This window comes from Anolis sagrei, chromosome 2, assembly GCF_037176765.1.
Source record: "Anolis sagrei isolate rAnoSag1 chromosome 2, rAnoSag1.mat, whole genome shotgun sequence".
NCBI lineage: Eukaryota > Metazoa > Chordata > Lepidosauria > Squamata > Dactyloidae > Anolis > Anolis sagrei.
Genome location: NC_090022.1, coordinates 280,739,071 through 280,883,249, shown reverse-complemented (window position 1 = coordinate 280,883,249; position 144,179 = coordinate 280,739,071). Strand labels below are relative to the sequence as shown.

General features: G+C 41.2%; 1 protein-coding gene across 2 annotated transcripts; it reads right to left on the bottom strand.

The window, feature by feature from the left end:
- Window positions 1-68,989: 68,989 nt before the first annotated feature.
- NPR3 (natriuretic peptide receptor 3) lies at window positions 68,990-129,770 on the bottom strand. 2 transcript variants are annotated; one of them, XM_060761362.2, is made up of 8 exons: window positions 128,836-129,770; window positions 115,409-115,531; window positions 112,652-112,818; window positions 83,149-83,284; window positions 77,820-77,914; window positions 74,520-74,652; window positions 72,472-72,556; window positions 68,990-70,969 (listed from the first exon to the last, which is right to left on the bottom strand). In XM_060761362.2, exons 1-8 carry the CDS (start codon window positions 129,548-129,550, stop codon window positions 70,858-70,860), a joined length of 1,566 nt encoding a protein of 521 aa, XP_060617345.2. In that variant the 5' UTR covers window positions 129,551-129,770; the 3' UTR covers window positions 68,990-70,857. The 2 variants fall into 2 exon arrangements, with proteins under 2 accessions (XP_060617345.2, XP_060617343.2); XM_060761360.2 differs by having other exon boundaries at window positions 72,472-72,559; window positions 128,836-129,765.
- Window positions 129,771-144,179: the final 14,409 nt, after the last annotated feature.

Sequence of the window (144,179 nt, the reverse complement as noted above, 5' to 3'; positions counted from 1 at the left end):
TCCCAGCAACTACAACTCCCAAATGACAAAATCAATCCTCTCCACAACCCCACCAGTATTCAAATTTGGTTGTATTATTGGATATTTGTGCTCGGTTTGGTCCAGTGAATGCATATCGGATGTTTACATTACGATTCATAATAGCAACACAATTACAGTTGTGAAGTAGCAATGAAAATAATGTTATGGTTGAGGGGCACCACAACATAAGGAACAGTATTAAGGGGTCATGGCATTAGGAAGGTTGAGAACCACTGCATTAGTTGAATGAGCAATTTCTTCATATACTGGTCTGTTCATGACTTTTTGATTGAATTTATGCCACAACTTAACTAGGATCTGTTTTTGTGACAGAAATGAAGATGACGGCAAGTCAATATCTCACTAGCACCCAATGGTGTTAATACGGCAGAATTAGAAGGACTATGGGATAGCCTGGTGGCATAGCAGATTAGACTGCTGAGCTGCTAAACTGGCTGATCGAAAGTTTGAGTAAGATACATGCTTTTTCGGGAGTATTTTTTTCTAAATAAAACTGGAATGATGCCTTTCTGGCAATAAAAAAGACAGTTTAGTTTGATTGTGTCTATCAAACAGACTCACTAGTTATTTTAATACTCATTTTGTCTCCTGGAGGCGTGGAAACATACATTCGCTTGATAAAGCAACCAGCAAAACCACTATGTGAAAAATATTGCTAAAATCACATATTTTAATGCAAATGCATCAATCATGAATGACCACAAGAGGAGAATTTTTGGAAAACAGAATTCCCAGTGCTCATTTGAGTTAAGACGAGGAGAAAAAACCTTCTTCTTTTTATATTGGTAGCTTCCGTGCTAGCTGCTTTGATCACAAGGGTTTCATCCGCACCTGGCACGCTCACACACCATTGCACAGTTTATCAGGACTGACAGACTTCATGCTATTTAACATACCATCTGAAGTCACAATGTGAACCTGTCAGTAGTTCTCACCTTGATGCTGCTGGACCTACCAGTTAGCCACACCTATTCAATGGCAGTGCTGGAGTCACCATATTCTGCCTCTATAATTCGTTTGTTCATGATCGTTCACATAACCTTGCCATTCCTCTAGGGTAGTTCCTGTTTCTTGCAAGAACGAAGGAGCTTTTATGACTGGTTTCCTGTTGACAACCAGAAAACCTGTTTACTACCTTGCTTATTTATGTTACTGCTTGTTTATTTATATTACTGCAATTTATTTATTTATTTATCATGTCAGAAGTGAATTGAGAGTACAGTTATAATGTACTAGTGGTCCCTTGCCACGCATTGCTGTGGCCCAGTCTGGCAATCTGGAAAATAAAGTAATGAGAAAGTGTTGGTTTCTAATATATGTGATTTCTTTGTGCTTGTGGGAAAACAGTATTTCTTGTTGTTTGTTTGTCAGTGTTGATGTGGAGAGTGTCTGGTTTGCCTACTCTGGAACATGCAACATATAATCGTCCTTCTTAAGGGGTTCCTTTCAAATCTATGATACTGTATCTGTCATATACATGTGTGTGTGTGTGTGTGAATCATATATCTCTGTCCATATCTATGACTGTATGGCTCTTTTTCAGGAGGGCTTTGATTATGTTTTCTTGCCCTGGCAAAGGGAGTGGGACTGGATGGCCTTAAGGCAGCATTTTGCAACCATTGCGGGTCGGGACCCCTGGGGACCTGTTTGAGCACTGTGGACTCAAACAATGGTAGATCTGGACCAAACTTGGCACATATATTCCATATGCCCAAATATGAACACAGATGGAGTTTGGGGGAAATAGACCTTGACATTTCAGATTTGTAGTTACTGGGATTTAAAGTTCGCCTACAATCAAAGATCATTTTGAACCCCACCAACAAAAGAATTGGTCCAAATTTCCCACACAAATCCTCCATGACCAACAGTGTTTTCTGATCGTCTTTGGTGACCCCTCTAACACTCCTCGTGACGCCCTCCCCCCCCAGGGGTCCCGACTTCCAGGTTGAGAAACACTGCTCTGGAGGATCACAACTATGTCATAATGGCCAGCATTTGGCAACCTAGTTTAATTTTGGCCCATGGGATGGATTCTTGTTTTTGGAAGATCAAAACGCCCAGAACAGTATCATCTTATGACTTTGAATGCATATTTAAGGGAGGAGGAGTAATTTTTGGGAAGGGGTGAGCTGAGAGGAAATCAGTGAGGTTCCATTGAACCTCCCAGGGGCTTTATGGTACTTGAGGCTACACAGTTCCCAAACCTGTGCAGATGGTGTGTCCTGAAGGATGTTGGAATGCTTTTGGATGGGGGGGGGGGGACTATATATCCCTATGCACAACCCAAATGCCAAGGTCTATGTTCCCCAAGTCCAAAACACCTGGAGGGAAAGGCTAAAGTTGACCCATGTCTGTGCTACGAGTATGCTGTCCATGTCCTGAAGGATGTTGGCCCAAGTTTGCCCATGCCTGGGCTACACCACACCATGGTTTGGTATTATGTCTGAACCTGGCAAAATGGCACTACCTAAAATAATCCCACACCTTATGTGATTGTGGAGCAGAACAGACAACTCCGCATCTGTATGCTTGCCCACTACGCCCTGCCTCGTGTACAGAGGAAGAATTGTTTGAGGCTACAGACAGTGCCGTTGCTGTTGTCCGTTTTTGGTCAAAAGATATTTAGCCACCTGCGCTCCTTCTATTTTTATCAGTTTCAATTTATGCAATGCTTTTGATATGAAATAAATAAATGTCTGAACCAGCCAGAGGAGATGAGAACCGTAGCATCACAAAAGCGAACGCAGACTATGCACAACTGCTTTAGCAGATAAACTTGTTACCCTGGATCATTCTCTGACCTACAAGAAGCCCTGTCTGACTATCAAGCACAAAATGGGCGCTAAAAACAATCTTATACAAAAGCTGACTGGCACAACCTGGGGATCACAACCAGACACAGCGAAGACATCTGCCCTTGCGCTATGTCCTGCTTCTTGGCAGGTAGTTGGACTGGATGGCCCATGAGGTCTCTTCCAACTCTTTGATTCTACTGTAGAAAAATAATACTGTATTAACATATAGCACAAATGAAGATCCAGATTATACTAAAATATAACTTGAAGCAGAAATGCAGTTAAATTAGGCAGACAAGCTACCCACCATTTACCTTCTTTTCAGCCTGTGAGTACATGTGTCATTATACTCATCATCCCTTGTACAACCAGTTGCTTGAAATTATTTTTAATACCTCTCTCCTAGCTTTCTCCAAATTGCTTCCAGTACCCATCATAAGAATTTTCCTTAAAGAAACTGCCAAGATGAGTGTAATATTCCAGGTGTGGTGTGAACAAAACTTTGTAGAGAGGGATTATCACCTCTTTACTCCATGACCTTATGTCTCCAGAGCCACTGACATTTCTTACTACCATAGTATCACTTCAAAATCACGTCAGTTTTGCTAGGCAGAGTCAGCTCATATGTTTTTAAAAATTGTTTTGAATCAACAGTATTTTTTTCTCCCACCATATAAAAATGAGGAGGCAAATAATTTTTCACATCACCTTATGCGGTTATTCATATCTAAATTTCAAAATATAAAACTCTGCCAATTTTATAGCATAATCGGTATTTATGAATTAATGCTACATATTTATAAACATTCTGTGAGTTTGAAAAGATGAGACATGTAATTCCATATTTTTTTATTACTAAATAGATCTAAGAAAATAATTTCTATGTTTGTTGTTTATTCATTCGGTCGCTTCCAACTCTTCGTGACCTCATGGACCAGCTCATGCTGGAGCCCCCTGTCAGCGGTCACCACTCCCAGCTCCTTCAAGGTCAAGCCAATCACTTCAAGGATACCATCCATCCATCTTGCCCTTGGTTGGCCCCTCTTCCCTTTTCCTTCCATTTTCCCCAGCATCATTATCTTCTCCAAGCTTTCCTGTCTTCTCATTATGTGGCTGGAGCCCCCAGTGGCGCAGTGGGTTAAACCCCTGAGCCGGCAGGACTGAAGACCGACAGGTCACAGGTTCGAATCCGGGGAGAGGCGGATTAGCTCCCTCTATCAGCTCCAACTCCTCATGCGAGGACATGAGAGAAGCCTCCCACAAGGATGATAAAAACATCAAATCATCCAGGCATCCCCTGGGCAACGTCCTTACAGACGGCCAATTCTCCCACACTAGAAGCGACTTGCAGTTTCTCAAGTTGCTCCTGACACGACAAAAAAAAAAATGCGGCCATAGTACTTCATCTTTGCCTCTAATATCCTTCCTTCCAATGAACAGTCGGCCATTATTTCTTGACATATGGACTGGTTGGATCTTCTTGCGATCCAAGGCACTCTCAGAATTTTCCTAATGTGCACTTGGGACTTATTGATGAGCTTTGCCCATTGATAGCCCCTGATGAATTCACTGTGAGGAGTTGGCAGACTGCCAAGGTGAAGGTCCTTCTATTGTGCCAGTTTTCATCTCCGTGTGATGAAGTCCTTAGCCTGCCATTTTCATACATATTTCACACATACTTCAAAAACAGGGAAGGGGAAGCCTACTTAAAAATGGGAAAACCATTAAGAACTATACTTGTGTCAATTAGTGGGGTCTCCAGATCTTCCCTGTTCTCAGTTTAAACTTGGATTCAAGGTATACATGGAATCATACAGTCTCTAAATCAATCCGTTTTTATCAAATACCAAGTAAGATCTTCTGGATCAAATCTTACATTGTATACCTGCAAACCATACTCTTTAAAACACAAAGGAGTTTCTGAAACCAGTTGTTGGGCCATATTAGATCTCAAATCACAGTTTAACACTAGATTACATCAGCATATGTTAACAAGCACAATCCTGCTGGTTCAAACTAACAACACACTCTTGCTTACCCCACAAGCCCACTATAGACACTTTTCACTTCAGACTCCAGTTGACCATTCATGAATTTCCCCAGTCTCGTATATTTGGGTTTCACTCTGCGGTTCCTTCAACTAGAATGTTGCAATTATCAAGTACCAGGGTAGTGTTAAGTGCTGCATTCCAAGAGGATTATCACCTCTCTGACCTCGTTTGCTCTGGCAAAGTAATGGAGAAGTTGCTGCTAACCTCTGGGGGGAAAGAGAAGAGTAAAGCTCAGGCTATAATAAATGTGTTAGTCTTTAAAGTGCCACAGGAGTCTTTGTTGTTTATGGAGTATCTGGCTCTTAAGCTTCGGTTATTTGATCGGTACATATAAGATCAGAAGAGGCAGGCTTATTCTTTTCTGGGCAGGGTGAGTTCTTAAAGCAGTCTTTCCATGTAAAAGGACTATTTCCTAGAGGGGTTCAGTATGTCATTAGAAAGTAATATAGCTCCGTGATAGAACTTATATTCTGCAAGTAGAAAGTCTTATCAAGCTTTGTTGTTTTGTTTGATATTGTGATATGACCTAAGGGCTAATCAATAAATTTACTACTATTTATGGCATTTATATCCCGCCTTTCTCAGCCTGAAGGTGACTCAAACCATCTGAGACCTACTTGATTTTTGGAAAGCCTGTAAAACTTTTCTTTTCCGGCAAGCTTTTGACAGGTGAACAACCCGGACTATGCCTGTTCTCGCCACCTATTGTTTTGTTATTGTTATTGTAAAGCTAATTGTATTGTTTTAATCTGCTTCTGTAAACCGCTCCAAGCCAAATTGGGAGTAGCGGTATACAAGTTAAATAAAATAAAATAAAATAAAATAAAGGTGGCTTACAGTTGGCAGCAATTCGATGCCCCAGCAAACATAAAATATAGTTTTAAAACATTTAGCATATTGCATAAAACTATACAAAAACCCAATAAAAACATACATCATTAGCGTCTCCTTACTAAACTCATTTTCCAGTTGCATCGTCAAACTGTTCCATAGTTCCATATTACCTATTACTCTGCATTTGTGAAAGCTTGCTCGAAGAGCCAGGTATTGACTTTTTTATGAAATGTCAGGAGGGAAAGGGCCGATCTAATATCCTTAAGGATGGCGTTCCACAGCCAAGGGGCCACCACTGAGAAGTCCCTGTCTCTTGGTCCCATCAGATGCAACTGTGAAGGAGGCAGGACCAAGAGCAGGGCCTCCCCAGACAATCTTAAAGTCCTAGATGGTTCATAAGGAGAGATACGTTTGGACAGGTAAGCTGAGCCAGAACCACCACCACCACCACTACTACAAGTAGAAGGTTCTGCATTCTGTCCTTTGTTGTAATTATTATAGTGGTATTTCATATAATCCTTTCTGTCATCAACAAGATGCATGGCTGAAATAACTTCAGCAAATTCCAGCTATGTTGTTGCTATTACAAATAGTTGGATTGACTTAATTCCGACTATATTAAATTGAGTAAGCTGATACATTTTCCTCCAGTCAATGTGTGTTCTCCTGAACCCTGAGATATTTGCTGAGTGCTAGAACATATTATCTGAAAACACAGCTCTCTCACTGAAGGTGCAGTTAGGGTTCTTGGTGGTAATAACAAACCATCGGCTTCATGCCACCAACTACATATAATGTTGATGCTTCTTACCTTATTCTCTTTAGTGCTTGAAAGAGGACTGCCAGTTCTGACAACACATTTCTTCTCTTGGCTTGCTAAATGAATTATCTTCCAATTGTAGGCTTCAAATGAGTTGTTTCTACTCCCAGTATTTGCCATCTATTTCCATATCTTCTGCAAGTGTAATGAATGCAATCTGCAACAATAAACCAAAGAGGTTGGATCCTTTTGTATGGATCCATTTTGACTTGTATGGATCCATTACAATCTGGTAATGGAACATAGGAATGGAACAATGGACGACGAACCTGGACTACGCTTGGATGATGAGAAGATTGGGTACGGTTGTTTTTTGTAATAATTGTGCATTGTAATTGCTTATTGGTAATTTATGGATAATGTGTTAAGTCAATTGTTATATGTTGTATGGAACCACTGCTCTTTCTACTGTTTTTACTGTTTGTGAACCGCCGTGAGTCGCCTTCGGGCTTGAGATACAGCGGTATATAAGCAAAGTAAATAAATGTATCATGACTTGATCAATAGAAATATCCATGGAGTCTAATAGTATTTTTAGATAAGTAAAAGAAAATCACATCCTTCTCCCTAAAGGCTCTATTGTTAGCCAAGAAAAGCACAGTCAAAGATTAAAATACCATAACAGCCAAAACCAAACTAATCAAACAAAATGTTAGAGCAGCAATGTCCACCTCAGCTTCTAGTCTTCACCATGGAATTTGAGTTCTGAGTCAACCACAACTCTGATGACAGCAGAACCTCAAGGTAAACAGAAAAAAGGAGCATTCATCTCAAGCCCAAAGCATAGAGGTCTTAAAAGTAAAGATCAACATTTCCCATCATTTCGTGAATGTATTCAGGAGCCAAATAACAAGGTCCTGATCAAATCAGAGTTCAAGGGAAGCTGATTGTAGTACAGGTGCTGCTTACCAATAAGGCATCAGTACCCTGGACAGAGAACTTTGGAAAATGCTAACTAGAACTGTTGTTTCTTCCATCTACATATACAGAAGTCAACGTACATATTTATGCATGTATACATGTATGTATGTATATATGTATGTATCTTTGTATCACAAAGGCTCCTACATAGCTGGACCAAATTTAGCACACATACCCCTCATTGACCAACGTAAAATGCAAGTCGCTCCTGACACGACAGTTTCTCAAGTCACTCCTGACACGACAAAAAAAAAAAAAAAACCCAAACAAACAAAACCCAACTTAAAATTATTAAGGGGTTTCAGCCAAAAAAACCACCCCATTTTTGAAAACCAAAAAGTTTTCAAAAAATAGTATACAGATAGAAAGCATTAGCTACCGCCTCTAGAGATGTATGTATACAGCACTCAGAGGCCAGTATATAGGTAGAAAGGATTAGCTACTGATTCACAAAATGACATTTCCACCATGAGGCCTAAAATGAGGCAAAATTACATCCTTGAGGACCACAGTCAGGACATCTGTGCCAGAAAAGCAAGCAATGTAATGAAGATTTATATTTTAGAAGTGTATATTTTGATTTTTAATTTAATTGTTTTACTGTTGTTGTTATTGCTTGTATTGATGTATTGTGGGCTCGGCCTCATGTAAGCCGCACCAAGTCCCTTGGGGAGATAATAGCTGGGTATAAATACAGTTTTATTATTTATTATTATATGTGTGCCTGCATCTTAGAGGTTGAAAAAAAATGTAGCTTCCAACAAAAGGCCAGGTGAAGGGGGGAAAAGGAAAAAGGAATTACCATGGGAAAGAAATGAATGGAGGGGGAAGGACAAAAAAGGGAGAAAAGAAAGAAAAAGAAGGGAAGATGAAGGAAGAGAACGGAAAGAAAGAAGATTCAAAAGGGAGATGCGGAGAAGGGAAGGAGGACTAAAAAAAAAAAGACTGGAGGATATGCCCTTAAATATGTCTCTGGTGAAGACAAAATAAAAGAGCTGTTGTGAGTGATCCTTTGGTGAAAGAGATGGCTTTTCCACCCATGTTTCTCTTCTCTGGGGCCAGGCCCTATTATCTACCCATTGTTTCAGTTTGACTAAAACACAGTAACATGGCTAGGTATGACATCTGGACCTACCAATGGTTTATCTGATCAGTCCGTCCTTATCACTGGGGTGATATCAGAAATTCAAACAGCCTCACCCCATACCTTCTAAAGTTGACGATTTGTCATGTGCCTCTCAAAAAGGTGAACCCCTTTTACCAATGCAGGTTGCTATGATGTTCCTCTTTTCTTAGTATTCTGGAAGATAATTTTGAATCTATTTGGCAACTATATTGACCTACCTGCACCCTCCAATGGGCTACTGCCTTTCAATTCAGAATGGAAGGGCAGGTTTTCTGCCACAAGTATGCTTGAAGTTTTAGTCATCTCTGCATGGGCGAAGATCAGCTAGTGTGTGGCTTCATAGCTGATTATTCAAAGGGTCATACATACAAGTAAGTAATCTGTTCTTCTGTTTACTGTGCTTCATGATTGGGGTCAATGTTATGACTAATTTGTTTCTTGGTTGCATCTACATGTGTGTGTGTGTATATATATTACATGCGAGGAAAAGAGGAATTGGAACTCATTTTCAGGAATGTTTAGGTTGGTCCCCTTTCTGTCATCCCTCACTGTTAGGGAAGAGCTTTTTATTTAGGCAAATATCTAGCAAGTTTCTAGCTCTTGAGAAAAGCTTTTAAATTGATTGTTCTTATCCTTTCAGAATGTGTTTCAAAGTACTAGCTGTGGTCTAGCATTGGAATTTTCTCTCTGTTTGAAGCTGTAACTGTAATATTTGAGCTTCCTTGAATTTCAACCCTGGGAAAAGATACAAGTCAGGAATGAATGAATCTACCCTGTATGTTGGCTCTGTCCTCCCATTGGTTGTCTGTCAGGGTGTGTGGAAGATATGAGGCAATCACATGTGGGGACCCATATTGGCCTTTGCTTTGGCCAGTATACTTGTGTGGTGACTTAAAAGTGTTTGACATCTTCTCCTGCATTTTTTCCATGTGTATGCCCCATATTTGTTTTGCACTTTGTGGTGGGTCATGCTGGTGCCATTCTCCACCCACTGCCAGTGACAACTCCTCCAGTGTTCAACTCTGCCATCCTTTCTTATCCTGCACACTAACTCCTCCCGGTGTTAGTCACAGGGACTGGAAAGGACTGCCATAATTTCTGTTCAGTTACACCCTTTATTGGCAGACCAACTACAAATAACCCACACACATTTTCTCCTGTATCGCACCATGCCCCCCCCCCCCCCGCTTTGAACTTGGCAGTCTAACTGGAATTCTCAGAACTCTATATTTTCACCCAAGATGCTTGGCCATAGGCGTTTCCTGACAACTAGGACAATGCTAGAGTCCAGTGTTTTGGTGATCTTCAAAAAGAATTTAGGAACACAAAACCCTCATCTTTGCCAAGTAATACATCATTAAAGCATTGCTCTGTCATGCACCAACAATATAACTCTGTATAAAGGGGTGCCTACTCTTTTCCTACAGCAGCAGATAACTACCTATAGCAGTGTTGTTTGTTTTCATCTTTTTTTAAAAAGAAAAATTACCTAAAATAATCTAGAAGATAAGTGACCCCTTCTGGAGCTGGGTATCTGTAAATTGGAAATTTGTGAGATGGCTGCTTTTAGCTGGTTGAAGATTTATGCAAATACCAAACAGTGTTCGATTTGGCTGTGGTGAACGTAGGTTGATGGAGAGTCAGAGGCGGCCCTAGGTAATTTTCAACAGTAAGCAAACAGTATTTTGGCGCTGATATATATTTTTGGTTCATTGAGGAAGTTCTGTGTGCCATATTTGGTTCAATTCCATCATTGGTGGAGTTCAGAATGCTCTTTGATTGTAGGTGAACTATACATCCCAGTAACTACAACTCGCATATGTCAAGGTCTATTTTCTCCCAAGAGCGCCCCTGGGCAAAATCAACTATACTGCAAATGCTTACTTTGCGTAATGGGTTGAGCCGCCCCTGTGGAGAGTGTATGGATTCTTCCCAGGTGCAGCAAGGATTCATTGCCTTGTATACTGCTTGAATTAGTTACATCATGTAACCATTTCCTTTGTCCAGAAATACAATATAATAGTCCAAAACCAAAAATCTGTTGCTGCTAACCCTCCCTTTCTATCATTGGGAAAAGGGGGCTAGTCACCCAGACAAAACTTGCTGGGTTTTTCCTCAATGATCCCAGACAAGGGAAAGAGAAAATGGGGAAGGGAGGAAAACTTTGCTTGCACAAGGCTACTGTGAAAAACAGGTGTCTCATATGCATCTGTGCTTGCCTTCTGCTTAGCCAGTGGTGGCACATGGCAGGACTAGTGCTCTAAAAATGGCCGTGAAAGAGAGCATGGACTAACTCCATTGGGCATCAGTTGTATCCAACCTAGAGAAAATGACTCATAGAGGGAGGGATGATGTGGGGAGAATTTCCCCTCTTTCTGAGGGGCAAACATCTGGGAGGTCTGTTTTCTACAGAGGTCTTGGGTAAGGATAGTCTTCCCACCCTTACCCCATTCTCTTCAAGACTTCTTGAAGAATACCCAGCAGGGGTCGAACACATGGCCCCCTTTTCTCCATCCCTGATTCACTAATATACAAGTATTCCAAAATCTGAAAAAAATCTCAAATCCAAAAAACAAAACAAACCAACACAATTTCTGATAAAGGATACTCAACCTTTATGTTGGTTTGAGGTAAAACATTGGATGTTTAGTTGCATCTCATCAGTCTTTCAGCCTCTTTGTGTATATATAGATTAGATCAGTGGTTCTCAACCTGGGGTCCCCAGATGTTTTTGGCCTTCAACTCCCAGAAATACTAACAGCTGGTAAACTGGTTGGGATTTCTGGGAATTGTAGGCCAAAAACATCTGGGGACCCCAGGTTGAGAACCACTGGATTAGATGGTGATACTTAGGATAACAGAATCATAGTGTTGGAGGAAACCACAAGAGCCATCCAGTCCAGTCCCCTGCCATGCAGGAACACACAATCAAAGCACCCCTGATAGATGGCTATCCTCCAGAGAAGGAACCTTCACCACACTTTGAGACAGCATATTTCACTGCTGAATAACTCTTACTAAAGATCATTGTGACTATAGGTACAGAGGGAGACCTCAAGGACAGTTGCTTGTCTAGACATTACATTTTAGGATCATGTTATATGATCTCAGTAGTATATTGCATATATCATCTATTGTTCCCCATCAGCTATCATGAAGAACATATAATCTGCATAATTAATATAATCCACACTGTTCTTTATTTAGGTCTGATTCTTTTTTGCAGTTATTATTTCAGATTCTCTGTACTTCTTTGCACAAACAAACCTTTTAAAATACTTCTTTGACAAGATCATAACATATCTACTCTAGGTTATCCACAACTTCCATTCCCTTTTCTACTGTTCTGTAGTATTTTCAGTTATTTTCTGACAATGATTTAATACTTAAGTTCATAAGATCAAGTCAGTCACTTGTAATGTAGGAAAGGGACCAGCAGAGGGAGAAACACGGGGGACATCGTGTGAACCTAAGTGTGAACACACCCTTGGCTCTCTTGAGAAATACATTTATGTTCAAACAGTGTTGTCTGGAATGAAGCAGAATTAGTTTTGGGAACCTTATGACCTAGTCCCCATGCCTGAGAAGTATAAGTCTTGTCTCAAGTCTAAAATTAAGAAATGGTACTATGGCATTGCAATACATGTTCAGTATGTATGCTGTAGACACATTAGGTAAGTGTGAGCCTTCTGTTTTATTTTCATGATCATGTCTTCCTTGCTACTATTAGTTTGTAATTTGCCACTGCAAATGTGCTGTGCAATTTTTAACAAGCAATGTGTAGCTTACTTTGATTTCATAATGCCCTTCTTTCAAAATATTTGCTTTGATCATTTTGACTTCTCAATCCTTTTGTTTTGCTGGCCTATTTGTTTCCATCTATGCCCTGGAGTGTGGTGGAGGCGCCTTCTTTGGAGGCTTTTAAACAGAGGCTGGACGGCCATCTGTCAGGGGTGCTTTGAATGCAATTTTCCTGCTTCTTGGCAGGGAGTTGGACTGGATGGTCCATGAGGTCTCTTCCAGCTTTATGATTCTATGATTTCTATCCTAGTGTTTACAGTCTACAGTCCAGGTGTCAGAGGGAATGATTTTGCCTACTAGATGATCTTAGAAGGATGCACTCCACCATTTGTTGGACTAAAATCAGCCATAACTTTATTGGTAACAGGCTTTAGATGTTTTGGCCTTCAGTTCCCAGAAATCCTAACAGCTGGTAAACTGGCTAGGATTTCTGGGAGTTGTAGGCCAAAACAACTGGGGACCCACAGGTTGAGAACCACTGCTTTAGAGCCTTGCTGTGGGAGGATGGATGGATCTGGGCATGCCTGTAGCCAGAAAAAAATTGGGGGTAGGTGGCGGTGAAACAATTATTATTTTTTTAACAAATCATGAAGGCTAGATTCATAACACAAAATAATTTAAATTCTATGACTCATTCTTTGGTGCTGGTCATCAACCATTATATATATATGACTCATTCTATATTTTTATATAGACTTAATTAAATAAATTTTCTATTTTAGCAACACGGTTACATGTCTTTAAAAATCCTGAAAATGACTCTTAATTGGTAATTTAATGGTTACAAAAATACTGCAATGTTTGTTGGAAAAATCTGAAAACTGTGTCAGGCTCTGTTGATAAACTTCTGTGGACACTCAAGAGTGCAAGTCCAATCAGTCTTTGTTTCCCCATTGTGCTTCTGTATGTTTTCAAACATTTGAGTGTTGAAAATGACCTTTCATTTGTAGCTGTTGAAACTGGCAATGTTGCAGAAATCTGAAGAAGGTTCGTCACATTCAGAAAAAGCTCTATCACAGACAAGATATGCTTCTAGTGCATTTGATGGTTTTTCTGCAGGAGCAATCTTTTTCATTTTCTACACTGCCTTGAACAGGAATCCTAATTTCTCCACCCATAGTCTCCACCACTGCTTTGCGAAAGATCTCCTGAAAACTTTTCACAGATTCTGTACACATCTCCCTGTCTTTTTCTAGGAGACTGTCAACATGTTACAGACTAGGGGTGTGAGAAACAGCAGGAATCTGTTCTGTCATCATTTCAAGTTCAATTTTGTTTTTGGGGAAATTATTCCTGAAACAGAACTCTGGATACTGAACTATGAATCTGAATGGCCCCCCTCCTAACCTCTCAGAATCTTCCCAAAAACAGAACCGAGGAGGGGGGGGGGGGGCACCCAAAACAGAATAAAAACAGGCTTTATATGAACACCAAATTGGGAGGGATAGCCAATAGTCCAGAGGACAGGAGCAGAATTCAAAACGATCTTGACAGATTAGAGTGATGTGCCAAAACCAACAAAATGAAGTTCAACAGTGATTAATGCAAGATACTCCACTTTGGCAGGAAAAACGAAATCCAAAGATACAGAATGGGGGACACCTGACTTGAGAGCAGTACGTGTGAAAAAGATCTTGGAGTCCTTGTGGACAACAAGTTAAACATGAGCCAACAATGTGATGTGGTGGCAAAAAAAAGCCAATGGGATTTTGGCCTGCATCAATAGGAGCATAGTGTCTAGATCCAGGGAAGTAATGCTACCCCTCTATTCCGCCTTGGTTAAACCACACCTGGAATATTGTGTCCAATTCTGGGCACCACAATTCAAGAGAGATATTGACAAGCTGGAATGTGTCCAGAGGTGGGTGACTAAAATGATCAAGGGTCTGGAGAACAAGCCCTATGAGGAACAGCTTAAGGAGCTGGGCATGTTTAGCCTGAAGAAGAGAAGGCTGAGAGGAGATATGATAGCCATGTATAAATATGTGAGAGGAAGCCACAGGGAGGAGGGAGCAAGCTTGTTTTCTGCTTCCCTAGAGACTAGGATGCGAAACAATGGCTTCAAACTACAAGAGAGGAGATTCCATCTGAACACGAGGAAGAACTTCCTGACTGTGAGAGCCGTTCAGCAGTGGAACTCTCTGCCCCGGAGTGTGGTAGAGGCTCCTTCTTTGGAAGCTTTTAAACAGAGTCTGGATGGCCATCTGTCAAGGGTGATTTGAATGCCACGTTCCTGCTTCTTGGCAGGGGGATGGAGTGGATGGCCCATGAGGTCTCTTCCAACTCTTTGACTCTATGACTCTAAGTCCAAAGTCTAACAATGGCACAGCTTCTTGCCTTTGCTCTTGTTCTATGGTCTCTTCGGCAGGGCTTGGATTAGATGAACCAGTGGTAAACACCTTGGTTTCCAGTTTCCGCAGTTTGCACCTGCAATTCATGTGTTCATGTTCTGGGGTTTTCATGAGTACCAGCTGCTGCAATTATTCTTAACCTGCTGCCTTTTTAGTCTTCAATATTTGGCGCTTTATTTTTTGCCATGAACTCAAAAACATGTAGGCATCTTCTGGAGTCAGGTGGATGAAAGGAAACACTGACAGCAACCAACAGGGCTTTAAGTCTCAGAACAGCAACCCACAGTTGCTTTTATGCCTTCCTTTTGTGCCCCAGTGAGAGGAACAAGAGAGCTCTGAAAAGGAGGAAAGTAATGATGTGAGTAACGAGAGTAATGATGTGACTACTTTCAAGTGTATTTTTAAAATATATTTAAAAAACTATTAAAGATAATTACATGGGGTAAAAACAAATGGAACTACATAATAAAATATTTAATTGTGTTCAAATTTCACAAAAAAATGTGGATTAGAATCAGAGATACAGCATTTTGAAAGATCTCTTATACATATATTTTCACTTTAAATTGGAATATCTAAAAATCAAGATCTACACATATAAGAATTTTATAAACCATATAAAATTTCTTTAATCTGATATCTAGAATATTTGATAATTTAGGAGAAATTAAAGTATAAACTTTTAAAGCAAGCACAAATTATCTTAGTTGTTATATACCTGGAAAAATTGTAAATTGTATTCAAACTAATGTTTTTTCTTAAGGAGTTTTACCTGGGGAGTCCAATTCTAATATCTAGTTTTGATGGATTACATCCTCTTCATGTCGAAAATGTTGATCAAACATCCGCAATGTCAAAACTTTGTTGTTTCAACTATGTCAGCTATTGCTGCTATTGCAATGTAAATTGGTGGAAAATAGACTATGATCATGAGAATAAATTATCAAAATCCACTTGAGATCATGCCTGCAGTTCAGAAGGAGTCCAAAAGTGGCAGGATCAAACCCAGAACCTCAACCAATGGCTGATACCAAATGAGAGACTCCCTCCTGGGCACACAGAGGACTGGGCAACTTGGAAGGCACTGAACAGACTGCGCTCTGGCACCACGAGATGCAGAGCCAACCTTCAGAAATGGGGCTACAAAGTGGAATCCACGGCATGCGAGCGTGGAGAAGAGCAAACCACTGACCACCTGCTGCAATGCAACCTGAGCCCTGCCACATGCACAATGGAGGACCTTCTTGCGGCAACACCAGAGGCATTCCAAGTGGCCAGATACTGGTCAAAGGACATTTAATCAACTACCAAACTCACACATTTTGTATTTTCTCTGTTTGTTTGCTTTGTTCTGTTAGAAATGTAATATAATTACATATAGTGATGTATTGATATTAATGTTTATTGATTTGTGATGCTATTGCTTTTAAATGCTTAATGATTTTGTATTGTGTATACCTAAACTGTTGTAAACCGCTCTGAGTCACCTAAGGGCTGAGAAGAGCGGTATACAAATAAAGTAAATAAAGTAAATAAAGTAAATAAATAAATAAATGACTGGCTGCCCTGACACAAGAAATAAAGAAGGAACTCTAATTTTTGGTCTTCATAGACTTAGTATGGAGGTTTGATTAACCAGTAAAGTTCATGAGTAAACTAAGGATATTTTTAACCTGAAATTTTTTGGAGGGGAGGGGTTGAACCTGTAAACTCCCCACCACTTGGCTATGGGCTTGGATCTGGGTATCACATGATCAAACTGCTTTCTAATGGGACCTTTGCTTGCAAGGGGAATCTGTGGAATAACAGGTTATATCAGCACAGACTATTGTTTGATACCCTTGCTACTTGGAAGTGAAGAAGGCCTGAGAGTCCTTGAGACCAGACTTGCTTCCAACCAGTTTCATCCCAAAATCTGGGAAAAAAATGTCCAAATTGGGTTAGAAATAGAAGCAATATTCATGTTTATGTGTTTCCCAACAGGACATTGGGTTTCCAAATGTGTTGAGACAAGAAGAACCAAAACCATTTTTTCCCATACAGTTCATTTGCACAGAAACAATCCACTTTTTTGGTGTGAAAAATGAGTTTCCTATGCAGAAAACATATTTTTTGTGCAGAAAACATAATTGTGTGCAAAATAAATCCTGTAAATGTTCACAAAACAATACTTCTCAGAGATGGTGCATATATGTACCTTCAAGTTGCCTATTAACCACTAGTGACCTCATGAAATTCATAGGGTTTTCCTAGGCAAGGAATGCTCAGAAGTAATTTGCTGATCCCGTCCTCTGAAATATAGGCTACAGCAGCTGGTATTTCTTAGCAGCCTCTATCCAAGTAGTAGCCAGGCCTGAACATGCTTCTCTTCCAGGTTAAGATAGGTCAAAGTAGGCCTTATATTTCAAGAAAAGCACAAATATGTTCAATTGCTCTAACAGTGAGGGGAAAACTAAAAACTTTGTCCTTGTATATGAGAAAGGCGATGAAGATTTACATCTCTAACCGGGAATAGACACATCTAGGTCTTGATTCTACCACAAAATGAAGCCCAAATTATCACCTGAAATTGCTTCCAATTCTGTCTAGTTTAGGGATGGGAAGCATGTGGGTCTAATTTGGTCTATCAGCCTTCAATATCAGGCTTGCAAATCTCTCAGGTGATGTCACTCTCTTTCCTTAAAGAAAAAAAAAAGAATGCATGAGAGGAACTCCAGATAGATCTTAGACAAAAGTGCTCAGGAAAGACAGAAGAGGAAAACACTGGCTGAGCTGGCATTGAAGAGTATTTCAAAGTTAGGGAATGACTCTCTTAGGGCGGTTCCACACAGCCCTTTAACCTGGGAGCAATTACGTTTTAAAAACACGATTGTTCCTGGGTTCTAGTCTACTCCTCCCCCACTGAAAGTGCATGCTTTTCTGAGGAGGGGTATCCACATGCCTTGTGTTCCAGGAGGGCACAAACGAAATCCCCTTTAAAAGGCCCTTAAAAAAGGAAAATAACTCACCCGGCCACCATTCCTCCTTTTCTGGAGCTCTCCTGGCACGTACCAGTGATGAGAAGGGGTTATTTGTACGTGCCAGGAGATCTCCAGAGAAGGGGGAATTGCAGGCAGGTGAGTTATTTTTCTTTTTTAAAAGGTGTTTAAAGTGGTTTTGGGAGGGGTGGGGGCTGTCTTTGGTTTCTTGGGTCTCAGAAGCCCAAGAAACCTAATACAGATGTGTAGATGGGCACTGGAAGTTGTGTGGCATGATTCCTGGTCCCATCCTGGTCCCACACCTGGAAAGACACGGGTCCTCTGAAAGACCTGGGTCTTTCTGGTAGACAAATTACCTCAGCACAAAGCAGAGTTTTCCTGCTTTGTGCCAAAAGCATTCATTTCCCCCTGAAGTGTCGTTTGGACGCTTCAGGGGAAAACGGAAGATGGTGCGCACTATAGGTGCTGTCTGGATGCGCCCTTAATTCTATTTTCCCTGAAGAGAGTCAGTTTCAGATGACCTGATGGTAAAGGGAGCATATTTTAAGTATCACAATGGATCCTTGAATAAGTACAATTAAATCTTTAGCCAGAGAACCACAATGGAGGACAATAATGCCCCCTCCTCAACTGATCTGATTGTGTGTATGCAATTATATGTGCTTATGTACATGAACATTTGCATGCTGACATGCTGGTCCTTGACCCATTTTGCCCTTAACTGGAAATGCTTTCCCAGTCTTCCTCTAATTCTTTGACCCTTTTAAAGTCTGAAAGTAATATAGACTTCTATGTAATGTGTAGTTTGGTCCTAAATAGAGTGCTTTATCTTAGACTAACTGTAGAGACCTGAGGTCTGCAGTCTGTGGGAAGAGATGAGCTGGATGTTTTCTTCCATTGATCTGATGAGTTATTTTCCAGAAAGAACTCTGAGCTCTTAAACATATGGACTTCTTGTTAGGATCACTTGACACCTCCTGGTCTTTCCTCCTTGGGGCGTAAACAGTTCTCAATGGCCTGTCATTTTGTGAAATCTCATGCACCACAGCAAATGCAAACACTTTACATTTATGGAAGGTTTCAAGCTACAATAATATTTACCTTTTACATTTTGTTCTATCTATAAATCCTTTTTATGGCAGGTTTAAAAAAATAAGTAAACGTTCTATGACATTTTTATTACCTATTTATTTAATATCTCAAATTAAATGCTGTACTGCTGCAATTTGGAGGTTATGAAAATGTTGAGAGAATGACACCCTGCTAAGTCTGCAGTCTTCAGTTAACACATTTGGAAACAGTCAGATTTAGAAAAGCAGTTCATGTCATTCAAGATCAAGTGGCTTGAGGATCGTTGTCTAACAATCAAGGCTTTAAGTTAAGGTATATATTGCCAGTGCAACAGTAGAGCACAATGGATACTACACTTATGTAATTATTGTATCCCAGAATTCCAATAAATTATCTTTTTAGTCTAGGACTGCCAGAATTCCTCAGTCTCCACGGTCAGTTGCCATCTGCCTGGAAGAATTCTGGAAGTCACACTCTCAAAAAGGAACATTTCCAAGCTGCGTCTTATCCAACATAAGACAAGTGAAAACTGAACATTGTACTCCAGGCCAATTTTAGGATGAGCAATGTAGTCATTTTTATGGACAGGAGCACTTTTTTCATGCAACATATATATCTATGTGTTATTGCAAAGAAAATAAATTGAAATATCTGAATGTAATTCTCATTTTTTGCTTAAGAACCCAAGGTGTTCATAAATACACTTTGAAGGCTATGTTATGTTGCTACTATGCTTGGTTGATAACAGTTTTACAAATATGTTCGGAGGAGTTTTTAAACATATATTTTTTTTAGTAGCAAGTTACCTATACATACCCAACAATTTAAACCCTGTTTGCTATATGAAGAGCTGTCCACCTGTCAAGACCCAGAAGCCTCAAGAATGCCAAACACAGTATAAAAGGTCCAAACAAAGGTTTATTAAACACAAAAAAGGCTTAGAGACACTTAACTCAGTGCCTCTAGCACAAACTAAGAGTCTATAGCAACCACTAAGCAAAAATCCCAACTTAAATATAATCTGGATTAAACCGGAGTATAATCTGGGATAACAAAAAGTTACAGCAATCTGCTTGAAATTGAAAAGGTCCAAAAAGCACAAGAAAACAAGGTGGGAGCATGCAAAATCAAAGTCCAAAAACAGTCCAAAGTCCAGGCACGTCCAAAATGAGTTGAAGCAGTCCAAAAAGCGAAGTCGTCGTCAAAACACAGTCCAGAGTCAAAGGGGAGGTTGAAGTCAGCACTTACGGAGTTCCAGCCAGAAGTCACGGAAACACAGAGATCTGTAGTCCAAGGACCCAAACTTGAGAGTAATGGCAGTAACAAAGATCCAAACCAGAGAAGACACTTTGCCTTCTGCCAGGAGGACCTCTGGATTCAATTTCAATTTGTTTGAGCTCATCCATTCCATTACAACTGTCCTAATGGGCAAAAATGCCCTTAGCTGTTCTCTAGGTCCATCCCTGTTGTGTTTTTATGATACTGCAATAATAATAATAATAATAATAATAATAATAATAATAATAATGACTTCTGGGCCCACTGAATATTTGCAGCCAGAAGAAAATACAGGAATTATTCAAGATGATGAGCATGAAGAGCCTGTGCACATTGTTTATACACTTGACACATTGACCACAAGATAACAAGAACTAAAGGAAAAAAATTGACCCATGCTGCATTGAAGGAAGAAAGGCAAAGACTGTCAACATTGAAGACAGTCCCAAGTAAACATCTGGAACCCCTAATGAATGATGTGAATGCTATACTTGCAACTGTTCACATAAAAACAATGGAAGAAACTAACCAGCTTGCGTAAAGTACAGCAGTGATTGTAACACAAGAACTGGTGACACAACAACTGAAACTCACAAGAAAAATGATTGGAAAACCAAAATGGAAAATTAGGGTGGACTTAAAAATCAAGAGCCTATGATCAGATGCAAGCAATCTGAATAACATGAAGGAACAAAAATTGAAGAATGTAAAAAAAGAGAATAACCTGAATAACCTAATTAAAAATATTGTCTGAAAAGAAAAATTGAATAAGGACTTGAAATTATGAAACAATAAATAATGCCAACAGCCAGAAAAATGAGCGATATGAAGCTAGAGTCATCCAGTACAAACAAAATCAACTCATCTAATCTGATCAAAGGTAGTTCTACCAGAGTCCAAATTGGCAGGTGGCTGTGAAAAATGAAAAACTAGAAAAACAGCTACAAATACATTTTGGAAAGACCTGTAAGAAACAGAAAGGGATACAACAAAAAAGCTGAGTGGATAAAAGACTTTGAAAATACATTTTCAGAGAACAAAATGAGAGCCTTGGAAATAACAACAGAAATGATCACTAAAAGAACAAAGCTTAAATATCTGATTAGCCTGCACTCAAGAATGGCCAAACAATTTAATGAAATACTGCAATCTGGAAACATCCTCAAATGGATAACAACTGGGAAGGCATATTTGATACAGAAAGATCCAGCAAAAGGGATAACACAAGGAAACTATAGGCTAATAACATGTCTGCATACAATGTTGAAACTGCTGACAGGCATAATAGTTGATCAAATCCAGGATCACTTGGAGGCAAATAACGACTTGCTAGTAGAACAAAAAGGTAATTAAAGAAGAAGTAGGGGCACAAAAGATCAGCTTCTGATTGACAAAATGATACTAGAGAATTGCAAAAGCTACAAAACAAACCTCTATACAACTTGGATTGATTACAAAAAAGCATTTGACTCACTGCCACATAGTTGGATCATCAAATGTCTGGATGTCATCAGGGTTTGTGAAAATATTAGCAAGTTAACTGAAAATGAAATGAAACAATGGAAAACTGAGTTGTTTGTAGGAACAAAAGATACGGAACTGTTAATATCAAGAGAGTGAATGGACACAGAGTTTTTAATTTCATTCTAAATCATGTTTCATTGTTCATTCACCAGTTCTCCATATAATGTGTTGACATTCCGTTCACACTAAATGTAGGAAAGGTTTTTAAAAATGCATTGGCTTTAATAAACATGGAACAACAACACACAGTTATTTTGTTTGATGAAATAGCATGCTTTTGTTTTGCAAAAGAATTTTAATTGGATAGGCAATACCTTATGATCTGAAACAAGATATTGTTTCTTTAAGTCATCTTTTTTACCCCAGAGCCCAATGTTTATTGCCTAGTCAAACTGTGAAGGAATGTGAAATGTCAGAAAGTCAGTGTATTCAGTATAGTTTAATGCTTTATTAATTTTTGTGAAGATACAAAATTATTTTGTTTTAACTAGGACAGAATAATATTATGTATATGTCACTCTGGTACCACACATGGTTTTGAAATTTCTAAAGAGTCATTTTATATTCTTAATACTGTTTCTGATTTTTTAAAAAAGACTGAAGAAATTATTCAACTACTGTACTATAATTAGCCGTCCGTTAGTCAATCTTTTTCTTTTTTTCTCTTTGTAATGATAATTTTTAACATTCAAAGCATAACAATTCTTAGTATGAATGTTTTCTATGTTGTAGAAGATGATAAGATAATAACATCTGCAGCTACTTTAAAGAGTGAGAGCTGGGGCCACATTTTTGTCCTCAGTGACTTCAAATAGCTCAATTGACGTCATTACTCTATAACCGAGATTGGAATTTAGCCTACAGAACTTAAGGGCAGTAATCCTGGTGATTTCAAATAAATTGTGGTGAGAAAAATGCTGTTTAGAGCTATGGAATTACAAAGTGTGAGGCCTGGTTTTAGGTATACAATATAAAACATATATTTGGAGTAAAGACATAGAACCAACTTTATTTATTCAAGAGAAAAATATACCTACTTTCCACAGAAGTGATACGTAAAAGGGAGGAAGGCTCACAACAGAGTGTAACATTCATGAAATAGTTTAATCATAATCACAATTGAACTTTTTTAGAACCATGATAACTGCTGTTAATTTTTGAAACTGCCGAAAACAGGATTTATATTATTAGGTGGCCCCTCCTGTGTCTTCCTATCAATTTTCCATATGGTTCCAGTTTCTTGCAGAATAATCTAGCTATAATTATTTTAAGGTACTATTTTTAAAAGGATTGCTTATTTACTAGTTGTTTTACTTTTACCCTTATGATATGTCACTGGGGGTTTACTGACCTGACCTGAATCTCCAATCAGCACTTCTTTGTGGTTTTGGTGAAATGTAGCTGGATTTTGTAACCTGCACAACCCCTTAATGCAAAATATTAGAAGTGAGCTGTTTCAGTACACATGTCTCAGTATGCCTGAACTTGCTCTCCACAGTTCCGTTTCCTCTGCCACATGAACAGCAAAAATTGGAATATTCTCAGTCCATTTTACTATGGCTTAGTTACCTCTTTGACCTTTACTTTTCAATGTTACTTTTGATTCTGATTCAGTTACAGAATAGAATCATCGAGTTGGAAGAGACCTCATGGGCCATCCAGTCCAACCCCCTGCCAAAAAGCAGGAATATTGCATTCAAAGCACCCCTGACAGATGGTCATCCAGCCTCTGTTTAAAAGCTTCCAAAGAAGGAGCCTCCACCACACTCCGGGGCAGAGAGTTCCACTGCTGAACCACTCTCACAGTCAGGAAGTTCTTCCTAATGTTCAGATGGAATCTCCTCTCTTGTAGTTTGAAGCCATTGTTCCGTGTCCTATTTATTTATTTATTTATTTCTTGCATTTATTGACCGCCCCTCTCAGCCCGAGGGCGACTCGGGGCGGTGAACAACAACAAGGAAGACAGTGTACAGTAAGCCAAGACGATACAAACCGGACAAATACAACATAACATATACTTAAACTAAAAATCCGCTTCGCCAAGTCCTGGGGTCATAGCCAAACTCGTAGTCCTAAATCATTCCATTGTCATTCAACACTCAGCTGAAGGCCTGCTCGAAGAGCCATGTTTTCAGGCTCCTACGAAAGGCCATCAGTGAGGGCGCCTGTCTAACTTCAGCAGGGAGGGTGTTCCACAGCCGGGGGGCCACCACCGAGAAGGCCCGCTCTCTCGTCCCCGCCAGACGAGCCTGTGAGGCAGGCGGGACCGAGAGAAGGGCCTCCCCGGATGATCTCAAGGCCCTCGTGGGCTCGTAGGCCGAGATGCGGTCTGCAAGGTATTTTGGGCCGGAACCGTTTAGGGCTTTGTAGGATAACACCAGCACCTTAAATTGGGCCCGGTAGCAGATCGGCAGCCAGTGGAGCTGGGACAGCAGGGGCGTTGTATGCTCTCTGCGTCCAGCTCCCGTTAACAACATGGCTGCCGCGCGCTGGACTAGCTGGAGCTTCCGGACCGTTTTCAAGGGCAGCCCCACGTAGAGAGCGTTGCAGTAGTCGAGGCGGGATGTGACCAAAGCGTGTACCACCGTGGCCAAGTCAGACTTCCCAAGATACGGGCGCAGCTGGCGCACGAGCCTAAGCTGTGCAAATGCTCCCCTGGTCACCGCTGAAACCTGGGGCTCCAGGCTCAGCGATGAGTCCAGGGTCACACCCAAGCTGCGAACCTGCGCCGTCAAGGGGAGTGCGACCCCGTCCAGCACAGGCTGTAACCCTATACCCTGTTCGGCCCTGCGACTGACCAGGAGTACCTCTGTCTTGTCTGGATTTAATTTCAGTTTGTTCGCCCTCATCCAGACCATTACAGCGGCCAGGCACCGGTTCAGGACTTCGACGGCCTCCTTAGTAGCAGGTGGAAAGGAGTGACAGAGTTGGACGTCATCTGCGTACAGGTGACACCGCACCCCGAAACTCCGGATGATCTCACCCAGCGGCTTCATGTAGATGTTAAACAACAAGGGGGATAAGATGGAACCCTGAGGAACGCCGCAGGTCAACGGCCGTGGCGTTGAACAGGAATCCCCCAGTAACACCTTCTGAGTACGACCCTCCAGAAATGACCGGAGCCACTGCAATGCAGTGCCCCCAAGGCCCATCTCTGCAAGGCGCCTCAGAAGAATACCGTGGTCGACGGTATCGAAGACCGCTGAGAGGTCCAGGAGCACCAACAGGGACACACTCCCCCTGTCTAGCTCCCGGCGCAGATCATCCACTAAGGCGACCAAGACCGTCTCGGTACCATGTCCCGGTCTGAAACCAGACTGTGCCGGATCCAGATAATCCGTGTCTCTCAAGAATACCTGGAGTTGTGAGGCCACCACGCTTTCCATGACTTTGCCCAAGAAGGGAAGATTGGAAACAGGCCGAAAGTTGTCCAATTTAGTGGGGTCAAGTGATGGTTTCTTCAACAGCGGCTTTATAACAGCCTGTTTTAGGCTCGCTGGAATCTTGCCTTCCCGAAGGGAGGCATTAACCACCACCGTTACCCACTCGGCCAATCCCCCTCTGGCCTCCTTAAGAAGCCAGGATGGGCAGGGGTCTAGGATGGACGTGGTGGGTCTCATTCCTCCAAGTACCTTGTCCACATCCTCGGGTTTCACAAACTGAAAAGAATCCAACAAAATCTGACAAGCAGGTGCTTGTGTCACATCCACGGAGACTGCATCTAATGTGGTGTCCAGCCCAGAACGGATCAAAGCGACTTTGTCTGCAAAGAACCGAGCAAATGCTTCACAGCGCGTTGCCGAGTTGTCAGGGCTCCCCCCGGTGGGGGGAGTTAAAAGACCTCTGACAACCCGAAACAACTCCGCCGGACGGTTCTTTGCAGACGCAATAGTGGCCGCAAAGAAAGTTTTCTTTGCGGCTTTTATTGCCGCGGCATATGCCCTCAAGAAGGACACAAACCGTGCTCGGTTTGACTCGCTTGGGTCCGATCGCCACACGCTCTCTAGAACCCTCTTCTTTCGCTTCATCGCTGCCAGCTCCTCGGTGAACCAAGGGGCTGGTTTAGCTCGGTTACTTGAGAGGGGACGTTCCGGAGCGATCATGTCAATAGCCCTGGTCATCTCCCCATTCCAGAGAGCAACCAAGGCCTCGACATTGTCGCCTACCGCGGTGGCGGGAAACTCCCCAAGAGCCGTCAGGAATCCATTCGGATCCATTAGCCTCCTGGGGCGGACCTTCTTAATGGGTCCTCCACCCTTGCGGGAAGCAGAAAACAAGCTTGCTCCCTCCTCCCTGTGACTTCCTCTCACATATTTATACATGGCTATCATATCTCCCCTCAGCCTTCTCTTCTTCAGGCTAAACATGCCCAGCTCTTTAAGCTGCTCTTCATAGCTGCTTGTTCTCTAGATCCTTGATCATTTTGGTTGCCCTCCTCTGGACACATTCCAGCTTGTCAATATCTTTCTTGAATTGTGGTGCCCAGAATTGGACACAATATTCCAGGTGTGGTCTAACTAAGGCAGAATAGAGGGGTAGCATTACTTCCCTAGATCTAGACACTATACTCCTATTGATGCAGGCCAAAATCCCATTGGCTTTTTTTGCCGCCACATGACATTGTTGGCTCATGTTTAACTTGTTGTCCACGAGGACTCCAAGATCTTTTTCACATGTACTGCTCTTCAGCCAGGCATCCCCCATTCTGTATCTTTGCATTTTGTTTTTTCTGCGTAAGTGGAGTATCTTGCATTTGTCCCCGTTGAACTTAATTTTGTTAATTTTGGCCCATCTCTCTAATCTGTCCAGATCGTTTTGAATCCTGCTCCTGTCCTCTGGAGTATTGGCTATCCCTCCCAATTTGGTGTCATCTGCAAACTTGATGATCCTGCCTTCTAACCCTTCATCCAAATCATTAATAAAGATGTTGAACAGGACCAGGCCCAGGACGGAACCCTGCGGCACTCCGCTCGTCACTTCTTTCCAGGATGAAGAAGAAGCATTGGTGAGTACCCTCTGGGTTCGTCCATTTAACCAATTACAGATCCACCTTATGTTTATTCTCTTCCAATTCTTCAAGGAATTTGATGGCTTCTGGGATTTTTAAAAACTCCCATGGGCTTTATAGCCCTCTTCAAACACTGTAGTGGGCCACAGTAGCATAGTGGTTAAACTGTTAGCTGCATTAAATCTGCTGATTGGAGGGTGAGCTTCCAGCTGTCAGCCCTAGCTTCTGCCCACCTAGCAGTTCAAAAGCATATAACGTGAGTAGATCAATAGGTACCGCCTCGGCAGGGAGGTAAAAGGGTGCCCCAAGCAGACATGCTGGCAATGATCGGAGAAAGTCTATGGACAACAGACTCCTCGGCATGGAAAAATGGAACAAGAGCATCTCCTTATGGCTGGAGTTGAGCATTGCTTTCAGACACCGGAGATGGAGGGGGGAAGTCCTTTACCTTTGTATGTCATTGTTGACTGTGTAAAAAAGGCTTTGAATGTTTACCTTATATATGTAAACTGTAATCTGGAGGTTTAGCACAGCTGGTAAATCATCAGCAACAATAAGATCTAAACACTCCTCCTCTAATTTTCACTGTTGTTGGTGCTGCAGCTCTGGGCTTCAGACTATTGGCAACATACTTCTTGTCTCCTGTGACACTAGGAAGGATATTTGGTAATGCTTCTAAAAAGTAACATTGCTCCAGAGACCAATGTGATAAGAAGAAGAAAGAAATCTGGGAACCTGAAAACCAGTGCAAAAAAAAGCATCTGTGGTATAATTAGTATTTGCTCCACCTTCATCAAATGCTTTGAAATGTGTAATGAAGTATGTAATGAAATTTAAATTAAGGCACGCTTATTGAAGGCACATAGTACTTCCACCTAAACTTTTGAAGAAACAACATAGTACAGAAATAAAAATCTCAAAGTGCACTTTTGCAGCTGAGAGTATCAAGCAGCAGATGCGAAACTGCAGTATTATTTTTCTGAGTAGGTTGTTGATGTCTTTGATTTCTTTCCTAACAAGACTCTCAGAAATTGTTTTATCCATCTCCTGATTCCCACAAAACAGTACAATATCTGTACATAATAGACAGAAGTCCTAATCAGAATGTAAATTACTTTGATGTAAATTCATTTGAGTGTGGATGATAAACGCCTTCCTATCCCTTTCTAAGGGTTAGTCTAGAGATGCTACAAGTCAGTTCAAAGCTGGCTCAATACGTGCTGCAGTGAGGATTAAATCAGATACAACGCATTAAAACTCACCAGAAAATCCAATACAAACAAGATAAGCGCTGTAGCCAGTTAGAGTATATCCTATGCAGAGCTTGAAATGAGGGTGATCCTGATCTGACACGAATATGCACATCATTGTACTGCTTGTATGTTTGTTACTTTGCTGTGTCCCTTCAAGTTGTTTGCATTTCATGGCGACCCCAATAATGGAGTTTTCTTGGCAAGATTGGTCCAGATTGGACCAACCTTTGCCTTCTTCTGAGGCTGAGAAAGTGTAACTTTCCTAATGTCAGTCCAGAGTCCTTATCCATCACCAAAATCACTACACCATGCTAGTAGTTTTACTATTTGTATAGCAACTGTAGAATTAATGCAGCTTGACTTCACTTTAACTGCTACAGCTCAACCCTATAGAATTATGGGATCTGTAGTTTGGTGGTGCACCAGCAGTCTTTTGCAGAGAAGGCTATATATTTTGTAAAACCCTATATCCCATGATTCTATAGCACTGAAGCACAGGAGTCAAAGTGATGTCAAATTGCATTAATTCTACAGTGTTGATGCACCCTATAAATGTGGGATGCATTTTGATATGTCAAAAGACAACAGTCTAGTGTTTTTTTTTAAAAAAAGAATAATGGAAGAAGAGGAAGACCACAACACAGGTGGGGGGATTCAACACAGGTAGAGAGACCCCATTCTGTGCTTGCTTCCTAGTAGCCAAGTTATTTTTTTGGTTGTGTCAGGAGCGACTTGAGAAACTGTAAGTCGCTTCTGGTGTGAGAGAATTGGCCGTCTGCAAAGACATTAACCCAGGCGACGCCGGGATGTTTTGATGTTTTACTACCCTTGTGGGAGGCTTCTCTCCCACATGGAGAGCTGGAGCTGATAGAGGGAGCTCACCCGCAGTCTCCCCGGATTCGAACCTGCAACCTGTCAGTCTTCAGTTCTGACAGCACAGGGTTTTTATCCCTGTAGCCAAGTACTGAACTGCAATATTCTAACAATTAAAGGGGGAAAAATAATAATGAAAGTTCCCTGATATATATTTTCCTGGACTTCGTTGCCATAAAGCATCTTTTAATTTTGATATTTGTACTTTACATCTGTATGAGGTGCATGAAGAACCACAAAGGATGGAATGAAATTAGTGTCCTTGGAATTTAAATTGGTGCGCTATTGGCAGACAAAAAATCATCAACTCCCTTGTGTGATCAATGGGTGACTGGAAATATGTCTGGAATGTTTTAATCTTGCATCTTACTTCCAGATGTGTATGTAAGTGGAAGAAAGTGACACTGTACCAGCTGTAACTATAGGCAGCCATTAGAAAAGTTTACACAGTGGCTTTTGGAGTTATTTCTAAACCACAGAAACTGGAAAGCAGTTGACTGAAGTACGTATGTTATACCCAGCTAATTAACCCTGTGTTCTGAATCGTCAGATGCCTTCTTTAATTTTGATCAAAGCTCTTGAAAGGTAGCATTTTCATGTGCTATATCTATGGGTTGTTGTAAGCTTTCCAGGCTGTCTGGCCAGGTTCCAGAAGCATTCTCTCCTGACATTTCGCCCACATCTATGGCAGGCATCCTCAGAGGTTGTGAGGTCTGTTGGAAACTAGGCAAGGGAGGTTTATATATCTCTGGAATATCCAGGGTGGGAGAAAGAACTCTTGGACATTTCATATATAAATCCCATTTTCTTAGTTTCCAACAGAGCTCACAACCTCTGAGGATGCCTGCCATAGATGCAGGTGAAACGTCAGGGGAGAATGCTTCTGGAATATGGCCATACAACCCAAAAAACTTACAGATACCCAGTGATTCTGGCCATGAAAGCTTTCAACAATATATCTATGGTTTATATAAAATTTATAAATGCATTTAGTTATCTTTCTATTATGCCTTTGAGTCGGTAAGTTTTAAAGAACAGTGGTGATGATGGTGTAATATACCCAACTTCTCTAGATTGATTTTGCTTCACCTGAGCCCCGGTTGTTTATCTGGACAGAAGTGGCGTGTTACCCAGTACTATTGGAGAAAATACTCAATGGGCTAGTAATAGAGACTGAAGGGTTTACATGTTGTTCTTGTTAATGTTATTGTTGTGATCTTTGGGTTGCTGTTTGGCCATGTTCCAGAAGCATTCTCTCCTGACATTTCGCCTACATCTATAACAAGCATCCTCAGAGGTTGAGAGGTCTGTTGTAAACTAGGCAAGTGGGGTTTGTATATCTGTGGAATAATATCCAGGGTGGGAGAAAGAACTCTTGTCTGCTTGAGGCAAATGTGAATGTTGCAATCGACTCATTTGCCTAGTTTCCAACAGACCCCTCAACCTCTGAAGATGCTTGCCATAGATGTGGGTGAAACGTCAGGAGAGAATGCTTCTGGAACATGGCCATACAGCCTGGAAAACTCACAGCAACCCAGTGATTCTGGCCATGAAAGCCTTAGACAACACGTTACAATCTTTCTTCATATCCCATATTTTCCCCAGTATGGAATTCAGGGAGGATTTATTGCTGTGTTTTGCAGCCATAAGGTTTTAATATACTTGCATTTTTTCCAATGTTTGTGCCCTAACCCCATTAAAGAGGAGGACTAGCTGTAGTTGAAAGGGACCTCCATCTAACCTGCATTCCAAGAAAATTCAGTGAAAGGCGTACTTGCAGTCTGAAAAGAAAAATAGGAGAAGGGATAAGACACGATATCTTGCTTGACAGAGATACAATCGATATTGTCAGCTTGAAGGGGTTCTTTTCAGGTGGTACATTTGGCAGCAGTGGTTAAGTATCTCTGGAAACATGACTGATTTGTAAAGCATCAGCAAATTAATGTGCAAGCCCCCCTTGAACTTTGGAACTCTCCCTATTCGTTTTACATAACAGTCAACTGGTACTACTAATTGGGAAGCGGGGGGGGGGGGCAAAGTCTCTGTTTTGCATTTTTTTCAGGTTCTGTTTTGGCATATTCATCAATGCCCTGAGGTTCAAATGAGGAGACATTCTTCTCCAATGAAAAGTGTTTATAACTTTAATCACTGTTTCCCAGCTTTATAAATATTTACTAAACAATCTGTTAAATGCAGACTAAGGTAATTTGACAGCTAGGTATGAATTGGATAAGTCATGAAATTCAGATGCCTGGTTACATTGTTAGAAAGTTGTTAGAAAGTTAAGAACAACTGCAATAGGTTAATGTGTCTAAGACAAAAGACTGCTCGTCAGCTTTAGAATTTGTTCATTTTCCTGACCTTTTCCTTCAAGTATGAATGCCTTGTTTCTCTTTGTATTTTCCTCGTAGTTGGCACATTTTTCACAAGATTTGATTCTTCTCAGACACATGTATCAAACTCAAGGCCTGCCACATCATTTCATGTGGCCTGTGAAGTACGGGTGCCACCTCCTCTGTCAAGTGTCGATCCTAAACTATCCAGTAGCAACGGGACACCCTTTTAAATCTTGAAACATGGTTCTCATGTTCCCTCTCTACTTTATCTTCTCCTAGCTAAACATTCCCCCAGGAGGAAAGGGGGAAGGGAAAGGAAGGAAGGAAGGGAGGAAGAGAAGGACAGAAGGAAGGAAGGGTGGAAGGGAATGGAGGGAGGGAGGAAGGGAAGGAAGAAAAGGCAAAAGGGGAGGGAGGGAAGGAGGAAGGAAGGAGAAAGAAAGAGGGAGAGGGGAGGAGGGAGGAAAGGGGGAAGGGTGGATGAAAGGGTGGAAGAGAAGGGATGGAGAAAGGGAGGTAAGGAAAGAAGGGAAGGAAGAAGGAAAGAGAGAAGGAAGGAAGGATAGGATGGTGAGAGAGGGGGGATCTGAGAAAAGAACCCATGGGGCCGCTTCTGGTTTCCACATGCCTGCCCTAGATGGGCACAGAGCTTCTGGCCATCAAGGGTGCCTCTGCTGACAACAGAATGGGGTGCCTGCATGACTAGGAATCACCCCCATTTTCATGCTAGTCATGCAGCCACTATGTTCTGATGTTAGCAGGAGTGCCTGTGATGACCAGGAGTTTGTACAGAGCTCTGTTGTCAGCTAGGAGTGGTGACCATGATGACACAACCATGATAGATGTGCTTTCCTTGCACTCATCGCTATAGGGAAAGGGTGATGACACCAGTGTTTAACCTGGACAGTGGATCAGGCTAAATCAGACTCTGTCTTAATTTTACAGTGAACTGCAGAGTATCTCCAGTCTTTGATTGAAATAGGGCAAAGCTGGTTTAAATAATAATTTTTTAAAAACGGAATACTCATTGGGTGTAGCTGTGCATTATGAAGATAACCAGCCTCCCATTCAAGGTGATCCCATTCTACCCCCGCCCTGCCCCCCACCCCCCAGTATAGACAGGCCCAAAATCTGTAAAAACAAGAGATGGGCTCTGCTGGGGGTGGATAATTTATATTTTTATACACTGTAAAAACACGTTTTTTAGCATAAAATATGCTTCCCTTTTAATTCAGAAAACCGTGCCAGCCCCAACCACAAAAGTTTGGGAAACACTGTACAAGAGAATAGTGCCTTAGAGGCTGGAATAATAGGGTGTATTATGCAGCCTCATAGCGTGCATGGTCTCCACATTCTCATTTAAAAATTTGGATCACATTTCGTGAATTCATGGGCTGCAATTTGTTTATGCTTCCCCAAGACAAACATGGTAAAATAAAGCAAATGTTTCGCTTCTGGAGTATAGGTTGTGTTGCATTAAGAAAGCATAAGCAACAAATTCCATCCGGAGCTTTTCCCACAATACTGGTATTTGTGGTGAGCATAGAAAAAAAACACAGTTGTTGAAAACAATGGAGAAAGAATGCAAATAATGAGTTGTGTATAAAAGAAAGGTACAAGTGAGAGAGACTGCACGTATCTTTGGAGAAAGGACAAGGACATCTTTGTTGTTGATTTACTCCTACACACTCTGCGGGGGTTACACAGATGTAAGTACAACCGTAATGTGACCTTCTAGACCTGATATCCCATTGCCTTAAGCCCCTGCAGAGACATGGAACATGCCACCAAAGGAGAAATACACACTGCTGCATTCACTGTGCGCATATAAAATGACAGTACAAAAGCCTAGTCTGCGGGGAATGAGATCCATGGCAGAAAGCCATAGAAAAGTCAATGAGGGCCTGTTCGTGCAATTTGTATGGATTTCAGTCCTATTAGCTCTATATGATTTTCACAATTTTTGATAAATGAAGAGTTGGCAAATTATAACACCGCACATATCTGTTCTAATTTTAATTGCCAGCCTGTCTATCTGTTTAACATGCTACACAAGTGCACATGCTTCATCACAAAATGATGACACGTGGTCTGATGTAGCCACCAAGATGAAAACCATAATAATTTCATATCTAATCTGTTTCAGGCATATTACTTGTTATTTGATAGTGTGACAAGCAACCACTGCTGAAATGTCCTCTTCCACTCCATCATTAAAGGCTCAGGAGCCACCCCCATTTTTAAGCTGGCAACCATAGTAACATTTCCATTCTTAACTTATCCAAGTGATATTCAATTAGTTGGCACTTCTATAGGTCAATATTTCCCTGACATACAGAAAATATAGCTTATCTTCATGACCGTATCTCCCTCTATGAACTGACGCAAATGCTAAGATCTGCCAGGGAGGCTCTTCTCTTGCTCCCACCACCATCACAAGCATGGCTGGTGGGGATGAGAGAGAGAGGGCTTTCTCGGTGGTGGCCCCCCAACTCTGAAACTTTCTCCCCTGGGAGATTAGATTAGCCCCATACTGTCCACTTTTTGGAAAGACCTGAAGACTTGGATGCTCCAATGTGCCTTTGAATAATTGTTTAGCTACTGATCAAGTCTGGCTAACCCCCATCTTTTGGTAGGATCTCCAACACTTTATTCCCAGCCCCAGCCCTACAGTTTTCATTTGCACTAGCCCTTGTCCTGCCCTATTAGTCTCAAATTTGCATGTGCCCACTTCTCTCGGCTATTGGTTATTTGTTGCTTGGTTTATGTTTTATGATGTCCTACATTATATTGGTTTTATTGTTTTAATATAATTGACTGTTATATGTTTTTAATTGTGTTACTTTGTAACCTTGTTTATATTGGGCTTGGTTGCCGTGTAAATCACCCCGAGTCCCTTCAGCGAAATGGAGGTGGGATATAAGAATAAAGCTATTATTATTATTATTATTATTATTATTATTATTATTATTAGAAACACAACAAGATGAGTCCACAGCAGACACTCTGCTGGCTGTTGTATTGGATCACACGCTGGACACTTCCCAAGTGTCTAGGATTGTGTGATGTATCAGTGAATAATGCGTGCAGATCCCAGTAAGGTGGCAGATGGTAATTTTGTCAGCGCCAATTGTGTTTAAGTGCAGGTCAAGGTCTTTAGGAACTGCACCCAGTGTGCCGATCACCACTGGGTCCACCTTTACTGGCTTGTGCCAGAGTCTTTGCAGTTCGATCTTTAAATCCTCATATCGTGTCAGCTTTTCCACTTGTTTCTCTTCAGTGTTCTATTATTGTTATTATTTTCACTGATATAAAATGAACCATAAGTGAACAGATGGGTGAGGAAAGCTAGCATGAACAACCACACATGATTGGCAGCCAGCTACCAATGCTAGGCCTAATTGTATAAGCAAAGTCCAGATTCTCTGACCCTTATTTCTTGTACATTTTCACTGTAACATCCTTGCACTGATAATTTAAGGAGCGCATAGCTGCTGAGTCAGCAGTAATGTTCATATGGCTCTCATTAAATGTTATGTGCACAATGGGCTTACGGTCCATTCCACAGCCTGCTGCATGCAGAATGTAAATGCCTTGGCCATATGGAAACTTGTTCTGTCTTCAAAAGTGTTAAGCCCCCTTTTTCTGTAACATTGTCAAAAGGATTTTTCATTTCAAGGTAATAGTTGGAAAGACATAGGGGTTAATTAGCCAATAAACATCACTGTAGCTGAGCACTAAACACAGTTTTTAATGGCAAAGAAAGAAAAAAAATCCAAGTTCATAAAACACAGACTACTAAATGTCTTAACAAAACTGCAGGTACTTATGCTTATTCTTCTGCTGTCAGACATACAAACAGGCATCAGGAGAATAATTTCTGTAGGTTTCATTGTTAGCAGCAGTGGCAGGAGCATATTTAGGGCAGTAGACCCAGCTCAGTCAATGGGTCATCTTGGTGATCTACACACCAATGTTTTAGTGTAATACTGTAATGTAGATAACAGAGTGTTATTGAACCTTAGCAGAGGTGTGTTAACAACAACCTGTGCTCCCTGCTTTCAAAAAACCAATTTTTTTTTGTCGTGTCAGGAGTGACCTGAGAAACTGCAAGTCGCTTCTGGTGTGAGAGAATTGGCCGTCTGCAAGGACGTTACCCAGGGGATGCCCGGATGATTTTTGATGTTTTTATCATCCTTGTGGGAGGCTTCTCTCATGTCCCCGCATGAGGAGCTGGAGTGGATAGAGGGAGCTCATCTGCCTCTCCCCGGATTTAAACCCGTGACCTGTCAGTCTTCAGTCCTGCCGGCACAGTGCTTTAACCCACTGCGGTGGCGCAGATGAAGACATGCTTTTGCTCACTGGCTTACGAGGAGGAAGAATAATAGTTGGTAATACTACCATTATACCTCTGATTAATAGCTGCCATCCGTATCCATGCCCTGCTCACTCCACCAGCTTAATAGATACCTTGAGCAATGATTAATCAGTTTGCCCCAAGGAAATGGGAAATTATTGTTTCCATTCGATGTTTGATGTTTTGTCTTACGTCTGTTATAACTGTCAAGAAGTTCTTTCTAATCTCTTTTCCAGCAACTTGAACCCATTGCTCTGTGCCCTAGTATCTAGAGCAACAGAAAACAAGTTTGCTCCCTTCTCAACATGACAAAAGATAAAAAAAGATTTAGCGGTATGCAGGTGTTATGAACTTCAGTTCTTTTGATCCAAAGTAAGATAAGGGGAGAATTCCATGTGATATGAGCAAATAGAAGCAGGGAGACCAAATTTGGTTTTAAACACTATTCCTGTAACATTTATTTAAAACAAGACATTATCAAGAGCTCTCAGTCACACACACAAGCATTCACCATACTCACAACAGGCCTCAGTCTTTTGAAGAGGGTTGGATGTTCTGTGGTTCAGGAGACAATGAACAAGGGGCTGCAAAAGGAGAAGGGAAGTACTCTCTCACAGTTTTGTTGTTTATTCGTTAGTCGTTTCCGACTCTTCGTGACCTCATGGACCAGCCCATGCCAGAGCTCCCTGTCAGCCGTGGCCACCCCCAGCTCCTTCAAGGTCAAGCCAGTAACTTCAAGAATACCATCCATCCATCTTGCCCTTGATCAGCCTCTCTTCCTTTTTCCTTCCATTTTCCCCAGCACCATTGTCTTCACCAAGCTTTCCTGTCTTTTCATTATGTATCCTTCTCTCCAGTGAGCTGTTTTTGCTTTATTTCCTGGAGTATGGACTGGTCTGATCTTCTCGCGGTCCAAGGCACTCTCAGAATTTTCCTCCAACACCACAGTTCAAAAGTGTCTATCTTCCTTCGCTCAACCTTCCTTATGGTCCAGCTTTCACATCCGTAGGTTACTACAGGGAATACCATTGCTTTAACTCTGCGGATCTTGGTTGCCAGCATGATGTCTCTACTCTTCACTATTTTATCGAGATTGGTCATTGTTCTCCTCCCAAGAAGTAAACATCTCCTGATTACGTCTTCTGATTTACTCTCTCACAGTGCTACTGCCAGAACCTGGCTGTTGTCTTAAATCCAACTTTCCTTTGATTGTAACAGACCTTGTTGCGTTCAGATGCATATGTGTAAGTGCATCACTTACACAATTTGGCAGTGAAAAAGCATAGGATGGTTAGCATTAAGAATAAAGAATATGGTTTCTGATGGCCTTTCCTGCCCATATATATCCAGTCACTTCAGCACTAAACTAATGTAACTGATTGGATGAGAATGATCAGAATAAAGCTCAATCCATACAGAGGAGCTCCTCCTCAGCCAAAAAGTAAATCAGAAGATTCAGTCTGTACTGGATTATGACGAAAAAAATTAAAAGGAAGATGATAGAGCTCCTTTTGTAATATTGAAAGCCTTCCTGATATTTATGTTGTATTACAGAAACACATTATTTAATAGTAAATATGTATAAAATATGCTGAATGAATGTTCATGTAACACTTGGCAAAGGATAACTTATATCGACAGAAAGAGAAAATCCTGATGTTCTTAAAGGATCCTGGGAACATGGGATTGGGTATTTTATAATGGAATTGGATCTGTGACATTCCTTTTAATGTGTTGTTGAAGGCTTTCATGGCTGGAATCACTGGGTTGCTCTGTGTTTTCTGGGCTGTATGGACATGTTCCAGAAGTATTCTCTCTTTGAAGCTGCAAGGATTTGCAATGCTAATCAAGGTGATGAATTGCAACTTTCACATTTGCCTCCAACAGACAAGAGTTCTTTCTCCCACCCTGGACCTTCCACAGATGTATAAATCTCCCTTGCTTAGTTTCCAGTATATCTCACAATCTCTGAGGATGCCTGCCATAGATGTGGGTGAAACATCAGGAGAGAATGCTTCTGGAACATGGCCATGCAGTTTAGAAAATTCACAGCAACCCATTCCTTTTAATGTTTCCAGCTACTGAAAAATACAGTACGGATAGTCCCCGAGTTACAAACATCTGACTTACAAACCGCTCATAGTTAAGAACAAGGGTGAGACAACAGAAAGTGAAAAAATTCTACCTCTAGGAAGGGAAATTCACTCCTGAAAGTGTTATCATGAGGAAAAGGTGTCTCAACTGAAGCTTTTTCATCAATCTTTGTTTCCACAACAAGCCAAATTTTCAAAATCCAATTATCAGAGGGAAAGTGTGGTGAAATCTGAACAAACACCAGAGGGAAGTTATTCCTTCCCTATGCTATCCAAAACTAGCTATCTATATCTATATCTCTATAGCTATCTGTCGTTACACTTAAAAATGTACCTGTTCAAACCTACATACAAATACAACAAAGTCATTTCACTGTACAGATGATTACACAGGAAATCCTAGAACTAGTTTAAGCCTCAGATGATGATTACACAAACCATAGAGCTTTTGGGGGTGTTTGCTGTCAGACTATCACAGTTTAAAAGTAGCTTTGAATTGCATTACATGGAATTGCATCTACACCTTCTCCACATAAAACCTTCCCATTTCTTTGTTCTTCAAAATGAAGTTCACAACATACGAGTGTGGAGAAGTGCAAACCACCGACCAAAATGCTTAAGCATTTTGTGAGTGTGCATGCTGCTGATTTTTGAGGTACATGTCCATGGCAGATGTGTCATGGATGGTTTGCCAATCAGATAAAATTCAAGAGCATCATTTTAACTCGGCTGTAAAATTGCGGTGTAATCCCACTGAAAGTAATGAATGTGTAGATGAGAATTGTGTTGTCAATATGGTTTGTATCATGCGCCCATTCTAAGTTATAGAAAATGGCTAATGTTCTTCAGAGATCATCAGAAACAGTTTGTTTCCATTTGCTGGTGGAAGCGACAAGCATTCCCCAAGCTCCCAGATTTGGAAAGATTTGCTAATTTTCTGGAACAATTGTATATAGAGTATGTCATGTATAATTTTTAACTGGATCTTGTGGAAGTAAATCAATCCAAAAATGTCAGAGTTGGACCTGTTTCTACATTTTTGTACTGAAGATACAATACTTCCAAAATAGAGAAGACTTGAAGGGAGGATTTGGCTTGTTTGTAATCATTATTTTAATAATAAAACAGACATTAGTGTCTTGTGACTCTTGAATATGAGTTCTGTCATAAAGAGAAAACTGAGTTTTGACATTTGTTATATTTATCTCCTAATAATATATTAAACAAAAAAAAAAAGCTAAATAAGTGCTAATGCGAGGCTCCTTCGTGGGCACACAGAAGACTGGGCAACTTGGAAGGCGCTGAACAGGCTTCTCTCTGGCACCATGAGATGCAGAGCCAACCTTAAGAAATGGGGCTACAAAATGAAGTTCACAACATACGAGTGTTGAGAAGTGCAAACCACCGACCATTTTCTGCAATGCAGTCTGAGCACATGCACAATGGAAGATCTTCTTACAGCGACACCAGAGGCACTCCAAGTGGCCAGCTACCATTCAAAAGACATTTAGTATAATGCCAAGTTTTTTAAAACTTTGTTTGTGTTTTAAATACATTACGACTGTACCCTCAGTTCACTTCTAACATGATAAATAAATAAACAAGTCTTACGCAAAATGTTATGCTAAAAGATTTTTTGGAAAATTTGTCAGAACCTTGGTTAAACACCGCATTGTACTCTCAGATCATAAATCTGTGATAATTTACAAATTGTATGCTAGCTGAATAGAAATGCAGTCTGCCTTTCTGAACATTCCTGTTATCAGTGCTATGGAATGCACAGTTGTTGCCAGGGTCACCTGGATTGGAGATAAACAGCATCATTAGAGGTTTTTAAAATGAGCAATGAAGCAAAAGCTGGAACACACTGAAGAACAGGCAGAAGGAAGAACTTTAAATAGGATTGATTTTTGACAAAAAGTTCTAGGTTTATATATGAGTGAGTATATAGGATATATCTTATTTTTGGCTATTTGTTGTAGGAAAGCAATGTCAGTCTACTTTGGGGCCTATAGTATGATTGTGTTTCTTCCCTTTAATTTTAACACAAACAATTTCACTCATATGCTTTAAGGCACTGTTCTCCACACAGATGTGTACTTCCTTCACATATAATGCTGCTGCTCCTCAATTCCCAATTAATCTATGTATTTCTTTGGAACAAGTTAAACCTCTCTATTGCTGCATTCCAATTCATTCCACCAGGTTTGAACTCTGACTATTACATCATAGTTATTTTACTGTGATAAGTTTATCATGTTTACTTCCCATGTTCTATCTGTTAATGCTGAGACCTTGAACAACATATGTCATTCTCTCCAGTAGCTTCCTTCCTTTTTTCTGTCCATAAGTGGGTGATTGAGGCCATTGTTCCCAGCTCTTAGTGTCCACACCATCTCCAGCCATCTAAATACCATCTTCTTTCCCCATGTCTTATTTTAATTAATTTTTGTGAAGAACAATTGGACAGAAGTCATTCCTAATGACAACACAGACCATGGTACAATAAGGTAAACCTTTCCTGAAGATGCAATTGTGGAGCCAATTGTTACCTCTCTTCCTTGGCCACATTGTTCAACAGGAAGGAGCAATAAAATGACAATCTGTGTCCCGAGCTCCTTCGGCTTCCTATTGACAGCCTCATTGTTATTGTTTATTCATTCAATCATTTCTGACTTTTCATGACCTCATGGACCAGCCCACATTAGAGCTTCCTGTCAGCCGTTGCCACCCCCAGCTCTTTCAAGGTCAAGTCAGTTACTTCAAGGATAACACCCATCCATCTTGCCCTTGGTCGGCCCCTTTTCCTTTTTCCTTCCATTTTCTCTAGTATCATTATCTTCTCCAAAGCTTTCCTGTCTTCTCATTTTGTGACCAAAGTACTTATTCTTTGCATCTAATATCCTTCCCTCTAGTGAGCAGTTGGGCATTATTTCCTGGAGTATGAACTGGTTTGATTTTCTTGTGGTCCAAGGCACTCTCAGAATTTTCCTCCAACACCATAGTTCAAAAGTATCTGTCTTTCTATGCTCAACCTTCTTTATGGTCCAGCTCTCGCATCCATAAATTACTACAGGGAATACCATTGCTTTAACTATGTGGACATTTGTTGCCAGTGTGATGTCTCTACTCTTTGCTATTTTATCGAGATTGGTCATTGTTCTCCTCCCAAGAACTAAGCATCTTCTGATTTCCTGGCTGCAGTCTGCATCTGCAGTGATAGCCTCAAAGTCCCTTTCAAGACCTTGAAGCCTGTTTTTTGTAGTACAATTTCCTTCAATGTGGATCATAAGGAAGAAGCAACAGGCAACGGGCTTGATAATTGTTACTGATCTCTCTGTTATTATGGAACTTCACCAAACACTACTACAGGGAATTGACCAGACTGTCTCTTGCAAGGCTCTCTGGGGACAGAGGCTGTTCCTGTAACCCATCAACACTACCTAGGGGAGAGTCTATAACTGATTGTGTGGCTCCAAACTCACAGTGTTGTTCCTATTACATTCTGTTCCTATTACATTCTTCAAAATGTTGCCGCCTATGTTTGAATTTTGCTCTTCCCTAGTGTTCCCTTTCAATAGAGCCTGTTCGACTCTATTCAAAAGGGTTTTATTCCTCCTTGATAAGTATGAGGGCAGATATGTAGGCCATAAGCTGTTTTCTAAGTTGGTCATTGTTAAGCAACATTATTGATTTCATATGTATACTTGGAAAATAAACCCAGTTTCTTATTTTTCCATGCTTCAGTTCTGATTAAATAAACTGTTCTGAAGCTCAGACAAATCCCATGATCAAGCAGTGCATTGTTCACATATTGCTTTCACATATTGTCTGTTCCTGTTCCAAGTAACTTTGAGGAGGGTATTGCCTAGGGATCCAAAGGTAGTGTGTATGGAAATCAATGAGATGGTAGGAACACTATAGGAAAGAATGCAGCATGGCAATAGGGAATGTTCTAATTATGTATGTTCTACATTATGCTGGTTTCCAAAGGGTGGAGTGCATTCCTGTTGATCACTCAGCAGGATTTGTGATCTGCAGGATTTCTCTCCCTCTCGCCCTCCCCGCCTCCCATGTTCCATTTGTTCTTTGGTTAGGAATTTCCAGCATTATGTTGATATATTTTGGAGTATCATAGATCAGCTGCCAGCTAACATTATTTCCTTATTACAGTAATTCTATCCTCAACTGAGATTTCTTTGACAAAGTGCTGTAAAAAGAAAAGGGCAAATCTTAAATAGTGATACTGATGGATGGAAACCCAAAGGCCTTACACAGAGAAATTCATAGGAAGCCATTTCATGTGGCCTCTCTGACATTATACGTGCATCCATAGAAATGCTTTCACGTTCTTCTTCTATTGGGAAAAGTATATATGTCACAGAATTGCTCTGGAATTTGTCACTCACTGGTATTTTGGAATACCTTTGAGCAAAAGCCAGAAGAATCTACTAACACCTCTATGAATTTTGTCCTGAAAGGGCTAGTGAACAACCAGCCATAAAACAGTGTTTTTGAGTGAGATGCCTTCATAAACTTTGCTATCAATTCAGACTGCATCCAAGGCTGACCAAAAATATCTTTGGGGTGACACAACAAATGTTGCTTCCTCCCACCCAGTTAAGCTACATTATATCCAGGGGCATTTGGGCAGTAAAGGCAGAGAATCCTACAAGTACTTCTCTCCTTCCCTGATAGCAAAATGCCATTATAAAGAAATACCTACAAAGTCTTTCTTTCATGACATTGCAAGTCTGTTGGCTAAGGCAGTGGCCTCATCCATTAATTCTCATTTTTTTCCAAATAGATCTCAAGTTAGAGTTATCTATTTTTGCTGCAGTAATTCAGCCACCTAGCCTATTTGCATGATTACGGCACATTATGTGTCGGAATGAAAATCATGCGTAGTTCACATCTTTACCAATCCACACACTGTCTTGCTCGAGATCAGTAAAGAATAAGGGGCTTACTCTTTGTTATGCAGAGAAACATATATACAGTCATGAGAACAGTTGCATTGACTCACACAATGTCCTTTGAGAGAGATTCAAATGGTTCATAGGTGTCCATGTGAAGGATCTTCTTCCAGCAGCCAAAAAGCCAAATTACAAACCATCTTGGCAAGCTCTTGCACAGAAAACTTAAACATGTAACTGTTGCCAAAACTACCAGGTTCAGCTAGTTCCTGGGCATAGCCCAACCAATCAGCTTCATGCTTTGCATTTTTCAATTAACACACTCACCAACTGATTTTTACATGCCCCAACACATTTATTCACTATTTGGCCATTTCAACAGAGATGGCTTCCTTCTTTTTTCCCTTCATAATATTCCCAAAGTACTAGAAGAAGAATTTACTATGACATCATCTGCCAGAGTCTTGAAACCTATTTACACGGGGCATTTTAACCGCTTTTATGCGCAGCAAGGATGGGACCTGCCATGCTTATGGCAAGCCCCACCCACATTCCTCCCATGGTGGAGGGAAGCACCGAAAGGGCCATGTGAAGAGGTCCTAGAACATTGTTAAAGCTCAGTCTTAATCAGTTATTAGAAGGGAGCTAGGTCTATCAAAACTTGTGGGATCCAGTTCATCCATCCATCCCCTTGGTTATATCCTGTCGTTCTCACAGGCTGGGACCAAAGTCCATGCCATTGGACCAAGTCAAAGCTGAACACACCAGACATAAACAGAACTAGGAAGATTGTTATTGTTGATGCACAGTTCATCCCAGGTAAAGGAGAGGTTGGTTTATTTACTAATAATGTGTTATGAGGCAGAAACATAAGGCACCTGTGACACAACAGCAAGGGATTGCAATGATTACTACAACAAATGGGAAAAATACTGGGAGAAAGATTGCTTTGTTTAGTAGAAGGATAAAAAGAAACACCTGCCTAACACATCTAATATAAAGAAGACAAAAGTCCTGGCAGAAATATAATATCAAGGAATTAACAGACACATAGGACACACAGTTGCACTAGCATACACACAGATTAGGATTTTCAGGAAGAAATTTAATAGGAACTAGGAAGAAAGGAAAACAAGCTATACCTTTTGAACTCTTATGTTCTGTTTCTCTCTTCATGAAGAATGGAGAAACTATTATCATTTACTGGAGTTATCTTGCCTCCCCAAATTACTGTGATAGGCCTATTAGGCTGTGCCATAATATTGGGAGACAGAGGATCATTAACTCGGTCTTTCTCCCTCTCGGACCATTCTAATTGAGCATTTTCTTAGAAACACACTTTCTGGAAACTAAGTTGTAATTTTCAAAGAAGTAGCTGTATCACTGTCTTGAAACATAAAAAGAGAAAGAGACAAAAAGAAGGAAGGAAGGAAGGAAGGAAGGAAGGAAGGAAGGAAGGAAGGAAGGAAGGAAGGGAAGAGTCTTAATACCACTCAATTCTGCTTTGAAGAAGTGGGTTTATATCCACGAAAGCTCATGCAAAGTAAAAACCAGTCAGTCTTGAAAATGCTGTGACACCTCATTTTTCTTGCTGTTCCTTCCACCTTTTATGGAAACTAAGGACTTTATAGCACAAACCCCTTATTCCTTTGCACTATACTATCATTGGACACATACTGGGTTGAGCACCTTTGATATTGCGGCTCTCTTTATGGCACAATTGAACTGATTCAGACATTGTGGTGTCCATATACTCTCTGAGATGAAGACAAACAGAGCAATGAGGAGAGTATAGTAGTTGTGTATAGCTGTGGCTGAGCACTTTTATATATATATTTGTGTGTGAGGCTTAAGAGAGACTGCTATGAGAGAGGTTTGGCTTTTAAAATACTGTTTGTATGTGACACTTTAATATGTGTAACCCAATACCATAAACAGAATCCTGTTCCAAATGATCTTCAGCTGTCTTTCTTGAAGTAAATTTTCACTTCAATAACTTGACACAAGTCTTTGTTGTAAGAAATTGAACAAAGAAATATTTATTTAAGCATTCTCAGGCACACAAAGCGTATTGGTTACACAATATGTTCTTCACAGTACTTCTTAGATATTGTTACAGTTAACTTTTATTATCATGAACACTTGAAACAGTTTCTATATAACTTCCAGAATGGCTTGTCTTCTTGCCAGCCTGTTTTTGTAAATACCTTCACTTTAAAATGTTATTATTTCTCAGTCTCCTGACTGGGTCACTTAAATCTTGTGGTTTCTTCACCTTAGCAATAAGTTAATTGTGAATTTATTTCTCAAAGGACACTTTTCTCCTCAGTCCTACTGATTGTCCATTGGGCAGTTTCCCCTTTTATTTACTTCAACTCTGTCTTCAGTGGCAGACACAATATAATACTGGGGATTCCTTTCCCCTGGCTCACAAACTAGTTTCTAATTCAGAACTGGTTCATTTAACACTCTAAATATCAATGCTGAAGACCTAAACTCCTTGGTCTAGCTCTAATATAGCCAGAACCAACCTTCCTTTAGCTCACCCAGCTAAAGGCTGGCCAACATTTAAAAATGTCCACTCTTCCTGTGTTTAGAAATGGAGAGGAGCACCAACCGTCCCTTTCTCTTCCTAACTCTCCTGAAATAGATACATTTCTACTGCAGGCTCAGTTACTATGGCAACGCATCAACCAAGCAGCTGTAGCTAAGGCTGGCCTCCACTTGCCATATACTAACATTATTAAACATATTCAAAATGTATATTATAATTAGATATTTCATTACACCCTCATAACCCTGTCTTCATGCACTACCACTATTTTGTAACTTTTTATTTTATAGAGCAGTTTTGCAATTCCAGCTTTGATTTTTCAAAAAGACAAGCACAATTATAAAATATAAAAGAAATACAAAATTTTCAGCTTTGGAATAGAGAGGGGAGAGGCTGAGAATCTGACTTCTTGTGTCCCTTTACTCCTTACATATCAGCACAGAAGCAGAATGGAGCTATTGCACCAAGTTAGGCGGGCTTATACATTGCATCATTAAACAGGGTAATACTCATTGAAAAAGGCAGGAGATATGGCAAAGAGTGTCAGGAATGCTTTTTAGTTTTTTTCTTGCTGGCACAAAACAAACTTTGTTACCTAGCCAGTTTGTTCTGTGCGAGATTGATAGCAGTAGAATTCCTGTGTTTATATGAGAACTATTTAATTGAAGGGACACTTTTGCCATGTCTTCCTGTTTTCTGAATGTACCTCAGATATAATCTTACTAATCTTAAAGAAAAGTGGCATAGTGCCATAGACACATACAGTTTTACTTCCAGCAAATTAGCCTTGACTATGTTTACAATCTATTTCATCTATATAGATTTCTTTTTGTCTAGAGCAGGCATGAGCAAACTTGGGCCCTCCAGGTGTTTTGGACTCCAACTCCCACAATTCCTATCAGCCGTTTTAAGTAAGTTTATTATTTTGTGTTGGGCCATATTTGTAGCTGTCCCGGGCCTCATGTGGGCCACAGACCATAGGTTGGACAAGTCTGGTGTAGAGGAAAAGAGTGGATAGAAAGTGTATTCTTGGATGAATTCCAAGAGATTGTTCTTATAAAAATATTTGAATAAAATATAAAATGGACTTTCTCATTAATGGAATCACAACCAAAATTAAGCTGCTTTTCACAGAATTAAAAAGGGTGAAAAAGTTTTAAATAACTGAAGGCCTTGTTCCCTAAGCACTGCTTGTCAAAATGTATTGTTCAGCAAGAAATTCCCCCTGGAAACAAGAGAGAGCTCTATCCAAGGCAGCTGCAGAAAACATGAAGTGGGGAACAGAATGAGGCTCTGCAGTAGCGCTGCACAATGCACATCACTGTTTTGCCTCCTTGTGTTTGTTTAATTTTGAGGGATTTCTTAATACTTCTGGACTTTCATCATTTATACCCCCATTCCTTGATAGATTTACTTGGAAAGAATTCCTGTTAATGGCAGTACAAACATATATATGCCTAAGGTTTAAGATTGTGTAAGATTGTGCTTTAAAAACATTCCTAAAGTCATTTTTTTTAACTTGAGAGTTATGTGTTTGAAATAATTTGTATGGATTGGAGCATATCACTTATAAAGCTTTGGCCTGAATCCTCTTTGGCTTTTGTGTTGAAGAGATTTTGCTCATCATTGTATTCAATTATGTGACCTCTGTAAGATACAAATCTGATACTCCAGGGATGCAATTCTCTTTACATTTAACTAGAACTAAGGAAGAATCTAATCTGGCCAGTAAATCCGCTGCCAGTCTGCAGCAGAAATGTTATATCTGTGTTCATACTCATGCCCCCAGGTGGCACACTGGGTTAAACCGCTGAGCTGCTGAACTTGCTGACTGAAAGGTTGGCGGTTCAAATCCAGGGAGTGGGGTGAGCTCCTGCTGTTAGGCCCAGCTTCTGCCAACCCAGCAGTTTGAAAACATGCAAATGTGAGTAGATCAATAGGTACAACTTGTGTGGGAAAGTAACAGTGCACATAACCTTGGAGGTGTCTACAGACAACGGCGGCTCTCCGTCTTAGAAATGGAGAGGAGCACCAACCTTCAGAGTTGGACACAACTAGACTTCATATCAGGGGAAACCTTTACCTTTAACTATTCGTACTTATACAAGTGTAAGTATATTACCTATCAAGGCATACGTCTCATACAAAGAAATACATTTGATTTGCCTTATCTTATTTTTCCAAATATGCAAAAGTGTAAAAGTGGGTTAAGGGGTAATTGATGACCTTGTCATACAGCTGCCAAAGGTGCTCTGCTTCTTTGAGGGGCATGGCGAAACTGACGCCACACACCCTGCATCACCTGGCTCCAGCTGAGGCGATCAGATGGGGTGTGTGTGCAGTTTCCTCCCATGGATTCCAGTGGCAACACGGGAGCCCTCCTGTGTTGCTGTGACAGTGCCATGCACAAGCTCCACCCCTCTTCACTCACAGAGCCATGTTGGCATTGTATGATGGAAGCCAGTGGGCTCTGTGGGTGACCTGGGCTAAACTGGCACATGCCACTGATTTTATCTCCGTGTGAAGAGGTCAAAAATGAAATAAGAAGATGGAGAGACAGCTGTTCCCAGTCATACAATAATCAGTTAAGCACACAGATTAATGTAAACAGTCTGTTTTTTTCAAAAAAGTTTCCAATTTGAAATCATTACTCTGAAATCCACTTTAAAATATTGAGTGAACTTTTTTATATCTTCAGGCCATTGAGTGATAACCTGCAAGTGCTTCTTCCCAATTTTGTAACTATAGGGGTCCAAGGAGAGTCTATTTATGTCCCCTTTGTGTAACTCTGCATTAGTAAAGTAAAGGTCTCCCCTTGACATTAAGTCTAGTCGAGCCCAGCTCTGGAGGGTGGTGATCATCTCCATTTCTAAGCCGAAGAGCCGGCGTTGTCCATAGATGCCTCCTAGGTTATGTGGCTGGCATGACTGCATGGAGTGCTGTTACCTTCCCAATGAAGCAGTACCTATTGATCTACTCGCATTTGCATATTTTCAAATTGCTATGCTGGGGCTATAAACGAGAACTCACCCTGTCTCGTGGATTCGAACCACCCATCTTCCGGTCAGCAAGTTCTGCAGCTTAGTAGTCTAACTCACTGCACCAACATAGCCCAAACTCTGCATTACATATCTATAATTTGTTTGACAAGTCATATGTGAACATATATGAATGCCAAAGCTTATCCTCAATCACAACTAGAATTTCAAAATAACACAATAAACTAAATGCTGTTACTCATAGTAAGTTTTTTAAAATAAATTATTCTGATTTTTTGTTTAATCATTCCAATTTTAATTATCATTTGTATGTTTTGGTCATTTCCACTATTTTCAATCATTTTTCTAAAACATGTGCTGGGCAAGCAAGGCAGTTTTGTCGGATTGGAAAACCAGTTCAACCTGCCTAGAATTCAGTGCCACCCTTCACCACAAACAGGCCCGTAGCCAGGATTTCGATTCGGGGGAGGGGGGGGGCTGAGTTTGTTTCGGGGGGGGGGGCTGAGTCCGAGTGAAAGAGGGTCTAGCCTAGCAAACCTTTTGTATCGTTACCCCAATACCCCCATGCATATGGGATATATTGAGTAGGGTGATCAGATCATGATATGAATAAACAACAGTTTAAATAATGCACCAGTAAGGCCTTTTCGTGAACCACCATGAGAATTTCGGGGGGGGGAGGCTGAAGCCCCTCAAGCCCCCCCCTCCCCCCCGGCTACATGCCTGACCACAAACTAACCTTTTAAAAATGTCTCCTCTCTTTAATAATGAGAGCCAAAAGAAACCAGTGTGATTGTCCATGCCTTGCAATTCTGTTTGAATTTTCACTTCAAAATTTCACTTTCACCTTCAGCATAATATTCTGTGGCTTGGAATTGTAGGGATTTTACACAGAGGCCTAAAGAGCACTTCAGAACAAAGCAATTAAACTAACACATTTGAGCATGAAATAATACAATCATAAAGATGGAAAAAGATGCCCTTGCAGAGCAAAACCTGCTCAGAAAGTGCATTAGAAAGAAATAGTAACTCAGACATGGAGCTTTCTGAAAAGTCATGCATTGATTTACAAATTGCTCTGGGACCCTAGTGAGGATGAATTTTTAGTTATAAATCTGTCATAAGCGCATAGGTCTGCACAGTGTAAAGAGCAGTTTAGCTGCCTTTTCCACAATAAAGGAACCTCTAATAGCAATCCTTCTTTCCCACATCTCTCTAATATCTAATCCTCATATTCAATAAGATATTTTAAGGGCAAGTCTGTTGACTTAAAATATTTATAAGCAGCCTTGTATTTTAAAAAGCTACCCAGAATAGTATTTATACATAGTTACTGCAATATAAAGATAAAAGCTACAGAAGAATAAAAAATTCCAACAATTATGGCTGTTAATATAAGGAAAAGTTGTCTATGGGCGCTTCCAGACAGAACTAAATCATGGGTTTTAGTGAGGGGCAAAAATCCCAGGACTTCAGGAGAGGTCCACCTACAGACCAGTTGATCCTGGGATTTCTGCTTCTGTTGGCCAGACTTCATGTTTTGTTCCGAGATTTAGAGGCTCCTGAGATGGGCACCGCAGGACTTCCACCGGCAGTTTTTTAAAAACCCATGAGATGCAGATATGTGGAAATGCGGAATGTCGGTTATGCGGATCACTGCAAAAGTTACATTCTAAGTGCAGGCCAGAGAAACGGTGCCCTCTACAAGTTTCATGAAGTTTCTGACACACAAACAAAGTTTTTGCCTTCTACTCAAGTGTCGCCTTCTTTTTAGGAACTAAAAAGGAACAAGCATCTAAATTTATTTATTTATTTACCTTACTTATATACCGCTGTTCTCAGCCCGAAGGTGACTCACAGCGGTTCACAACAACAAGAGACAGCAGAATTCAATGTTACAGTATAAAAGCACTTATCAACTTAATACAATTGCACAATTAATAAACAATAAACAATTAACAATTACTACAATAGCCATTCACTATCGTCTCATCATCAAAAACATGATCCAGATTCGTCATCTAATGATCCATTCCAGTGTTCATTAACCAATCATTGCACTCATTATTCAAACGCCTGCTCAAACAGCCAGGTCTTCACTTTTTTACGGAATACCATTAGAGATGGTGCTAAAACCTGGAACAATCCCATATAAAAAAATCCTGTGATTTCCGATTGCAGGAACATACAGACATGCAAAGACCTGGATATTTGTCTCAACACTGTGATATTCCTGCACCTGGAAATCTTGCAATTTTTGCCTTTTGTAGTGATTGCTTCCATGTTTACAAGGAATGGCATCTGCCCCCCCCCCCCCCCCGTTTGCTGCGGAAACTCCTGGGATAAAGGTACTGTCTGGATGGCCCAATGATGGTAAAAATCAAAGACACATTCTGAAATGCCTTTAAAAAAAGTTATTTGCTGTCTTAAAAAAAAGAGGTTCAAATCCAAGCAAGCTTCCTTTAGTTGGGAATTTCTCATACTATGTGAAACTAATGGAAAGACTGTTCCATACGTTGCCATCCGCCTAGTTAAGGTAGTGGAGAAGCTGATGAAAGGTCCTGGGAGATTAGGAATATAGAAACATCCCCCTTCTTGCCCTCGAAAGATCTCTGCACTCATTCAGAGACAGTGTGTGCAAAAGACTGACGTTTTCCATAGACTGGCGTGAGCTTTCCCAAACCTCAGCAGCTTTCTCTTTCCCATTAGAGTGTGGTTTCAGATAACATACTGCAGTGCCCTGATACAAACGTGACTTTATGACAATCATATCTACTGAGAGGAAAGCCACATCATAATGGAAAACAATTTGCTGAGTTAGCTTATCTGTCATCTTTACCCTTGTTCATTTCTTTGTCTTTTCCTTCCCTGAGTTGGTTTGGAGGCCTTTGGGATTGAAAGAATTGCAATGTTAATGAAGACATTAGCAGAAACTTGAGGTTCAAACTTGGTAGTTTACGGTTTCTTATCTGTTTACATGTTGGACTCACCCTAGCATTTGGCAGAAGGATGAAGGAGATTCACAAAAAGGCAGCAAATGGTTAAGTTATTTGAATCTCTTTTGCTAAGTGCCACAAAAAAGAATTTATGGGATTTTCTGACCAACATCCCAAAATCAGTTGGCTATGCACTTGAATTAGGGAAGGGCTATTTGCTGCTCTACCCAAGGCTGTAGCCAAAGAGGAGGGTGGGTTAAGGGTTCAACCCCCCCCCCCCCCCCAATGTTTCAGGTTAAAAAAAACTGATTTACTCATGAATTTTAACTGGTTAACCAAATCCTCATGCTAAGTCTATGAGAAGCAAAATTTAAACAAGTCCCTCCAGAACTGCAAGCTCTATCTCATTGAAATTTTGACAATTTATCAATTTATTCACACAGTCATTACTTGCAGCAATAGCCAATATAGTGGAAACAACCAAGTTGGCCCACCCATAACTGGCAGACAAAGGCCCTCATGGAGGAGACCAGACTTGGTAGGGGCGTTGATAGGGGCAGAAGGTGCAGGCTATTTTAGGTTGCTCTGCCCCCCTGCTGTGCTCTTTGCTTCAGCATGAGGTAGGGGGCAGGTTCCTAATGGGGAATTAGGCCTTTCCCTCCTTGCTTCCCCATTCCCCTTTTACAGATAGTAAGGTTCCGATTGCTATGCCTATCTATAGGTCATTTTCAACTCTTGTTGTTTATTCATTCAGTCACTTCTGACTCTTCGTGATCTCATGGACCAGCCCACTCCAGAGCTCCCTGTCGGCCGTCGCCATCTCCAGCTCCTTCAAGGTCAAGCCAGTCACTTCAAGGATAACATCCATCCATCTTGTCCTTCGTCGCCCCCTCTTCCTTTTTCCTTCCATTTTCTCCAGCAACATTATCTTATCTAAGCTTTCCTGTCTTCTCATTTTGCGGCCAAAGTACTTCATCTTTGCCTCTAATATCCTTCCCTCCAGTGAGCAGTCAGGCATTATTTCCTGGTTTGATCCTCCCATGGTGCAAGGCAGTCTCAGAATTTTCAGCTCTTAAACATTTGAAAACATACATAAGAAGCACAATGTGGCAGGAAAGATTGATTGGACTTGCACTCTTGAGTATCCACCAAAGTTTATCAATGGAGCCTAATTTCTGTCAAAGTGTATTGACACAGTTTTCAAGTGTTTCCAACAGGCATTGTGGTATTCTTTTGTAACTATAAATTACCAATTAACAGTCATTTTCAGTTATTTTAAGACTTGAAACTTTGTAAATAAAATAGAAAATTGATTTAATTAATTCTATATAAAAATATAGAATGAAGCACACTATTTCCATTATTTTGAGTTATGGAACTATTTATTTGTTTACTATATTTGTATACCACCCTTCTCAGCCCGCAGACAACTCAGGGCAGTTTACAAAGGCAACAATTCAATGCTGAACAACACCATAATTTTTTAAAAAAATATTGACATATAATATAAAGCCATAACAAGATCAATAAAACATAAATCATTTGCGTCTCTTCATTAAAAACGTTGTCCAAACTCATCATCCAGTCGTTCCATATTCCTATGTCTGTTACACTACATTTTCAAACGCTTGCTCAAACAGCCAAGTCTTAACGTTTTTCTGGAATGTTAAAAGTGAGGGGGGGGGGGCGATCTAATGTCCCTAGTAAGGATGTTCAATAGCTGAGGGGCCACCACTGAGAAGGCCCTGTCTCTCGTCCCCGCCAAATGTATTTGTGACGGTGGCAGAATTGAGAGCAGGCCTCCCTAGACAATCTTAAAGTCCTAGCTGGTTCATACGGGGAGATGCGTTCGGAGAGGTTCAGACTCTTCATGATTCACTAAAAAAAGTTTCAACCCCCCCCCCCCAATTTTTTCCTGGCTACAGACCTGACTCTATCCCAGGCAATGCATTATCTTATTCCACTCCCATCACAACAGGCTAAAAGCTGAGCCACTCACAAATGAAACCGGGACACTCGTTTTTACAAGCACTCCCTTTCCATTTCTATACCAGATGAACAAAACATTCAGCCAGCTTCATGGTGGAGGAAGCACACAGAAGATAAGAAAGCTGTAAGCTGTTTAGAGTGTTAAAGGGACATATAAGCACTTTAAATTGTGCTAGCACCATTGTTTGGGATATGAAAAGGTGCAATTCCTTTAGCGAGTCAGGATAGTTAATGTAGCAGATGTGTTTTGTCCTAATCCTTCTCATTAACATGTGAAGAAAGAATTTTTAAAAGATATTCTAGCTCATCATAATGTTGTTTCCCAAGATTACATGACACTCTCCTTGGTACAACTAATGTCAATGAAGTCACATTTGTACTAGGAACAGTGCAATGTATTGCCTCAGTCCCATCTGTGATGGCAAAAGGAAAGCTGATGAGGTATAGGAAAGCTCGGCAAAGCCTATGGAAAATATCAGTCTTCTTTATAGACCGTTTCAGAATGTGCACAAAGGATAAAGACAATTCAAAGCAAATATAGGGATGTTTATGCATTCCTAATCTTCTCAAACCCTCCACTGAGTTCCCATTACTTTCAGTTGACAGGTGGTAACACACGAGAATATCTTTCCAGCAGTTTCACTTCCAGTAGTATCAGAAAACAAACAAACAGACAAACAAACAAACAAGAAACTCCTTAAGTATATAAAAAGTGAAACCAATTTTCCTTTTATTCTTCGTATTTTTTTAAAAAACACTAATCTCTATTTCAGATTATCTAACATGACCTGTTGTTATTTTGTCTCTATCACCTTCCAGTTAAGCAATATCACTAACATCTGTCAAATGATGGACTTCAAAAAAATTCACTTCAACTTCTTGGGGAATTAGTTGTATTGTTGTGTTTGGCTGAGGTTTATCCTGTTATATCACACATTTTCCTAGTCTGGGTCTCAAAGCAGCTTATAGAAGTTAAAATAGATACAACTCAAAAATCAGATCATACCAAAGTTAAAAAAAAACAATTAAAAGTTTAGTGCAGTTAGAAGCAAAAAAAAAAAAAAGAAAGAAAGAAAAAGAAAAAGAAAAAGAAAAGAAAAGAAGAAAGAAAGAAACCTAACAAACATAAACAGTACTATGTATTGTCGAAGGCTTTCATGGCTGGAATCACTAGGTTCTTGTGGGTTTTTTCGGGCTCTGGAGCCATGTTCTAGAGGCATTTCTCCTGACGTTTCGCCTGCATCTATGGCAAGCATCCTCAGAGGTTGAGAAGGTCTGTTGGAAGTAGGAAAAATGGGTTTATATATCTGTGGAATGGCTGGGGTGGGGCAAGGAGCTCTTCCCTGCTGCAGTTAGGTGTTAATGTTTAGCTGATCACCTTCATTAGCATTTGAAGGTCTGCCAAACCATTTGGAGCCATGGAGAAGAAGAACTCAACAGGTTCCTTGACCATCTTAACAGCATCCACCCAAACATCCAGTTCACCATGGAAAAAGAAAATGAAGGAAGACTGCCTTTTCTAGATGTCCTAGTCATCCGCAAACCAGATCAACAATTGGGTCACACCGTCTACAGAAAACCCACGCACACAGATAGATATCTACATAAAAACTCCAACCATCACCCAAGTCAAAAAAGAAGCACCATTAAAGCCTTGGCAGACCGCGCAAAAAGAATCTGCGAACCCCACCTCCTCCAAGATGAACTGAACCACCTCAACTGGGCACTCCAGGCCAATGGATACTCCACCTCAGACATCAGAAGAACTGCAAGACCAAGAACAAGCCACGAGAGTAAAGATGAAGATCCATCCAGAGGAAAAGTGTTCCTGCCATACATCGAGGGAACCACTGATCGCATAGGGAAGCTGATGAGGAAACACAACATACAAACAATCTACAAACCCACCAAGAAAATCCAACAAATGCTACGTTCAGCAAAGGACAAGAGGGATCCTCTCACCTCTGCAGGAGTCTACCGTATACCATGCAGCTGTGGACAAGTCTACATAGGGACCACCAAACGCAGCGCCCAGACACGCATCAAGGAACATGAAAGGCACTGCAGACTACTTCAACCAGAGAAGTCAGCCATAGCAGAGCACCTGATGAACCAGCCTGGACACAGCATATTATTTGAGAACACAGAAATGCTGGACCACACCAACAACCACCATGTCAGACTACACAGAGAAGCCATTGAAATCCACAAGCATGTGGACAATTTCAACAGAAAGGAAGAGACCATGAAAATGAACAAAATCTGGCTACCAGTATTAAAAAACTCTAAAATTATAACAGCTAAACAACAGAGAGGAAAAAACCAGGCACAGATTAACACCTCCCAGCAACAGATTTTCCCAGACTCAGGCAGACCTTCAAATGCTAATGAAGGTGATCAGCTAAACATTAACACCTAACTGCAGCAGGGAAGAGCTCCTTGCCCCACCCCAGCCATTCCACAGATATATAAACCCATTTTCCTACTTCCAACAGACCTTCTCAACCTCTGAGGATGCTTGCCATAGATGCAGGCGAAACGTCAGGAGAAATGCCTCTAGAACATGGCTCCAGAGCCCGAAAAAACCCACAAGAACCTTATAAACAGTACTGTATTGTCGAAGGCTTTCATGGCCGGAATCACTGGGTTGTTGTAGGTTTTTTCGGGCTATATGGCCATGTTCTAGAGGCATTCTCTCCTGACGTTTCGCCTGCATCTATGGCAAGCATCCTCAGAGGTTGTGAGGTCTATTGGAACTAGGAAAAAGGGTTTATATATCTGTGGAATGTCCAGGGTGGGACAAAGAACTCTTGTCTGCTGGAGCTAGGTGTGAATGTTTCAACTGACCACCTTGATTAGCATTTGATAGCCTGGCAGTGCCTGGAGCAATCTTTTGTTGAGAGGTGATTAGATGTCCCTGATTGTTTTCCCTCTGCTGTTTTGCTGATTTAATTTTAGTTTTTTAATACTGGTAGCCAGATTTTGTTCATTTTCACGTTTCCTTTTTTCTGTTGAAATTGTCCACATGCTTGTGGATTTCAATGGCTTCTCTGTGTAGTCTGACATGGTGGTTGTGAGAGTGGTCCAGCATTTCTGTGTTCTCAAATAATATGCTGTGTCCAAGTTGGAACAAAATCTGGCTACCATAAGAATAATTACCAGCTCTAACAACATCTGTTATTTACTATCGCTGCATGTGTTGCATGTTTACAGGATGAACTTTTAGGTAACCCCATCTCCATTTTCTTGGCAAAAGGCAAGTGGTACCTCTGTTTTGTTCTTCCTCCTTCCACATAGATAACAAAATTCCATCTATACATGAATAATTTCAATTCATGTGGGTATATTTATTTATTTATCATGTCAGGAGCAACCAGACAGTTGTATTACATTTTTAACAAAAAAACCAAACAAACAAACAGACAAAACACAAAGTTTGCAAGCTTGGTAGTGGATTAAATGTCCTTTGACCAGTATCTGGCCATTTGGAGTGCCTCTGGTGTTGCTGCAAGGAGGTCCTCCATTGTGCATGTGGCGGGGCTCAGGTTGCATTGCAGCAGGTGGTCAGTGGTTTGCTCTTCTCCACACTCGCATGTCGTGGATTCCATTTTGTAGCTCCATTTCTTAAGCTTGGCTCTGCAACTCGTGGTGCCAGAGTACAGTCTGTTCAGCGTCTCTCAAGTCACCCAGTTTTCTGTGTGCCTGGGGGGGGGGGGTGTCTCTCATTTGGTATCAGCCATTGATTGAGGTTCTGGGTTTGAGCCTGCCACTTTTGGACTCTCGCTTGCTGGGGTGTTCCCATCTTAGAAAACTATTTCTTAGAAAACTATTTCTTGATTTAAGTCATTGATGTGCTGGCTGATACCCAAACAAGGGATGGGCTGGAGATGTGAAAGCCTTGGTCCTTTCACTATTTCGCTGCTTCCCGGTGGATGTCAGGTGGTGCAATGTCGGCTAAACAGTGTAATTTCTCCAGTGGTGTAGGACGCAGACACCCCGTGATAATGCAGCATGTCTCATTAAGAGCCACATCCACTGTTTTAGCGTGGTGAGATGTGTTCCACACTGAGCACACATACTCAGCAGCAGAGTAGCATAGCGCAAGGGCAGATGTCTTCACTGTGTCTAGTTGTGATCCCCAGGTTGTAAAAGTCAGCTTTCGTATGATATTGTTTCTAGCACCCACCTTTTCCTTGATATTCAGGCAGTGCTTCTTGTAGGTCAGAGCACGGTCCAGGGTGATTCATGTGGGTGATTTATCCTTTCTTTTAGTAGCACAACTTTCAGTATATTTGTGAAATAAGCGTAGGAAATGCAATTCAGTTAATAGTAAAAACAACCAATTAGGGTGTGGTAGCAAGATTTATAACCATAAAATAGTAAGAACTCTGCCGACAGCAATCTGTGTGTTTTGCATGGATACAGCTGCCTCCTGTCCTCTGGGATGACTGGGTTCGATTGCTGAAGCCAAAACTGCCAGAGCATGTTCTAAATTGGTCAGTCTAGACTTGTGACAGCATTTTTCTATTATTCCTTGTCATATTTCAATAGTGGTCAGGGCAACCACATCTTTCTCAAACTATCAACAGTGAAGTCATAGGTCAAAAGGACCATTTCGGATTCTGTAGCTGGATTTAATGAGTTCCTTTTTTTCTAAATCTGTTCTTCAGGATGTATTATCAATATAATATTGAATATTTGTGTAGCTCATTTCAAATGTTCAAGGTAGACTTGAGCGGAAATATTTTTCTACCTGTTCTCACTGTGTGTTTTTTGGGTGTGAGTATATTTATTTATTTATTTATTTATTTATTTATTGACAGCATTTATAGCCCGCCTTCCTCAGCCCTAAGGCGACTCAAGGCGGGTTACAGATTGGCAACAATTCAATGCCATACATTCATTAAAAACACAATTAAAACAATCAGCAATACAAAATGTATAAAAACCATTAAAAACATGTAATCACCAGTGTCGTCTTGTTAAAATCATTTCCCAATAGCATTGTCTAGCCATTCCATGTTTATTCTTCATCGTTTCATGTTTATCTATTCCGCTGCATTTCCAAAGGCTTGCTCGAAGAGCCACGTTTTTACTTTTTTTCAGAAAGTCAGGAGGGAGGGGGCCGATCTAATATCCCTGGGAAGGGAGTTCCACAGCCGAGGAGCCACCACTGAGAAGGCCCTATTTCTCATCTCTGCCAGATGTGCCTGCGAAGCAGGTGAGATTGAGAGCCGGCCTCCCCAGACGATCTTAAGCTCCTATATGGTTCTATAATCTAAGTTCAGAATGTTTGATTTTTGGAACAACTGAGAAAAGATTTCTATTGAATTTATCAACCCCTGGAGTTCATGGTAGCGTCACCCAATTAAACTAAGCTTGATTTGTTGATTGGAAGAAGTTAATATCTGGTGACCTTAACAGTTCATCACATGTACTAAATTTATTTATTTATTTATTTACTTTGCTTCTATACCGCTGTTTTCAGCCCGAAGGTGACTCACAGCGGTTCACAAGACACAGAACACAGCAGAATTCAAACACCAATATAAAACAGTTAATAACCTAATCTAATACACAATTAATACACAATTACTAAGATAACCATTCACTAGCGTCTCGTCACTAAAAACATGATCCAGATTCATCATCCATTGTTCCATTCCTATGTCATTACCAGTCTTGCACTAATTATTCGAACGCCTGCACAAATAACCAGGTCTTTACTTTTTTGCGGAAGACCATTAGAGATGGTGCTAAATTCCACTGAGTGCTACAATTAAAATGTGATAAGCCACTGTGTTCATCACATTAGGTTGGGTTAAAGTGTAGGATAGAACATACTTTGTGTATTTTAGGCGTGGGGGCCAGTATTCTTTTCAAACATTTCAGGAGGTGGTGGGGAAATGGATTTTTGATAATGATCCAGATGTTTGGCCAATTCTGTAATATGATGGCATTTGTTGCTCTCAGGTTTAGAATGAAACATTTCCCCGATTTGTGGGAGGATGAATTGTAGGAGGAGCCAAAAAGTATCCTTTTTAGGGAAAGCATTACCTTTTGCTCACCAAGTTTTTACTTTGCCAGAACAATTACTTTTTTTTAAAAAAAAATAGCCTTTCCAGGTCCTTTGCTTTGCTTTCCTTTTCTTCCCTCCCTTTTGTGATATGTCTCTGCCTTGTGTTGCATGGGAAAGCTGGGATGGAAGGATGATGATGATGATGATGATTGTTATGCCATATCCCCATGCTGTGGAGTCCTGGGAATTTTAATTTCCCAAGGTCCATGCCCTTCTCTGGATGCATCTACATTGTGAAATGAATGCAGCTGGACCTTACTTTAAATACCATAGCTCCATACTATGCAGTCCTGGGAGTTATAGTTTTCCAAGGTCCACACCCTTCTCTGTGGGGCAGCTGAGAGAGGCAGGGAGAGGGAAGGGGGAAGAGGGAGAATGTAACAGCTGACATTTCAAAGAGAGGAGTTTTCCCTCCACAAAGAACATGGGGGAGGGATGGTGGGCGGTGTCTAGCAATTACAGTGTGATGGCAAATCTACTGAGTACAACTGAGTAACACAGATATATTTAACAGTGTGATGAAGGTAGAGAAATCATCTGTTTCATTTCAAAACTGAGTCAGACTGAGCTCTACTCTGCCAAACACTTCAATGTGATGAAGTCCTTATTAATGAGCTCACATTTGCCATCTAAGGGTGACGGTGCAGAACTTTATTCACAGCTCCAAGTGGACAGAAGGGTAGATGAGTGTCAAACGTTCAATACCAGTATAGCAAGGAATTAACTAGTCAATGTGTACACTGAGTTTGCATTCATATCCTTGTACTTCATCTTTTTTACAATCATGTTTTAAAAAAAGGCAATTTTTTTAAAAAAAAAGTCTACTACAGTATAATCCATTTATATTTTTTCTTGTAAAATGTTTTGATTTATTAATAGTTAATGGCATTATCCCAATAAAAGGCAGTATAATCTGAAAAAGAGCATGTTTTATAGCATGGTCAAGGTTCATCTCTGAATTTGGATGTGAATTAGCTGGTACAGTAATGCGATTTCTGACACAAACTCCCTTAAATGTATTGGGCCTCATATCAAAATAGATAGTCAAAGAATGGTATTGTAAGTGCATGTAACAGAGGAAGGGTTTACTTTACACAAGGAGAACACATTTGTGAGTAAATGTATAGATTTGTCTCTTTAATAATTAAAGTTTAATGGGAGCCTATTTTTTTTAATAATGTTGGAATATCACATTTGTAGTACTCAAAATGTTTACGAGAAAATGCACACATGCAACAGTGAACACCCAATTAATATTTTATATGATCAGCTTGTAAAAGAAATAAACGTACATCACATGGTTATATCCACAGTCATTAATTCTTTCTCTATAGAAATATAATAAATAAAATCACATCATATGCAAATAGTTCTACTTACATCAGTACAATATACTGCACAGTTTTTGATTCATTTTTTTAGATAAACCTTTATTATGTTTCTATTCTGTGTACAACATTGCCCACACTATAAGCATGACATTGCCCACAGTAAAGGGGGAAGATAAGGCAAAACCAGCCCTCCACAATCTCTGTAACGAGTCCTTCTACTTTCATGATGACAACATTACTCATACAGAAAAATAATGAGAGCCATTCTATGACCAGAGTTTACTTGTTTTCTGTTCCAGTTAAACAGCTGGTGCTGTTCCTTTATTTTTTTAACGCTTTAAAAAAATAGTTTTTAATCTTGCATTTCTTATCAGGAAATTAGTAGATTGAAATGGATGAGCAAATTCTAAGTACAGTAGAGTCTCGCTTATCCAACCTTCGCTCATACAACATTCTGTATTCTCCAACACTGTCTGCCTCCCGCACGGATCCACAGCTGTTTCAATACATTATGATGTTTTGGTGCTAAATTCATAAATACCGTAATTACTACATAATGTTATGGTGTATTTAACTGCTTTTTCTGTTGATTTGTTGTAAAACATGATGTTTGGGTGCTTAATTTGTAAAATCATAACGTAGTCTGGAGTTTAATAGATTTTTCCTTAATCCCTCCTTATTATCCAATGTTTTTGCTTATCCAACGTTCTGCCGGCCCGTTTATGTTGGATAAGCAAGACTTTACTGTGGTGATTTGGAAAAATATAGGGTAAAATCCAGAGATTTGTGATGACAGTTGTCAATTGTTTTCTTCTTTGCTGAGCAAGATACAGTACCTGGATCAGAATCTATTCAAAACTATGGTTTTATGGACAATGCCTTATTGTATTTAAGTTGATATAAGAAGCAATAAGTGGCTGGTTGATGGCATAATGAGTGTTGCATCTTGCGCTGCAATTCTTATTCACACTTGCTTTCCTGCTTGTATCATGTTTTTAAAACGAGGAGTTTGGCACCTGTGTATTTATAATCAAGGCACATTATGTTAGGCAGGAGGGGCCGGTTAAACCCTTGTGCTGGCAGGATTGAAGACTGACAGGTTGGAAGTTCGAATCTGGGGAGAGCGCGGATGAGTTCCCTCTGTCAGCGACATCTCCCCATGCGGGGACATGAGAGAAGCCTCCCACAAGGATGGTAAAACATCAAAACATTGGGCAACATCCTTGCAGATGGCCAATTCTCTCACACCAGAAGCGACTTGCAGTTTCTCAAGTCACTCCTGACATGAAAAAAATATGTTAGACAACTCTCAGTTTCAGGTGAGTGGGTCCTTCGATGGTTTGGCTAAGTAATTTTCTGAGGTTGCCTAGAAAAATATAGAAATATCAGAACTATGAGGGGTATTTTTTAAGTAAGGTCCGTTTTGTTGTAAACACTAGTAGTTCGCATGCATACCGCAACGAGCGCATGCATCAGGGTACCGGCATGCCTTGGAAACAACTGTGCTCAGTTTCCGCTCTGTAGCTAACCTGTACGGTTCTGTTCTGTGCTTTAAAAATGTTTAAGACTATCAACTCACCCTCCGCATGTAAGGTTCGCTCAGTGATATGGTTTTTGTCAGCAAGGAACCTGCCTGCTGCAGAAATTCATCGACAGATTTGTGAAGTGTATGGTGATACTGTTATGAGTGAAAGCAAAGTGCGTAAGTGGGTACGACAATTCAAAGATGGCCGTGACAACGTCCATGATGAGGACCGCTCCGGTCGCCTTTCTTTGATTACAGTGAACTTGGTTATGAAGAGGGTATTTTAAAATTGGTTCAGAGGTATGATAAGTGTTTGAACGAACTTGGCAACTATGTCGAAAAATAGAGTGAAGTATGTACCTTCTGAAAATAAATTTACTTTTTTGAAATAATCTTTCGTTGTGTACTTATGTTCAAACGGACCTTACTTAAAAAATACCCCTCGTATTTGCTACACCAGACAACATGATTCCCGCACAAAGTTTCCCCTCACTGTTGTTGGTGGAAGAATGACAAAAGAGTAGATTCCTCTGCCTTCCCTTGTACCATAACAGGCTGCTAGGATGTGGTGCATTACATAGATATTTGAAGAATTTCTGTAGCCAAAAAGAGACACAAAGCAATCAAGGGGGTGGGGGGCAGAAATACAAATGTAGAACCACATTTTCTTGATTGCTCTCTATTATGGCGACTTTGAGGATGGCTCTTGGAATGCTAATGAAATTGGAATGTTTAGTCTGGTTCTTCTCTTCAAGTCAAAGGCAAAATTCTAATTCCATCGTAATTATTAGAGCAGAGGCAATTCTGCTTGGCTTTTAAGTATCACAGGCAATTTTCATGTTCTTGTTTGTTTAAGAACGTATTCTGCCAAAAGTGACATTCAGAGCACTTTGCAATATTAGAAATTAATGCAAAAAATGTTTTATAGTTATCATTACAAAATTATAAAACCTTATTTTCCCAGTATTGTCACAATATTCTTACAGTAACAGAGAAGACAGCTGGTGAGATTCTAACACCCTGCAGTACTTAAGAGCTTACTCTGGAATATCATCCATTGACTTCCAAGAACTATTTTATAATACAGAAATGAGAGCTCCTTTGTTCAACAGAACCAAATATTCAGACAATTTAACTATTATTCTAGCGTGTATCCGTTGCCACCTGGCCAGACTTATACAAGTAAACACTTAGTATGTGGTCCAATGTCCTTGCAACACACTTATCAGACATTCAGACAAGATATTTAGTTAAGAATACAAATGAAAATACTGCCCTTACTTTGGGAGGATTGTATGTCTTTGGGCATTCCAACTTACATTTTTTGAAAATTATTTTTAAAAATGTCTAATTCATTAAATTACTTGCTTTTTGGAGGGAAATTATGCTGTTGAAATATTAAGCAGGCATTTTAGTTCTTTCATATATTGTAAAATCTATTATATCTCCATAGCGAAAGTGGTGTGTCTTTAACATATGAATTTCAGCAGCATCAAAAGCATTAAGGAACTTTAGTGTTAGTAGTTTATATAAAATTCGAAGAATTATGTTCTCTAGGATGTCTGCACGCAGCAGGAAAAGGGAAATAATTGTGTATTGGATAAAAAAGCAATTCATAAAATTAATTGGCTTTACAGTAAAGGTAAAGGTTTACCTTGACATTAAGTCTAGTCATGTCCACCTCTGGGGGCTGGTGCTCATCTGCATTTCTAAGACGAAGAGCTGGCATTGTCCGTAGACACCTCCAAAGTCATGTGGCCAGCATGACTGCATGGAGCGCCATTACCTTCCCACAGAAGAGGTATCTATTGATCTACTCACATTTGCATGTTTTTGAACTGCTATGTTGGCAGAAGCTGGGCCTAACAGCAGGAGCTCACCCTTCTCCCTGGATTCGAACCGCCAACCTTTTGGTCAGCAAATTCAGCAGCTCAGTAGTTTAACCCACTGTGGTACCAGTTGACTTTACAGTGAACTTTATTTTGACTTTATTATTACAACAAAATGCAATGAAAAATTATCTAAAATTATGTATCTATCTTTCCTTTCTCTTTAGAGCCAAATCCATATTCACAGGAATATATTTCTTATGGATTCCCCTTATCAGATCCTCATTCCACACTTGCTTAGAAAACTAATCTTTTGAAACCACAACTTCTCACTCGTATGTGAACTATTAACAACTTTAACATCCTTCTTTCAGGGACTTTACCACTAAAATTACTTTTCACTAAATTTGAAGGTCTGCTTACAAAAGAGCATGCAGATCTGTTTTAAGGACTGTTCAGCTTTCTTGAATGGACTGAGATTAAGGGATTCTTAACGTAAGGCTGCATTTATACCAGGCAGGTTACTTGATGTAAATCTCACCCATAACAGCCCCAGATCCAGAATGTATGTACTGAACCACAGGCTGGAACTGTCATCTCATCCTCGGTGTTGCTACAGCAACCCCGTCGACCATAGTGTCCATGCTACTGGCCATCACAGTTCTGTTTTTCTGATGTCAGAAAGGACCCCCTGTGCAAGCAGCAAGGAAGGGGTTGATTCTTCCCCACCCGCTTGCAGATTAAGTAGGTGCGCCATTCTGAAATCAGGCATGAACCCAATGGCCAGGTGCTTGGGTGGAGCTCTATGGCCAGCGGGCAGCAAAGACTGCCCATCCTCTATCCCTACACTGATCAGGACAGAGAAAGGGTGATGTTGGCAGCATCCATCTGGATAGGGGATTGGGCCAAACTGAACCCAAGTCAGCTGTCCAACACTGTTGCAAAGCCCTAGGATACTTGGAAGTTTCCAGCAAACTTGGGAGTTTCCAGTCAACTCCAAAGTATCTTCTGACCTTGCCTAAAGTGGGTCAAAGCCATATTAAACCCAGAAAACCCGGGATTCTCACTGGAGGTTGCTGTGCATCATTGAGACAGACAGCGGTGAGTTCACGGTGAGTATGAGTTTTTTGGCCAGTGTAGACAAGCATAAGCTAATCAAAAAATGCATGTTCTACTGATTTAAATTGATATAAGTTTCCATCTAATCATACAAGTGGTTATGAACTACCGAACTTGTGAATTTTCTAGTATAATATAAGCAGACCATCAATATACTAAAATATACCCAGCGTTTTTGCAACTAACAGAGATTTTAGCTCTGTGAAGCTATGAAATATAAGCTTGTCTGTAAACACTATAACCAGGCTCTTTCAGTGGGAGGTCATTATAATTGATCCAGTTGTACATCTTCCTAGAGCAGTGGTTCCCAACCTCTGGGTCCCCAGGTGTTGTGGCCTACAACTGCCAGAAATCCCAGACAGTTTACCAGCTGTTGGGATCTCTGGGAATTGAAGGCCAAAACATCTGGGGTCCCACTGGTTGAGAACTACTGTCCTAGAGGATTAAGGATATGTGCTGAGTGGGTAGACACATATCCAAAGACGGACATTTTCTAGCATTCTTTGAAGCATTCTAAAGTATTTTTATCATTTGTTTTGGCAACACAAATAGTATTTCTAAATGTGGACTTAAATCCTTAAAATCCTTAAATCCTTTCTTATATATTGCACTGGATAGACTGAATCAGGTCTAGTTTCTTCGATATGGTCATCATGATTTTCTATAGGTGAGCAGATGAAGACTGGTATATGGCATGTGTTTTATATCTCAAAAACTAGAGCTGATAGGGGAAAACTGGTGCAATTTTTGGAATCAGTATGTCAAATATACCCAGAAACAGGTCTAACATTGAGGCATCAAAATGTGTGTTGGCCAGTGTTATCCACAGACTTGGCAATAAATCAATTATGAGTCGGGGACAATTGGACACAGACTATCGAAACCTTCAAGATACAGCATAGGGACCTTGCTTAAAGTTGCAGCAGTTATAACAACCTCGAATGAACAATAGATGTTAATCCTGTAATAGTCTTGAGTCTAAAATATATGATTACATACCAAATCAGAATCAATACCATCATAATTCCAATTTCTATGTATGTTGTGAAGGCCGGGTAGTGGAGAAAGTGGACAGGAAGAGACTCAAATTCTGTGAAACGTGATACTCAAAGACCATAATAGAAATAGTCTCTTGGCTTGCTCATTAATCAAAATGGAAGCTGTAGTCATACTAGTCAAGAATTTTTTAAAAAAAGGACTTGGAAAGGCAGCCCTGAAGGAACTAGATAGGCTCAAGTGCAAAGATGTATTACTGAATACCAAAGTTAGGATCATCCATGCCATAGTATTTCCAATTTTGAGTAAGATTATGAAAGCCAAATAGTGAAGAAAGCTGACAGGATGAGAAGAGACTCATAGGAATGGATTCTAGAGCAAATTATGATTGAGCTCTCATTAAAAGCTAAAATGCCTTAATAATTAACAAGAGATTGATGATGGTGGTTGTGGTGAGGCTATATGCAGAATTTTTATTAAATGTCAAGCTTTCCCCGTACAACTGGGAATCATTTTTGTTTGATTTCTGAAGAATGCTTCTGGGGAGAAAATAGTGCAACATGAAGGCTGGGATCAATTATGGTGAACTTGGATGACAGGAGCAACAGCAGCAATATTTTATGTTAAGTACTTTAAAAACTGATTATGTTACCCTCAAGTACTTCATTCAGACATTGATTTATCTTTATTATATAATCAAATGAATGGATGGTTGTAGCATTATACAATTATTTTGCTTAATTCGTACATAATTCAAACATTAGGAGTTCAGAAGTAAATTATGGGTAGACTTGGAGGCATAACTACTTCTGGGATTCTTAAATGAAACCAGATAAAGAGTTGCTTTGTAACATGAAGCCAGAATTCATGCTACCCATGCTCTATTCTGCCTTGGTCAGACCACACCTGGAATACTGTGGCCAATTCTGGGCACTGCAGTTGAAGAGAGATGTTGACAGGCTGGAATGTGTCCAGAGAAGGGGGACTAAAATGATCAAGGGTCGGGAGAACAAGCCCTATGGGGAGCAGCTCGAAGAACTGGACATGTTTAGCCTGCAGAAGAGAAGGCTGAGAGGAGACATAATGATGGCCATGTATCAATATGTGAGGGTAAGTCATAAGGAGGAGGGTTCAAGCTTGTTTTCTACTGCCCTTCAGACTAAGATGCAAAACAATGGAAAGGAGATTCCATCTGAACATGAGGAGGAACTCACTATGAGAGCTGTTCAGCAGTGGAACTCCCTGCCCCGGAGTGTGGTGGAGGCTCCCTCTTTGGAGGCTTTTGAACAGAGGCTGGATGGCCATCTGTCGGGGGTGCTTTGAATGTGATTTTCCTGCTACCTGGCAGGGGGCTGGACTGGATGGCCCATGAGGTCTCTTCCAACTCTAGGATTCTATTATTGTGAGTGTTCTAGCAAGCCTAGATCTTATGGACAAATGAAATGAAAATGTGAGGTGTCTGGCTGAATGTATATATGATTCCTGATTGCAAACATTATACTTATATCTAATATTCTGTCCCAAATAACTTAAGAATAAAAGAGAAAAATCAATGAAATTGTTCTTTTTATTGGTCCAACTTCTGTGGGGAAACATAAAACTGTGAACATCCTGGAGGACTGTATGAATTTGGAAAATATGTCATACCCACCAACAGCTGTGCATTCAATAAAATGTACATCCAACCTACTTTACTGTCTATTTTTTCAGTTGGCTTAGTGTGAGTATCTAGATTCTTGTGCAATTTTAAAATCAAATTCCAGCACAACCTTCTGTGCAGCATTTGTAGATTTTGGTCCTGACCCAAATTTCAATTGGATAAAGCTATTTGCTTGAATTGGAATTGGAGTTATTCAGACTGAATACTGTGCTCAATGGACATATTTAATTTATTGCTTATGTATATGCAAATTCATGATCTATTTCAATAAAGCAGATTCTGACTATGTGTTTTAAATGATTTTTTTTAAAATGGTGATGGAATTATGAAAGCTGTAGAAAAGAAACTGATTATTTAGAATCTAACCCAGTCATTTTCAACTCTTTTCTAAAGGACTTTAGAGTTCCCTGGAAATTATTAAAGTACACTGTCCACTTATGCAAAATATATGCATTGCAGTATATACGTCTTCACTGGAGAACATGATTTCAAAATCGGAAGGGCAAATTTTGAAGTATTACTGAATTTTACTGTGCATATTAGTTCAAAAATGCAATACTATAGAAGTTTGCATTAAATGGATACTAGAATTCACCTCCATCTCTAGGTCTACAAACACATGCAATTTTGTGCATGGCAGCAATTGGTAGCCAACATGACCAAAATGCATTCCCTTATTTTTGCTTCAGAAATTTTTAAGTACAAATTATGAAGGGTTATTGAATTCTTATTATACATATTAGTTCAAAAATGCAATACTATGGAATTTTGCATAAAAATGGATACTAGAATTCACCTCCATCTCTAGGTCTACTAATTTATTTATTTACTTTACTTATATACCGCTGTTCTCAGCCCGGGGGCGACTCACAGCGGTGTACTAACACATGTAATTTTGTGCATGGCAGCAATTGGCAGCCAACATGACCAAAATGCATTCCCTTATTTTTGCTTCAGGATCTTTTATGAGTTGGGTTCAATTGCCAGTTGAGGCAGTATGTTCAGAAGAGGCAAAAATGACCCACCTATCAAAAATATGTACATGAAACACAGGTGATAGAGCTGGAGGCAGCACCTTGCTTGTATGTAGCTGCTGTGAATGTTTACGATTGCTTAGCATGTGCATTACCCCTCTAGATATCTGAAGCTGCTTTTATTAGCACATAGAAGTTTTCAGGAGGATAATTTGATATGGAAAGATCCTGAAAAGAGTGCAAATCTGAAGAAAAGAACTGATTTAAAAGAATTTCAAAAATTGACATAGTGAAGGTTATGTTGTCGAAGGCTTTCATGGCTGGAATCACTAGGTTGCTGTGAGTTTTCTGGGTTGTATGGCCACATTAAAGTTTGTTCTCATTAGTAATATCTTGAGATTCATGAAACCTTCCAGTAAGAAAAATGGGGGTACTAAAGAAAGTTCCTGTAAGAGAAAGTCTAGAAATAGTAGATCAACTCATACTTTATGGTAGTAAAAAATTTCAACTGAATCAGAGAGCCATGCCTAAGGAAAGAAGGGTGAAGATTTTTCCAATAAGCAAAGGTAAAATATACTAATTTTATTTACATCTGAAAAGTTCTGTGCTCATTATTATTCACAATTTAAAAAGAAAAATAGCTTTTCAAATGTGCACTCACTTTGAATTTTCAAAGTGAAATAAAACAACCTTTTTTCTAATAGAAAAATATAAGATGAAGAATACTTAAAAACATACAATGTTAACCCAAAATGACCATTTCTCACACAGCTAGAAAGATCCAAAACCCCAACACTAATACAAAAAAACCCTATTGCCTTACCTTTACTTTACAATAACACTTTGATACTAGTATTTACACAGTTTGGACACTACACAGATTGTAATGTGGCAGTGGGATATCTGCTTCCTATTGAAAAATTCAGAGTGTGAATGCAAATGCTGCATTCCTGATGCTGTACTTAGTTACTTGAAACTAAGTACACGTTTCAATGGTGCATGCAGCATAACAGCTGCTTTAGGTAAGCACTGCAGTCATCTCATCGGCATGTTTGTCACACATGTGCGGATGGACAGTCGAAACTCTTATCTTGTTCACGAGTTTCAGTGATAACAATCAAAAGCTGAAGGAGCAGCAGAGTGATATGGTGAAGAACAGAGGAACCAGAATGCCAGTAGGACTTCCAGCTCTTTTGGACATGTGTGCATGTTTCAGAATGCGTACAGGCACAGATATCAGTATAAGGTGCTTTGACTGAGGCAGGGCTCTCATTGACAGAAGTAAGACCTGGTTTACAGATCAAACAGAGTAAGTCAGAGGAAAAACGTGATACAATGGAATGTACTATTTCCAAGTACATGTGAGGGAAATCCTTTCATGTTAGAAACACCTTCTTTCAAATGTTAGGGGCATGACTTCTTCCTGCAGTGTGTGCCTGTATGTGTGGTGCAGAAATGGTAACTGACCCACACATCTGCACTCTGAAGTGGAAATTCTATATTACTATATACTACTACAGCTCACAATACTTGATGCATAGGCCAAGCTATATGTTTTTCTTTCTTTTATCTGAACCTCTTGTGCTTTTCTTATACTGAAAACATTCAAAGAATGAAAGCAGGAAATGTGCCAGCATAATTCCATGGTGACCTCTACGATAGGCTTCCTACACATAGATGGTGGAAATGCTGTGTGTATGTATGTGCATGTGTCTATCTTCCTGGAAATAATGTTTCTGTGTAAATGGAATTTATTTGAAGTCCAAATTTCCTCTTCCAAAACCACTGGCAAGCAGCTGACCTGTTTACATCAGTTTCAAACACATTTGCCACAGGGACCACTTAGGAATTATCTTCGCCTTAGAGCTGTGTATTCTCTTTCCTCAAACCTTTGATTTTTTTAATGTCCAAGAACAAAACATGCATATACTTTCCCAATAAATCCTTGTACGATCTACATGCTCCCATTTTCCCCCATCCTGTCTTTTCACTGTTCAATGAATCTTTCTGTTCTGGCTGTAAAGCAGAACTTGCGTTTCTGAGATCACATTTCTTTTACAATCTGTTGTAAGAAGCAGCTAATGAAGGATGATCTGAAGTTTCAAAGAAAGCAGACAGAAGAACCATTCACATTTCCAAGACACAAAAATGACTGACCAGAGGATGCTGTCTCAGAATACATGTAAAAGGGTTAACATCATCTTGCCAAGAGAAAAGCTGCACTTGTATCACTTTTCTTTCATCTAGATTACTTTAAAGGCCATGTGGCATAGTGTGGCTAGTAAATCATTCCTGAGTTTCTGGGTTGGAAAAGACAACGTTATCCTACTTTTTGAAAGGCTGAGTCCTTAAGGAGCTTCTTTTCTGTAGCTGTCTTTGGTAGCATCCATTTGTCTATAGAGTTTCCCTGCAAAAGCAATTTGTTTTTCTCCATTTCATGCAGCAGAAAAGTGAGACCTTATAGAGTCTTCCCGTAATTGGCGGTGCTTGCCAATGTTGTATTCTTCGAGTTGGCTTCTCCTTTCAATAGTTATTTTGTATTTTTTCCTGCAGAAAATGAATGGGGAACAAAGAATAAGAAAAACTTCTCTTTCAGATAAGTCTAGAGCAGTGTTCACAAAAGAATGTCTATGAAGGAGAGCTATGCTTTTCATGGTAAATGAAATGAATGGATATTCGTGCCAGAAGATTAGAGAGTGCCTTGGGGCATTTTTGCCTCTTCTGAAAGCTAAGTCATAGTCAAAGATTTTATATAAATTGCCCACTCTTTCCCAAATTTGAAACAAAGTGCTCAAGAATTCAGTATATAATACAACAGAAATGTGATGTTTGAGCCTGCAGCTAATGAAGCTGTTTAACTATTAGTTCTCTCAGATGTTTACATCAGTAATGTGAATCATGTAGCCTTCTAGTTGTTGGACTGCAGCAAGAGCTGCAATTCAGCAATATGTAGAGGGCGACACCCCCCACCCCATGGGTCAAAATTAACCCCATAAAGTACAATCAACAAATCTAAATACTCAAAATTTACTTGTCTAATTAATTGTTGGTCTGCATAAATTCTTACATTGTGAATTGTTAGCAATATACATTGTTGTTATCTATATAAATAAAAATGTAATGTTCGTTTGTGGGATTAACAGAACTCAAAAACCACTGGACGAACTGGCACCAAATTTGGACAGCATACACCTAACAACCCAATGTATGTCCTTCACTCAAAAAATGGATTTTGTCATTTGGGAGTTGTAGTTGCTGGGATTTATAGTTCACCTACAATCAAAGAGCATTCTGAACTCCACCAATGATGGAATTGAACCAAACTTGGCACACAGTTTTCCCATGACCAACAGAAAAAACTGGAAGGGTTTGGTTGGCAGTGTCCTTTGGTTTTGGAGTTGTAGTTCACCTACATCCAGAGATCACTATGGACTCAAACAATGACGTATCTAGACCAAACTTTACATGAATACTCAATATGCCCAAATGTGAACACTGGTGGTGTTCGGAGAAAATAGAATCTTGACATTTGGGAGTTGTAGTTGCTGGGATTTATAGTTCATCTACAATCACAAAGAATTCTGAACCCCACCAACAATAGAAGTGGGCCAAAGCTCCCACACAGAACCCCCATGTGGGCCACAGCAACGCGTGGCAGGGGATGGCTAGTACAGTAATAAAAAAGCTATGTTGTTCTGTTGAGACAGCTACATAATTAAAACAGGACTATTGAGAAACTGGGGAATATCCTTGTGCTTACAACTCTGAAGTAGAAAGGAGACATGTGCACAAATCTGTTCTTACAGTTTCTTCCATTTCTTTCGTGTCTTCCATTTATTCAGAAGCATGAAACAGGAAGCCCCCTCCCCAAATGAAACTCAGCTTGACACGAAAGCCTGCTTAAAGATGACAAAATGCAAGAAGGCTTCTATAGGGACTTCATAATACTTGAAGAGCAAATACAGATTCTTGAAGAGAGAATATAGTGACCTGATTTCAAGGGGACAGGTATAGTAGATACATACATAAAGTTCTCAAACTGAACAAACCTGAAAAAGTAGAAGGCCATCAACAGTCCTGCTCCTAATAAGGCACCCACAACTATTCCTGTTACTGCTGATTCTCCAAGGCCACCTGCTTGAAAAATTAAAAAGAAGAAATAAGTAACAGCAGTTCACAATAAATATACTGAAGCTTACAAAAGCACCTAGTAAACACAGCATACTAAACAAATTGTTTCAAAAGCATTTTTATATTTTTATTATTATTTTTTGCTTTTATGGGCCAGGATCTTTTTGGTAAGTTGTACTGATATAATGAGAAGTATGCCATTTAAGTACTTTCTGGATAATTGCTTAAGAAGATACTTAGTACTGCCTTGTGCAATGCTTCCTCCATCAGGACAATGGAAGCCCAATGGGGCTAGCTATAGTGAGCATACTACGCCCTATTAAAGCAGCTCCACTGGCTTGTGACAAGTTTCCGGGCTCAATTCAAGGTGCAGGTTATCACCTATAAAGCCCTATATACTTTGGGTGCAGCCTACAGGCATCGAATTGTGCCTTGGATGTGTAAGCCACCCTGAGTCCCCTTCGGGGTGAGAAGGGCGGGGTAAAAGTAAACCAAATAAATAAATAAATAAATAAATAAAATACCTTTGTGAACAGGCATGGGCTCTGAGATCTATCAGGGAGGCCCTTCTCTTGGTCCCACCACCATTCCAAATACAGTTGATGGGGAGAGAAAGGGCCTTCTCGGTGGTGGCTCCCCGGCACTAAAATACCCTCTAGAGAAATTAGATTAGCCCCCACTCTCCAAGCCTTCAGGTCTAGCCTAAAACATGGCTTTTTAAATTGGCCTTTGACCTTGAGTAGTTTGCAATGATTGCATGTGAGGACTGATTGTTCACTCCAGGACTTTAGCTTATTAATTAAAGACAGCCAGTTTTATCCGCAGGCACTACTGCATTTTATAAATTTTAAAATGTATATGTTCAATGTGTTTACAGTTGTAAGTTTATGTTGTTATTGTTTTTATGATTATGTATTGTTTATTTTATGTGTGACACTCTGGAGTGCTTTTCTATGCCGCCCCAAGTCCCTTCAGGGAGATGGTGGTGGGGTATAAATAAAGTTTATTATTTTATTATTGTAATGCCTGAACGCAGCTTGGCTATTCCACCCAGAGGGCCAATAATTGCACAGCAAAAGTTAAAAGAGCACATTTTACCCATTGAATCTCCAGCACAACTTGATGTTTTTATCATCCTTGTGGGAGGCTTCTCTCATGTCCCTGCATGAGGAGTTGGAGCTCATCCGCCTCTCCCCGGATTCGAACCTGCGACCTGTCAGTCTTCAGTCCTGCTGGCACAGGGCTTTAACCCACTGTGCCACCGGGGTCACCGGGTGATGGGCTAGGAAAACTTCTTACCTGCATTCCTGAATGGCTATCTGGCTCCAGACCTCTGATCTTCTTCATACCAAACATATTTTGCTTCATGGTATTTTGTCTTTTTGCTCCAATAACTTTATCACAACCAGCCTAAGGACAGAAGGGCAGAGATTCTCTGCAAACCCTCCTTGGTAAGCCTATAAAGGGCCCTAGATACAATCTTTCAATCCCTGCCATAGTAGGTGTCAATAACGGCTACAGTAGTTCACAGAAAACTAGAATGAAGCCACCTACACTGTCTGCAGTTGTACTCAAATCTTCCTCCCCATGTATTTTTTCTCATCTATTGGGGGCTGGTGCATTGCAAGGTTGTTTGCATTCTCCTTGCCAATGGCTTGGGAAACATATGGAAATTGAAGCTTATACCTTGATTACATCTGTGCATAAAACTCTTCCAGCGCTATGGTGTGCCATCTAAAATACTCCTGTTGATCTGTGATTTTAAGCTTGCTCAATAAAAATGCACCAGTGAAAACTATCCATAAATCTATCCTAAGATTAATGGGCTACATATAATCAAGTCGAGTGGATGTATAGTATATCACTGCTGTCAAGATAAAGAGGTATCTATAAAACGAGCACAATCTCACAACATGGACTGCGGTCTGTTATACATTTAGAAAGAAGCTAACCACACTCAACTTACATGATTTGCAGGGTGTATTGCTTGGGTGCTCCAAACCTCTGCTGTCATCTATTCTTGGTCTGTGTTCCCAGAGATAATTTAAATTTGGAAACATTTCAAGCCGTCCCTGTTTTCCATAATAGTTCCCAATAACCTGTAAGAAGATAATATATATACATATATCTCACAAGCATCAGAATTCCACCAGTAAATGATTTCTTAAGTCATAAAACTTAATTAGCAGAAAAGAGAAATGAAATTAGAAGTCCTCATTTGTTGTTTTTCAGAAATCTCACATCCCTGACATAATGTCGAGATAGGAAAATGCACATAATAGGCATAGAGTCTACCAATTTATCTTCCAAACAGTATGTAAGGCCTCCCTGTGATTTGTAGGACTCTTTTCAGTGCAGGTGATTCCCAAGGACTTAGTCTAGTTTCCCACACCCTTTCCCTACAGTTGTAGCTGAAATTCTTGTGAAATCTTTGTTTACTTGATTTTAGTTGAGTTTTTTAAAAGCAGACTTTATATTCTAAACATCATATGATCAGATAAGGATTGCAGATGCAAACTGCTTGGACTGTGTACCATTTAGAAATTAAAGTTTTCATGACCAGTGGGAAGGAACCTGCCACATAAACAAACATTGTCACAACATAATCAAAGCGGTCTAACCATTATAATTCATGACAAGGTCAAGCCTGGCAAACTGAATGACGTCAAGAAATGTGAAAGAGAAAGAAACAAGACTCTGAAATGAGAAAGGCTTTTTAATGGAAATGGAAAGCATGTGCTAAATACACAAATGGTAGAATTATCCTGATACCATTAGACTTCCCGCTCTAGTTGTGTACTACATATGGATTTCTGCAGACATTGGGGTCGATCAGATCCTTCCTGTTCAATCTATTTTTTAGACTTTGGAATGGCATGAGGCACCCTTCAGCCTTTCCTCAGAAGTCTTGATACTTTTTTATCATCTTCATATTTTGTATGAGTTTTAGGTTTGTATGAGTCCGAGAAGCCGGACATGGCCATGGTGGTCCATGCGTTGGTTACATCCAGATTGAATTATTGCAATGCACTCTATGTGGAGCTGCTTTTAAAGATGGCCCAGAATCTGCAATTTGTACAAAGATCTGCGAGGCTTCTTACTGGAGCCAATTACAGGGAGTGCACAACGTCCCAATTAAAGAGCTCCATTGGGTGCCGATAAGTTTCTGATCCCAATTCAAGGTGCAGATTATGACCTACGAAGCCCTATACAGTTCGGGCCTTGCCTATCTTCGCGACCACATCTCACCCTAGGAATTGGCGTGGGCTCGAATATCTGCTGGGCAGGCCCTCCTCTTGCTTCCATTACTGTCACAGGCACGGCTGGTGGGGATGAGGGAGAGGGCCTTCTCGGTGGTGGCCCCCCGACTTTGGAACACCCTTCCCAGGGAGATTAGCCAAATCCCTACAATGCCCACCTTTCATAGGGACTTGAAAACCTGGATGTTCCAGCAGGTTTTTTGAGAATGAGTAATCCCCAGGCACAGTCTTTAGGTCATCAGTTAGCACTCTGTTCTGCACTTTGCCCACTTTCCCGGCCATATGATACACTGTTTGCCCTATGCCTTGACCACCCCTTTTATAGTTGACTATGCCCATTTTGTAGTCCTGGCCATTGGTTTTTGTTGAACCTTGCTTGGTGGAGTTATAATTGCAATCGGTTTACATTTTATTGTTGTGTTTTAGTAGGAGTTTTGTGTTTTAGGATGCTTTTAATTTGATCTGTCTGTATAAGTTTCTTCTTGGCAATTGAATGTTTTGCCTTATAAGTTCGAAACCACCCTGAGTCCCTTCAGGCGGTACACAAATAAAGTTTTATGTATTATTATTATTATTGTTGTTGTTGTTGTTGTTGTTGTTGTTGTTGTTGTTGTTGTTTTACAAAACTGAGTCTCATTTTACTGCATGATCAAAGCCACCATAATATTGCAAACACAATCAAAAGTCATGAGAAACTAGTACAAATCATCTGCTCTCACCAAATTATGTCAACTCACAGTTTCATAGGCTGAAATATAATATTATTTCCATAAACTTAGCCACTTATATAGCAGGTTTATGGGGAATGAAATGGTTAAGAAGAACATGTTATTGTAAAAAGATTTTTTACTGAAGATGGGTAGAATGAATTAAAAAAATTGAAAGAAAATGAAAGAACCTTAGAGAGAGAGAGAATTATAGAATCATAGAGTTGGAAGAGACCTTGTGGGCCATTCAGTCCACCCCCCTGCCAAGAAGCAGGAAAATTGCATTCAAAGAACCCCCAACGGATGGCCATCCGGCCTCTGTATAAAAGCCTCCAAAGAAAGAGCCATCACCATACTATGGGGCAGAGAGTTCCACTGCTGAACAGCTCTCACTGCTGAACAGCTCTCACAGTCAGGTGGAATCTGCTTTCCTGTATTTTGAAGCCATTGATCCGTGTCCTAGTCTCCAGGGCAGCAGAAAACAAGCCTTCTTCTTTCTCCCTATGACTTCCCCTCACAGATGTATACATGGCCATCATGTCTCCTCTCAGCCTTCTCTTCTGCAGGCTAAACATACCAAGCCTTTTGAGCCACTCCTCATAGGGCTTGTTCTCCAGACCCTTGATCATTTTAGTCGCCCCTGTCTGGACACATTCCAGCTTGTCAACATCTCTATTTAACTGCAATCCCCAGAATTGGACACAGTATTCCAGGTGTGGTCTGACCAAGGCAGAATAGAGGGGTAGCATAACTTCCCTGGACCGAGACACTATATATATGCAAGCCAAAATCCCATTGGCTTTTTTTGCCACCACCTGACATTGTTGGCTCATGTTTAACTTGTTGTCTGTCCACTTGTGTTTATATTTAAACACAGTCTAAAAGCCAACACCAAACGTAACAAACCCCTCATATTTGAAAGTCATTTGAGGCACATATATCTTCAAAGTCTTTTTTGGAGAGCAAAATTGCAATTGCACATCCCTTGCGAGAGAATACTACTATTCCATATGAAATTCACTAAGTAATCTTATAAGAATCACTTCCAATTTATTGTGAGAACGAAGTATAGTTACCAATATTCATGTCTATCACCCTTACTGGAAGAAAAGTGACAGACCAGCAACCACAACAAGTCATTATTTTGAAATTGGTCCAGAGATCTCAGTAAATCTCACAAAGCTTGACTGGGTTAAATGCTATTAGATTGACCTGGCATTCTTCAACACACTCTTTTGTTTTCCTGATCTGCACTGCACTGTTCCAGCTTAACATTTAGATTTTTATTCTTATGCTTACCTGCTGGGTTCCAGCTTCTGGGTCAGTCATTGCAATTACTGAAAAATCCCCGAATCTTTCTCCATTGGCATCTATGGATACTGGCCCTGCAATGCCTGAAGAATGGCATGTGAGATTTTTTTTTTAAAAAACTGAGTTGAAAATATAGAATGCATCCAAGAAAAACAACAAAAAAGAAGGAAATGGCAGAATTTTTATAGACTGATATGGCAGGAAACCTCATTAGTCTTCCAGCACTTTTGTTGGCATTCCAAAAGAAATTGTAATTTCACCTCCATGTCTGCATTCCTAAAATTCTTAACATTTCTTCTTGAAAAATATATAATAATCTCAGCCTGTTTAAAAGGATAACAGGAAAAATAAAATAAAATGAATTCCTGTTCTAGAACATCTACTGAGGAAGCTTTAAGTTACACAGTGAATTTTGTGTCTAGGAAGATCTGAGGAAACTCATATTATCAGATGTGGCTTGTCTAAAGCAATTGATATGTTGATGTTTTGTCTATGTTTGTCATCTATTTGAGTTTGGGAGGAACCCTTCTTGCTCTTCTGTTTTCAGAAAACAACTACTGTATATAAACAAGTATAAGCCAACCTGAATATAAGCCAAGGCACCTAATTTTACTACAAAAAACTGGGAAAACATATTGACTCGAGGGTGGGAAATGCATCTGCTACTGATAAATTTCAAAATAAAAATAGATACCAACAAAATTATATTAACTGAGGTATCAGTAGGTGAAATGATTTCGAATATTTACATAAAACTGTAATTTACATAAAACTGTAATTTAAGATAAGACTGCCCAACTCTGATTAACCCATTATTCTAACTTTCTTCGATGTAAATGTGCTTACATATCCTTCCAATAATAATAGAGTAAAATAATAAATGTAATAATAACAATCATAATAAAGCAAAATAATAAATGTAATAATATTAGAGTAAAATAATAAATGCAATAACAAATATAGTAAAATAATAAATGTAATAATAATAATAATAATAATAATAATAAATAGAGTAAAATAATAAATGCAAAGACTCTGGCACAAGCCACTAATGCTGGTCCCAGTGGTGATTGGCACACTGGGTGCAGTGCTAAAGACCTTGGCCTGCACTTAAACATAATCAGAGCTGACAAAATTACCATCTGCCAGCTGCAAAAGGCCACTTTACTGGTATTTGCACGCATTATTCGCTGATAAAACTCTGGCAGTCTTTAGGAGGAGCTTGAAAACGTGGTTGTTCCAGTGTGCCTTCCCAGAATAAGGAAACTCCTAGCAATATGTCCCTAAACGCACTTTATTAGTGATCTTGGTTTGTCTGCACATTTCATCTCTCTCTAAAACTTCTATCCTAGTTATATGCCACCTTGTCATGCTCAGCATTATTTTAAAAAATTTAATTATTACAGTTGGCCCAGCCATAGGTTTTTAAACGCATCGTGTTATTGTTAATGTTTATTGCTTATTTTTGCTTATGAATTTACCTATTGTTTTGTATTACTGTTGCTATTGTTTATTGTTGTATTGTGGGCTCGGCCTCATGTGCCGCACCGAGTCCCTTGGGGAGATGGTAGCGGGGTACAAATAAAGTTTAGAAAAATAATAAATGTAATTATAATAATAAATAGAGTAAAATAATAAATGCAAAGACTCTGGCACAAGCCACTAATGCTGGTCCCAGTGGTGATCGGCACACTGGGTGCAGTGCCTAAAGACCTTGGCCTGCACTTAAACACAATCAGAACTGACAAAATTACCATCTGGCAGCTGCAAAAGGCCACCTTACTGGTATCTGCATGCATTATTCGCTGATACACCACACAGTCCTAGACACTTGGGAAATGTCTGAAGTGTGATCCAATACAGCAGCCAGCAGAGTGTCTACTGTGGACTCATCTTGTTGTGTTTCTAATAATAATAATAAATAGAGTAAAATAATAATGTAATAATAACAAAGTAAAATAATAAATGCAATAATAATAATAGAGTAAAATAATAAATAAACTTGACTCGAGTATCAGCCCAAGGGAGGGCTTTTTCAGCCTAAAAAGGGGGCTCAAAAACTTGGCTTATACTTGAGTATATATGGTTTGTGGAATAGGTTAGTTAGGCTGAAAGACACCAACTGGCTCAAAGTTTTGTAACTGAACAGGAATCTGGTTCTCCGTAGTCAACATTCAGTATTGCAGTCACTAAACCACAGCCTATATCCGATGCATTCTCCAACATTCCTAGTTTCATCCCTGTAACGTCTGTCTCCCAAGGGTTCTGCTGTACTGTGATGAGAAAATGCAGCTGAGAAAATTTCCCATGATGTTTTTCTGAACTGTGCCAGTATCTGAACTCACTGTTAGGTTCTTATCTAAAGGGAACATTTCCTTTAATTTAAGTACTTCCACTGGGAATCTTGATAATCTTACCCTGAGATAAATGACAAATGGATCTCAGAAGAGCAGCTTGGACTCACCAGTAAATTCTGCTGAATTTACAAAGCTATTAGCTCAGGACTTCCAACATATTAATAGATTCTAAACTCTGCTGAAGGGAATAAGGGGAAGGGTCAACAGTTGGGGACAGAGAACAATGGTTGTGTCTGCACACACAGTCTGAAATATTAAACGAAAATCTTGAAATATCTCCAAACACAAACATATTGGTACAGACAGCCAGGGGCAGGAGAGGGCTTTCCAGGTGCAATGCAAGAATCATATAGTCAAGGAGTGAAGCAAGGGACAAAATGCTGTCAATGTACATGTGGAAAGGTTTTTGTATCTTCTTGAAAGGCCTGATGCAATGCCTATTGCGATATATGTCACCTACAATGGCCCACTTCCAAGTGCTTCATTTAATCTCAACTGCAAGAAAGACAATGAGAAAAAGGCTCTTTTCACTAATGCAGTGGTTCCCAAACTTTGGTTCTCCAGGTGTTTTGGACTCCAACTCCCAGAAATCCCAGAATTGTGGAAGCTGAAGTCCAAAACAGCTGGAGGACCAAAGGTTGGGAACCACGGCACTAATGGCACCCTGGTTGTCCTCAAGGAAGGGGGTGCCACATCGGTTCCATGGCAGCTGAACAACACATGGAACTCATTTGGGTTAAGAACTTGAACTGTGTTAAAATAAGTTGTGGATTGCTTCTAATCTTCCCTGGGAACCAGGAGAGTAAACAGCAATTTCTAGCCTGTGTAAGATGTTGTGCCCTTGTCTGTTTGGCAAGTGGCCACAGCTGTTAACACCACTAAATTCTGCTTTCCAACCTGTGGGTCCCCAGATTTTTTGGCCTTCAACTCCCAGAAATCCTAAGAGCTGGTAAACTGGCTGGGATTTCTGGGAGTTGTAGGCCAAAACACCTGGGGACCCACAAGTTGATAACCACTGCCTTAGACTCAGGCAGCCTGGGGACAGGGGGTGACATCTATCTTACTACATCTTTCTGGGCATGAGTTTGACACTGGTCACTGCTTGCCATTTGTAATAATGATACACAGAATGGCAAGGCTATCAGAGAAGGGAGTGGTGGGGAAAGGAGGTTGCTGCTCCCCCTTTGCCCCCTTGTTTCCCCACTCCCACGTTGCTCTGTTGCTCCAGGCCCTAAAGCAGTGACCAGCACCATTTTCGTGCACTACAAAGCCCAGAATGACAAGGGTAAGGTAAGATAACAATTTTCTGAAGCACCGCTTGGCCATGTAGCTGCCATCTAACTGCTAGGGAAGTTCGCGGTGATGCAATGTTGGCACCATCCAGCCCATAATCAGCATTGGCTCAGCATTGCTGTTTTTTTGTTTTTGTTTTTGCCAGGGAAGATGCACTCTTAGTTATTATAGCAGTTTTTATGGGTTTACTTGCCATGTTTCTGGTCTTAAGTTCTATGAAGTTACTATTAATTCTGCTGTATTGGAATTTGTAAATTTCGGTTTGATGCTGAATGGCATTTTTTGATTTCTTTTTAGAGAATGAATTGTACTACTGCAATGTTTAAGATTATTTTTATGGTAGTTAAAGTTATCACTGACTTCTACTATATTGTATAGTCTATATTTGCTGGTTTTCATTTTAACAGACATGCTTTTTAAATAAAAAAATCAATCTTTTCATACCAATGACCATACTTCAAACTGCTGTTACTTGGGAGTATAATATTAATATTTTCAACCGTTTTAAAGTTTATGAACCTCCTTGAGCCTTGGATTGGGAAGAAAGTGGGGTATAAACGAATATAAATATAATTAGGAAATGGTGGCGTATAGACAAATATAGACAAGTATAGACAAATATATATACAGGTGTGTGTGTACACACAAACACGCACACACATGCTGTGGATAGCATAGGAAGGGTGAACACCCATGTGATGTTTGTTTCGCTGTCTTTGTCCCTGTTCAGAAGATTTCCCTCACTTTCTATCTCTATGATTATTGAATTTTGAAAAAAAAAGTCTTGTAGTGGAAACAATAACTGGAGATAAAGCTTCTCTAGAGACATTTTACCCCCAGGATAACTCTTTCAGGAGTGAATTTCCCTTCTGAAGTGTGTGTGTGGTTGTGGGGTGGTGGGTGTGGGTAGATTTCTCTCAATTCCTGTTGTTTCAGCCCTGTTCTTAACTATGAGTCATTTGTAAGTCGAATGTTTATATTTTGGGGACTGCCTGTATCTATATAACCCATCCAGTATGCCTTTATAGTGGAGCCTCCAGTGGTGCAGTGGGTTAAACTGCTTAGCTGCTGACCAAAAGGTCAGCAGTTCAAATCAGGGGAATGGGGTAAGCTCCCGCTGTTAGCCCCAGCTTCTGCCAATCTAGCAGTTTGAAAACATGCAAATGTGAGTAGATCAATAGGTACTGCTCTGGCGTGAAGTTAAAGGCACTCCATGCAGTCATGCTGGCCACATGACCTTGGAGGCATCTACGGACAACACTGGCTTTTTGGCTCAGCAATAGAGATGAGCACCACCCCTCAGAATTGGACATGACGACTTAATGTCAAGAGGAAACCTTATGCCTTTATATATTAATTTGTAAGGAATGCAACATGGAAGATAACCTATGCTTTGGTTGGCTACTGTAAGCACAGAATGCTGGATAATATAGGCTCTTTGTTTACTTCTTAGGTATACTTAGGGAACTTGTTGTATAGGTATGAGAAATACGAATAAATATGTAATACTTTTTTAAGTCTCACGGCCTGATATCCAGTAGGTGGTTTCAGATTGTAATTATCAAGGAGATGTGATCAAAAATGGGAATTAAACTTCTTACTAAGTTTCCAAAAGTAGAAGAGTTATAATCCTTTTCAAAAATGTAGACCTAAGAATGAGTGCCTACCTTCATAAGTCCTGTTCCATGTCTGATGGACAATTTTCTCTCCATCTTTCTTAGTGAAACCATTCTTCAGAACTTCCCGCAAAGCCAGAACATAAAGGATAATAGCATCATGGAATCCTTCCACAAACATATTAACCTAGAAACAAAGCACAGCCTCATAAATATATTGGGCAATAAAAGAAAGGAGCTGTCTGTGAAGTTCAGCAAATCACAATTTCATATAAACTAAAGAAAAGCCATTGCAGATTACACGTAAATCAACTATCTGTCAAAACTGGAGTCTTCTCATTGGGTTGATATGCCTTCAAATTGCTTTGATGTATGAGGACCCTATTAAGGCCCTATAATCCTTGGAATTATTTTGCATTTACTGGAGTCATCGTTTGGACGCCTCTGGTAAAAGCACGACAGGTTCCGCATTTTGGGGCCTGTCTGGAAAGGCCCTACTGGAGAAATAATGCAGATGGACCAGACTGTTGTAGATCAACTCCACTCAATATTCTTCTTCATATAGCTTTTTCTGTGCAAGTTTTGCTCTGCAACTTTCTTTACAACACTTGATTTGATTTTTCTCTCTCCTTACAATAACCTTAGCAGATAACTTCTCCCAGTGTATTGCTATACCATGACATTATGCTTACATGTAGTGATTAAACACAAGCTGAACTCTGAGTGAAAATCTTAAATACATTTTTCAATACAGCTTTCACTCATAAAAGAAAATCAATGTATGTATGTATGTATGTTGGATGGTTTGTTTGTCCACAAAGGTTCCTACATGGCTTGATGGATCTGGACCAAACTTAGCACACATACTCGTCATTGTTGTTGTTGTTGTTGTTAATTTGTTCAGTCATTTCTGACTCTTCATGACTTCATGGACCAGCCCACGCCAGAGCTCCCTGTCAGTCATCACCACCCTCAGCTCCTTCAAGGTCAATCCAGTCACTTCAAGGATACCATCCATTCATCTTGCACTTGGTCGGCCCCTCTTCCTTTTTCCTTCCTTTTTCTCCATCATCGTCTTCTCTAAGCTTTCCTTTCTTCTCATGATGTGGCCAAAGGACTTCATCTTGGCCACTACTATCCTTCCCTCCAATGAGCAGTCAGGCTTTATTTCTTGAAGTATGGACTGGTTGGATCTTCTCGCTGTCCAAGGCACTCTCAGCACTTTCATCCAGCACCACAGCACCACTTTTCATTACTCTTCTTTACTTGGCTTAAAATAAATGTGGGATTTCGACTACTAAATCTACCCCAGGGGCTTCAAAAAGTAAAAAATGTGTATGCAACACTTAGATGCCACCAGAAGATGGCAATACACAGATAGAAAGGATTAGCTATTGGCAGACAAACATGTGAAAAACAAAGCCCTGAAGGCCACAGTCAGACATCCGCCACAGTCAAAAGTAAGGAATTTAAAGAAGATTTATATTTTGAGAGGGTTGTGTGTGTGTGTCTGCACCTTCCTCTGAGGCTAAGACTTCCAAGAAAAAAGACTGGATAAAGGAAGATAAAGGAAAGAAGAAAAGGCAGAAGGGAAGGGAAGAAAAGAAAGGAAGAGAAGTTTTGTTTATAAGTTATATTGTGTTTATTTTACTCTTTGTTTTGTTGTGATTGTTGTTATTTGTTAGGCATTGAATGTTTGCCATTTTTGTTATTTTGTGAACCATCCGGAGTCCCTTCGGGGAGAGATAGCAGGTTATAAATAAAGTTTTATTAATTGAAAAGAAAGGAAGAGAAAAAAGGGACAAAAAGGGAGGGAAAAAGAAAAAAGGAAGGGAAGAGAAAGGGAGGGAGGGAAAGGGAAAAAGCATTAGTTACTGGTAGACAACTGGTGTCTGTACCATGAGGTCTTACATGAGACAAAATACACAGCCTGAGGGCCACAGTCGGGACATCAACCTCGTAAGGAAGTAAGAAATTTAACGAAGATTTATACTTTGGAATGAGTATATGTGCGTGCTTGTGCCTTGCTCTCAGGCTGAGAGAAAAGGCTGAGTGAAAGAAGAAAAGGGAAAGGGGGAAGATATGAGGAGAGGGGAGTGAAGAAAGAGAAAAGAAGAGAAGGAAGGGAAAAGGGGACTAAATAGGGAGGAAAGAAAGAAAAAGAAGGGAAGGCAAATGAAGGGGGAAAGAAGGAAAAGGGGAGAAGGTGCATGAAGGAAAGCAAGAGATGAAGGAAAGAAAAGTAAAAAAAGACAGATGGATGAAGTATATGAGGAAAAGGGAGGAAGAAAAGAAAGACTCACAAAGAAAATGCACACTTGGACAGCCCTGGATATATAAGGATAAAAACTGAACTGTATACATCTAAAGAAATCATACGAATATTTTTTTCTCTCTTTCTCATTTCACAAACATACAAATCTTTATTACAGCCATAGATCAGCATTAAGGAGTCAATGTCAGGTGCAGATTTTGGCTGCCAGGCACGAAAGTGTTAGGACATGTAAAAAAACAGTTGGTGAGTGTGTTAACTGAAAATGCAAAGTATGAAACCGATTGGTTGGGCCAGGCCCGAGGAGCTAGCCGAGCCTGGGAGTTTTGGCAACAGTTACATTTTTAGAATTGAGTTGTGCAGAAACTGACAGAGAGACACAGTTCTTGCTTCATGAGCTGCTGGAAGAAGATTTTCTACATGGAAACCTAAAGATCATTTTAATCTCTCTCAAAGGACATTGTGTGAGTCAATGCAACTGTTCACATGATTGTATATATGTTGCTCTGCATTACAAAGGATAAACTACTTGTTCTTTACTGCTCATCTGTGTGGCATATTTTCTTTCTCTGGCAAGAGAGTGTGTGGACTGGTAAAAATGTGATCTATGGGTGATTTTCATTCATAGAGCAGCATAAGGAGTGACTGTCAGACACAGATTTTGGCTGACAAGCACAAAAGTACTCAAAAAAGCATTTTGTTTCACAGACCTTCATAGCCCATAAAAATGGAAGAACTGCAGTACTGGGTCCCAATAACATCAAGCACCCTTTGGGGGGAGAAGGGTGGGGTAGAAGTGCATGAAATAAATAAATGAATAAATAAGCACCTAAGTACAAAACTGATATAGCAGATGGACAAGACAGGTGGCTATTAGGTCAGTCAGCATGTTTATAAAAACGTAACTGGCAACAGCAACGAGAATCTCAGCTTGCCTCTAGGAATCTGTTGTCAACACAGACTAGACAGACATTATGTCTCTTAAGGTTTCTCTTGAACTCTCCCTCTGTCTACAACAGTTACTGGACTTGAGTTACATATTACTCACCAAATCCACTAACCCTCATTTTGGATAGAACAGGATAGCAGTATAATAATCTGTCACCGCGCATGGCAGGCAGAACAAATTGTGAATTGTCTGTTTTGTAGGGGACCCCTCATGGACCTCGAAAACACTCCCTTCCCATTTGGAGAAAGCAAGTTTCTTTTGATTCTGTGGGTTGAATTGTTTGTTTAAGGATTACCCTCCTCCGGGCCACCCCACCCCACTCTTTACCTCTTTTCCACCCCTGCTGATTCTGGATCTCACTCAAAACACTTGCTCTGCTGGAACAACAGAGCAATTCTGTTCTGTTACATAGTTTTTGAAGCAGCCAGGAAAAAATGTTTCTTGTCTTGTGTGACTTTTCTACTGAAATGGCATAAGCTAAATGAAATATCACTGTTCCCACTACAAGTCCCCAAAGTAAATAACCAATTTTGGGTTTTCATAGAATCATAGAATCAAAGAGTTGGAAGAGACCTCATGGGCCATCCAGTCCAACCCCCTGCCAAGAAGCAGGAATATTGCATTCAAATCACCCCTGTAGCAGCATTGTCATTGCTGAGTTCTGTGTATTGCTGAGTGCTGAATCCAGCTGTGCTGAGTCCAAGGTTGCATTTCACCACAAAACAATACAACCCATCAGATTAATAATTTTGTCTCTGTTATCAAAATTGTAATATTATGTTTCCTTTATATTGGGTTTTGCGTCATTCTGACTTACTCCTTCCTAAATTTGAAGTTCATCTTGACAATTTAATCTCAAATTTCTTAGGAGCAAAACACAACATTTTTTTAATAGCTGAGAAGATGGAGTGCTAATATTGTACATGACTTTTGAAAATGCAGAACCATAGCACATTGATTTGAAAGTGGAGAATACCTGTATGACTAGTTCACATCTCTTGAGGCTGATTCTATCCTGCCTTTTATTTGATTTTCTTCCTATCCACAGATAGACTGTGGAAGCGTCTCTCTTTGGGAGCTATACCCATCCTTATAATTTCAGATAATGTGCTTATATGTATTACTAGCTTGGGAACCCGGCGCTGCCTAGGTTATTTGAGAAAGGAATTGCGTATCAAGGTTGGTCTTTATCAGTTATTTATATGGCTCGCAGTGGTCTCAGGAAGTTAGTGAAGGTACTGTGAGTCCCATCATCTGTGGTCCATCCTCCTCCAAACTGCTTAAGTCGCATTGATAGGGTTCCATACTTCGCACTTTAACAACACAACTATTCAATGCTAAATGGAACTGTAGAGGAGAGTCTACTGAACAAGCCAGTACCTGCTGCATACCAGTACTGCCATCTGTTGAGGAGTTACGAAGTTGGAGGCATTACTTTTCATTCAACCTCGTGTTTGTGTGTGTGTATAATCCCATTCTATGTGGCAATTTTTAAAATAAGCTTGAATCCTTTGTGTATAAACTAGCTCATGCAGATTTTTTAAAATCTGTGTTATGGAGTGAAGCAGGCAAGGACTGATAATTCTTTCCTCTGCTTTTACTGTCTCTTGGAAAATCTATTGAAGCTGGGTATCTGTTTTGGAGGAAAATAACCTCACTGGCAACAAAAGGGATTGTTGCCAATGAAAATACCTTTCTTATTTTCTTTCCAGTGCTTTTATCAGACACAGGCGATTGCATTCAGCCCTGGGGGATGGGAGTACATATGGTGCCAAGATGACTGAGGTGGCATTTTGTGTCTTTGTTATTGGTCTTCTCTGATGTCATGGTTAAGACACATGCTTTGTGGTCGCTGGTCACCAAAGACTTCAATAAGTAGTAATAAGCAGCTGGAAATGGTTCATTCTACGATATTTATTATCCTTCTAGTTTTCACTTGGCAGCTGCCAAGCCATAGTTGGGTCAATGGAGTGCAGTCAAACAGATGGGAGTATTAGTTTCAGAGAAGGGAACTTACACAGGATTTTGGAGGAAACACATCTGCTATTCATGGCTGTTCTGTTCCCTGTCACAGTTTGGTCCTTACACAAGTATGTTTCTCCTTTTTTATTATTCTGGCTGCAAATACATACTATGCTAGGGTGTTGTTGTTCATTCGTTCAGTCGTCTCCGACTCTTCGTGACCTCATGGACCAGCCCACGCCAGAGCTCCCTGTCGGCCGTTACCACCCCCAGCTCCCTCAAGGTCAGTCCAGTCACTTCAAGGATGCCATCCATCCATCTTGCCCTTGGTCGGCCCCTCTTCCTTTTACCTTCCACTTTCCCCAGCATAATTGTCTTCTCTAGGCTTTCCTGTCTCCTCATGATGTGGCCAAAGTACTTCAACTTTGTCTCTAGTATCTTTCCCTCCAGTGAGCAGTCGGGCTTTATTTCCTGGAGGATGGACTGGTTGGATCTTCTCGCAGTCCAAGGCACTCTCAGAACTTTCCTCCAACACCACAGCTCAAAAGCATCGATCTTCCTTCGCTCAGCCTTCCCTAAGGTCCAGCTCTCACATCCGTAGGTTACTACAGGGAATACCATGGCTTTGACTAGGCGGATCTTTGTTGTCAGTGTGATGTCTCTACTCTTTACTATTTTATCGAGATTGGACATTGCTCTCTTCCCAAGAAGTAAGCGTCTTCTGATTTCCTGGCCACAGTCTGCATCTGCAGTAATCTTTGCACCTAGAAATACAAAGTCTGTCATGGCCTCCACGGTTTCTCCCTCTATTTTCCAGTTGTCAATCATTCTTGTTGCCATAATCTTGGTTTTTTTGACGTTTAGCTGCAACCCGGCTTTTGCGCTTTCTTCTTTCACCTTGATTAAAAGGCTCCTCAGCTCCTCCTCGCTTTCGGCCATCAGAGTGGTGTCATCTGCATATCTGAGGTTGTTAATGTTTCTTCCAGCAATTTTCACCCCAGCTTTGCATTCATCCAGCCCCGCACATCGCATGATGTGTTCTGCATACAAGTTAAAAAGGTTGGGTGAGAGTATGCAGCCTTGCCGTACGCCGTACGTATGCTAGGGTAGATATGATAAAAATGGGACAGAATTCCAGCATCCTGGACAGCTATGCAGAAGAATTTCAGCGGCTTTCACAAGATGTACAGATGGTATAGTATTTTCTCTTTTACCAAACTTTTCAATGAAACGAATCCCCACCCCACCCCTTTTTTTGTATCTGTCCCCCTGAAAAGGGATTCTCAAGATTCTACGGTACACTTTCATGACGCCCAGTAAAATATCCATTGTTCTGCATTACTGGAAAAATGAATTAATTGCAAATTTTCCACTTGCGTCCTATGTTTCAATGAGTAAGGATGCGTTCATTTTTGGTTCTAAGATAAAAGACATAAATGAGTCACGCTTCCAGTCATCTCAAACCTGCAAGAAGATTGTGGAAAAACAGCAGTTATGGAAATAAAAAGTCAGCCAAGACAGCGTTATTATCCATCCAGCGTTCCTCTAGCAACCTCAACAAGGGCTGGTGCTTGATTGATCAAATATTTTAAAATAGTTAAGTTGCAAAGTATTTGTTAATTGGAAAACTTTGAAAAAGAGCACCTAATTGTGCTAATTATGAAACGTGCCTTCAAGCACATGGAGCCCTATTTCCACAAAGCAAATGCAGTGGACTCAGTGGAAAATTATGAACTGTGCCATTTTGATAACAGACAGGGTTTGCCACATGTCAAGGAGGGATGGGGAATATGTAGTCCTCTCTAGCTGCTAATGGATCAGCCCGGACATTCACAGAAATTTTCTCTTTCTTTCGTGCCAGGAGCAACTTGAGAAACTGCAAGTTGCTTCTGGTGTGAGAGAATTGGCCATCTGCAAGGACATTAGGAGCCCCTGGTGGCGCAATCGGTTAAACCCTTGTGCCGGCAGGACTGCTGACTGGAAGCTCAGTGGTTCGAATCTGGAGAGTGAGATGAGCTCCCATCTGTCAGCTCCAGCTTCTTATGTGGGGACATGAGAGAAGCCTCTCACAGGATGGTAAAAAATCTGGGCAATGTCCTTGCAGGCGGTCAATTCTCTCAAATCAGAAGCAAGTTGCAGTTTCTCAAGTCGCTCCTGACATGAGAAAAAAAAAGTCTGCACATTTTGGTATGCTGGGTTAGGCTGATGGCATTAAAATTTAACAATATTTGGGGGTAACATGTTCTCCACTTGTCCAAAATCCTGTAACTCTAGATTATGTGATGTTAATATGCCATTCAGTTATTTTCTTTAACTTGCAACAGCCCAGGCAGGTTGCATAGAAATGTACAGCGGTCAGAAGTTGATTGAACTCGTTCACCTGAAAGCATTTGTCTCCTTGTTTTTTATCCATGGAGAAACAAAGATCTCATATATTTGCATCCCAAGTGAAAATATAATTTAAGAATATTTTAGTCAAAAAAAGAATGGATGGGAGCCTCTTTCTGTATCCTTCTACCACTCAGACTCATAGGTTTCTAAGTTGCTTTAAAAAAAGAGTGGCTTGGGAAGAAGCCACTCTTTTGTCAAGTTATGTTCGCAGCTGTCAAACAGAGTATGTAGGCCTGGCATCAACAACCTGTGGCTCAGAGGTGTTTAGGACTCCAACTCCAACTCCCAGAAGCTCTAGCCAGTTTGTCCGATGGTCAGGAATTCTGGAAGCTGATGTCCAAAACACATCTGGAGGGCCACATGTTGTGCAGTCCTGCTGTAGGCAAAAGTAACTCATGTATCTTAATAACTAGACTGGAAGAAGTTATGGGATGAGAGGCATCTAAGTTTACGGTCTGTAGAAATGTCTCATCAGAAGGACTCCATGTTCATCTACTGATAACTGAAACATACTTGGCTTTTTTTTTTGCATCGTAAAAAACAGCTATTTCGGGATACTGAAATATGATGTTGCATACCTCCTGCTTCTTGACTACTTGTGTAAAAAAAGAAAAAAAAAGAAGGAATTCCAGAAGGCATAGCTCATCATGGCACACTGGCACTCTTTTTTCTGCACTGTCCTCTTTTGCATCTGGCCATCCTAATTGAATTGAATGACCCCATAATACAAAATAAATAAATGAGTAAGCAAGTAAGTAAGGTAAGATGCCATTTATACAAAGAGACTCTTGGTTAATTTTCACTGTGGTTTGCCTGGTCAATTGACCAGTGTCCCAATCTTAGGTCATGTCCTTAATGTTTCTGTCCATGCCTCCTTTACTCTTTTTGAAAACATGACTTATTTGTCTATTTCTATAACACAGGTCATAATGTTAGGCTTTCCCCCTAAGTTTGATTTGGTGGCTGATGTGCTAAGAAAAGGCTTGAAAGTCACTCATCGGGTTTCTTTAGCAAATGTCTTTAGCAGTGCATCCCCAACAGAGAAGGGGAGAAAATGTGAACAGCCACTTACTGTTCCCTGTGGCAGACAAGAACTAACTTTAGGCGACTGAACTTTAATTGATTTTATTGTACACTGCTTGAGATCCTTGGCTACTGAGTAGGACAGAAATATTTTTTAATAACTAAAGTTGCTATTGCTTCTTTTTCTTTTTAAACGACAGCTTGATAAAGCACAAGAAGAAAGAAGGAGGCATCCGGGCTGTGATAGTCTCCATGCTATTTGGTATCCTGCCGCTGCTGAGTAGTCATGGGCCCGAAATTTGTCCCATTTGTTTGATTTGTGTTTCCATTTCATTCCGACCATTTGGATGGTACAAAACGGAATGGTCCTTCTTGGAACAAAAATACAATCAATACGAAAGGCAGGCGGGAGCGGGTACTGACTCCAAGCCAGCTTTTTGGATCAGTTGCCTGGGGCCTGGCAGGGCTTGCAGGAGAGCTTCAAGTAAAGAGTTCTCCTTACTCAGTGCTCGGCTGAACGACCTGCCAGGCTTGGACGCGTAGGTCCAAAGCGCTGGGGTGCCTGCAGCCAAGCACCGAGTAAGGAGCACTCTTTACTTGAAGCTCTGCTGCAGGCCCCAGGCAACCGATCCAAAAAGCAGGCTTGGAGCCAGTATCCGCTCCCGTCTACCTTTCGTATCAATTGCATTTTCATTCCAGGAGGGGACTTTCCGTTTCGTGCCATCCAAATGGTCAAAACAAAACAGAAACATGAAGCAAACAAATGGGACAAATTTCTGGCCCTTGACTACATAGTAGCATAAGCCCAAAGCCTGCACCCATAGGCCCGGGCACTTTGGGCCTATAGGTGAAGCCCCTTCTCCAGTAATGGTCCAAAAAACCCAGATCTTTCAGGTCTGAAAACAAAAAACAAATATTTGGTCTCCCAATTTCAGGAGGCTCAGACGAAAATGGATCAGGGCCCCAGGACAGGAAATGGATCAGGTAAGTCCTGAATGCACATAACTACTGCTGAGTCATATTTTGGAAATGCCTCGGAAAATTGTTAGTGTCTTTCATGCGTGAGAGGCTATGGGTCCTTCCACACAGTCATATAACTCAGAATATCAAGGCAGAATAACCCACAATATCTGCTTTGAATTGGGTTATCTGAGTCCACACTGCCACTAGGGTTCAAAGCAGATAATGTGGGATTTTGTTCAGCTGAGGGGCCTGTGTGATAATGTAAGGTATTTCTGGAACTATTTTCAAAGACTGTTGTGGGGGGGGGGGGGGCAGCGGGATTGCCAATCTCTTTATTGCTGAATAATTCCATCAGTCAGACAGTGCTCTATTCTATAACTCTTTCCCATCATAATCCAAGAAAGCTGTCTTGGTTTCCTCATACCTGTGTCACTTTTACCCTTTGCAAAAGGTCACCTCAAGTCCCAGACTGGAAAAATGTAAGATATACCTAAATATAATAGCAATGATAAGGATAATGATTAGCACAAAAACTGAATCTGAAGCCTCTAAAGTTCAGTTGGGTAGTAACTACATTCTATCTCTTTAAAAACCAGCATCTACATATATAAGAGTAACACGAATGAAATAATGGCAAAGATTCTCCCTAACACATAACATTTTTGCTGGGGTTGTTGTTCTATGGAGAAGTAGTCATTGATAGGATGCCATAATACCATCTACAGTGGACAGTCCAGAGACAAAAGTTACAATGTTATAAGTGTGAAGTTTTGTTGCTTTAAATCTGGTCTAGATTATGGTCATTGAACTCTTGGAATTTGGTTTTAATTTTAGAATGCAAAGGTTAGGCAACGATTCAGTAAATGTTACTGAGGGACCTTGAAGAGAGTATCATCTGTAATGAAATTCCACAGTGCCTGGACATTGTGAGCACTTAAGATGATTTTGCAATATTTATGCATGTTGATGAGCCTTATCTCCTTCCAAGGTCAATGGCATTTCCTTGCAGTCTATTTTAAATATTTTCAAAGGGTGAGATGAGGTCTGAGATGAGATCACCATGGGAAATATTGGCAACTAGGGAGACAGGAAACACATAAGCCTCCAGTGCATCCCCAACAGAAAAGGGGAAAAAATCTTTTGCCTACAGTCCTGGAGAGTGGTCGTCAACTTGAGTAGACAATAGGCCAAACTAAAATGTTCACAATTTAAATTTGAGTGCTTTGAGGTATCTGTCTGAAGTAAACAACTTGATTTTGTAAGTTATTACATCTCCAGTGTATGAACCAGTTTCAATGGAGGGAACACAATGCACGTGAGAAGGGACAAACCACCTTGGTTGGTCAGGGAAGACATATTGTCCAGCACAACTTACTTCCATCAAAATCTGGACATTATTAATTTTTGTCTTGTAAAGGATCAAAATCCCTCCTTTATAGATCTCAAAATACTACTTCATGCTAGGGATGTGTGAAAATGTTACTTGGTCTAAGAACTTTCCATAATGGTCCATGCAGGAAAAGCACAATCAATGCACCCCTGACAGGTGACTATCCAGCCTCTACATAAAAGCCCCTAAAGGGGCCTTCACCACATTCCAAAGAAGAGAGTTCCACTGTTGAAGAGCTCTTATGGTCAGGAAGTTCTTCCTAATGTTTAGGTGAAATATCTTTTCCGTTAATTAAAACTCATTGTTTGAGGATCAGAACATCTATAGTGATACCAAGGTGCTTGTGTATAAAGCTATTGTCCTCCCAACCCTGCTATATGCCTGTGAAACGTGGACTGTCTACAATGTCACACTCAACTCCTGGAATGATTCCATTAGCATTGCCTACGCAAATACCACCAGCACTGAAGCGATGCCATCAACTCCGCTGGATTGGCCATGTTGTCCAAATGCCTGATCACTGTCTTCCAAAGCAGTTACTATACTCCCAACTCAAGAATGGAAAACATAATGTTGGTGGACAGGAAAAAAGATTTAAAGATGGGCTTAAAGCTAACCTTAAAAACTGTGACATAGACACTAAGAACTAGGAAGCTCTGGTCCTTGAGCGCTCTAACTGGAGGTCATCTGTGACCAGCAGTGCTGCAGAATTCGAAGAGGCATAAATGGAAGCTGAAAGGAAGAAACGTGTCAAGAGGAAGGCACATCAAGCCAACCCTGGCTGGGTCCGCTTTCCACCTGGAAACCGATGCCCTCACTGTGGAAGACCATGTAGATCAAGAATAGGGCTCCACAATCAGCTACCTATCCACCACCAAGACACTACATTTGGAAGGCCATCATACTCAGACAACAAGGGATCAACTAAGTAAGTAATTAGAACCTATTGCTTTGAGTCCTAGTGTCCAGGGGAGCCTACTTGGGAGCTCTGGGGCCACCTGGAAGTGGCAGCATGTGCATGATCTGCCCCTTCTTCCATGTGATTCTAGTGCAGGGAAAAGATGATGGTAGCAATGCCCATGTAGACAGCAGACCAGGTTGAATTGGACCTGATCCAGCTGTGCACACTCCCCTCTAGCCACAGAATACTCTGAAGCTCCCAACAAACTCCAGAACAGCCATAATTTTGCAGTGATACACTATGTTTGTGGTGTTAACGACAGCTTCATGGCAAGCAATTGTATTTTTTGTTCTAAAAATAAATTTGGACAAGAGCTTTAGAAAACTGAAAATTACTTCATAATCTAAATGGAAAGAATTTAAGATTTATTAAAAACTACATGAGTTAAATAATTGGAGAAATATGTCTGTTTTTCCTATAAATCAATTTGACTTTGTTCCCTTGGTTTGCTCTCTGGTATCTGCTGTCCTGCAATTCATTTCTCTATTTCTTACTGCTTACTATGATAGAATTTTAGATTTATAGATTCATAGGCTTTTTTTTTCAGAATTGCTAACTTCCAAGTCTTTAATAATAGCGGGAAAAAAAACTTCTTTATCTATTCCACAATAAATTATACTGCTAAAAAATCAACAACCTTAGACATAAAAAAGGAAGAGTGTTGTTTTCCTGAAAAGATTGCTAAACTCAATTTAGTTCTGGGATTCCCATGAGTCTCCGATGTTCACCAGTCTTTAATGAGATGCACATATCTTTTGCACTAGGATCCCCTTTGCAAATTTTGAGTTTTAAAAAAGAAAGGGCATTCAATTCTATGTATTTCATATGAAAGGGGAGATCTAATTTTCCTATGCTCTGCAGGGACCACAGGACTGCAGTCTTACCTGATTTATAGACATAGAAGTCTATATTGGCTAAGATTTGACCAGAACCTGAATAATTATGGTAATCAGTTAAATTTGCAGACAACTAAACTAGCATAATTTCCAATTGAGTACAATTTTTTTTCTTGCAATGGTGCAAACCTGCATCATAGAAAACATTGCCCTCAAAGGGGAATTCCTTTTGCTGTGCAGTTTTCATATATGGTACCATTATAATGTGCTTTGGAGGAAATGGATCTTTAAGGATGCTACATCAGTTTTTTTAAAAAAAAAAAAAACGATCATACATTGGGCATTATGGACTTGAACTCTGCTGCTATTTGTACCTAAGGTAGACTCACTGTATCAAAGAGAATGATTTACGATTCAACAATGTAATGCATGGGTTTATTTTAACAAGGACAGAATTCGAGCCATAGTTTATTTCATAAGATTCTGAGATTTCAGTATATAGTTTGTGGTCTTAGGTTTCATAGAGGGACAGCAGAACTACAACAGCACTATAAGAATTTTATTTAAAATTGAAAAAAGTGTTTCAGTTTCAGTCAATGAATATGGCACATTTTGATTTGCAAAGTAAACATGACCCAATGTGAGGTGGACAAGTTGAACCCTCAAGACAGCATTTATCAACCAGAGGACCGGGACCCCTGGGGGGGGGGGTCACAAGGGGGGTGTCAGAGGAGTCGCCAAAGACCATCCGAAAACAGTATTTTCTGCTGGTCATGGAGGTTCTGTGTGGGAAGTTTGGCCCAAGTCTATTGTTGGTGCTCTTTGATTGTAAGTGAACTATAAATCCCAGCAAGTACTATTCCCAAATGTCAAGGTCTATTTTCCCCAAATTCTACCAGTGTTCACATTTGGGCATATTGAGTACTCATGCCAGGTTTAGTCTAGATCTATCATTGTTTGAGTCCACAGTGCTCTCTGGATGTAGGTGAACTCCAAAACTCAAGGTCAATGCTCACCAAACCCTTCCAGTATTTTCTGTTGGTCATGGGAGTTCTGTGTGTCAAGTTTGGTTCATTTCCATCATTGGTGGAGTTCAGAATATTCTTTGATTGTAGGTGAACTATAAATCCCAGCAACTAAAACTCCCAAATGACAAAATCAATCCCTCTCCAACCCCACCAGCATTCAAATTTGGGCATATTGGGTATTTGTGCCAAATTTCATCCAGTAATGAAAATACATCTTGCATATCAGACATTTACATTATGATTCATAACAATTATGAAGTAGCAACAAAAATAATTTTATCGTTGAGGGTCACCACAACATGAGGAACTGTATTAAGGAAGGTTGAGAACCACTGCCTTAGGGAAGCACACAATTCTTTCCTAATTTCATATCAGCACTTGGTCTACTTCAAAAATCCCATTCCAATCAAGTAGTGTAGCCTTTTTCTCGTACATCTACTCCCCTTCTAGCAGTTGCTAGTTGGAGACTAAGAGGGAAGGGAAGAGAGAAAAGTGAGTTGTAACAGACCAAAAGCAGAGGTCTCTCCAACCACCACTGGCTTTGGTCCTATTCACTACCAGCATGCAGCTCGCATCACCCCAAGGCAACATGGCCCCCAGAAGAGAGGGATGCTTCCCATAGCTGCTTAAAGGGCTATGTTTTCTTTGCTTATCCAGCTCCTTTGTATCCTAAGAGGAAAATTCTTTCCCTCTGATTCACTTGAGTTTCTTTCCAAGTCAAAAACGGGCTGTCCTTTCAATAGAATATGTATAAATCTAACTCAATCACATATGAGCACTATAGTAAAAACTGAAGTTAAATGACATTTGTAAATGGCTAACAAACCAAAGATAAATCCTCTTCTTCACAAACAGTAGTTCTCATTACAGTTTTCCCATTGTACCCCTTCCATCACCACAGTTTTTTAAAAAGTGATTAGAGAAAACAAATGGCTGCAAACTTCTGGCAACATCTGCATTCCAGCTACTGAACAATAAACCCCATAAATACAATCTCCACCGCTCACCAAAAGGGTCAACTGTTGTCTTCCTACTATTGAAAACGAACTGCTATTTTATCAGATTTAGGAACTGATACAAAGTTTACAGGGATTTTTTTTCATTGACTCTGAAGTTTTATGTTCCATATCAGATATTATTCAATGTCTCTCCAAAGCCACTAAAATTGCATTGATACCAGGTTTTGTTGTGAAGTACATGCATAATCAGGTTCATATTTTGCTTCTACAAGAAGCGACAAGTGATATAAAGTGTACAGGCTAGGCGTAAAGGTAGTATTTGTTCCATACATCCACCACTGTAACACCAATGATGCTGCCCTTTTAGCTAGAGAGATCTAGCATATGTTCAAGTATGGGGCATTATCTTCTGTCAAACAGGGCTGAATCCCACCAGGTAACCTAAAAAAAGCACCAATTTCTGCTGCTTTCTCCGCTGTGGCGGGGGAAACGCCAAATAGCCTCCAAGACCACCATTGTCTGAGCAGGCATTACAAAAGACTAGAAAGCGCAGTGCAGTTGGCAGAGGTATTGCACTGACTTAAGTTGATCCAGGTTTTGGGGGGCAATTTTTCTATGACTTGTGCCAGAAACTGATAGCAGCCAGTGGAGCTGTTTCAAAGGAGCATAGTATGGTGTCTATAACCTGCCCCAGGTAACAGTGTGATTGCAGTTCTTCAAAGATAACCTTATATAGAGTGTACTACAGTACTCTGAACAAGATGTGACTAAAGGATGTGACTTAGTGAAAAAGCCCAAAGCAAAAGAATTAGTCTAGGTAGCAGCATAACATTTGAAAGATGGGACAGGGAAAAGATCTTGTAGCACCCTTGAGAGTAACTGATAGAAAAAATGGTAGTGTAAGCATCTGGTCTAGCATGTGAGGAAGTAGACTAAGTGTGCATCCACACTGCAAATTACAGCAATTTGATATCACTTTAACTAGCATGGCTCCATCTTTTGGAATCCCAGGATTTGTCATTTGCTATGGCACCAGAACTTTCTGACATAGAAAGGTAAGTATATCATAAAACGACAATCCCTGAATTCTGTAGTATTGCATTGTGCAAGTTAATGTGGTATCAAACTGCTATAACTCTGTGGTATGGATATAATGTAAGGCATTTGTCATCATGTCCAGATCTGATATCTCAAGGAATAGATGCAATTGATGCACAAGCTTTTAAAGTGCAAAACTCACTCCTGGCCACTGTGAAAATATATGCCTTGAGATTCAAAGCTGAGTCCAAGCACAACACATAATTGCAGTGGATTAATGCAGAACTTTTTTTTCCACTCCGAAAATCAAACGTACAAAAGCCAAGAAAGTTTGATCTAGCACAGTAAAGGGCATGCACTTTAAAGAAGATTTAGATTGCCTTCAAAAGGATTGGACACAGTCACAGAGGATCACTCTATCAGCAGCTATTAGTCATGGCAGCTAAAAGGAAACTCTGTGTTCAGAGGCAACTGAAGCCTGAATACCAGTTGCTGGGTGAAAACAAGAGCAGATAGTCTTCATATCCGTCTTTTGTGCTTCCTGGAAGCATTTGAATAACCACAGTTGGAAAACAGTTTGTTGGAAGAGATCGAACTTTTGGTCTGCCATGCAGAAAGGGCACTTCTTCTGGGCCACTGTTGAGCGTATAAATCAACAGCATCACACTGTTTGCTAGAAAGCCAGCAACATCACAGAGCTCTATTTTAGCTTGTTAGACGCTCCCTGGGAATCTTAATCTAGCAATGATTACTTGTATAAAAGAGGCAGTCCTAAGGACCAAATTAGGAGTGATATTAAATATTTTTTGTACTTAACACCTATTTTCAAACAAATGTAAATAAAGCCACTGATAATTATTGGGATGGAGCAAGTGGGGATTCTTTAGTTGCTTCCTCTCCTGTTGTAGAATTAAAGAAAATCCACTACAATTTACACCAAAATGAAGCTAGACTTGGCATCATAGAAGTAAGCAATCTGAAAGCAAAGCAGCATCCAAAAAAGAAAGGGTTAAACCAGCATTTCTCAAACTGAGGTTCAGAAACCCTGGGGGGTTGACATGGGGGTGTCAGAGGGGTCACCAAAGACCATCACAGTATTTTCTGTTGATCATGGGAGTTCTGTGTGGGATGTTTGGCCCAATTCTATTATTGATGTGGTTCAGAATACAGGTGAACTGTAAATTTCAGCAACTAAAACTCCCAAGTGGCAAGGTCTACTTTCCCCAAACTCCACTGGTGTTCACATTTGGGCACATTGAATATCTGTGCCAAGTTTGGTACAGATCAATCCCTGTTTAACTCCACAGTGCTCTCTGGATGTAGGTGAACTACAACTCCAAAACTCAAGGTCAATGCCCACCAAATCTTTCCAGTATTTTCTGTTGGTCATGGGAGTTCTGTGTGCCAAGTTTGATTCAATTCCATCATTGTTGGAGTTCAGAATGCTCTTTGATTGTAGGTGAACTATGCATCCCAGCAACTACAACTCCCAAATGACAAAATCAACCCCTCCCCCAACCCCACCAATATTCAGATTTGGGCGTATCGGGTATTTGTGCCAAATTTGGTCCAGTGAATGAAAATACATCCTGCATATCAGATATTTACATTACGATTCATAACAGTTACAAAATTGCAGTTATAAAGTAGCAACATAAATAATTTTATGGTTGGGGTCACCACAACATGAGGAACTGTATTAAGGGGTCATGGCATTAGGAAAGTTGCAAACCATTGGGTTAAACTGTCATTTTACTCTTGCCACAATATATATAACTGTAGCTATTTGATTTTTTTTTACATTATAAATGTAACTGGACACAGGCACTTAAAGTCACGTCTAGTTTGAACCTAGATTTCAGATATGGTAGCAGTCTGAAAATGAGTATTAATTCATTAGTAGGCACAGAACTTGTGTGGGGAGCATACAGACCTTTATACAAGACAGTGCATTGTTCTTCCGACCTAACCTTCCTAAATATATAAAGCTTAATCACAGCTGTAAAATGTCACACTACTGGGAAGGGCGCATTGCCCTCAGGAGATTTCTCTCTGGAACAGACTTTCTTAGCATCTAATGGAAAAAAGGGAGCTCAAAGCACACAGCTTTTCATTATGGAGAATCAGACCACAGAATGGACTCAAATATCAATGCAGGTTCCTTCATTTGGGGTACAACTTGTTCAGCAATGAAGGGTACATTTGAACGAGACCATAAATAGGAGACTACTTCTACTTTGCATATTTTAAATTTCACATAAGGAGTACTGGCGTCACAACTTTTTCATGAATCCTCAGGGTAGGAAACAAAGTATACATTGGGACATGGTCACTTTAACAGAGCACTAGTCGATTAAAAAAAAAAACACTGGTTGAACCTGATAAATTCAGTAAGCTCATAAAGTAGTGTGGGACCCCCTTCCAGCCCAAGGGCTGAATTAAATGTCAGTGAAGCTCTCATGGACTGCATTCCAGTGGTAGGTGGGCCCTAAGGCAGAGACTGAAAAATACCAGCATGATTTAGCTTAAACCTATTCGTGCTGCCAAGTAGCCAAACCTCAGGACAGGCATCCCAATCTTTCATAATGGGGAGAAATTATACAAAAGCTGAGACACTACTAAATAATGGTACCATTGGTTAGAGGACATAGCAGTCTGGTATACTGTGAAGGGCCAGTGATTTGAACATTGTTGGATTCTATAAGTCACAAAAATACACCTCGGTTGAAGAATCTTAGTTTTCAACTAGTACCTAGCATTGAATTCTATTCACTTTGTGCCACAGTCCTTTAATGTTATTTTCATTAAACCAAACTGGGACACACACCCTCCCTTAGGTTTGATGCCACCACTGAACTGGAAAAGGGGTACCTACCCATACAGTACAGAATTGGGTGTATGCAGAGTGTCACAGTGACTATAATTTAAGATTATAATATTATTGGATTCACAATAATCTTACAGCTAGGAATGAAAGGATCAGAGTATTCTACATGTGTTCAGCTCTCCATTCAAGACACCTCTCCTGCTTTCCCTCAGCATCAGTAGACCTTCTGAAGCCATATTTTTTTAAGCATTAGCAGATGTACCTTGTTTCTCGCATAAGAAAAAACTTAGTTCCTACTCAGCCAGGTGCCCATTTCATTCTCTGCTCATCTTTATTGTGTAATGTAAAATATATCATGTGTGGTTCACATTTGATCAGCTCACACAACGCCTTGCCAGAGAAAGAAAATATGCCACGCCAATAAACTGTAAAGAACATGTAGTTTATTCTCCTTAATTCAAACAAAATATGTACAGTGTGATCAGTTATATCAACTCACATAATGCCCTTTTATGAGAGATTTAAAATAGTCTTTCTTTATCCATGTTGGATAAGCTCCTTCCAGCAGCTTTCAAACAAAAGCACACTGCACACCATCTCTCTCTGCTTCTCTCTTCTTTTCTCTTTGCACCAGCATAGCTCAAGCCTGAACAAAATGTAACAGTATCCAAAAGTCCCTAGCTCAGCCTGCTTCCTGGGCATTGCCCGACCAATCAGCTTCATGAATCTTATTTTACAGTTGACACACAAATACACACACACACACTCAATGATTCCTTGCATGTAGGGACGGCTCAACCCATTACACAAAGTAAGCATTTGCAGTATAGTTGATTTTGCCCAGGGGCGCTCTTGAGGCGCTCTTGGGGGAAAATAGACCTTGACATATGTGAGTTGTAGTTCCTGGGATGTATAGTTCACCTACAATCTAAGAGCATTCTGAAATCCACCAATGATGGAACTGAACCAAATATGGCACACAGAACCCCCACGACGAACAGAAAATATATATCAGTGATTGGTTTTGGGGGGGGGGGGCACCAAAACACTGTTTGCTTACGTTGAAAATTACCTAGGGCTGCCTCTGCTTGCATGCTTCAACAGTCTTTTCCTTTCTTTTCTTTTCTTCCTTTCATCACAGTACCTTTCCCCCTGCTTACTCTCCTTTCCTTACTAGGCAACAGGAACCACTATCCTCCTCTTTTAAGAATTTGAGAGCTCTGCACAAGGGCACATTGAATGGAAAGGCTGAGTGGCCCTTTGGAGAAATGGTCACCCCAGGCATAACTATAGCATCTTTTGGGAAAATTAAGCAAGTATGTTACCTAGAGACTGATGATAGTATGGCAGGCTACACACTGGTTTGAATTATCCCCTTACTACCCATACTACATTTTAGATGTTGAGCCCCCGGTGGTGCAGTGGGTTAAACCCCTGTGCCGGCAGGACTGAAGAACGACAGGTTGCAGGTTCGAATCCAGGGAGAGGCGGATGAGCTCCCTCTATCAACACCAGCTCTTCATGCAGGGACATGAGAGAAGCCTCCCAGAAGGATGATAAAAACATCAAATCATCCGGGCATCCCCTGGGCAACGTCCTTGCAGACGGCCAATTCTCTCACACAAAAAGCGACTTGCAGTTTCTCAAGTCGCTCCTGACACAACAAAAAAGAATTAGATGTTTATGTTTTATGCTCTTGGAGTTATGGTGGAGGCAGATAAAAGAGGAATTCTGTTTTATTGTTAGGTAAAAACTTGTAGCTCCGTGAAATGCATACATGTACTGCCAATGGTTATAAATGATTGGTGTGGTTTTGATTATTTATATAAAGGTTATTTAATTTCTTAGTACATATATATATGAAAACAGTCAGAAGGACTCACAGACATGGGGCTTGAAGCCATGAGACTTCATTTGGATCTCTCAATATGCAATAAAGTACTCCAGTAAATTACTTTGCAAATCTTGACTTGAACTATTTATGCAATACTTTGCACTGCATTCATTACAGACATTTTTCAAGGAATGTGAGCCAATTTCTTACTGAAGGGCTGACCACAGGGCTTTCTTCCAAGAACTGAAACAAACCCACGACTACTGAACTAGTTAAGAATGTCCAGCTAGGCTAGATGTAAACATGACAGGAGCATATCTCTTGCTCCCTCTCCCCGCTCTAAAGCTACAAAAATGCAAGTGGCACAAGTGGCGGATAATGAGGAATGGGAAAAGTTGCAACATGGTGATATGATGTCACAGGTTGACATTAGTTTAGCATGGAGGGGCTGTGTTTGACAGTAGTTCCTCTCACCTCCAATTCTGAGAGTTGCAGGAATTAAGCCTATATAAAAGGTTCTTCCACGAGGGGCAAAACACACACTGCTTTAGCAAAAAGTCTAAGCCTGTTAAAACAGTTTCTAAAGAAAGCGGTAAACAAAGTACTTGTACTGGTTACCTTACTCAGCAACCTACTGGAGTACTGCCGAGGACAAGTACAAAAAGCTCTGTGTGGCTAATGATATATTTATATTAGTAATTATTAACTGTATTTATACTCTGCCTTTCTCCCCATGGGGACTCAAGGCAGCTATCAACCACACGATCCAATCACAATTCAAAACAAAGCATACACAAACATTAAAAAACAATTAAATAGTATTGTGGATGTAAAGTTAAAAAAAACAGTTAAAACATAATACATACTATTAAAATTGTGTTTAAAACTCACAATCCCTGCAGAATCCCATCCACAACCTCTTTAGCAGCACACTCCTCACCTTTCCCCAAATGCCAGCTGGCAGGGAAGGGAACATCCTAGGGCCCTTCCACACATGACTAAAATCCACGCGGAGGCATGTTAAAATAACCTGCTTCGGTGTGGGTTCTAGTCTACAAGGGGAGGAGGGGGCTACATGCCATCCCGATTGAAATAGGGATGTCATGAAGCCACCCCAAAGCCCCCCATTTCCCCCTAAACTTTACTAAAAAAAGGGCCTTGGTTGCCATGAAGCTCCTCCTCATGTAAGTAAAGTAAGTAAGTAAGCCTCCTCTCCTCCTGGCATGAGAAAATGACACCTGAGGAGATGGGAGGGGTGAGGAGGAAAATCCCCCCTCCCCCTCAGTCTCCTCAGGCATCATTTTCCCATGCTAGGAGGACATTAGGAGAAGCTTTATGGTAGCTAAGAAGTTCTTTTAGTAAGTTTTAAGGGGGAATTTGGGGCTAGGGGTGTGGGCACCCTCCCACACCTCTGGGCTTGAGGATCCCAAAAGGTGTGAGAGGGCTGTGGGGACAGACCCCCAGCGTCGCAGAAGGCAACCCTGAGAATCAGTCCTCACAGGCCTAATATCTTATTAGGAAGGCCCAGATCTAATTGAATATTTGATTAATCTGGAATAAATTATTTGTTTTTACCTGAAGTATTGTTTGGATGCCTCTGGTAAAAACCAAGACAGGTCCCACATTTTGGACATGTCAGGATGAGCCCCTTGTCTCTCTTGGGAGGGAATTCCAAAGTCTGGGAGCAGCCAACAAAAAGGCCCTTTCCTGTGTTACAACCAAATGCACTTGAGTGGGTGGTGAGACAGAGAGAAGACCAGGGGCAGATTGTGGCACAGACAACAAACTCCTAATATCAAGAAATGTAGTGAAGCTAAAGAAGATAAGATAACCACCTTGACAAAATTAAGCCAGAAGATCATCTGCATGGAATTTAAAGATAATGTAAAAATAGATTTGCAATATAGTCTAACTGGCCGGGAGATGGACAAATTCTGGATTGAAGCCAGGGATGTTATCAGAGAGAAATGTAAAAAGGCACAATCTTCAGCCAAAAATAAAAAAAAATGTCATTGAATGACTGATGAAACTCTTCAAACATTTAAGGACAGATGAGAAGCAAAATGAAATGGTGACAGAAACACGCATTTCCTTAAAAGGTGTGTGCTGAGATTATTTTTATTCACATTTACCCCACTTTCACTGGAATTCTGTACACCTGACCCCAATGAGGACTGGCTGTATAAAAATATATGATCTAATACCATTTTATTTCAATTTCTATGGATAGTTGTGAAAGCTTTATAGTGAAGAAAATGATATGAAGAAAATGAACTCTTTTGAAATGTGATGTTAGAAATGGGGTTTTACAAATTCTATAGTTTGCTAACCCCCTCCCCCAACAAATAAAACCCCTTCTAAACTGCCCTATAAACCACGATCTGATCCCAGATTATCTGATTATCCCAGATTATATGCCAATATAGTCTCATTTAATCCAGTTCAAAGCAGATAATCTGGGATCAAATCCTGGGATAAAGGGCAGTGTAGATCCAGCCTTATAGCAAATTGAGCCTGAACTGTCTTTAAAAGCCAAGATAATTAAACTGAGATTTTTTTATGGTTTGAACATATTATGATAAAGTACACATCACTTTTAAAAAAGGCAATACTACTTGGTAAGGTAGAAGAAGTTAGGAAAAGAATAAGACCACATTACAGATTAATACACAGCCAAAGAAGCTAGGGCCTTGTAGCTGTAAGACCTTACAGCAGTGTTTATCAACCTGGGGATCGGGACACCTGGGGGGTCACAAGTGAGGGGGGGCAGAAGGGTTGCCAAAAGCCATCACAGTATTTTCTGTTGGCCAGGGTGGTTCTGTGTGGCAAGTCTGGTTCAATTCCATCTTTGGTAGAGTTCAGAATGCTCTTTGATTGTAGGTGAACTATAAATACCAGCAACTACAACTCCCAAATGACAAAATTAATCCCTCCCCCAACCTCACCAATATTCAGATTTGGGCGTATTGGGTATTTGTGCCAAATGTGGTCCAGTGAATGAAAATACATCCTGAATATCAGATATTTACATTACAATTCATAACAGGAGCAAAATTACAGTTATGAAAGTAGCAAGGAAAGTAATGTTATAGTTGGGGTTCACCACAACATGAGGAACCATATTAAGGGGTCGCGGCATTAGGAAGGTTGAGAACCACTGCCTTAAAGGGCAGTTTATGAGAAGATGATTCGGGCACTTCTCATTCGTATGCTTACTATAAGTCAAAGTTGACTTGAAGGCAGTGAAGAACAAAGGAAGAAGCATCACTCTTACACTACTCAAAGGGTTCTTACTTGGGGACTAGCTAGTAGAGATACTGAAAATACACTAACTATTACAAAGACAAATCAGACAGAGTTGTGAAGAAATGCATGTAACTCTGAATTCATCAAAGAAAGGACTTGGACTGAACACTTTTTTCTTTGAAAGTATCCATAAAAATCCAGAGAGAAAGATGCATAGAGGTACATATAAAAGATGCATATACAACAGGAGCATAAAGAAACCAATTCTTTTCTTAACTACTTGAAAACAACAGCTCTCTTGGGTTTGATTCCCCCCAAGGAAGCCAGCTGACTTTGGTGGATGTAGAGTCATGCCCTAAACTTCTAATTAGCAGTGAATCAATTCTACCAGCAAAACATAAGCTGACATGTGAATTCATTCTCCTTCTCACCAGCAGCCAACTTGTGGGTTGCTTCCCACCCCCCACCATCAAGACAATTAGCAAAGCACTTCAGAGACTGAATACGTCTATTCACTTGTACAAATTATTCTCTGGCAGCAGCCTTTTTATTTTCGTTCCTTTCTCCCCTGATGCATTTAAAAGAGGACACAAAAGCCTGCCTGTCATCAATCCTTCTTGACTGGTTTAGGGAAGGAGAAGTGGGACACACACCATTAAGCATGTAACATTTTTGCTTTCTCTTTCAGTGATCTTACTGAAGCAATGAACATCCCCCTCCGTCTGCTCCTGTATCTCCAATCTCTTGACTGTACACTTCCAATTAAAAAATGTTACCCTCTTTCTTTACGTGCATGGGGTGGGATGTGGGGAGAACAGAGAAAATCAAGCATGGGAAAAGCGGAAGAATACGGCATGAAAATCACAGATCAGTTCACAAGCATTCCAATTTCTGTTGCCTCCCAAGTATCTTTTGTAGGCAATCAAAGCAAAATGTCAAAGAGTTACCTCAGAGAATTGTTAGTGCTGTCACTGTTCAATGGGGAATGTTTTTTATTGATCTGCTTGTTAAAAAGAGAGAATCTGCATCTGGAGAGTAGGACACGGAACAATGGCTTCAAACTACAAGAAAGGAGATTCCATCTGAACATGAGGAAGAGCTTCCTGACTGTGAGAACTGTTCTGCAGTGGAACCCTCTGCCGCAGAGTGTGGTGGAGGCTCCTTCTTTGGAGGCTTTTAAACAGAGGATGGATGGCCATCTGTCAGGAGTGCTTTGAATGCAATATTCCTGCTTCTTGGCAGGGGGTTGGACTGGATGGCCCATGAGGTCTCTTCCAACTCTATGATTCTATGATGCACTGTATTCATTTAATACAACCTTTCTTTGGTTGGAAAACGTAGATAGCAAGAGGTCCTTCTCCCTTGTGTTACTGTTCTGTGTTGCAGAATGATCTTTGCCAGTGACAATCTCTGATCCCAGCAAACAATGTGCTCCTGGGTCCAACCAACCCTCAAGGAATGTTTGTTAAATTAGTTAAATTTCCCCCCAGCTTTTAAATGAGAAGGAAAAACAAGCCATGGGTGGCCTGCTAACCTCAAAAGGCCAAGTAGCCAAGGTTATAAAATCATCCTAGCTCAGAATCCTGGGTCACAAATAAAAGCAGCATTTATTAAATTCTACCCCCCAACCTAGCAACAGAGCTAGCATTAAGAATTTTGAACAGCAAAGCTTAGCCAATTTCCTGTGAGAGTTTATAATTTATTAAATAAAAAGTGGACTGTGCCTGAACTTTCACTGAAAAAACAATTTTTGGTAAACCAGATATGTTATGATCTATTTTAACTCGGGGTTGCCTGACTTTTTACAGGTATTGTATTCCACAACGTGTGCAAACTTAGGCCCTGTCTACACTGCCATATAATCCAGTTACTGAATCCAGATTATCTGATTTGAACTGGATTAAATGGCAGTGAAGACTCAAGATGATGCTATCAAGATGATGCATTGCCATATGCCAGCAAATATGGAAATCTCAAGAATGGCCATCAGATTAGATCCCCATACCAAAAAAGGGAAATGCTAAAGAATGCTCAAACATTTGTACAGTGACACTTATTTCTCATGCTATTAAGGTAATTCTCAAGATCTTGCAAGGTAGACTCCAGCAATACACGGAGTGAGACTTTCCAGAGGTACAAGCTGGGTGTAGAAAAGGCAAAGGAACGAGAGACCAAATTGCCAATATCCGCTGGGTAATGCAGGTAGGGAGTTACAGAAAAACATCTATTTCTGTTTTATTGACTGAAGCCTTTGGCTATGTGGATCATAATAAATTGTGGCAAGTTCTTGGTGGTATGAGCATACCAAATCACCTTGTCTGTCTCCCGAGGAATCTGTATAAGGACCAAGTAGCAGCAGTAAGAACAGCCCATGGAACAAGACATTGGTTCAAGATTGGGAAAGGAGTACGGCAGGTCTGTATATTCTCACCCAACCTATTCAATTTGTATGCAGAACACATCATGTGATGTGTAGGGCTTGATAAATCCAAGGCTGGAGTTAAAATTGCTGGAAGAAACATTAGATATGCAGATGAAAGTGGTTTTGATGGCTGAAAGTGAGGAGGGGCTGAGGAGCCTTATAACCAAGTGAAAGAGGAAAGTGCAAAAGCTGGGTTGCAGTTAAACACAAAAAAACCAAACCAAGATGATGGCAACCTTTCTAAGATCCCATAGATACAGAGATAGGAAATCAAAGTTTTCTGGTTTGTTAAGTGTATCTGTCCGAACGGATCTCCTTCTACGTCCCACCTCAGAGTTTAAGATCTTCTGGGGAGGCCCTGCTCTCGACCCTGCCTCTATCACAAGTGAGATTGGCGGGGACGAGGAGCAGGGAATTCACTCCCCGGGGAAATTAGATCAGCGACATCCCTCCTTTCCTTTAGGAAAAAACTGAAAACATGGATTTGGGACCAGGCATTCGGACAATCCGGCAGATAAAGAAAGGACTTTGATGATGGACAGGAATTGACTAAGTGGAATGTAATTATGGAACTCTGAAAGATGAATGCTGAGCATGAGATTAGTTTTATTGATTGTGTTATGTACCGATTGTTTTTAACTGTGATAATTGTTTTCACTGCTGTTTTGTATGTATGTGTATTTTGTGTAGGCATCGAATTGTGCCTTTTTGTAAGCCGCCCTGAGTCCCCCCTCGGGGGTTGAGAAGGGCGGGGTAGAAGTACTTGAAATAAATAAATAAATAAATACCCTGCCTCATTGAACCAACAAACATCACACGTTCCAACATATTAATGTTGACATCTTACTGCTATCCCAATTATCCTGGCTCCTATAGATTTGCAATTAATCAGCAGTATCCTGAGATTACATTACACTGGGTGAACTAAAAGAAATAACTGCTGTTTCCGTGCTAATGTTTGAAAAATGACTCTATGTATGGTTTTGGAGAATAGTTAAGCTCATCCCTGTCCTTCTGAGCAGAGTTCCCTTTCAAGGCCAAGGCTATATTCTTTTAGCTCCAGGGCCCTGAAACATGGGCACCGAAAACAGAATAGAGAATAGTAAATCAATTCCCCATGTATGTGTTATCAGGATATGAGAGATAACAACAGCAACAAAAATTGCTAAATGCAGCCACAGCCAACTCCATCAGCAATTCAATACTAAGTACATTTTGAAATTCCACAAGCATAAAACCGGTATGTCATCTATATATTCACTCAGGCTTGCACCTGAATATAGTGGCAGTTTCATCTATGCATCTGGATGAAGGTAAAGGCTTCCCCTTGACATAGTTGAGTCTGACTCTGGGGTGGTGCTCATCTCCATTTCTAAGCCGAAGAGCCGCCGTTGTCCGAAGACACCTCCAAGATCATGTGGCTGGCATGACTGCATGGAGTGCCGTTACCTTCCTGCCGAAGTGGTACTTACTGATCTACTCACATTTGCATGTTTTCAAACTGCTAGGTTGGCAGAAGCTGGGGATACCAACTTGAGCTCTCCCCATCCTGCGGATTTGAACCACCAACCTTCTGGTCTGCAAGTTCTGCAGCTTAGCCGTTTAACCCTCTGTGCCACTGCGGCCCCATCTGGATAAAGTGCCTCACAATAAATAAGTCGGCTTTTGTTTATGGTTTCTAATCCTGATGACAAGGGGAAAGGGGGATAGGGACTGAGACTGAATTTAGTTCCACTGTCTCTCCTTTATGAACAATACGGTTGAATCTTTCATTTATTTTCATATTCCTACCATGGAGATAAGCAGCTTGTTGTAGCAGTTTGGACTAAAAATGCAACAAAGATCACTATTGATTCATGCAACGTTATTTCTTTCTAGCAAATGTTACTGTTTCAACTAACTTGAAATGCCAAGGATAATGTTCACATAAAACCTTTTTTTGTGCTTCCCTAGTGGGAAAAGGGAGTCATTTTCATTTTCTTTATGTAAAAAAAGGCACCACTCATGACATAGATAACCCATGAATTCTCTTCTAGCTACAGTCTACTTTTAACCCGGGCTTCCTATTTTGTGAAACAGATTTCAAGGCATGCTACTAAAAATGATTGGCAGAGGTGAGAGAAAAACTCGGCAGAAATTACAATGCACAGTGTATCCCATTAGCCTTTTGTGAAGGGCCACATAAAATGAGTTTTAATTCCAAGTGACTGCTTCCACTATCTGCAATTGCAAAGATCTGGTAGACTTTCAATGAGGCTGACACAAAACGTAAAACAACTCCATAGAGGGTGTTCTCATGTGGAAAAATGAGTCGCCCTAAAGGGCTGAGAATGGCGGTTAATAAATGCATCAAATAAATAAATAAATAAATAAATAAAAAGAACCATGATTCAATGAGTTACTCTATGGGAAATTCACAACTGGATTTGGGCTAAACTGTCCTGTGGATAACACCAGCGTGGAGTAGTGGTTTGAGATACTCAGTGTCCTTCCACACATCCCTATATTCCAGAATATAAAGGCAGAAAATCCCACATTATCTGCTTTGAACTGGAATATATGGCAGTGTGGGCTCAGAACCAGATAGTCCTTTATTCCAGGAGAATCCATGTTTTAAAAACATGGATCTTCCTGGGGACCTGTTCACACCCCCCCCCCCCAGAAAACACGTTGGCCCATAAGAACATCTGGAGGACCTACCCCCCTCCCCTGAAGCCCTAGGCGCCTTTGAAAAGTAAATAAAACTTACCTGGTCTCCAGTACACTCTTGGAGCAGCTCTCCCGGCACACAGAAATGGTGTGCCAGGAGAGCAGGGTGAAGGGAGCGATTTTCTTCCCTGCCCCCCAACACTTGCCTGACGTGTCATTTTTACATGCTGCTCCAAGAGTGTACTGGAGACCGGGTAAGTTTTATTTACTTTTCAATGGGGTTTGGGCAATTGGGGGAGGGGGTGGGTATTCCCACAGTTTTCCGGACTAATTTAGTTCAGAAATCTGTGGGAATGGTATCTGGACTGCAGTCCAGACACTGGAAATAGTGGGTTTATCCTGTGCCTTCCAAGAAGGCATGGAACAAATCCACTATCTAATTAATTTGCTACAAACCAGGGTTTTCATGGCTTGTAGTGAATTAATTCGGTGCTGTCCAGAATGTTGTTTGGACAGCCCCTTCTTTATCGTGGGAGTTACCGCAATAAAGGTACTGTCTGGATGGGCCCTCAGTTCAAAGCAGATATTGTGGGATTTCCTGCCTTGATATTCTGAGTTATATGGCTGTGTAGAAGGGCCCTGAGACACCAGGGTTCAAATCTCCACTTGGCAATGTAAATTGACAGGGTGACTGTGGACAAGTTATACTCTCTCAACCTCAGAGGATGGTAAGAGCAATTCCCTCTGAAGAAATTCTGCCAAAAAAATCTCCATGAAAGATTTGCCTCAGATTCAGGTACTTACATAATCATCAGGAATGATTCCTTGTTTCTGAACAGAACTTTTCATCTCCTGGGCAAATTTTTCAAACTCTGGTTTCACTGTTCTCAGTAATGTAACTGTCTGGAGGGATGAGTATGCTTGCTTTGCTTCGAGATCATATTTGTCTCCTCTTTTCCATGAGCCATTTCCTAAGAGAGAAATAAAAATACTTATAATTTTAGGCCAATTTTAATAAGGTCTCTTCCCACTTTTTTCATGTCAAGAGCGACTTGAGAAGCTGCAACAATACTATTAATACTATTAATAACTGCTCTTCCCACTTTGCTGCTACTATTTCTCAGGTGTTGCTGGAATGTGTCTTTTACAGGCAAATCCACCTAAACTGAAGCACTTGCAAGGATTTAAAAGGAGAGTTCAAGCACATCCTGGAGCCACACTAAAGTGGTTTTAGGAAATTTCTTAGCTGTAGTTGAATTGTACCCTCTATGATTTAATTAATGGATTTAAAAAACACATATAAAAGCTTACGCATTGTGTTTTTGTTTGTTTGTTTGTTAAAAAAGGAAGCACCTTGTTTTGGAGGAGGAAGTCTTAGATCAAAGCATGAAATTGTTGCAGGAAACTCAGAGCAAAATCTTAAAAACAAATAAAAATGCAACATCTCTTGGAGCCAAGAGAACATTTCTATGAAAAGCTAGTAATCTCATATCACTTGAATTATTAAGTACCAAGGCACTAATGTTGTAACCTCTTCCTTAGCAATGTATACATTGTATACATTTCAAAATTCACAAATACAAACAAAGAGAAAACAAGACAAACACTGTCTCCAAAGTGGGTTGCTATCTGCAACTGTAGATTTTGGCAGAATTATAACAAACTGGCTTGATTTGTAAAAAAAAACCCTGTATTTATTAATTTCTGACAAGTCTTCTTCAACTCATGACAATCCTATGAATGGGAAACCTCCAAGAGACCTTGCTACAAGAGCCTTGTTCAGGTCTGCAAATTCAAAACCATGCTTTCCTTGACTGAATCTATCAATCTACATCTTCCTGTATTTTTTTCCTACTACCTTCAAATTTAATGGCACTGTTGTCTCTTCTAACAAGTGTTGTTGTCTCATAATATGCCTTGGTTTAATCATTTTGGCTTCTGGTCAAATTTAGTCTTGGGCTTATTTTTGTCTTTTTGGCAGTTTATGGTGTCCACTGAATTTTCTTCCGGCACCACATTACTTTTTTTCCTGTCAACTTTCTTCGCTATTCAGCTTTCACATCCATACCTTGAAATCAGCTATATCATGGCAGAGATCATTGTGTCTCTATTTCATCCCATATATATGCTAGTGTTAATCCTCTTTATTCTCATGCATTCAGCTAGCCAACAAAACGTGCTGTAGTTAGACAACTGAATAACTGTAAAATTATATACAAATATATGATTTGTGAACTGTGGGCCCGTCCAGAAAGTCCCTTTTTATTGCGGACTGCCTGCAATAAAAAGTGGGCAGTCCAGACGACATTCTGGCCAGTCCTGCATTAATTCACTACAAACTAAGAAAATTCTAGTTTGTAGCGAATTAATTTGTTAGTGGACTTATTCCGCGTCTGAGTCTGGACTGCAGAATACTGGAGTCCAAACACCATTTCCAAAATTTATCATGCTAAATAAGCCCAGTAAACTGTAGGAATACTCATCCCTCCCTCCAAGCCCCCCAGCCCCCTTAGAAAAGTAGTAAAAACTTATCAAACCTTCAGTAGAGGCCTCGAACGGCTCTTCCGACATGTAGAAATGACATGCCAGGAGAACGGGGAGGAGGGAGGAAAATCCTCCCCCCCCCCCCCCCCGCCCAATGTCACCTGGTTTGTCATTTCTACATGCCGGGAGAGCCATCCGAGGCTTCTACTGAAGGGTTGGTAACTTTTTACTACTTTTCTAAGGGGTCTGGGGGCTTGGGGGGTAGGGCCTCCTGACATACTCTTGGGCTAGTCCCGAGAGAACGTCTGGACACCCATGCCAGAAAGTGCACATTTTCTGGCGTGGGTGTGAACAGGCCTGAGTTGCACCTTAGAGCACCTAAGATGCTACTCAATTGTTTGGAATAGACTGGTTTAATGTTTCAAACTTATCCAATGTTTGCCTCAAAGAAAGAAAACTTTTTGGTCATCTTGACAGTAATTCATTGGCCAGTTAAGGTGAAAAATGTCAGCTGATGTAGCTAAATTTGCTGCCTTCAAATAGCTTTGAATGAATTCAAGCACTCCAGTGAAGCCTCGGAAATTGTACATTAAATTAACTTGTAAGAGCCACAAACCACATACTCTTGCTCAGCTGGCAATATCTCCTACATCCAAATGTACTAATCCAGGGAGTCCTGTAGCAAGGAGCTCCACTATTTCAGCTGAAGGTGAATTTATTATCTGCCTAAATCCCAGCAAACTATTTCAACTGAAATTTTCTGCCAAAATATAGAGATGGTAAAACAAGGATCTTCTGTTTTCTCATGTCTTATGCTACAAGGTTATAATGACAAGAAGGTGCCATAAATAAGAAAATGGGTCATGTTTTTCTCTCACACATACACTTTGTTGTTTTTATTCCAATTTCATCATCTAAATGGATATTATCTCAAACACAAGAAGACATGCAAGCATGCTTTATTAGTTAAGTTTTAAGAATTTTACATTTGGTGTCCTGTTTAAAGATTTAAACTATCTCAAAAATACTGTGTTTATTAAAACCTCCCAACTCACTGGAGGAAAGAAACTACATTACCATATGATGAGCTGTTGAAGAGTTCTATATTGAAGAAGGCATAGTCTCCATTGGTCATCCCTTGTCGATGTGCAGCCAGCATGATGTCCCGTATTGCGTCACTGCTGGCACACATGATCACAACTGGTGAAAATAAATGGAAAACACAGATAAGAAGCTATTTGTCAAACCACTGGGAACATATTGTCAAGCTTGTACACAGCTGGAGACAATGACATAAACTGCCCTACACTTTAAAAAAAAATCATGGGTCTATATAAAGCCAACAACGATCTATGATTGTCAAAACAAAACATGGAAAATAACAGGCAAATTTCAGCAACATTTGATAGGAGCCCAGCTCCTGTGGCCAATTAATGAATCTAAGGGACCCTTCCAGATAGGACCCAAAAGACGGGCCCTGTTGAACTTTTACTGGAGACGTCTAAACAATGTCTCAGGTAAAAAAAAGTTTAATTCATGACAAAGCAGGAAAACCCTGTTTTGTTCCAAATTAGATACCCCATTAGACCTGGGCCTTCCTGAAAGACCCAGGTCTAATGGGTTATGGGCCCTATGGAGACTTCCTCCCTGGTCCTCCGAGGGGTCAGTCCCCACACCCATCCTGCTTCTTCAGGCTTCCAAAAGCCCAGAGAAGCGAGGAGGGCGCCCACCCCCTTCCCAACTCCCCTGAAGAGCCCTTAAAATAAGAGAAAACTTAGCAGGCAGCCATGAGACCTCTCCAGTAGACCTCCTGGTGTGTAGAAATCATTTGTCAGGAGGCAGGGGAGGCAAAATCACTCCTGCCACATCATTTCTATGCATCAGGAAGCCTGCCGGAGAGGTCTCATGGATGTCCGGTAAGCTTTCTCTAATTTTAAGGGCTTTTCAGGGGGAAGGGTTTGGTGGCCCCATGCGTTCCTGGAAGTCATTGGGAGGGAATGCGGACACCAACACAGAAATCTTGTTTTTGGATGGGCGTGGGGACTTACACCCACTTTGGAGCAGGTTTAAGCCCTGTCTGGAAGCGCCCTGACATAGACGACTTGAGTATTGTTACCAGACAATTATTCAATCAATATTTAGTGTGAGACTCTATAGTCATCCATATTTTTCAGCTTTTTCTGAAAAAAATATTCTCAGAGAAAGATATGCATACTTCAACAAGATGTTATATAGGAAAAACAATTCAACCAAAGTTAAGCATTTTAAGTATTAATTACAGTTTTAGATTAACTAACCTAAAGATACCATATCCTACCTGATCTCAAAAGCTAAGCAGCACCATGCCTGGTTAGTATGTGGAAGTGAAACCCACAGAGAATTCTAGGCTTCTCTGATTATATTGGAGAAGACTGACTGGATATATTCAGAGGAATATATTCAAAAAAGGTTTGCAATGGCAAGAAATCCCTACGACAGGATTGAGTTGGTCCAAGGGCTCACCATCATCACTATTGTGTGATAGGGAAAATGTCACTGTTCAGGAACAGTGTGTGGGATGACAGAGTCATACCGTGTCCCTGCTGTTTTGACACAGAAGCTGGCAAAACGAGGTTGTTAATCAGACAATTGGTCCATTGCATTGTTAGTTCCGATTGGCAGCATATGGTGATTTGATTGGTTTCATAAGACTAAGATTCTATGCCTTCTTTAGAAGCCTCATTTTTGCAACAGAAAAATCAAGTTTTAAAGAAACCCAGAAGTAATGAAACCTTCTTTCTGAAAAATTTGTTTATTTTGTTTGCTCCTGACACAATAAATAAAAAATAAAATTCTGAAAAAGACCAAAATAAGAAGCAAACAAAGGCTTATAGAAAGCATGAGGTGGTAGCATTGGGTCAATTGGATCATAGTGTTTTGCAGCCATAGCTTATGGTTAAGAAGATCCAGCCCCATGTATGTCAATACACTTCACCTCTGTCGGATTTGTGACATGGAACAAGCATGTGGCTCATGTATATTGAAGGAGTTGCCCATCAAGGTATCTTGGCTCTAAACTCTTTCAAAGTTGACATTAGTACTTTGAACTGAACTCAAAAATGTATTTGAGAGCCAACAGCAATAGTTTAAGAGTGGTTTACAGAATCGGAAGACCTGACAGCTCCCATTAACGATTTTCAACACTGAACTCCAACTTTAGAAGACTTTTCAATAGACGTCCCATACGGCAGTAATCCAATCTGGTCGTGACCACAGAAACTCCTGTCTACTACAGGAAAGCTTAAATTGAGTAAAAGCACTTTTGGACCCAGCTGTCACCTGCATGTTCAAGCACATGACTAATACCTCTGTGTAAATACATGGCTCTTAAGATGGAGTATGTGCAAACCTGAAGAAGTTCACTTAATTATATAAAGAAGAAAATGTGTTATATTTTGTGTAAAGCAACTCTAAAGAATAAAATGCAATAATCAAAAAGCACTCAAAGAGCTGTTTATTCTTTCGCCTGTAGCATTTAAAAAGTGGAGGGAGTGTTTCCTTGATAAGTTTCTAAAACAGGAGATCTAGTCATTCGATATACAGTGGTAGAAGACCAGGCTGCCAAGAAACATATATTTCGACATACATAAGAATATTCCGCCTTTCCCATTCTTTTGGTGAAATATCATTTGCTAACTTAATGTGCTGCCAACTCTTATCACAAAAAGAGGGCTGGATGAATTACAGAAGCTGTCAACATGATAACTCAGATTTTATAGTAATCACATTAAATCCACAGAAGCTCATGAGAAAATAAATCAGTCTTAAATATGCTGCTGGATTCCTTTTCTCACTCCTACCTTCTTTCTTCTACAATTTTTGGTGTGTGTGACTCAAAACAAGAATACAGTGGACTCTTGATATGTGCCAGAGTTTGGCTGTAAGACCTCTCTGTGGATATCAGTATCAATGGATATTGGTAGGTGCCGGATACATGTAGTTTCTGATTGCCTTATTATTTATTATTAGAAATGGTCCTAACTAATACTATACCCCATATTATACCATAAACCATATATTGACTTGATATTAATATTGAAATCTAGTAATTAAAAGCAAATTTAGACCTAACAACAACAACAACAACAACAACAACAACAACAACAGCAGCAGCAGCAGCAGCAGCAGCAATTTTTAACTGCAAGACTCTGGCACAAGTCAGTAAAGGTGGTCCCAGTGGTACCTATTTATCTACCCACATTTGCATGTTTTCAAACTGCTAGGTTGGCAGGATCTGGAGCTGACAGGCAGGAGCTCATCCTGTCTCGTGAATGAGGACTGTCGACCTTCAGCTTCAGCCAACCTTCTGGTGAGCAGTTCAGCAGCACAAAGGTTTAAGCCACTGCGCCACCACGGCAATGTTACATTAAGCCAACATTAATGTTACATGTTTTTACTGTATTATAAAACAACTTTCTGAATGCAATATTTTGTCAGTTGCTAGAATTCCGGTTAACTAAGAGTCTAATGTAAAAGGGCAAAATCAAGGCTTGCTTTTTGGAATGTGTGTGTGTGTGGGGGGGGGGGGGGATAGGGTGGTTCAAGTTCTGAATAGCTGAATTTGTGGATGCAAAATCTCTGAATATGGAAGGCTAATAAACTAGTAAATATGTGAACTAACAGTAAGGCCTATAGTTATATCAAATGAAAGTAAATCCTAAATGTTTTGTCAATACTTGCCTTATATTGAAAGGCATGGATGGATTTATGAGGACCATGGCCAAACTAGACTTCATAATGCTGGCAAGTCCTGGCACAAGAGTCAGTATTCTCTTTGTGCCTCTTTTGACATCTGACTTGGCATCTAGAAATCAGTGTGATGTATTACTTAAAATATAGGAGTAGGATTTGGGAGTTCCAGGTTCAAGTGCTCAGCTGTGAAAAAGACCTTGTGAACCTGGATTCTTTTTTGCTGGTCTACCTCACAGGATTGTTTTGTGGTTGAGGGAAGAAGGGCATGAATGCCACCTTGAGCTCACAGTGAAGGCAAAACAAGTTGCAGATGAAAGAAATAGTACACATATGCACTTTTGACTTCTGGGGATTTGATTAAAATTGTTCTCTCTCGATCCTCCACTGTGACTCTATGGCAGGCACGGGCAAACTTCAGTTCTCCAGGTATTTTGCACTTCAACTCGCACAATTCCTAATAGCCAGTAGTTTCTGCCCTAATAATATATGGAGCAGAAGTACTGATGTTGTTGTTTATTTGTTCAGTCACTTCCGACTCTTCGTGACCTCATGGACCAGCCCACGCCAGAGCTCCCTGTTGGCCGTCACCACCCCCAGCTCCTTCAGAGTCAAGCCAGTCACTTCAAGGATACCATCCATCCATCTTGCCCTTGGTCAGCCCCTCTTCCTTTTTCCTTCCATTTCCCCCAGCATCATTGTTTTCTCTAAGTTTTCCTGTCTTCTCATAATATCCTTCCCTCCAGTGTGCAGCCAGGGTATATTTCCTGAAGTACGGACTGGTTGGATCTTCTCACGGTCCAAGGCACTCTCAGAACTTTCCTCCAACACCACAGCTCAAAAGCATATTTCTTCACTCAGCCTTCCCTATGGTCCAGCTCTTACATCTGTAGGTTACTATGGGGAATACCATTGCTTTAACTATGCGGATCTTCGTTGCCAGTGTGATGTCTCCACTATTTTATCAAGATTGGTCATTGCTCTCCTCCCAAGAAATAGACGTCTTCTGATTTTCTGACTGCAGTCTGCGTCTGCAGTAACCTTTGCATCTAGAAATACAAAGTCTGTCACTGCCTCCATATTTTCTCCCTCTATTTGCCAGTTATCAATCAGTCTTGTTGCCATAATCATGTTTTTTTTATGTTTAACTGCAACCCAGCTTTTGCACTTTCTTCTTTCACCTTGATTAGAAGGCTCCTCAGCTCCTCCTCGCTTTCGGCCATCAAAGTGGTATCATCTGCATATCTAAGGTTGTTAATGTCTCTTCCAGCAATTTTAACCCCAGCCCTTGCATTCATCAAGTCCCGCACATCGCATGATGTGTTCTGCATACAAGTTGAATAGGTTGGGTGAGAGTATACAATCCTGCCATATGCTTTTCCCAATCTTGAACCAGTCTATTGTTCCATGGTCAGTTCTTACTGATACTGAAGTAATGCTACTGCTTCGAAATGGAAAGGCACGCAAAATTGAGGGTGTTAATATGTTATGCCTTCTCCTTTATTTCTCTGGAGTCTTCCTTTCTCAAGAAGTTTTTCTCCTCTAGAGTTCAACAAGACCAACAAGATGACTAGCTGTGACAAAAGCACTTGTTATGAGGATACAAGAAAGCACAGCAGAAATTCATCTCTCTTCACATATGTTGTTCTTTGACGGATTCATATTTCAGCACTGATGAGTGACTGGGGCTAATCCAGGTGTAACTCAGGCTTGATCTACGCTGCCCTATACCCTAGGACAGTGGTTCTCAACCTGGGGTCCCCAGATGTTTTTGGCCTTCAACTCCCAGAAATCCTAACAGCTTGTAAACTGGCTGGGATTTCTGGGAGTTGTAGGCCAAAAACATCTGGGGACCCCAGCTTGAGAACTACTGCCCTAGGATCTAATCCCAAGATTATGTGTTTATCCCAGATTATGTGGCAGTGTAGACTCATATAATCTAGTTCAAAGCAGATTATCTGCAATGAGATTCTGGGATATAGGGCAGTGTAAATCCATCCTCAAGGGATGCGACACTCCACTTCTGAAATACAGCTCCAGCTTTGTCATATTTCATTTTACTGCCTTAGATGTAGGCATTTTGTTGAAGTATCTAACAAGTGCTTAGCCTTACTGTAGAATATAATTTGTTTGTTTGACTTTTGAAAAAACTGTCTGACTTTTATTTTGTTTGACTTTTGAAAAAACTGTCCACATGTCTAAATGAGAGAGCATAGTACTGAATGAACGCTAGAGTCCTGCATTTATCTCCTCTCTTTCTCTGTTCCCTCCCCATAGGTACTTGCACAAAATGCCTTTGTTACTTATGCAATACTCAATGAGACCTCTCCAAGGTTGAGGGGGAAGAGACTTACTATTCCACAGGGCCAGAGGAAAACATCTCTCAGATATGTAACATATTCAGAGTCATTATAAAAGAATGAAAGGTTAAGCATCAGATTTGTTGCTGTCTATCCAATTTTTTTTTCATTTTGTAGTCTTGTGGGTTTTGCTTTGGGTTTTTTTTGGTTTTTTTTGTATTCTTAGAACTGAAAATCTTGAAAAGCAAACTGATTTTATGGAACTGTCGTTATATAGTATACCAACAAGGAATGATTGCAAAGAATCAACTCAAATGGGAGGCATTCCTCGTTCAATGGAAAAGTTTGCTTCTCCATCTCACTTTTAGCATATTTCTGTCTGCATAATGCAACAAGCAAAGGGTGAAACTTCATGTTTGGTGAGAATCATGTGTTTGCTGTCAATGTACATAGCATGAATGTTAGATTATTTGCAGGACAGGCGGGGTGGCTGGATGCTTATGTCTTCCCCAGCCTGCTACATTACTTCTATAGCTTTCCACCACTGATTAAAGTTGGCCCTTCACATTTGCAAGTTTGATTTTTGTGGATTTCATTATTTATGGATTTGATTAAACTGTTATCTCTAAGAATCTAAGAATCTTAGGTCTCTCAGTACAACTTTGTGTCAACTTCTGGTGGAGTACCTAGAGATTCCTAAAGATCTTTCGGTGTGATTCTATGGTCAACTTCCCCTGGAAGTTGGTCTTCCAGTCTGACTCTGAAAGTTGACCATAAGAGTCATGCTGGAGGACCTAGAGATTCCTAGTAGAGGTGTTCTCTGAGACAAAAGAAATAATAAAATTTGATTGACATGATCATCAAGTTTGCAGATGACACCAAATTGGGAGGGAGAGCCAATACTCCAGAAGACAGGAGCAGAATTCAAAACTATCTTCACAGATTAGAGATGGACCAAAACTAACAAAATGAAGTTCAACAGGGACAAATGCAAGATATCCAACTTAGGCAGAAAAAAATGAAATGCAAAGATATGGAATGGGGGATGCCTGGCTAAACAGCAGTACGTGTGAAAAAGATCTTGGACATGAGCCAACAATGTCATGCGGTAGCAAAAAAAAAAAAAAGACAATGAGATTTTGGCCTGCATAAATAGGAGTCCCCCTCACATATTTAAACATGGCCATCATGTCTCCTCTTGGCCTTCTCTTCTGCAGGCTAAACATACCCGCTCTTTAAGCTGATCCTCATAGGGCTTGTTCTCCAGACCCTTGATCATTTTAGTTTCCCTCCTCTGGACACATTCCAGCTTGTCAACATCTCCCTTCAATTATAGCGCCCAGAATTGGACAAAGTGTGATTCCAGATGTGGTCTGACCAAGGGGTAGCATGACTTCCCTAGATCTAGACACTAGATTCCTATTTATGCAGGCCAAGATCTTTTAAACCATTCAGGAAATTATCTGAGTGGTGCTGTTGAAGTACGATATGCACTGGAAAACCATGTGAGGTTTCCCTGTTCTTTCTCAAGCATTCCTTTTACCACAGACAATTTCTGTATTTTACAGCTTTTTGTGCCTTCAAAAGAGTTGAAGGAAAAATCCACCTACATGCATATGTAGGACAAAATAACCATCAACCTGTCTGTGTTTTAAAAGTATCCTGGGAAAGTGGTAAAGTCAGCCCCTGTGATGTGTGCGTCATCTCATTCAAGAATATAATGTGCAACTGACACAGCACCAGCCTCAGTCTGAAGCTCTCGTGGAGTGCATCCCAACCCCCATTCACTGTAAATCTAGTTTCCTTGCTTCCTGCTACCCCTGCTGAACTAAAGAAGTCCAAAAAACTGTAAGTGTGTGATCTGTTAGAGAACAACTTCCTACCCTGAATAAAAACAGGAAACGAAAAATAGACTCTGCTGATACCGAGAGTGGTCCGCCTGAAAGTCCCAAACAAGAAATACTTGAAAAAGAAGGTGAAAACAATAAAGAGAGGCTCAGAAAAATGTTATCGCAGCCAACATCTATATGGATAAACAATACAATTTTAGATGTGCCAGATTTTGTGGGAAGCACAAGGAGGGGAAATCCTGGCTAGTTCTTCATTGGCAAATGCAAACAAAGAAACAGAAAATGGAAATGAGGGGGTCTGCCGGGGACAGGAATATGACTTCTAAGATGGTAGCAAAGGAAGACCTGGAACTCTGGAGTTAACTCATTCAGGGTTTAACATGCAAGTACTTTTCGTAGCAAGATTCACTTTTGTAATTTCTTGCTTATTCACATGGTTCATCTACACCACGTAGCAAATCTTCCCTGGGGCAGCCAAATATCCATCACGTTTAGGCAGACTCGAGGGCTGTTGTGCAAACCACCCCACTGTTGTGTCAGCTCCACTGGCTGCCAGTTTTCTACCAAGCACAATTCAAAGTGCTGGCTTTTACCTATAAAGCTCTAAACAGTTCTGGCCCAGTCTACCTGTCCGAATGTATCTCCCCCTATGAACCATCTCGGAGAGTAAGATTATCTGGGGAGGCCTTGCTCTCGGTCCCACCTTCTTTGCAAGCATGGCTGGTGGGGACGAGAGGCAGGGCCTTCTCAGTGGTGGCCCCTTGCTTGTGGAACTCCCTCCCTAGTGATATTAGAGCAGACCCCTCCCTCCTCATGTTCAGAAGGAGAGTAAAAACTAGGCCCTGGAAGCAGGCTTTTGAGAATAGGGCAGTGCAGTAATTTTAATGTGGAAAATGTGCAATTTGACTAGAGAATGGCCTTAGACTCTGACTCTGAATGGCGTGATTACATTGGAATATATTTTAATTATGTCTACTATGTATTAATTTTAATTCTGGCTATTTTAAGTTAACATTGTAACACTGCAGAGGTGTGATATATAAGCCGCTTTGAGTCCCCTTCAGGGTAGAAAAAGGTGGAATATAAATAAGGTAAATAAATAGGGTTGTTGTAGGTTTTTTGGGCTGTATAGCCATATTCTAAAATGTCTCCTAACATTTCACCTGCATCAATTCGAACCTGTGACTTGTCGGTCTTCAGTCCTGCCGGCACAGTGCTTTAACCCACTGCGCCACCGGGGGCTCCATTTCGAATCCGGAGAGAGGCGGATGAGCTCCCTCTATTAGCTCCAGCTCCTCATGCGGGGACATGAGAGAAGCCTCCCACAAGGATGATAAAACATCAAAAATCATCCAGGCATTCCCTGGGCAACGTCCTTGCAGACGGCCAATTCTCTCACAACAGGAGTGGTTGCTCCTGACACGACAAAAAAACAAAAACCTGCATCAATGGCAGGCATCCTCAGAGGTTGTTAGGTCTGAGGATGCCTGCCATAGATGCAGGGGAAATGTCAGGACATAATGCTTCTAGAACATGGCCATGCAGCCCAGTGATTCTTTATTTATGACAATACGATACATAAATAATAAATAAACTTGGGACCACATCCACTTCACTGAACCACCAGTTCATCTGTGTCATTGCTAGTGTTTCTAGCGGACCATGGAGCTCCAACCAAGCTTCTGTCCTTTGAGATACCTCTACTGATATCAGAATGGCGCTGAAGTCAGCACCGAGCTTCACTGCAACCAGCAAAGAGGAGGGTAAAGTCAAAAGTGGGACAAAGGCAGTTAAAGCTAAAAACCCCAGGAGACTCACTGTAAGCTGCTGTGCATAGTCATAGGGACCACCAGTGATCCATTTGATAGGAGTATGGTGTTTGGATTCAAGTAAACAAACCCTCTGATAAGGCATGCTGACAGTGCCACCAGGTTTTCAACATAGCAATAAATGACATGCTTGGTTAACAATTGAGAAGTTGCTACTAAAACAGATAGGTTCATCATAGGGTTGTCTTAAGTCAGGAATGATTTGATAGTATACAACAAAAACAACAAGAAATTAACATGTTTGTGTTCTACATAAATGTTGTTCTGCTCAAGTCATTTCCAGCCCTAAGGTGAACTTATCAGGGAGATTTCTTGGCAAGATTTTGCCTTTGCCTTCATATGACACTGAGATAGTGTGACATGCCAAAGATCACCCACATTAATAAGACCAAGAAGCCCATGGTAGACTACAGAAAAAATAGATCAGAAATTCAGTCCTTGGTCATAAATGGACACCAAGTAGAGTGGGTGACCAGTGATAAGTTCCTGGGTTAAAGGAACAGTTCAAAGTGAACAGTTCAGAGAAAGGCAAAACTAAAACACCTTAAATCAGAATTTTGCCAGGGGACAAATGAATACCAGAGGGTTGGCCTTGACTTTGTTCCACCAAGAAGATCCTCTGATGAGATTAATCTCATTTCCTTGACTAATTCTAGTTTGTTTGATATCAGCACCCTGCATAGATAGCATCTCCAGACCTCTTCAAATTGTCATTTCATTGCAAAGATATTACTGGCTACCAAACATCTTTCTCCCTAATGCTAATGCACCTGCCAGGAAAATCATGTTTTTCCAGCATAGATAGTGCTTGGGAATTAGAACGATAGACAGGTAAGATTTCAAGAGTATTGCTGCAAACATTTATTGACTTGTGTGATCACCAATTATGATGATACATTGTTCCATCAATTCAGAATCTTTAAAATGGTGATTTAAACCTAATGTATTTTAGTTTGCGTATATGTTTTTAGAGGATGAGTGCTCCCTAGTGTATCACCGCAGCTGTAGCACCCAAAAAAGCCTTTAAAATTAAATACCTGTTCTCTTCCTCCTACCTTTTGTTTCTGTTTAAATATGTTTTATTCCGCAACTGAACATTTAGATATCAATCATTAAGTCTGCTGAGCAAAATTCAAAATACCCGGAGGGCTGAAGTTTGCCTATGCCTGCTTTAGATTGAGGTTACAACCTCAATCTAAAGCAGGCCTGGGCAAACTTTGGCCCTCCAAGTGTTTTGAACTTCAACTCCCACCAGCTGTTAGGAATCGTGGGAGTTGAAGTCCAAAACACAGCAGGGACTGGTAAGCAAGAGATCTGGGTTCAAGGTACATCTCTGTTGACCAGACCAGATCTTGTTTGTGTTGCTTCTGCTGTTGTTCTGTAAAATGTTAAAAAATAAATAAATCTATAGCTAGGTGCTCCTTGAGGGTCATTGTGAGGGCAGCTTCAAAAATGGTTTGCACATGGCCATTCTAACCTATGGTTAGAAAGGAGAAGCACAAGGGGTGAGTCTATTAGATTACGGAAACTTTTCAGTCTTTTGCCAAAAGTGCTCCAAGGAAAGAGCTGTGGCTGGATAATAGCCTCTTTCAGCAAATCTAGATACAGGTTGAGTACTCCTGATTGGAAACTGGGAAAATTTTGCAAATCTCTTGGGAAGACAGGTGGACAAATAAATGTCAGTGTGCTGGAAGAAGAAAAGACCACTAGCATTGGAGCGATGCTCCTACACCATCAAATCTGTTGGACTGGCGACATTGTCCGAATGCCCCATCACCGTCTCCCAAAGCAGTTACTATACTTCCAACTCAAGAATGGAAAACGTAATATTGGTGGACAGGAAAAGAGATTTAAAGATGGGCTTAAAGCTAACCTTAAAAACTGTGGTATAGACACCAAGAATTGGGAAGCCCTGGCTCTTGAGTGCTCTAACTTGAGATCAGCTGTGACCAGCAGTGCTGTGGAATTCAAAGAGGCATGAATGGAGGGCAAAAGGATGAAACATGCCAAGAGGAAGGCGCATGAAGACAACCTTGACTGGGACCATCTTCCACCTGGAAACTGATGCCCTCACTGTGGAAGAACATGTAGATCAAGAATAGGGCCCCACAGTCACCTACATATATATCACCAATAGAAGGCCATCATCCTTGGACTATTAGGGATCGCCTAAGTAAGTAATTAAGTAGAAGGGTGTTTGGAATACTGGGATTTGCATATGTATCCATAATGAGATAACTTGGTGATGGCACCCAGGTCTAAATACAAAATTAATTTCTGTTTCATATATAGAATCACAGAGTTGGAAGAGACCTCATGAGAGATCCAATCCAATCCCATTCTGCCAAGAAGCAGGAAAATCACATTCTGAGCACCCCGGATAGATGGCCATCCAGCCTTTACTTAAAAGCCTCCAAAGAAGGAGTTTCCACCACACTCTGGAGCAGACGCACTGCTGAACAGCTCTCACAGTTAGAAAGTTCCTCCTCATGTTCAGGTGGAATCTCCTTTTCTGTAGTCTGAAGCCAGGAATTGCAAGCAGGTCTCATAGAGCAAAGCAAATCCAACTTCTCCCAACCATTTCTAACTGGATCAGGTACGCTGGAACTGTTTTTCAAATGGGAGATTTTGGGCTTAGACTCGTGTGGGTTTCAGAATTCTGGAGAGGGGAAACTCTACCTACAGCACTAAGGCAGAAACCGGAAAGCTTTCCCACTGCCAGGAAGAGAAATCAAATTACATGGAAGGCATCGAAGTATCATTTCCATAAGCCCAATAGACACTACACTGTAGCCTCTCAATACAGTTGAAGGTCAAAGGCAGGCATGGGCAAACTTGGGTCCTGTGGATGTTTTGGACTTCCACCCCTGCCATTAGTAACAGCCTCAGGCCCTTTCCTTTTCTCCCTCAGCCGCCTAAGCCATTCCTAACAGCCTCAAGCCGTTCCCAAGAGCCTCGGGCCCTTTCCTCCCCCCCCCCCCCCTTAGCCTCTTAAGCTATTCCTAACAGCCTCAAGCCATTCCCAAGAGCCGGAGGCCCTTTCCTTTCCCCCCTCAGCTGCTTAAGCTATTCCTAACAGCCTCAAGCCATTCCCCACAGCCTCAGGCCATTCCCAATAGCCTCGGGCCATTCCCAAGAGCCTCGGGCCATTCCCAAAAGCAGTAAGCCATTCCTAACAGCCTCAGGCCATTTCTAACAGCATCAAGCCATTCCTAAGAGTTTCAAACCATTCTCAAGAGCCTCAGGCCATTCCTAAAAGCATTAAGCCATTCCTAACAGCCTCGGACCATTCCTAACACCATTAAGCCAATCCTAAGAGCCTCAGGCCATTCCTAAAAGCATTAAGCCATTCCTAACAGCATTAAGCCATTCCTAACAGCCTTGGGCCATTCCTAACACCATTAAGCCATTCCTAAGAGCTGGGGGTGGTGAGGGCCGACAGGGAGCTCTGGCGTGGGCTGGTCCATGAGGTCACAAAGAGTTGGAGACGACTGAACGAATGAACAACAACAACAAGAGTCTCAGGCCATTCCTAACAGCATTAAGCCATTCCTAACAGCCTCCGGCTATTCCTAACAGCCTCGGGCCATTCCTAACAGCATTAAACCATTCCTAACAGCCTCAGGCCCTTTCCTTTCCCCCCTTCAGCCGCTTAAGTGACTGAGGGGGAGAAGGAAGGGGCCTGAGGCTGTGAGGAATAGCGGGAGTGGAAGTCCAAATCATCCAGAGGGCCCAAGTTTGCGGCAGCGTTGCTGGAAGGCAAGAAGCGCCCGCTCTGCGCGGCTTCCCGGACTGACCTCTCTCCCCGCTGCCCTGGATGGCGCGCACCACGTCGTCGGCGAACTTCCCGGCCTCGTCGAAAGCGAAGTCGTCGAGGTGTATGCCGGCCTCGCGGAAGACCCCGTGGACGCCCTCGGCGGCGAAGAAGCAGGTGCGCTGGTCGCGGTCCTCGCGGTAGACGAGCAGGACGCGGGCCCACCGGCGGTGGCGGAAGAGCGCCAGGAGCATGTGTCCCAGCTGCGCGTAGCCCGGCGCCAGGCGCGTCAGGTGCGAGTACTCGCCGCCCTTGCCCTTGCTCCCGCCGGCCCCGAAGCCCGCGGCCAGGGCGCCGGCGGAGAGCATGGGCAGCCCCCAGTGCGAGGCCAGGCGGGCCACCGGGGCGGCCGCGTAGTCGCAGGCCGGGCCCAGGAGCAAGTCGGGCCAGCGCCGCCGCCGCGCCACCAGGTCCACCAGGGCGAAGAGCGCGCCGTTCCCGCAGCCGGAGTCCTCGAAGAGCAGCTCCAAGTGGAAACCCGCCGGGAGGAGCGTCCCGTTGGCTTCCAGGCTCCGCACGGCGTACTCCACGGCCGGGCGCACCCGCGGCAAAGAGAAGGGGAAGGAGGGCTCCTGGGGGAGAAGCACCAGCACCAGCACCGTCCGCGCCTCCTCCTCCTCCTCGTCTTCCTCCGGAGCCGCGGAGTGAGAGAAAAGCAGCAGCACCAGGAAAGCAAAGGCTCCGGCGGGGCAGCGCATGGCCGCGGCAAGAAGGGCACGGAGAGGAGGAGAAGGTCCTTCCCGCAGCGCCGCTACCAGGCTCTGGGGCTGTGGGTCTGGCCCCGGCGGCGGAGGGGCCTCGGGGGCGCCACCACCACCACCATCCTCCTCCGCCCCCTCCTCATCATCTCCTCCTCCTGAGTCTCCCTCCGCCTCCTGTGGCTCCCGGGCTCATCGCCCCGGTTTAAATAGGGCGCGCCGGGTCCCTCCGCAACACATGGCGCGCCGCGGAGAAAGGGGGCGGGGTCTCGGGAACGCCCCCTCGCCTGGCCACGCCCCCGCTCTCCCGTCTCCTCCCTCCCTCCCATGCAACTCGGGACCTGAGTTGAAACTCCTCGCGGAGGACGGGGCGGGGTCTCCGGGACACCCTCCTCGCCCTCCCTCCGCTCTGTCGTCCCAGACAACTCGGGACCTGAGCTGAAACTCTCCGCGGAGGATGGGGAGGGGTCTCCGTAATGTCCCCCTCGCTTGGCCATGCCCCTGTCCTCCCTTCTCTTCCCTCCACTGTCCAATGTTGAACCTCCCCGCGGAGAAAGGGGGCGGGGTCTCTGGAATATCCCCCTCCTCGCCTGGCCACGCCCCCTCCCTTCCCTCCGCTCCGCTCCGTCTTCCCATACAACTCGGGACTCGCGGTGAAATCTCCCTGTGGAACGTCCCCCTGGACTGTCTACGCCCCCATTTTTCCTCCCTTCTCCTCCCTCCACTATCCAATGCTGAAACTCCCCGCGGAGAAAGGGGGAGGGGTCTCCGGAAGATCCCCCTCGCCTGGCCACACGTCCCCACCCTCCCTTATCCTTCCTTCACTGACCAACGCTTAAACTCCCCTCGGAGAAAGGGGGCGGGTCTCTGGGACGTCCTCCTGACCTAGCCACGCCCCCATCCTCTCTTCTCCGCCCACCCTCTCTACCTCCACTCTGTCCTACCCGTGTAACTGTGGACCTGCTCTGAAACTCCCCGCGGAGGACGGGGTGGGGTCTCGGGAACGCCTCCTTTCGCCTAGGCCACGCCCCCGTCCTCCCTCCCTTCCTCGGCTCTGCCTTTCCATTCAGCCCAAGCTAAAACTCCCCGCGGAGGAGGGGTCCTCTCTCCTAGCCACGCCCCCGTCCCTCCCTCTACTAGGTCCTCCCCCCACTAGGTCTTCCCACGCAACTCGGGATCCGCACTGAAACTCCCCGCGGAGGAGTGGGAGGGGTCTCCGGAAGGTCCTTCTCACCTGGCCACGCCCCCATCCTCCCTCCCTTCTCTTCCCTCTCTCCCTCCACTCTGTCCTCCCGCGTAATTCGGGACCCGCGCCGAAACTCCCCGCGGAGGAGGAAACGGGGTCCCTGGCTCCCCCTCCTTCCCTTCTCTGTCTTCCTGGGGTGAAACTCTGCCCCCCCCCGCCCTCCCGGATCCCCTTCCCCACCTCGCCCCCTTTGCGCCGCCGCCACTTGCCCTGCTCAAGAGGCAGAAGATGCGTCCCAGGAAGGCCGCCCCCTCCCTGGCCCCCTCAGGACGGAGAGACTCCGGAGTAAGAAAAAGAAGAGAGTGGGGCAAAGGGAGAAATAAGGTGGGCAGACCCCCCCCCCCTTTTGCTGGCTTCAGAACAGTTACCAGAGCTCTCAGTAGCTAGAGTCTAGCTGCTAAAACCTTGAATCAATTCCTGAATGGTGAGGCAACACTTAGCAGAAATCCTACTGATGGGATAGTCTTCCGTCCCCGTCCCCCCAAGAACGGGCAACTTGGAAGTCCCTGAACAGGCTCAGATGCAGAGTGGGCAGATCAAAAGATAACCTGGCTGAATGGCACAACCTAGAAGAATCCATGCAGTCATGCTGGTCACATGGCCTTGGAGGTGTCTACTGACAATGCCAGCTCTTCGGCTTAGAAATGGAGATGAGCACCAACCCCCAGAGTTTAACATGACTGAACTTAATGTCAGGGGAAAACCATCACCTTCACCAGAAGAATCCCCCACCTTGACAACTCCGCACCTGTATGCTTGTCCACAATGTCCTGCCTCATGCGCAGAGGAAGAATTGTATTGTGGAAGGCTGAGAGGAGAGATGATAGCCGTGTATGTATAAATATGTGAGAGGAAGCCACAGGGAGGAGGGAGCAAGCTTGTTTTCTGCTTCCTTGGAGACTAGGACGCGGAACAATGGCTTCAAACTACAAGAGAGGAGATTCCATCTGAACATGAGGAAGAACTTCCTGCCTGTGAGAGCCGTTCAGCAGTGGAACTCTCTGCCTTGGAGTGTGGTGGAGGCTCCTTCTTTGGAAGCTTTTAAACAGAGGCTGGATGGGCTGAAAAACAGATGTCAGGGGTGATTTGAATGCAATATTCCTGCTTCTTGGCAGAATGGGTTGGACTGGATGGCCCATGAGGTCTCTTCCAATTCTTTGATTCTATGATTCTATGATTCACGGCTGGAATCACTGGGTCGCTATATGTTTTTCAGCCCCAAAAACTTACAGCAACCCAGGGGAAAAATTGTTTCAACAATAACCAACAAAATCAAACATGTAAACAAACGCCAATGCCTATTTGCCATATACTTTCATAGAACTCTCCGATGTGGTGTAACTAAAGATGGGTTTTGTACCCTTATGTGCATCAATACACAAAGCTTTTGCAACTTAAGTTAGATTGTTGCCTGTAATGAAAGCCCCTTTAGACCACCCAGATGGATAAGTGAATCAACCATTGGGTTGTGGTAATTTTTTTCGGGCTGTATGGCCATGTTCCAGAAGTATTCTCTCCTGACGTTTCGCCTGCATTTATGGAAGGCATCCTCAGAGGCTGTAAGGTCCTCCCAACTTCTGAGGATGCCTGCCATAGATGTAGACAAAATGTCAGGAGAGAATGCTCCTGGAACAAGGCCATATTTTGGTACTTGAGATCGTATCTCCTTCTACAAACCAGCACGAACCGGTGGTCCCACCACTGTCTCAAGCTGAGATGGGAAGAGAGAGAGGGTCTTCTTGGTGGTGGCTTCCCAGCTCTGGAATACCCTCCCTAAGGAAATTAGATTAGCTCCCTCTCTTCAGGCCTTTCAGGTGAGTCTAAAAACATGGCTCTTCAGGCACAGGCAGACCTTTGATCCTGAGCAATCCACAGCCAATGTGATGAATCATTGATAGTACTGGCTTGCACTTTGATTGATTGTTATGACAGATAGCCGGTCGGACACTGTGTTTACATTAGAAATCACCCTAAATTACTATGAGCTTTCTGGGCTGTCTAGCCATGTTCGAGAAGCATTCTCTCCTGACGTTTCGCCCACATCTATGACAAGCATCCTCAGAGATTGTGAGGTCTGTTGGAAACTAGGCAAGTGAGGTTTATATATCTGTGGAATGTCCAGGGTGAGAGAAAGAACTGTTGTCTGCCCAAGGCAAGTGTGAATGTTGCAAGTGGCCAGCTTAGCACTGAATAGCCTTTCAGCTTCAAACCCTGACTGCTTCCTGCTGTTTTCTGAGTGTTGTTCTTTATTTACTCTAAAAACATGACAGTAAATAAAGAACAAACACTCAGAAAACAGGGGAATTCCAGTCAGGAAACAATCAGGGCAAGCTAACATTCCCCCAGGCAGGAAGCAGCTAGGTTTTGAATTCCCCCAGGCCGGAAGAAGCTGGGTTTTGAAGCTGCCAGGCTATTTAATGCTAATGACGCTTCGCCCACATCTATGGCAGGCATCCTCAGAGGTTGTGAGGTCCTTAGAAGTTGTGAAGTCTCACAACCTCTGAGGATACCTGCCATAGATGCAGGTGAAACGTCAGCAGAGAATGCTTCTGGAACATGGCCAGACAGGTCGAACAGTGGAACTCTCTGCCCCAGAGTGTGGTGAAGGCTCCTTCATTGGAGGCTTTTAAACAGAGGCTGGATGACCATCTGTTGGGGGTGTTTTGAATGCAATTTTCCTGCTTCTTGGCAAGTGGATGGCCCATGAGGTCTCTTCCAACTCTGTGATTCTATGAAAACTCACAACAACCCAGTGATTCCGGCCATGAAAGCTTTCGACAATACATTGAATAAACCATGTTTCCATAGTAAAGTGTTTGTTTCCTTTTCTGAGGGTAAATGGAGGACACAGAGTGATAACCAAACATCTAGTATTCCTTAAGAGAAACCCATTGAAATCCACGGAGCCATCAAAGTAGACAGACGACTTGAAGGCACACACCATGCACGCACAGATCAAGTGAATGTGATTTGATTCCAGCTTATTGAGCAAGCAGATCCAGACCATGGAGCAATGTGAAGCGTGGGTGGGAGAGAAATAGGCCTGGCCGGCTCCAAACGTTACAAAGTAAATGTGTTTCCTATGGTTGAAACTATAAAGGGCAAATAACATTTATATTTTGCTGTTTTTATTGTTTATTGTGCATGCTTGGCATTTCAATAGTTATTTTAAGCAAGTGTCTTTAATTGCAAGCAGCACGGAAACGACAATTCTTATGGTTTATTTTTAAATCGTCATTTTCCATTAAAGAAATTATATTTAGCAACAATTCTAAATGATGACTCTCAAAATTTGTCATCTATGCAAATCTGTTGAAAACACTTGGAACTGTATGGTAGAGTTGTGATTGAATTAATTAATTTAGAGTGCGTCATCAAAGGTTTTCATGACCGGATTCACTGGGTTGCTCTGAGTTTTCTGGGCTGCGTGGCCATGTTCCAGAAGCATTCTCTCCTGATGTTTTGCCCACATCTATAATAGGAAACCTCAGAGGTTGTGAGGTCTGTTGGAAGCTGGGCAAGTGGGGTTTATATTTATATATCTGTATGTCCAGGATGGGAGGAAAAACTCTTGTCTGTTGGAGGCAAGCGTGACTGTTGCAATTGGCCACCTTGATTCAAAACCTTCAAAACCTAGCTGCTTCCTGCCTGGGGGAATCCTTCGTTGGGAGATGTTAGCTCGCCCTGATTGTTTCCTGACTGGAATTCCCCTGTTTTCTGAGTTTACTGTCATGATTTTAGAGTAAATAAAAAAACAACACTCAGAAAACAGCAGGAAGCAGCCAGGCTTTGAAGCTGAAAGGCTATTCAATACTAAGCTGGCCACTTGCAACATTCACACTTGCCTCAGGCAGACAACAGTTCTTTCTCTCACCCTGGACATTCCACAAATATATAAACGTCACTTGCCTAGTTTCCAACAGACCTCACAATCTCTGAGGATACTTGTCATAGATGTGGGCAAAACGTCAGGAGGGAATGCTTCTGGAACATGGCCAGACAGCCCAGAAAACTCACAGCAAGCCAGTAATTGAGAGTGATTTCTAATGTAAACACAGTGTCCAAAGAACCTCCCACATCTAAACATGACTGGTTGTTGTTCATTCGTTCAGTCATCTCCGACTCTTAGTGACCTCATGGACCAGCCCACACCAGAGCTCCCTGTCGGCCGTCGTCACCACCAGCTCCTTCAAGGTCAGTCCAGTTACTTCAAGGATGCCATCCATCTTGCCCTTGGTCGGCCCCTCTTCCTTTTGCCTTCCACTTTCCCCAGCATAATTGTCTTCTCTAGGCTTTCCTGTCTCCTCATGATGTGGCCAAAGTACTTCAACTTTGTCTCTAGTATCCTTCCCTCCAATGAGCAGCCGGGCTTTATTTCCTGGAGGATGGACTGGTTGGATCTTCTCGCAGTCCAAGGCACTCTCAGAACTTTCCTCCAACACCACAGTTCAAAAGCATCTATCTTCCTTCGCTCAGCCTTCCCTAAGGTCCAGCTCTCACATCCGTAGGTGACTACAGGGAATACCATGGCTTTGACTAGGCGGATCTTTGTTGCCAGTGTGATGTCTCTACTCTTTACTATTTTATCGAGACTGGACATTGCTCTCCTCCCAAGAAGTAAGCGTCTTCTGATTTCCTGAAACATGACTGGACTCATACTGAAATCAATAGAATTACTTCAGAATAACTCCATATTTCTTGTATCAGAGTAGACAGCAGATTCGGTGAGAACATTTGTGTATATGCTGGAAGAGGCTGTGCTTTGTAAATGGAGACATGCAATCTTCACCCTTTACTTGATAGTTCACTGGCTTTGATAGCACAGAAGAGCCAGAAGCTATACGTATTTTGTAGTGGGAGCCTCACTGAGCCAGCCTCATATCTACAGAAAATTCTGTCATATTTGGAATGGAGGTACATATTGGTTGATGCTTCTCTGTCATTCAGGAAACCATTATCTATTTCCCTGCCTTTTCTCCCTTTTCTTCAATAGACCAAAATCATGAGCCAATTTTTTTTCAATGAAAAGAACTTACTCTAGTATCCATACTCTCAGCCTCAATGGCAAATCTCCCATGAACAAATCTTGCCAAAGACACCTCATGATAGTTTCACCTTGGGTTTGCCATAAATTGGAAAATGATTTGAAGACATGCACAACAGTTAATTTATAATAATAATAATAACAATAATAATAATACACTTCATTTATATTCAGCTCTATCTCGCTGAGGGGACTCAGAGCGGATTATAACATACACAGATAGGTAAACATTCAGTGCCTTTAATACAGTGGAATAACAATGACACGCAAATACACAGAACAAAGGTAAAGGCTTCCCCTTTCATTTCCGGCTTCTGGAGGCGGTGCTCAACTCTGGTCATAGGAAGGTGCTCTTTTTCTATTTCCAAGCCGAAGAGCTGCCATTGTCTGTAGACACCTCCAAGGTCATGTGGCCAGCATTTCTTCATGGATCGCCATTATCTTCTCTGGAAGACGTACTTATTAATCTACTCACATTTGCATGTTTTTGAACTGCTAGGTTGGTAGAAGCTGAGGCTAACAACAGGAGCTCACTTCACTCCCCAGATTCAAAACGGCTGACCATTCAGTCAGCAAGTTTAGCAGCTCAGCAGTTTAACCTGCTGCACCACAAGGGGACCCCAAAAAGTGATTAAAACATTTTTTAAACACTCAAAGCTCAGCAAAGATTGAATCATTCAAGTTTTCTTTGATAAGGATTTCAACAGCTGCATCGTCACTACAGGGAAAGCACTGCCCTGTGTGTTTGCCAACCTTATGTCTTGGAAGAAGGTCATGTTTCAAATACCCTGGGGTCTGAAGTTGTTCAGGCTTTGTAAATCAAAAACACAACAGCCTCATCAGGTTGACTGATTAGGACTGGGATTAACCAGAGATCCCAATTCAGTTTTCAGGTTGATCAAACCACAGAGCTTTCTGACGGTGAGCTAATTCTCCTAGCTGAAGAAGCCTCATGGGAGTGACCAAGCAATGTACACACCGGTATGGTTTTCTGGTCCAGATAAGCTGGAGTTCATCCAAACCAGCCCACAGACAACTTCATTGTAACAATCCAAGGAATAAGCCGAACCTGCCTCCTAGTTTTAAGTAGAAGAGAGAATGCTCAGAAACATTCAGTCCTAAAAAGGCTATTGACCAGGCAGGCAGCAAAAAAAGGAAGTTGCTAAAACCCAATCTGATGCATTCCAACCTCTATTTTTATTTATCGTATCAGGAGCGAACCAAGGGTACAGCTGTAAATATATTTAAAAACACAAAGTTTTTTTAAAAAACCTTGTCATTATATTAAATGTCCTTTGGCCAGTAGCTGACCACTTGGACTGCCTCTGGTGTTGCTATAAGAAGGTCCTCCATTGTACATGAGGCAGGACTCAGACTGCATTGTAATAGGTGGTCTGCGGTTTGCTCTTCTCCACACTCGCATGTTGTGGACTCCACTTTGTGCCCCCATTTCTTAAGGTTGGCTCTGCATCTCGAGGTGCCAGAGCGCAGTCTGTACAGCACCTTCCAAGTCACCAAGTCTTTTGCATGCCAGGAGGGAGTCTCTCATCTGGACTCAGTCACTGATTGAAGTGCTTTTTTTACCTCCCATTTTTGGATTCTCACTTGCTGAGGTGTTCCTGTGAGTATCTCTGTAGATCTTAGGAAGCTATTTATTGATTTAAGATGTTGGCGTGCTGGCTGATATTCAAACACAGGATGGGCCACAGATGTCAATGCATTGGTCCTTTCATTATTGGCTACTTCTTCCTGGTGGATGTCAGGTGGTGCAATACCGACTAAACAGTGTAATTTCTCCAGTCGTGTAGGGTGCAGACATTCTGTGGTAATGCGGCATGTCTCATTAAGAGCCACATCCAGAAGCGAACAGAATTCCAACCTCTGATCTAACCTTACCAATTATTCTGAAATAACAATATAAGCAAAGTATCTTCCAAGGTTTTCTATTTGCTGAATTCTATACAGATTAATCCCTACCAGAAATAAAATCAAAGCCCAATTCCTCTCCGAAATCCTGGGTGGCAGAGCTCCTTCAGGATACAATGACGTTAGCAGCCATGGTGTCATCTGGCTTATGCCAAACTAATTCTCTACATCTGCCATATAATCCTTTCTATTCAAACAGTTGTTTTAAACCACATGTTAAACATCTTTTAAAATATTTTAATTCAAGCCATGTCCAAAAATTGTCTCAAAAGTACTGTAGAAGACAAAATCTCTGAAATGCTCAAAATTCATTCAAAATAAGTTCATAATAATGTTTAAATAATCAATAAAACACACAAAAATACTGATGAAAATCCCACAATCTTATTAAACAAGGTGCTGTTTCCAGCTTTGGAAAATTACATTTTTCCCCCAGTTATCCCAGATGTCCAGAATGATGATCCATATCAGTAGTTCTCAGTATTGGGTATATTACTTCCCATGAACCACTCGACCAGAGTCCCATCAAGCTGGAAACAAAAATTGTGCTTTTTCCGAGAAGAGCATTTCTGTTTACGGGGAAATCTGTTATAATATTTATAGTTTACAGTAAGTTGTTGGGCAAGTGGAACAGAGGATTAGGGGGACGTTGAGTGTCCAGTGTGACTAATAACATGAAAACATCACAAATGGGTAGTTTGTGGAAGAGGATAGTGCATTAGACTTGTAGGAAAACATTGTGATGGAGGAAGGCTGAATTCCTAGGAACTGTTATCAAAATCCTGCATTCCACTTAGACTACTTCCATTTGAGAACTGCTAATTGACACGAAAAGTTGCTGATAAGGCAGTGAGAATGAGCAGAGCTGCATGTCTCCTGCACAGCCCCATACAGAAATCCTCAACAAGAGCAAATGTAATAATTCTGGTCATGAACCTTGCCCTACTGTCTAGTGCTCTGGTCATGAACCTTGTACTAGATAGTATGAGAAAAATCTGTTATCTGCATAGAGTGTTTGGCTCTGCTATTCTCCTGCCTAACTCAATATTGTCCCCACATGACATGCTACACAGAACCCCTCAAACCAGCTAGCCTTTCTAAGGAGAAAAATAGTTCATAGTTTTCTTTTGACTGTTTCAACCAAACTAGTGTTTGTACAATGTGTTCACCAGAGCTGTCAAAAAGAGAACATACTTCTGCTAAGTTTTTTGTCTCTTATTTGTTTTCTTGTTTTGTTTGTTTTTGTTTATGCAACCCATGGCAGACATAATACATCATTTGCACCAAAATCAACTGATTAGGCAGAACTAGAGAAGACAGGAAAGCTTAGAGAAGACAATTATGCTGGGGAAAATGGAAGGAAAAGGGAAGAGGGGATGACCAAGGGCAAGATGGATGGATGGTTTCCTTGAACTGACTGGATTGACCTTGAAGGAGCTGGGAGCTCTGGCGTGGGCTGGTCCATGAGATCACGAAGAGTTGGAAGTGACTGAACGAATAAACAACAACAACAAGTGCCAAAGAAAAATATATTTTGAACCAATTCTAAATCAAATACTGAAGGCATCATTATTTCCTTGTATAGAGAACATGATGGAATCTCAATTGAGTAACAGATCATAAATAACTCTAGAATGGAAATGAGATATAACATTTCGAAGTGCAAGGTTGAAAAAAAGCCACTGAGAAGTTGAATTATTTCAAAATAGCCTAAGCATCTATGCCTCATTCCTAGTTTTTAAAAACATATATGAATTGGATTTCTGTGAGTTTTCCGGGCTGTGAGATTGTGAGGTTGCCTGCCATAGGGATGGAAGAAACATGGCCATACAGCTCAGACAACTCACAGCAAAACCAGTGATTCCGGCTATGAAAGCCTTTGCCAATGTATATGAATTGCACATATTATAAGTTGTACGTTGTTTGCTGTGAACAGCTAGTACTGGTGCACAAATGAGATAAACTGAATCATTACCTTGAAAAATATAACAAACATTATCATAAAATTGGCAATCAATTTTTTGTGGGGCTTGAAAAAAAGCAGTTATTTCTAAGTCCCATTAAATTTAAAACTGCATATTTTAAGTGTGCGTAGATCCAAATTAGGGCTATTAATACTAACCTTTCTATTGGAAACATGCAACACAGGACAGTCTGAATGCAAGCATATGAGAATCTGACCATCAGTAAAACAGCAGTTGTGAGTTTTGATTGGGAGCGAGGCCAGGTCATTTTTAGAAAACCAGAATCTCCATAACCTTTTGGAGAAAAATGGCATTCACAACCATTTGAAAAACATAACCTTTTGGAAAACTATGATCTTCCAGAGAAAAGCCAAAAACTCATTTGATTGAAATCTTCTCTTCGGTGGTATATATCCAGATGTACTTAAGCAAGGCAATTTGGCTTTCAGTTGTTAGACTGATAACCTAGTTGTCTCTCATCTTTTAGGAATAGAGATTATGCAATGAGAATGAATGATATCATGAAATCCTCTTATAGGGCCCAAGCTTCGGCTTTCTGTGGGTGTGCATATGGTGACTACTGGATGGCATATGTTCTGTATCAGAAACTAGAGCTGATGTGGTCTATGCAATGCAGTTTTCTGAATCAGCACCCCAAATAACCAAACCAAATCCAAAGTTGCAATGGTTAAACTCTTGTGCTGGCAGGACTGAAGACCAATAGCTCAGAGGTTCAAATCCAGGAACAGCAGAAATAAACTCCCTCTGTCAGCTCCAGCTCCTCATGCGGGGACATGAGAGAAGCCTCCTACAATGGTGTCCCCTGGGCAACTTCCTTGCAGATAGCCAATTCTCTCACACCAGAAGCAACTTGCAGTTTCTCCAGTCATTCCTGACATTAAAAAACTCACCTATATTTCCAAATGCTCAACTGAAGTTTTAAGGTATTGCAAAGCCAGAAAATTGGGGACATAATTAACATTTAATTTGGGAAGGCAGAACCCGTTTTAAATATTCCTCAGAGTATGTTACCGATCTTTTGTCTGGAGCAGATGCATTCCAAGATGTATCATAACAGAAGTCAATCCTCATCCCAGAGGTCTGACAACCTGATCCTTGTATCTAGTTATGAATATTGCACAAAGGAAATTATCTCATATTTGTGTATAATTTGTTGTTTTACTCTAAAATTCAGTGAGTACAATCCAGTACCAAATCAAGGGAAAATAATTGCCATTGGTTTTAAGAAGACGTAGCCTACATCCTTTATTTCTAGATTTTGCAGCCATCTCTCTCTAGCTGATATTGGCATGTGATTTGGACATACCTCTCTTAAGATAAATCATGGAAAGAAATCGATTTGGTGAATATGGAGCTCCACCTACAGGCTGATGAAAGAGAAGTCCAAAGAAAGGCTGCACTATTAACTTTTTATTTTACATACATGCTTCCTCCCTTCTCTTCATTTATTTGGGTAGGTTTATACATTTAATGTATGCTCAGATATAGAAATGCCATGCTGCGACAGACCTCTTCAACCCTGGTGCCCCAAGAGGTGTTGGAATGATGGCTTGGTCATGGGAGTTCGAGCCCAAAATGTCTAGGTCATCATGTTGAAGAAGGGGGTCTAATGAAGGGGAAAGGGAAGAATTCTAAGTTGTAACTACTAAGATGAGTATAACATAATGAGGACTGTATTTTTGAGATGACTGTGTATATCGTGGGGTTTTTTTCCATGTCAGGAGTGACTTGAGAAACTGCAAGTTGCTTCTGGTGTGAGAGAATTGGCTGTCTGCAAGGACATTGCCCAGGGGACGCCTGAATGTTTTAATGTTTTACCATCCTTGCGAGATGCTTCTCTCATATCCCCGCATGGGGAGCTAGAGCTGACAGAGGGAGCTCATCCACGCTGTCCCCAGATTCGAACCTCCAATCTGTCGGTCTTCAGCCTTGCCGGCACAAGGGTTTACCCCTTTGTGAAACTGGGGGCTCCTTATATGGTGGTGAAACCACACCTGTAATTGCAGCATGGAAACAATGAAAGAAAGATAATTGCATAAGTTGGGCAATTGAAATAAATGTGGAAATATAGAAAGAGTAAAACCAGTGAGATGAAAGAGCTGGACCATAAGAAAGGCTGAGCGAAGGAAGATAGACGCCTTTGAACTGTGGTGTTGGAGGAAAATTTTGAGAGTGCCTTGGACCGCAAGAAGATCAAACCAGTCAATACTTCAGGAAATAAAGCCCACCTGTTCCCTGGAGGGAAGGATATTAAAGGCAAAGATGAAGTACTTTGGACACATTTTTGTGTGTGTCAGGAGTGACTTGAGAAATTGCAAGTCACTTCTGATCTGAGAGAATGGGCCATCTGCAAGGACATTGCCCAGGGGATGCTCGGATGTTTCAATGTTTTGCCATCCTTGTGGGAGGCTTCTCTCATGTTCCCGTATGGGGAGCTGGAGCTGACAGAAGGAGCTCATCTGCGCTCTCCCCAGATTTGAACCTGCAATCTGTCGGTCCTCAGTCCTGCCCGTACAAGGGTTTAACCCATTGCACCACCGGGGGCTCCATAGCCACGTAATGAGAAGACAGGAAAGCTTGGAGAAGACAATGATGATGGGAAAAATGGAAGGAAAAAAAAAGAGGGGCCGAACAAGGGCAAGGTGGATGGATGATATCCTGGAAGTGGCTGAATTGACCTTGAAGGAGCTGGTGTGGCAACGGCCGACAGGGAGCTCTGGTGTGGGCTGGTCCATGAGGTCACGAAGAGTCGGAAACAACAGAACAAATAAACAATAAAAACAAACCAGTGAATGACATACTCACCTTACTTTGTAAATAAATCTTCCATATCAACATTTCATTTATTTAATCATCACCAGTTTGGCTGAACAATTTGTAGATGTCGATGCTTAGGATTCTGCATGTTTTGCAAGATTTTGTACTTGTAAGCCACTGTGACAGTAGTTAGCTTCTCAATGTTTTGTGCATCACTTGTGGGTTATAACATCAGTTAGGATGGCCTTATAAGAATCCAGCCTGAAACTGCTGATAGTCAGGGTTGACAATACTGGGTTAGGATAATGGTCTGATTCAGACAACTAAAAAATATGATAAAAGGGCATAGATGTCTAAAAGGTCTGTATTTGCTTTTTTATTGTGTTAGAAGCGACTTGAGACTATACTGCAAGTCACCTGTGATGTGAGAGAATTGGATGTCTTCAAACACATTGCCCAGGGGACAGCCGGATGTGCTACCTGTTACAGTAAGTCGTAGCAGAATCAAGTGTGTGTTAAAGAAAAACCGTATGATGTTAATCATTATGTACAGCTGGTAATATAGGTCAGCCAGCAGGTTTGGGCCACACCTGATGGGGTATAGTTGTATGGATTTTAGAATACAGTTTGGAGAAGCAATATGCTACTCTGAGGAGAAGCAATATGCTGTAATGCTCTAAAAGCGATGCTCTTTGCTATGGTGAATTAGCTATTTACTCCAAGTTTGTGTTTTGCTCTCATTTGAATGAAGATGAAGAAGCCTTATTCTGTGTTACTTACAAGGACTATGTAAGTTTGTTGCACTGTTTGATTTTGTATGCAACATTGCAAGTTTATGTCTCTACTGATAAGAGTAAAGGTTTTCTGTTCCTTTTTCTTCTTGCTTGTGTGTCTTTTGCATGGGACTTGGCTAAAACACGCTTTGTGCAGCACTACCATCCTATGGGAGGCTTTTCTCATGTTCCTGCATGGGAAATTGGGGCAAACAGATGGGAGCTCACCCTGTCTTGTGGATTCAAACTGCCAACTTTGAGGTCTTCTGGTCAGCAGTTCAGCATTTGCTTGGGAGCAGGCATATTGTAGTGGTTTGAATTTTGGGCTACAACCCTCTAGACATGATTCAAACCTGTGACGGCACATCTGGCCCCACTTGTATGTGAATGTACAGTTAAATTGTTTGGCTATCTATAGCTGTCAATCAATGTTGTTTTGCACCGGTTAAATTGCTCCCCCAGCCCAATTGTTTGGCTCCGCCCCTTCCTGGGGAAGAGGGCAGTGCTTTCTTTTCATTCCACCATCAAACAACTCAGCAGATGGACATGAGAAAGGCTTGGCTCTAAAGAACTTAGTCAAGTCATCTCTTATCACCAATTCTTAAGTTTGTACTCTTAAGATTCATTCTTCATGCCCAGTTCACCCTGGAAGACATTGCGGAATCTTAAGCGCCTTCAAACCAGTCCTTTGGCATCAAGAGGAAGACTTTGGCCTTCAATATAGGTCATTGGACTGGGGTTGTGAATGTTCAGGCTTTCACAGCCATTGAAAAAGAGAGAACTTGGAAAGCTTCTCAGCTGGAAAACTCCTTGGACCCAAGACTTCAGAGACTGTAACGTATATCTTCTTTACCCCTGTTGAAACATCAAGTTTATGCCTAAGAAAGATAACTCATTG

Bases quoted from the DNA above. Each gene is read 5' to 3' on its own strand.
- NPR3 (XM_060761360.2), bottom strand. From the start codon at position 129,550: ATGCGCTGCCCCGCCGGAGCCTTTGCTTTCCTGGTGCTGCTGCTTTTC. The intron at 115,532-128,835 runs GTCAGTCCGGGA...TATTTTCACCAG, and splicing joins CCAGGGCAGCGGGGAGAGAG to TTGTGATCATGTGTGCCAGC. The intron at 74,653-77,819 runs GTAAGCATAAGA...ATCTTCTTACAG, and splicing joins CAGAAGCTGGAACCCAGCAG to GTTATTGGGAACTATTATGG.